This window comes from Anopheles gambiae, chromosome 3 (assembly GCF_943734735.2).
Source record: "Anopheles gambiae chromosome 3, idAnoGambNW_F1_1, whole genome shotgun sequence".
In the NCBI taxonomy this organism is placed as follows: Eukaryota; Metazoa; Arthropoda; class Insecta; order Diptera; family Culicidae; genus Anopheles; species Anopheles gambiae.
Genome location: NC_064602.1, coordinates 20,583,834 through 20,691,596, shown reverse-complemented (window position 1 = coordinate 20,691,596; position 107,763 = coordinate 20,583,834). Strand labels below are relative to the sequence as shown.

The 107,763-nt window shown below is 43.5% G+C and overlaps 7 protein-coding genes and 2 long non-coding RNA genes across 13 annotated transcripts; 7 read left to right on the top strand and 2 right to left on the bottom strand.

Moving 5' to 3' along the window:
- Positions 1-20,943: 20,943 nt before the first annotated feature.
- Positions 20,944-21,849, bottom strand: LOC5668301 (cation channel sperm-associated protein 1). The gene has a single exon (XM_001689148.2). The coding sequence runs from the start codon at positions 21,847-21,849 to the stop codon at positions 20,944-20,946; it is 906 nt and encodes a 301-aa protein (XP_001689200.2).
- A 2,329-nt stretch (positions 21,850-24,178) lies between these two features.
- LOC1279893 (uncharacterized) lies at positions 24,179-26,231 on the top strand. 2 transcript variants are annotated; one of them, XM_061657421.1, is made up of 3 exons: positions 24,179-24,586; positions 24,672-24,753; positions 25,995-26,231. In XM_061657421.1, exons 1-2 carry the CDS (start codon positions 24,308-24,310, stop codon positions 24,750-24,752), a joined length of 360 nt encoding a protein of 119 aa, XP_061513405.1. In that variant the 5' UTR covers positions 24,179-24,307; the 3' UTR covers position 24,753; positions 25,995-26,231. The 2 variants fall into 2 exon arrangements, 1 of the variants encoding a protein (XP_061513405.1); XR_009766063.1 differs by lacking the exons at positions 24,179-24,586; positions 24,672-24,753 and adding an exon at positions 24,776-25,846.
- Positions 26,232-26,935: 704 nt separating this feature from the next.
- Positions 26,936-30,238, top strand: LOC133393681 (uncharacterized). The gene is made up of 3 exons (XR_009766323.1): positions 26,936-28,485; positions 28,570-29,901; positions 29,984-30,238. It is a non-coding gene; the product is annotated as an uncharacterized LOC133393681 (long non-coding RNA).
- A 2,338-nt stretch (positions 30,239-32,576) lies between these two features.
- On the top strand, positions 32,577-33,916 carry LOC3291850 (uncharacterized). 3 transcript variants are annotated; one of them, XM_552809.2, is made up of 2 exons: positions 32,577-32,815; positions 32,879-33,916. In XM_552809.2, exons 1-2 carry the CDS (start codon positions 32,805-32,807, stop codon positions 33,411-33,413), a joined length of 546 nt encoding a protein of 181 aa, XP_552809.2. In that variant the 5' UTR covers positions 32,577-32,804; the 3' UTR covers positions 33,414-33,916. The 3 variants fall into 3 exon arrangements, with proteins under 3 accessions (XP_552809.2, XP_061518409.1, XP_061518408.1); XM_061662425.1 differs by having other exon boundaries at positions 32,586-32,815; positions 32,905-33,916; XM_061662424.1 differs by having other exon boundaries at positions 32,586-32,815; positions 32,902-33,916.
- A 1,892-nt stretch (positions 33,917-35,808) lies between these two features.
- LOC133394054 (uncharacterized) lies at positions 35,809-40,058 on the bottom strand. The gene is made up of 4 exons (XM_061662423.1): positions 39,920-40,058; positions 36,752-36,867; positions 36,466-36,672; positions 35,809-36,392 (listed from the first exon to the last, which is right to left on the bottom strand). The coding sequence occupies exons 1-4, from the start codon at positions 39,964-39,966 to the stop codon at positions 36,052-36,054; spliced, it is 711 nt and encodes a 236-aa protein (XP_061518407.1). The 5' UTR covers positions 39,967-40,058; the 3' UTR covers positions 35,809-36,051.
- On the top strand, positions 36,445-39,797 carry LOC133394053 (uncharacterized). The gene is made up of 4 exons (XM_061662421.1): positions 36,445-36,571; positions 36,729-36,917; positions 36,985-38,313; positions 39,421-39,797. Exons 3-4 carry the CDS (start codon positions 37,359-37,361, stop codon positions 39,780-39,782), a joined length of 1,317 nt encoding a protein of 438 aa, XP_061518405.1. The 5' UTR covers positions 36,445-36,571; positions 36,729-36,917; positions 36,985-37,358; the 3' UTR covers positions 39,783-39,797.
- A 1,192-nt stretch (positions 40,059-41,250) lies between the features above and the next one.
- LOC133394106 (uncharacterized) lies at positions 41,251-42,420 on the top strand. The gene has a single exon (XM_061663034.1). The coding sequence runs from the start codon at positions 41,251-41,253 to the stop codon at positions 42,418-42,420; it is 1,170 nt and encodes a 389-aa protein (XP_061519018.1).
- A 1,205-nt stretch (positions 42,421-43,625) lies between these two features.
- LOC3291848 (vitelline membrane protein 15a-1) lies at positions 43,626-45,657 on the top strand. Its single transcript, XM_061662420.1, has one exon. The coding sequence runs from the start codon at positions 44,982-44,984 to the stop codon at positions 45,423-45,425; it is 444 nt and encodes a 147-aa protein (XP_061518404.1). The 5' UTR covers positions 43,626-44,981; the 3' UTR covers positions 45,426-45,657.
- Positions 45,658-50,423: 4,766 nt separating this feature from the next.
- On the top strand, positions 50,424-92,567 carry LOC133394052 (uncharacterized). 2 transcript variants are annotated; one of them, XR_009766587.1, is made up of 3 exons: positions 50,424-50,614; positions 54,368-54,877; positions 91,960-92,567. It is a non-coding gene; the product is annotated as an uncharacterized LOC133394052 (long non-coding RNA). The 2 variants fall into 2 exon arrangements; XR_009766586.1 differs by having other exon boundaries at positions 50,425-50,614; positions 54,371-54,877.
- The last annotated feature ends 15,196 nt before the right edge of the window (positions 92,568-107,763 follow it).

The window sequence follows — 107,763 nt, the reverse complement described above, 5'->3', positions numbered from 1 at the left end:
CTTTTGCGACTTTTGCGATTGTCGCAAAAACTTTTGCGACTTTTGCGATTATCGCAAAAACTTCTGCGACTTTTGCGATTGTCGCAAAAACTTTTGCGACTTTTGTGATTGTCGCAAAAACTTTTGCGACTTTTGCGATTATCGCAAAAACTTCTGCGACTTTTGCGATTGTCGCAAAAACTTTTGCGACTTTTTCGATTGTCGCAAAAACTTTTGCGACTTTTGCGATTGTCGCAAAAACTTTTGCGACTTTTGCGATTGTCGCAAAAACTTTTGCGACTTTTGCGACTTTTGCGATTGTCGCAAAAACTTTTGCGACTTTTGCGATTGTCGCAAAAACTTTTGCGACTTTTGCGATTGTCGCAAAAACTTTTGCGACTTTTGCGATTGTCGCAAAAACTTTTGCGACTTTTGCAACTTTTGCGATTGTCGCAAAAACTTTTGCGACTTTTGCGATTGTCGCAAAAACTTTTGCGACTTTTGCGATTGTCGCAAAAACTTTTGCGACTTTTGCGATTGTCGCAGAAACTTTTGCGACTTTTGCGACTTTTGCGACTTTTGCGATTGTCGCAAAAACTTTTGCGACTTTTGCGATTGTCGCAAAAACTTCTGCGACTTTTGCGATTGTCGCAAAAACTTCTGCGACTTTTGCGATTGTCGCAAAAACTTCTGCGACTTTTGTGATTGTCGCAAAAATTTTTGCGACTTTTGCGATTGTCGCAAAAACTTTTGCGACTTTTGCGATTGTCGCAAAAACTTTTGCGACTTTTGCGATTGTCGCAAAAACTTTTGCGACTTTTGCGATTATCGCAAAAACTTCTGCGACTTTTGCGATTGTCGCAAAAACTTTTGCGACTTTTTCGATTGTCGCAAAAACTTTTGCGACTTTTGCGATTGTCGCAAAAACTTTTGCGACTTTTGCGATTGTCGCAAAAACTTTTGCGACTTTTGCGACTTTTGCGATTGTCGCAAAAACTTTTACGACTTTTGCGACTTTTGCGACTTTTGCGATTGTCGCAAAAACTTCTGCGACTTTTGCGATTGTCGCAAAAACTTTTGCGACTTTTGCGATTGTCGCAAAAACTTCTGCGACTTTTGTGATTGTCGCTAAATTTTTTGCGACTTTTGTGATTGTCGCAAAAACTTTTGCGACTTTTGCGATTGTCGCAAAAACTTTTGCGACTTTTGCGATTATCGCAAAAACTTCTGCGACTTTTGCGATTGTCGCAAAAACTTTTGCGACTTTTGCGATTGTCGCAAAAACTTATGCGACTTTTGCGATTGTCGCTAAAACTTTTGCGACTTTTGCGACTTTTTCGATTGTCGCAAAAACTTTTGCGACTTTTGCGATTGTCGCAAAAACTTCTGCGACTTTTGCGATTGTCGCAAAATTTTCTGCGACTTTTGCGATTGTCGCAAAAACTTTTGCGACTTTTGCGACTTTTGCGATTGTCGCTAAATTTTTTGCGACTTTTGTGATTGTCGCAAAAACTTTTGCGACTTTTGCGATTGTCGCAAAAACATTTGCGACTTTTGCGATTATCGCAAAAACTTCTGCGACTTTTGAGATTGTCGCAAAAACTTTTGCGACTTTTTTGATTGTCGCAAAAACTTTTGCGACTTTTGCGATTGTCGCTAAATCTTTTGCGACTTTTGCGACTTTTTCGATTGTTGCAAAAACTTTTGCGACTTTTGCGATTGTCGCAAAAACTTCTGCGACTTTTGCGATTGTCGCAAAAACTTTTGCGACTTTTGCGATTGTCGCAAAAACTTTTGCGACTTTTGCGACTTTTGAGATTGTCGCAAAAACTTCTGCGACTTTTGCGATTGTCGCAAAAACTTTTGCGACTTTTTCGATTGTCGCAAAAACTTTTGCGACTTTTTCGATTGTCGCAAAAACTTTTGCGACTTTTGCGACTTTTGCGACTTTTGAGATTGTCGCAAAAACTTCTGCGACTTTTGCGATTGTCGCAAAAACTTTTGCGACTTTTGCGATTGTCGCAAAAACTTCTGCGACTTTTGCGATTGTCGCAAAAACTTCTGCGACTTTTGAGATTGTCGCAAAAACTTCTGCGACTTTTGCGATTGTCGCAAAAACTTTTGCGACTTTTTCGATTGTCGCAAAAACTTTTGCGACTTTTGCGATTGTCGCAAAAACTTTTGTGACTTTTGTGATTGTCGCAAAAACTTTTGCGACTTTTTCGATTGTCGCAAAAACTTTTGCGACTTTTGCGATTGTCGCAAAAACTTCTGCGACTTTTGCGATTGTCGCAAAAACTTTTGCGACTTTTGCGACTTTTGCGATTGTCGCAAAAACTTCTGCGACTTTTGCGATTGTCGCAAAAACTTCTGCGACTTTTGAGATTGTCGCAAAAACTTCTGCGACTTGTGAGATTGTCGCAAAAACTTTTGCGACTTTTGCGACTTTTGAGATTGTCGCAAAAACTTCTGCGACTTTTGCGATTGTCGCAAAAACTTTTGTGACTTTTGTGATTGTCGCAAAAACTTTTGCGACTTTTGCGATTGTCGCAAAATCTTCTGCGACATTTGCGATTGTCGCAAAAACTTTTGCGACTTTTGCGATTGTCGCAAAAACTTTTGCGACTTTTGCGACTTTTGAGATTGTCGCAAAAACTTTTGCGACTTTTGCGATTGTCGCAAAAACTTCTGCGACTTTTTAGATTGTCGCAAAAACTTTTGCGACTTTTGCGATTGTCGCAAAAACTTTTGCGACTTTTGCGATTGTCGCAAAAACTTTTGCGACTTTTGCGATTGTCGCAAAAACTTTTGCGACTTTTTCGATTGTCGCAAAAACTTTTGCGACTTTTGCGATTGTCGCAAAAACTTTTGCGACTTTTGCGATTGTCGCAAAAACTTTTGCGACTTTTGCGATTGTCGCAAAAACTTTTGCGACTTTTGCGATTGTCGCAAAAACTTTTGCGACTTTTGCGATTGTCGCAGAAACTTTTGCGACTTTTGCGACTTTTGCAACTTTTGCGATTGTCGCAAAAACTTTTGCGACTTTTGCGACTTTTGCGATTGTCGCAAAATTTTTTGCGACTTTTGCGATTGTCGCAAAAACTTTTGTGACTTTTGTGATTGTCGCAAAAACTTTTGCGACTTTTTCGATTGTCGCAAAAACTTTTGCGACTTTTGCGATTGTCGCAAAAACTTCTGCGACTTTTGCGATTGTCGCAAAAACTTTTGCGACTTTTGCGACTTTTGCGATTGTCGCAAAAACTTCTGCGACTTTTGCGATTGTCGCAAAAACTTCTGCGACTTTTGAGATTGTCGCAAAAACTTCTGCGACTTTTGAGATTGTCGCAAAAACTTTTGCGACTTTTGCGACTTTTGAGATTGTCGCAAAAACTTCTGCGACTTTTGCGATTGTCGCAAAAACTTTTGTGACTTTTGTGATTGTCGCAAAAACTTTTGCGACTTTTGCGATTGTCGCAAAATCTTCTGCGACATTTGCGATTGTCGCAAAAACTTTTGCGACTTTTGCGATTGTCGCAAAAACTTTTGCGACTTTTGCGACTTTTGAGATTGTCGCAAAAACTTTTGCGACTTTTGCGATTGTCGCAAAAACTTCTGCGACTTTTTAGATTGTCGCAAAAACTTTTGCGACTTTTGCGATTGTCGCAAAAACTTTTGCGACTTTTGCGATTGTCGCAAAAACTTTTGCGACTTTTGAGATTGTCGCAAAAACTTCTGCGACTTTTGCGATTGTCGCAAAAACTTTTGCGACTTTTGCGACTTTTGCGATTGTCGCAAAAACTTTTGCGACTTTTGTGATTGTCGCAAAAAATTTTGCGACTTTTGCGATTGTCGCAAATTCTTCTGCGACTTTTTCGATTGTCGCAAAAACTTCTGCGACTTTTGAGATTGTCGCAAAAACTTCTGCGACTTTTGCGATTGTCGCAAAATTTTCTGCGACTTTTGCGACTTTTGAGATTGTCGCAAAAACTTCTGCGACTTTTGAGATTGTCGCAAAATTTTCTGCAAAAACTTTTGCGACTTTTGCGACTTTTGAGATTGTCGCAAAAACTTTTGCGGCTTTTGCGATTGTCGCAAAAACTTTTGCGACTTTTTCGATTGTCGCAAAAACTTTTGCGACTTTTGTGATTGTCGCAAAAACTTCTGCGACTTTTGAGATTGTCGCAAAAACTTCTGCAACTTTTGCGATTGTCGCAAAATTTTCTGCAAAAACTTTTGCGACTTTTGCGACTTTTGAGATTGTCGCAAAAACTTTTGCAGCTTTTGAGATTGTCGCAAAAACTTTTGCGACTTTTTCGATTGTCGCAAAAACTTTTGCGACTTTTGTGATTGTCGCAAAAACTTTTGCGACTTTTGCGATTGTCGCAAAAACTTTTGCGACTTTTGCGATTGTTGCAAAATTTTCTGCGACTTTTGCGATGGTCGCAAAATTTTCTGCGACTTTTGCGATTGTCGCAAAAACTTTTGCGACTTTTGAGATTGTCGCAAAAACTTCTGCGACTTTTGCGATTGTCGCAAAATTTTCTGCAAAAACTTTTGCAACTTTCGCGACTTTTGAGATTGTCGCAAAAACTTTTGCGACTTTTGAGATTGTCGCAAAAACTTCTGCGACTTTTGCGATTGTCGCAAAATTTTCTGCAAAAACTTTTGCGACTTTTGCGACTTTTGAGATTGTCGCAAAAACTTTTGCGGCTTTTGCGATTGTCGCAAAAACTTTTGCGACTTTTTCGATTGTCGCAAAAACTTTTGCGACTTTTGTGATTGTCGCAAAAACTTTTGCGACTTTTTCGATTGTCGCAAAAACTTCTGCGACTTTTGCGATTGTCGCAAAAACTTTTGCGACTTTTTCGATTGTCGCAAAAACTTTTGCGACTTTTGCGATTGTCGCAAAAACTTTTGTGACTTTTGTGATTGTCGCAAAAACTTTTGCGACTTTTTCGATTGTCGCAAAAACTTTTGCGACTTTTGCGATTGTCGCAAAAACTTCTGCGACTTTTGCGATTGTCGCAAAAACTTTTGCGACTTTTGCGACTTTTGCGATTGTCGCAAAAACTTCTGCGACTTTTGCGATTGTCGCAAAAACTTCTGCGACTTTTGAGATTGTCGCAAAAACTTCTGCGACTTTTGAGATTGTCGCAAAAACTTTTGCGACTTTTGCGACTTTTGAGATTGTCGCAAAAACTTCTGCGACTTTTGCGATTGTCGCAAAAACTTTTGTGACTTTTGTGATTGTCGCAAAAACTTTTGCGACTTTTGCGATTGTCGCAAAATCTTCTGCGACATTTGCGATTGTCGCAAAAACTTTTGCGACTTTTGCGATTGTCGCAAAAACTTTTGCGACTTTTGCGACTTTTGAGATTGTCGCAAAAACTTTTGCGACTTTTGCGATTGTCGCAAAAACTTCTGCGACTTTTTAGATTGTCGCAAAAACTTTTGCGACTTTTGCGATTGTCGCAAAAACTTTTGCGACTTTTGCGATTGTCGCAAAAACTTTTGCGACTTTTGAGATTGTCGCAAAAACTTCTGCGACTTTTGCGATTGTCGCAAAAACTTTTGCGACTTTTGCGACTTTTGCGATTGTCGCAAAAACTTTTGCGACTTTTGTGATTGTCGCAAAAAATTTTGCGACTTTTGCGATTGTCGCAAATTCTTCTGCGACTTTTTCGATTGTCGCAAAAACTTCTGCGACTTTTGAGATTGTCGCAAAAACTTCTGCGACTTTTGCGATTGTCGCAAAATTTTCTGCGACTTTTGCGACTTTTGAGATTGTCGCAAAAACTTCTGCGACTTTTGAGATTGTCGCAAAATTTTCTGCAAAAACTTTTGCGACTTTTGCGACTTTTGAGATTGTCGCAAAAACTTTTGCGGCTTTTGCGATTGTCGCAAAAACTTTTGCGACTTTTTCGATTGTCGCAAAAACTTTTGCGACTTTTGTGATTGTCGCAAAAACTTCTGCGACTTTTGAGATTGTCGCAAAAACTTCTGCGACTTTTGCGATTGTCGCAAAATTTTCTGCAAAAACTTTTGCGACTTTTGCGACTTTTGAGATTGTCGCAAAAACTTTTGCAGCTTTTGAGATTGTCGCAAAAACTTTTGCGACTTTTTCGATTGTCGCAAAAACTTTTGCGACTTTTGTGATTGTCGCAAAAACTTTTGCGACTTTTGCGATTGTCGCAAAAACTTTTGCGACTTTTGCGATTGTTGCAAAATTTTCTGCGACTTTTGCGATGGTCGCAAAATTTTCTGCGACTTTTGCGATTGTCGCAAAAACTTTTGCGACTTTTGAGATTGTCGCAAAAACTTCTGCGACTTTTGCGAGTGTCGCAAAATTTTCTGCAAAAACTTTTGCAACTTTCGCGACTTTTGAGATTGTCGCAAAAACTTTTGCGACTTTTGAGATTGTCGCAAAAACTTCTGCGACTTTTGCGATTGTCGCAAAATTTTCTGCAAAAACTTTTGCGACTTTTGCGACTTTTGAGATTGTCGCAAAAACTTTTGCGGCTTTTGCGATTGTCGCAAAAACTTTTGCGACTTTTTCGATTGTCGCAAAAACTTTTGCGACTTTTGTGATTGTCGCAAAAACTTTTGCGACTTTTGCGATTGTCGCAAAAACTTCTGCGACTTTTGCGATTGTCGCAAAATTTTCTGCAAAAACTTTTGCGACTTTTGCGACTTTTGAGATTGTCGCAAAAACTTTTGCGGCTTTTGAGATTGTCGCAAAAACTTTTGCGACTTTTTCGATTGTCGCAAAAACTTTTGCGACTTTTGTGATTGTCGCAAAAACTTTTGCGACTTTTGCGATTGTCGCAAAAACTTTTGCGACTTTTGCGATTGTTGCAAAATTTTCTGCGACTTTTGCGATGGTCGCAAAATTTTCTGCGACTTTTGCGATTGTCGCAAAAACTTTTGCGACTTTTGAGATTGTCGCAAAAACTTCTGCGACTTTTACGATTGTCGCAAAATTTTCTGCAAAAACTTTTGCGACTTTCGCGACTTTTGAGATTGTCGCAAAAACTTTTGCGGCTTTTGAGATTGTCGCAAAAACTTTTGCGACTTTTTCGATTGTCGCAAAAACTTTTGCGACTTTTGTGATTGTCGCAAAAACTTTTGCGACTTTTGCGATTGTCGCAAAATTTTCTGCGACTTTTGCGATTGTCGCAAAAACTTTTGCGACTTTTGCGACTTTTGAGATTGTCGCAAAAACTTCTGCGACTTTTGCGATTGTCGCAAAATTTTCTGCGACTTTTGCGATTGTCGCAAAAACTTCTGCGACTTTTGTGATTGTCGCAAAAACTTTTGCGACTTTTGCGATTGTCGCAAAATTTTCTGCAAAAACTTTTGCGACTTTTGCGACTTTTGAGATTGTCGCAAAAATTTTTGCGACTTTTGAGATTGTCGCAAAAACTTTTGCGACTTTTTCGATTGTCGCAAAAACTTTTGCGACTTTTTCGATTGTCGCAAAAACTTCTGCGACTTTTGCGATTGTCGCAAAATTTTCTGCGACTTTTGAGATTGTCGCAAAAACTTTTGCGACTTTTTTGATTGTCGCAAAAACTTTTGCGACTTTTGTGACTTTTGCGATTGTCGCAAAAACTTCTGCGACTTTTTTGACTTTTGAGATTGTCGCAAAAACTTCTGCGACTTTTGCGATTGTCGCAAAATTTTCTGCGACTTTTGCGATTGTCGCAAAAACTTTTGCGACTTTTGCGACTTTTGAGATTGTCGCAAAAAACTTCTGCGACTTTTGAGATTGTCGCAAAAACTTTTGCGACTTTTGCGACTTTTGAGATTGTCGCAAAAACTTCTGCGACTTTTGCGATTGTCGCAAAAACTTCTGCGACTTTTGCGATTGTCGCAAAAACTTTTGCGACTTTTGCGACTTTTGAGATTGTCGCAAAAACTTCTGCGACTTTTGAGATTGTCGCAAAAACTTTTAAGACTTTTTCGATTGTCGCAAAAACTTTTGCGACTTTTGCGACTTTTTCGATTGTCACAAAAACTTTTGCGACTTTTGCGATTGTCGCAAAAACTTTTGCGACTTTTGAGATTGTCGCAAAAACTTCTGCGACTTTTGAGATTGTCGCAAAAACTTTTGCGACTTTTGCGACTTTTGCGATTGTCGCAATAACTTCTGCGACATTTGCGACTTTTGAGATTGTCGCAAAAACTTCTGCGACTTTTGCGATTGTCGCAAAATTTTCTGCGACTTTTGCGATTGTCGCAAAAACTTTTGCGACTTTTGCGACTTTTGAGATTGTCGCAAAAATTTTTGCGGCTTTTGAGATTGTCGCAAAAACTTTTGCGACTTTTTCGATTGTCGCAAAAACTTTTGCGACTTTTTCGATTGTCGCAAAAACTTCTGCGACTTTTGCGATTGTCGCAAAATTTTCTGCGACTTTTGAGATTGTCGCAAAAACTTTTGCGACTTTTGCGATTGTCGCAAAAACTTTTGCGACTTTTGTGACTTTTGCGATTGTCGCAAAAACTTCTGCGACTTTTTTGACTTTTGAGATTGTCGCAAAAACTTCTGCGACTTTTGCGATTGTCGCAAAATTTTCTGCGACTTTTGCGATTGTCGCAAAAACTTTTGCGACTTTTGCGACTTTTGCGATTGTCGCAAAAACTTCTGCGACTTTTGAGATTGTCGCAAAAACTTTTGCGACTTTTGCGATTGTCGCAAAAACTTTTGCGACTTTTGCGACTTTTGAGATTGTCGCAAAAAACTTCTGCGACTTTTGAGATTGTCGCAAAAACTTTTGCGACTTTTGCGACTTTTGAGATTGTCGCAAAAACTTCTTCGACTTTTGCGATTGTCGCAAAAACTTCTGCGACTTTTGCGATTGTCGCAAAAACTTTTGCGACTTTTGCGACTTTTGAGATTGTCGCAAAAACTTCTGCGACTTTTGAGATTGTCGCAAAAACTTTTAAGACTTTTTCGATTGTCGCAAAAACTTTTGCGACTTTTGCGACTTTTTCGATTGTCGCAAAAACTTTTGCGACTTTTGCGATTGTCGCAAAAACTTTTGCGACTTTTGAGATTGTTGCAAAAACTTCTGCGACTTTTGAGATTGTCGCAAAAACTTTTGCGACTTTTGCGACTTTTGCGATTGTCGCAATAACTTCTGCGACATTTGCGACTTTTGAGATTGTCGCAAAACCTTCTGCGACTTTTGCGATTGTCGCAAAATTTTCTGCGACTTTTGCGATTGTCGCAAAAACTTTTGCGACTTTTGCGACTTTTGAGATTGTCGCAAAAACTTCTGCGACTTTTGAGATTGTCGCAAAAACTTTTGCGACTTTTGCGATTGTCGCAAAAACTTTTGCGACTTTTGCGACTTTTTCGATTGTCGCAAAAACTTTTGCGACTTTTGCGATTGTCGCAAAAACTTCTGCGACTTTTGCGATTGTCGCAAAAACTTCTGCGACTTTTGAGATTGTCGCAAAAACTTTTGCGACTTTTGAGATTGTCGCAAAAACTTTTGCGACTTTTGCGATTGTCGCAAAAACTTCTGCGACTTTTGCGACTTTTGCGATTGTCGCAAAAACTTCTGCGACATTTGCGACTTTTGCGATTGTCGCAAACACTTTTGCGACTTTTGCGATTGTCGCAAAAACTTTTGCGACTTTTGCGATTGTCGCAGAAACTTCTGCGACTTTTGCGATTGTCGCAAAAACTTTTGCGACTTTTGTGATTGTCGCAAAAACTTTTGCGACTTTTGCGATTAACGCAAAACTTTTTGCGACTTTTGCGATTGTCGCAAAAACTTCTGCGACATTTGCGACTTTTGCGATTGTCGCAAAAACTTCTGCGACTTTTGCGATTGTCGCAAAAACTTTTGCGACTTTTGCGACTTTTGAGATTGTCGCAAAAACTTCTGCGACTTTTGCGATTGTCGCAAAAACTTTTGCGACTTTTGCGACTTTTGCGATTGTCGCAAAAACTTCTGCGACTTTTGCGATTGTCGCAAAAACTTCTGCGACTTTTGCGACTTTTGCGATTGTCGCAAAAACTTCTGCGACATTTGCGACTTTTGCGATTGTCGCAAACACTTTTGCGACTTTTGCGATTGTCGCAAAAACTTTTGCGACTTTTGCGACTTTTGCGATTGTCGCAAACACTTTTGCGACTTTTGCGATTGTCGCAAAAACTTCTGCGTCTTTTGCGATTGTCGCAAAAACTTCTGCGACTTTTGCGATTGTCGCAAAAATTTTTGCGACTTTTGCGATTGTCGCAAAAACTTCTGCGACTTTTGCGATTGTCGCAAACACTTTTGCGACCTTTTGTGATTGTCGCAAAAACTTCTGCGACTTTTGCGATTGTCGCAAAAACTTTTGCGACTTTTGCGACTTTTGAGATTGTCGCAAAAACTTCTGCGACTTTTGCGATTGTCGCAAAAACTTTTGCGACTTTTGCGACTTTTGCGATTGTCGCAAAAACTTCTGCGACTTTTGCGATTGTCGCAAAAACTTCTGCGACTTTTGCGATTGTCGCAAAAACTTTTGCGACTTTTGCGACTTTTGCGATTGTCGCAAAAACTTCTGCGACTTTTGCGATTGTCGCAAAAACTTCTGCGTCTTTTGCGATTGTCGCAAAAACTTCTGCGACTTTTGCGATTGTCGCAAAAATTTTTGCGACTTTTGCGATTGTCGCAAAAACTTCTGCGACTTTTGCGATTGTCGCAAAAACTTTTGCGACTTTTGCGACTTTTGCGATTGTCGCAAAAACTTCTACGAATTTTGCGATTGTCGCAAAAACTTCTGCGACTTTTGCGATTGTCGCAAAAACTTTTGCGACTTTTGCGATTGTCGCAAAAACTTCTGCGACTTTTGTGATTGTCGCAAAAACTTTTGCGACTTTTGCGATTGTCGCAAAATTTTCTGCAAAAACTTTTGCGACTTTTGCGACTTTTGAGATTGTCGCAAAAATTTTTGCGACTTTTGAGATTGTCGCAAAAACTTTTGCGACTTTTTCGATTGTCGCAAAAACTTTTGCGACTTTTGTGATTGTCGCAAAAACTTTTGCGACTTTTGCGATTGTCGCAAAATTTTCTGCAAAAACTTTTGCGACTTTTGCGACTTTTGAGATTGTCGCAAAAACTTCTGCGACTTTTGCGATTGTCGCAAAAACTTCTGCGACTTTTGCGATTGTCGCAAAATTTTCTGCAAAAACTTTTGCGACTTTTGCGACTTTTGAGATTGTCGCAAAAACTTTTGCGGCTTTTGCGATTGTCGCAAAAACTTTTGCGACTTTTTCGATTGTCGCAAAAACTTTTGCGACTTTTGTGATTGTCGCAAAAACTTTTGCGACTTTTGCGATTGTCGCAAAAACTTCTGCGACTTTTGCGATTGTCGCAAAATTTTCTGCAAAAACTTTTGCGACTTTTGCGACTTTTGAGATTGTCGCAAAAACTTTTGCGGCTTTTGAGATTGTCGCAAAAACTTTTGCGACTTTTTCGATTGTCGCAAAAACTTTTGCGACTTTTGTGATTGTCGCAAAAACTTTTGCGACTTTTGCGATTGTCGCAAAAACTTTTGCGACTTTTGCGATTGTTGCAAAATTTTCTGCGACTTTTGCGATGGTCGCAAAATTTTCTGCGACTTTTGCGATTGTCGCAAAAACTTTTGCGACTTTTGAGATTGTCGCAAAAACTTCTGCGACTTTTACGATTGTCGCAAAATTTTCTGCAAAAACTTTTGCGACTTTCGCGACTTTTGAGATTGTCGCAAAAACTTTTGCGGCTTTTGAGATTGTCGCAAAAACTTTTGCGACTTTTTCGATTGTCGCAAAAACTTTTGCGACTTTTGTGATTGTCGCAAAAACTTTTGCGACTTTTGCGATTGTCGCAAAATTTTCTGCGACTTTTGCGATTGTCGCAAAAACTTTTGCGACTTTTGCGACTTTTGAGATTGTCGCAAAAACTTCTGCGACTTTTGCGATTGTCGCAAAATTTTCTGCGACTTTTGCGATTGTCGCAAAAACTTCTGCGACTTTTGTGATTGTCGCAAAAACTTTTGCGACTTTTGCGATTGTCGCAAAATTTTCTGCAAAAACTTTTGCGACTTTTGCGACTTTTGAGATTGTCGCAAAAATTTTTGCGACTTTTGAGATTGTCGCAAAAACTTTTGCGACTTTTTCGATTGTCGCAAAAACTTTTGCGACTTTTTCGATTGTCGCAAAAACTTCTGCGACTTTTGCGATTGTCGCAAAATTTTCTGCGACTTTTGAGATTGTCGCAAAAACTTTTGCGACTTTTTTGATTGTCGCAAAAACTTTTGCGACTTTTGTGACTTTTGCGATTGTCGCAAAAACTTCTGCGACTTTTTTGACTTTTGAGATTGTCGCAAAAACTTCTGCGACTTTTGCGATTGTCGCAAAATTTTCTGCGACTTTTGCGATTGTCGCAAAAACTTTTGCGACTTTTGCGACTTTTGAGATTGTCGCAAAAAACTTCTGCGACTTTTGAGATTGTCGCAAAAACTTTTGCGACTTTTGCGACTTTTGAGATTGTCGCAAAAACTTCTGCGACTTTTGCGATTGTCGCAAAAACTTCTGCGACTTTTGCGATTGTCGCAAAAACTTTTGCGACTTTTGCGACTTTTGAGATTGTCGCAAAAACTTCTGCGACTTTTGAGATTGTCGCAAAAACTTTTAAGACTTTTTCGATTGTCGCAAAAACTTTTGCGACTTTTGCGACTTTTTCGATTGTCACAAAAACTTTTGCGACTTTTGCGATTGTCGCAAAAACTTTTGCGACTTTTGAGATTGTCGCAAAAACTTCTGCGACTTTTGAGATTGTCGCAAAAACTTTTGCGACTTTTGCGACTTTTGCGATTGTCGCAATAACTTCTGCGACATTTGCGACTTTTGAGATTGTCGCAAAAACTTCTGCGACTTTTGCGATTGTCGCAAAATTTTCTGCGACTTTTGCGATTGTCGCAAAAACTTTTGCGACTTTTGCGACTTTTGAGATTGTCGCAAAAATTTTTGCGGCTTTTGAGATTGTCGCAAAAACTTTTGCGACTTTTTCGATTGTCGCAAAAACTTTTGCGACTTTTTCGATTGTCGCAAAAACTTCTGCGACTTTTGCGATTGTCGCAAAATTTTCTGCGACTTTTGAGATTGTCGCAAAAACTTTTGCGACTTTTGCGATTGTCGCAAAAACTTTTGCGACTTTTGTGACTTTTGCGATTGTCGCAAAAACTTCTGCGACTTTTTTGACTTTTGAGATTGTCGCAAAAACTTCTGCGACTTTTGCGATTGTCGCAAAATTTTCTGCGACTTTTGCGATTGTCGCAAAAACTTTTGCGACTTTTGCGACTTTTGCGATTGTCGCAAAAACTTCTGCGACTTTTGAGATTGTCGCAAAAACTTTTGCGACTTTTGCGATTGTCGCAAAAACTTTTGCGACTTTTGCGACTTTTGAGATTGTCGCAAAAAACTTCTGCGACTTTTGAGATTGTCGCAAAAACTTTTGCGACTTTTGCGACTTTTGAGATTGTCGCAAAAACTTCTTCGACTTTTGCGATTGTCGCAAAAACTTCTGCGACTTTTGCGATTGTCGCAAAAACTTTTGCGACTTTTGCGACTTTTGAGATTGTCGCAAAAACTTCTGCGACTTTTGAGATTGTCGCAAAAACTTTTAAGACTTTTTCGATTGTCGCAAAAACTTTTGCGACTTTTGCGACTTTTTCGATTGTCGCAAAAACTTTTGCGACTTTTGCGATTGTCGCAAAAACTTTTGCGACTTTTGAGATTGTTGCAAAAACTTCTGCGACTTTTGAGATTGTCGCAAAAACTTTTGCGACTTTTGCGACTTTTGCGATTGTCGCAATAACTTCTGCGACATTTGCGACTTTTGAGATTGTCGCAAAACCTTCTGCGACTTTTGCGATTGTCGCAAAATTTTCTGCGACTTTTGCGATTGTCGCAAAAACTTTTGCGACTTTTGCGACTTTTGAGATTGTCGCAAAAACTTCTGCGACTTTTGAGATTGTCGCAAAAACTTTTGCGACTTTTGCGATTGTCGCAAAAACTTTTGCGACTTTTGCGACTTTTTCGATTGTCGCAAAAACTTTTGCGACTTTTGCGATTGTCGCAAAAACTTCTGCGACTTTTGCGATTGTCGCAAAAACTTCTGCGACTTTTGAGATTGTCGCAAAAACTTTTGCGACTTTTGAGATTGTCGCAAAAACTTTTGCGACTTTTGCGATTGTCGCAAAAACTTCTGCGACTTTTGCGACTTTTGCGATTGTCGCAAAAACTTCTGCGACATTTGCGACTTTTGCGATTGTCGCAAACACTTTTGCGACTTTTGCGATTGTCGCAAAAACTTTTGCGACTTTTGCGATTGTCGCAGAAACTTCTGCGACTTTTGCGATTGTCGCAAAAACTTTTGCGACTTTTGTGATTGTCGCAAAAACTTTTGCGACTTTTGCGATTAACGCAAAACTTTTTGCGACTTTTGCGATTGTCGCAAAAACTTCTGCGACATTTGCGACTTTTGCGATTGTCGCAAAAACTTCTGCGACTTTTGCGATTGTCGCAAAAACTTTTGCGACTTTTGCGACTTTTGAGATTGTCGCAAAAACTTCTGCGACTTTTGCGATTGTCGCAAAAACTTTTGCGACTTTTGCGACTTTTGCGATTGTCGCAAAAACTTCTGCGACTTTTGCGATTGTCGCAAAAACTTCTGCGACTTTTGCGACTTTTGCGATTGTCGCAAAAACTTCTGCGACATTTGCGACTTTTGCGATTGTCGCAAACACTTTTGCGACTTTTGCGATTGTCGCAAAAACTTTTGCGACTTTTGCGACTTTTGCGATTGTCGCAAACACTTTTGCGACTTTTGCGATTGTCGCAAAAACTTCTGCGTCTTTTGCGATTGTCGCAAAAACTTCTGCGACTTTTGCGATTGTCGCAAAAATTTTTGCGACTTTTGCGATTGTCGCAAAAACTTCTGCGACTTTTGCGATTGTCGCAAACACTTTTGCGACCTTTTGTGATTGTCGCAAAAACTTCTGCGACTTTTGCGATTGTCGCAAAAACTTTTGCGACTTTTGCGACTTTTGAGATTGTCGCAAAAACTTCTGCGACTTTTGCGATTGTCGCAAAAACTTTTGCGACTTTTGCGACTTTTGCGATTGTCGCAAAAACTTCTGCGACTTTTGCGATTGTCGCAAAAACTTCTGCGACTTTTGCGATTGTCGCAAAAACTTTTGCGACTTTTGCGACTTTTGCGATTGTCGCAAAAACTTCTGCGACTTTTGCGATTGTCGCAAAAACTTCTGCGTCTTTTGCGATTGTCGCAAAAACTTCTGCGACTTTTGCGATTGTCGCAAAAATTTTTGCGACTTTTGCGATTGTCGCAAAAACTTCTGCGACTTTTGCGATTGTCGCAAAAACTTTTGCGACTTTTGCGACTTTTGCGATTGTCGCAAAAACTTCTACGAATTTTGCGATTGTCGCAAAAACTTCTGCGACTTTTGCGATTGTCGCAAAAACTTCTGCGACTTTTGCGATTGTCGCAAAAACTTCTGCGACTTTTGCGATTGTCGCAAAAACTTTTGCGACTTTTGCGATTGTCGCAAAAACTTCTGTGACTTTTGCGATTGTCGCAAAAACTTCTGCGACTTTTGCGATTGTCGCAAAAACTTCTGCGACTTTTGCGACTTTTGTGATTGTCGCAAAAACTTTTGCGACTTTTGCGATTGTCGCAAAAACTTCTGCGACTTTTGCGACTTTTGCGATTGTCGCAAAAACTTTTGCGACTTTTGCGATTGTCGCAAAAACTTCTGCGACTTTTGCGACTTTTGCGATTGTCGCAAAAACTTTAGCGACTTTTGCGATTGTCGCAAAAACTTCTGCGACTTTTGCGACTTTTGCGATTGTCGCAAAAACTTTTGCGACTTTTGCGATTGTCGCAAAAACTTCTGCGACTTTTGCGACTTTTGCGATTGTCGCAAAAACTTCTGCGTCTTTTGCGATTGTCGCAAAAACTTTTGCGACTTTTGCGATTGTCGCAAAAACTTCTGCGACTTTTATGATTGTCGCAAAAACTTTTGCGACTTTTGCGATTGTCGCAAAAACTTTTGCGACTTTTGCGACTTTTGCGACTTTTGCGATTGTCGCAAAAACTTTTGCGACTTTTGCGATTGTCGCAAAAACTTCTGCGACTTTTGCGATTGTCGCAAAAACTTTTGCGACTTTTGCGACTTTTGCGATTGTCGCAAAAACTTCTGCGACTTTTGCGATTGTCGCAAAAACTTTTGCGACTTTTGCGATTGTCGCAAAAACTTTTGCGACTTTTGCGACTTTTGCGATTGTCGCAAAAACTTCTGCGACTTTTGAGATTGTCGCAAAAACTTCTGCGACTTTTGCGATTGTCGCAAAAACTTCTGCAACTTTTGCGATTGTCGCAAAAACTTTTGCGACTTTTGCGATTGTCGCAAAAACTTTTGCGACTTTTGCGACTTTTGTGATTGTCGCAAAAACTTTTGCGACTTTTGCGATTGTCGCAAAAACTTTTGCGACTTTTGCGATTGTCGCAAAAACTTCTGCGACTTTTGCGATTGTCGCAAAAACTTTTACGACTTTTGCGATTGTCGCAAAAACTTCTGCGACTTTTGCGAGTGTCGCATAAACTTCTGCGACTTTTGCGATTGTCGCAAAAACTTCTGCGACTTTTGTGATTGTCGCAAAAACTTCTGCAACTTTTGCGATTGTCGCAAAAACTTTTGCGACTTTTGCGATTGTCGCAAAAACTTTTGCGACTTTTGCGACTTTTGTGATTGTCGCAAAAACTTTTGCGACTTTTGCGATTGTCGCAAAAACTTTTGCGACTTTTGCGATTGTCGCAAAAACTTCTGCGACTTTTGCGACTTTTGCGATTGTCGCAAAAACTTTTGCGACTTTTGCGATTGTCGCAAAAACTTTTGCGACTTTTGAGATTGTCGCAAAAACTTCTGCGACTTTTGTGATTGTCGCAAAAACTTTTGCGACTTTTGCGACTTTTTGATTGTCGCAAAATTTTTTGCGACTTTTGCGATTGTCGCAAAAACTTCTGCGACTTTTGCGATTGTCGCAAAAACTTTTGCGACTTTTGCGATTGTCGCAAAAACTTTTGCGACTTTTATGATTGTCGCAAAAACTTTTGCGACTTTTGCGATTGTCGCAAAAACTTTTGCGACTTTTGCGACTTTTGCGACTTTTGCGATTGTCGCAAAAACTTTTGCGACTTTTGCGATTGTCGCAAAACCTTTTGCGACTTTTGCGACTTTTGCGATTGTCGCAAAAACTTCTGCGACTTTTGCGATTGTCGCAAAAACTTTTGCGACTTTTGCGACTTTTGCGATTGTCGCAAAAACTTCTGCGACTTTTGCGATTGTCGCAAAAACTTCTGCGACTTTTGCGATTGTCGCAAAAACTTTTGCGACTTTTGCGATTGTCGCAAAAACTTCTGCGACTTTTGCGATTGTCGCAAAAACTTCTGCGACTTTTGTGATTGTCGCAAAACCTTTTGCGACTTTTGCGACTTTTGCGATTGTCGCAAAAACTTCTGCGACTTTTGCGATTGTCGCAAAAACTTTTGCGACTTTTGCGACTTTTGCGATTGTCGCAAAAACTTCTGCGACTTTTGCGATTGTCGCAAAAACTTCTGCGACTTTTGCGATTGTCGCAAAAACTTCTGCGACTTTTGCGATTGTCGCAAAAACTTCTGCGACTTTTGCGATTGTCGCAAAAACTTCTGCGACTTTTGTGATTGTCGCAAAAACTTCTGCAACTTTTGCGATTGTCGCAAAAACTTTTGCGACTTTTGCGATTGTCGCAAAAACTTTTGCGACTTTTGCGACTTTTGTGATTGTCGCAAAAACTTTTGCGACTTTTGCGATTGTCGCAAAAACTTCTGCGACTTTTGCGACTTTTGCGATTGTCGCAAAAACTTTTGCGACTTTTGCGATTGTCGCAAAAACTTCTGCGACTTTTGCGACTTTTGCGATTGTCGCAAAAACTTTTGCGACTTTTGCGATTGTCGCAAAAACTTTTGCGACTTTTGAGATTGTCGCAAAAACTTCTGCGACTTTTGTGATTGTCGCAAAAACTTTTGCGACTTTTGCGACTTTTTGATTGTCGCAAAATTTTTTGCGACTTTTGCGATTGTCGCAAAAACTTCTGCGACTTTTGCGATTGTCGCAAAAACTTTTGCGACTTTTGCGATTGTCGCAAAAACTTTTGCGACTTTTATGATTGTCGCAAAAACTTTTGCGACTTTTGCGATTGTCGCAAAAACTTTTGCGACTTTTGCGACTTTTGCGACTTTTGCGATTGTCGCAAAAACTTTTGCGACTTTTGCGATTGTCGCAAAAACTTCTGCGACTTTTGCGATTGTCGCAAAAACTTTTGCGACTTTTGCGACTTTTGCGATTGTCGCAAAAACTTCTGCGACTTTTGCGATTGTCGCAAAAACTTTTGCGACTTTTGCGATTGTCGCAAAAACTTTTGCGACTTTTTCGATTGTCGCAAAAACTTCTGCGACTTTTGCGATTGTCGCAAAAACTTTTGCGACTTTTGCGACTTTTGCGATTGTCGCAAAAACTTCTGCGACTTTTGAGATTGTCGCAAAAACTTCTGCGACTTTTGCGATTGTCGCAAAAACTTTTGCGACTTTTACGATTGTCGCAAAAACTTTTGCGATTGTCGCAAAAACTTTTGCGACTTTTTCGATTGTCGCAAAAATTTTTGCGACTTTTGCGATTGTCGCAAAAACTTCTGCGACTTTTGCGATTGTCGCAAAAACTTTTGCGACTTTTGCGATTGTCGCAAAAACTTTTACGACTTTTGCGATTGTCGCAAAAACTTCTGCGACTTTTGCGAGTGTCGCATAAACTTCTGCGACTTTTGCGATTGTCGCAAAAACTTCTGCGACTTTTGCGATTGTCGCAAAAACTTCTGCGACTTTTGCGATTGTCGCAAAAACTTTTGCGACTTTTGCGATTGTCGCAAAAACTTCTGCGATTGTCGCAAAAACTTTTGCGACTTTTGCGATTGTCGCAAAAACTTTTGCGACTTTTGCGATTGTCGCAAAAACTTCTGCGACTTTTGCGATTGTCGCAAAAACTTTTGCGACTTTTGCGAGTGTCGCAAAAACTTTTGCGACTTTTTCGATTGTCGCAAAAACTTTTGCGACTTTTGCGAGTGTCGCAAAAACTTTTGCGACTTTTTCGATTGTCGCAAAAACTTCTGCGACTTTTGCGACTATCGCAAAAACTTCTGCGGCTTTTGCGATTGTCGCAAAAACTTTTGCGACTTTTGCGATTATCGCAAAAACTTTTGCGACTTTTGCGATTGTCGCACTTTTGCGACTTTTGCGATTGTCGCAAAAACTTCTGCGATTGTCGCAAAAACTTTTGCGATTGTCGCAAAAACTTCTGCGATTGTCGCAAAAACTTATGCAACTGTCGCAAAAACTTTTGCAATTGTCGCAAAAACTTCTGCGATTGTCGCAAAAACTTATGCGATTGTCGCAAAAACTTTTGCAATTGTCGCAAAAACTTCTGCGATTGTCGCAAAAACTTTTGCGATTGTCGCAAAAAGTTCTGCGATTGTCGCAAAAAAACCAAGAACTTTTCGACTAAGAATTTTGCGACCAAGAATGTTGTGACCATGATTTTTGTTGTGACCCGGACCAAGATTTTTGCGATCAAGAATTTGCTACCAAGACTTTTGCGGAAAAGATTTTTATGAAGTTGTTTCTTATTATTTAGATTATTTTTTTATTGCTGTTTTGTATTGTGTTTAATTGTAATGTTTTCAAAGTAAAAAGAAATGTTAGCTGAATTCTTAGTAAATCTGATTTCGCGTTGTTTTTTACCTCTTTCAAAAACAATAAAAAAAACAACCAAAATTGCCTCTAACACACTAAAATCTTTATTATCAATATTTAGTTTGTATAAAAAAATACATGGTAATCGCTAAATCAGTACAATAAACGTTCCACTTCTCTTCTTCTCACTCGCTCTCTCCCATCCTTTCTCGCTTACAGACACCATGACGGATTACACGCTCAAAACGGTCCGCATCTGTCAGGAGCAGTGCAAATTCACCGGCACTGAGCAAGAGTTCCACTAGAGCACCCTGCGCAAACCACCAAACAGTACAAGCGCACGAACCGTCGCTTCGTTCGACGCTTAACGCAAGCACTTAACGAATTAAATAAAATACAAACGATAGTCACCCACCAATTGATGATCGTTGCTGTGTAGACGAGATTTCCGGTCCGGCGGACACATAACCGGCCTGGTCGGGTGCTGCTGTTCGGTCGCTGGCGGCCCGACGGCGACTCCCGCATTCGGCGAAATGTGAAAATGTCGGCTCTGACGTAAATTGCGCATCATTTTGGAGCGCAGGAACGATGCCGAAGGGGACGATGTTGAGGGTGATGCTGTTGATCTTACACTCATGATGCCTCCAAGACCGTAGTAATTCCTTGCGGGTGTATCATGGCCTGCTGCTACCTGTCATACCGCTAGCACTATAACTATCCACCAGAGTTGCATTTTGTTGCCACCACAAGAGGCCGTGTCCGTACTGAGCTAAGCTGCCATACTGTATGGGGTTGCCTCAGCGGGGATGTAGGTACGATCCCAGTAGTAGTAGGATCGTGTCGACGTTTGGGAGTTCATCGATTAAATTTACAATAATAAATAGACAGTCGTATATTACAGAAAACAGAATAACATATTCCAACCAAGTGAACCCAGTGGACAAGAAGCTGCACACACCATAAGCCTGGAGAGCTGCCAGTGATAAGCCCGAACCCTGCGCTCGGGCCTGAGACACACAGAAAGGAGCTTTGCACGGAGAGAGAGAGCGTAGGGAACTTAGGAAGAGAATGCCTGAGAATGTTGTCCGGGAGTGGTGCCTCATTTTCGGGCGGCAAGCTGCTCCATTCACGTTTCACTCGGCACACTGGTCGTACTGCTGCTGCTGCTGCTGCTGTCCCCCTGAGCGGGCTGTACCTCCTGCGGGTTGGGTGACGGGCCAAAGTCAAAGTTGGCGTTAACCTGGATGTGTGGATTCTCGACCTCCGGCGGCAACGTACTCGTTTCGCCCTCCCCGTGATGAGCTGGATGGTTGTGGTGGTAGAAATGCTGCTCCTCCGAGTTGATGCCATGCTCACCATGGTGATGGCCGTGATGGTGATGGTGCCCAATGCCGTGCGCCACATGCCAGAGGGCGGCCCCGGTCAGAATGCTGCCCATGCTGAACGGACTCGAGCCGCGATGATGGTACCCGTAGCTCGACCCATAGCTGGACCCGATCGCATTCGAATCCCCGTACAGTGCACTGTTGTGGTTGTAATCGTAGTGCCGCGGTCCGACGAGTGGTGCGGCCGCTGCGTACGCATGCTGATGTCCTACCGCTTCCGCGTAGCTCGGCGGATTGATCTTGGAGTGTGAGTAAGCGGGCGGTGCACCACCGCCGGGGACGACGTGATGCCCCAGTCCCGGATAGGCCGGCGGTGGCCCTATCGGATGACTGTTCGTGTGACCGTCCACGCTCCAACCGATCGGTCTGGGCGGCTGTATGTCCGGTACGGGTGGGTTTCGCACCATCCCACCGACACCTTCCTGGTGCATGTGGTGATAGTTCTTGCGCGAATTGCGCCCCAGCGCGCTGCCCGTGTTGTGGTTGCTCTTGCTGCGCATCCGGATCGCAAACGCACGCTTGCCATCGACTGCCGTTACGCCGAACAGCAGCAGGGTGAGGGCGAGAGCGCACAGGACTGCCAGTATGCGATTCCTGCTGTGTCCCGGAGGGGCATTTCTACTGCCAAACGCACACCGTGCGGCCATCGTCTTTTTGAACAACACAATTTAGCGCACAGTAGAGATGAAACTGTTTGTAATGCTTTTTTGTTAAATACACAAAACCTCACTACTCCTGCGCACAAAATATGGAAAAAGCGTTCGTCACTGTTGCAGACTTGTGGTACGAACCGTTCGCGATCTCGAAAGGAACTGAAGTCCACGGCACCCGCAGTCGCATGTTGGATACATCCGAGCGCGTTTGGCACTGATTGGTTTGGCTAATGAAATGATTGGTTTGCCTCGCGAAAGTGGGGGAGAAGAGAGCACCCTCAACCACCCTCCGGCGACTCAGCAGTGGAAAAACACTGCTCCAGACACTTCAGAGCGAGTGAGCATGGGCAGTGATCGTGATGGGTGCGATACGCACGCCTTCCATCAACGTCACACAGGATCAGTGACAAAGTAATCTAAATCGGATCACACAGCTCACTTTCAGGGCGCTCCACGCTGGCTTGCAAGACGGTTGGGGGACGCATTATCTAATTCGGACGCTGTCGAAGAGGGGGTGTGCGCGCTCGCGCGCGCGCCTTGTTTCGCTATCTGCGTAATGATCGTGTTGTGGTTGTTGTGGTGGTTTTGCTCTCATGATCGCGAAGAATTTGTCAACGGGTAATTGAATTAAAAGTGAGTGTAGAGGGTTTGGTGGTGGAGGCATCTGCTACGCCGTATCATCCTGATAGTGTTTCGGGTGATAGAGTCGACCGGGCAGAATGATTTGTTTCGCAACAAGATTCGTGATAACGCAATAAATTGTGAGCTTTGCCCACACACTCTACAGAACGATCTTCGTAAAATGCAAAGATGATCCACACATTCAAGGATATCTCTTATTTTGATAATGTCAAATCTTCAAACAGCATATTTACTGCACGATTTTTGTTAAATTATATTAACAACTTGTTTGATAAGGTCTAAAACGCGTGTCAGCACGCAAGGCAGGGTGCATCGCTTTGCCTTTTTAATCTAATGAGGTAATATTCTGGCTTCTAACTCACAAGAAGATAGAATCTCATTCAAATTCCTTGTAATGCATTCCATTATGAAGTTTTTTTTTGTGCAAACGGGCAAACGGGAATGTTTTCTCAATTATTTCTGCATTTCTTATTCTCAATTCTTGCTCAAGTTTACTGCAGTCTGCAGCTTGAAGATTCTTGAGCAACAGGCATCTAGATTTCTGGAACATTTTAGGTCAGGTACTGTCCTGTATAATCCCAATCAAGTTTTTAAACATCAGACTTTGTATGTTGACTTTGATTTTGCTCAGATTTTGATTTTTATTTTTGTAGAGATCAAGGGCTGAATGATAATGTTTTGAATACTGAGGGATGTGAGCCGAAGGAGGTGTCTAGTGACTCTGGCCGGAAACATCGATGCAATTTAGTTGGTATTGGAACCAGAGTAACAGCGACCCTGAGAGCCTGATAATATTATAATTCATTATAAGATCATCATAAACATTTGAAGTTAATTAGCTAGCTTGATGTAACGTCATCAATAACATTATTTGCGACGCAATGCGTACATCCAACTGAAATATTTGAAAATCCCTGAGCTAGAGCATTCCAAAAGCAGTTGATAGAAGCTCAATTTGAACAATCATGGTTTACATAGTGCCTTCAGTAAGACTTTCACATCAAAGCCTTAAAGAGGCTTTACATTGCTGTGAGTTGCGGAAAATTATAGATTTTCCAATAGTTTTACCTTTCTCTCAACATGTTATAAACATTGTACGAGCTTTGTATTAATATTATTATTGTTGAATTTTTTTCAATTCGTTGGATTGGATTAAACTTAATTCCTGGAGTATTGACAGTAAATGGCACATACAGAAATTAAATCAAAATGTAACAATACAACTTTAAATGAAAATCATAACAAAAAGCCACATTTGTCTCATTCAGTCACTATCAATGATGCTTGCATCGATTAACATCAGCTATATCTGTACAGGGATTTGGTGTAGTAAAAGGTGTAGATACTATAGTTTCGCTACTGTGTAATAGATGGCGCCACCAGAAAAAGCTTTCACGGAAACTCTTCATTAGTAACAAAACTGATAACATTTGATTTTAAATGCGTTTCAATTGTACCTTCAATACATATACATGAACCATCATGTCCAACCTGTTTGCCAAAAAAAAAGGCAATCTTGATAGCAAAATCGTACCGAAAAATCCCCGAAATACGACATCCGAACACAAGATGCTAGCCTTCGCCGCGTGACCTTCCAAAGCGACCAAATTTTATTCCCGCTACAGGCAACGCGATCCCCCCAAAACACATTCGACCCCATGATAATACCAAAGAGAGCACGAACAGATCGCTTACTCTCGCGCTCTTGCGCATCTCAAAAGCATCCCAAAATCAAAACGCTGATAAGCGTAGTACGTAAACAGTCTTTTTAATCGAACCACTACAAGCTACTTCCACTGTACCATCGATCATGAAGAACTCAACACGTACGGCAGTGTGGCTGTGCCTTGCACTGCTCGCGATCACCACTGCACCGTCGCCCGTTTTATCCGACGAAGGTGACGAGCAGGAGCAGGAAGCGCACACAACGCAGGAAGCGCAGGTGGCGCAGGAAGAGCAAGCTACCGCACCAACCCCGGAAGCCAATGGGGAAGAAGGTGTAGGTGAAGGTGAAGCAACCGATACGGATGGGGAAGAAGCCGCCGAAACGGACGGAGCGAACCCGGGCGGAATGTTCGTGATGCAGCCGGTGAGTGTAATGTTGAGCGTGTTAGAGTCTGCGGTTATGCGTTGCGATGCTTAAATTTCGCCCTGTCCATGTGTCCCATCCACAGATCAACATACTGCTCGCACCGACCGCCTGCAAGCCGGGCTATCGTGTCGATCATAAGGGCAAGTGCCGGCCCACACTGTGAGGTGAGTAAGCACCGGCCAGAACATCGGTCACCGGGTGGTAGTCCTTTGTGTGGAGATTTTCCACTCGGGATGCTTGGGATCTGTTGCCCGGGAAAAGATGATCGTCGTTAAAGGAATTAAGCGTCCACTGCCAGTTCGTCTAGCAAGATTGATGTGAAGTGCCACCACAATTGATGGTTCTTGTGCTTTCTTGATTGATCGTGACGTTTAGTACTTCACGGCTACGACTACGTGACTCCCTTGACCTTTTTTTGAGCCGGCTTTTGATCACGCATTGAGATGTGTGACTGCCGTTACTGGTTACTGGGCCACTGGTCTCAAGTGTACTCAACGACACACACCTGTTTGACGGCGAGGGTTAATATTTGCCCTACAGCGTGGATCGTTGTATCGGGTTCTGATATCAGCAGCTCCGGAAGTGGGTAAACTCACCGATGAACTTCCCCACACGCGTCACCCGGACTTACCGGTGCAAGCAACTTGCCGACTAGTTCAAGAGCGTAAAAATGTGTGTTTTCCCCCGGATCCTCCCATCACATCTCATCAGGTTGATACACATTCGTCTGACATGATATCGATCTTTGCCTATATCAATACTGCAAAGGTACACAGATAGGGTAATGGAATACAGCACGGCAAGACCGGACTGGTCAAGTGGCCGGCGACTGACACTGAGCGCCGCATCATGTTCATCCCCAGTCAAAAGGGGACTGCGCGAATGCAATGGTTTTTGTATTTCTGCAAGTAGTGAATCCGCGGCTGCTGGCGAATGATAAGATAAAACTGCGCCACTTGAGAGTGAGAGTTCGTGCGAGAAGGAAGTGTGCAGTTTTTGCATCTTTGCTGTGGGACTTCTCGGATCGGGAGTGCTAGTTGTACTAGAGCTTGGGGCTTTAGATACACGTTTATCAACGTGACACGGTTGGAATAGATGCTTGATCTAGTAGCAATGGGTACTACCCTGAGGTGGATTTGTGTGATTGGATTGGTGGTGTGCGTGAGTGCCGGTGTTGTGGTCGATTATTATGAGGATGAGGGAAGTGCAAACGGACCGCCGACAACTTCGATCGTACCACAACTGATAATTGGAATGGTACGAATGATCGTTCTCGGGAATGTTGTCATATATGATCGTGCTGCGTTGCGAAACAGTGATGCAATATCAATACAACAAAAGCAATAGCAACCGTACTGAAAAGGCTTGATTGTAACTTATACGACCTATGTTTACTTTTCTACAGCGAGCATTGTTTGACGCTCCGATCGTGTGCCCGGATGGAACCGTACTGGATCACAAGGGTGTATGCCGACGACCGATGGGGAGATGAAGTTCAAATTTACAGTTCCCTAAATCAACCCAACAATGTATCCCAAAGTCGATCTTCACAATCACTATGAATATATTCTAAATGTTTGTTTAACTACAACACCTTACGCCAAAGTGATGCAATAAAGCTTAACCTACTGTCATCAATTGATCATACCCGCGTTCGCATCTTGAGTTCAATGCCAACTTCGATGACTAATGTGTGTACAGTGGCAACTATGGATAGTTTTGCTGTTGTTGTTGGTTTCTTTCATTCAATCGCTGTAATCTCTGTTCCCCCACTGAAGTTCTCAATGGATTACGATTGATCGTGTAATCTCGTGCTCGTAAAACCGTAATCTTTATTCGATTGTTCACAGTCGTGCACACACACACACGCACACACACACACACACACACACACACACACACACACACACACACACACACACACACACACACACACACACACACACACACACACACACACACACACACACACACACACACACATACACACATACACACGAAGCATTCGCCACATTCCAGCGGTGCAATTTATCGCACTGCAAGTGTCGGGCGTAAATTCCAATTCCGATTTCCGGTATCATGGTCAATCGTGGGAATGACGTTGCTCTTGAGAATGCTTATATTGGAGTAGGTTTATCTATCTCAGCTTGGTGTGTAGGCTATTCATTAAACAGTGTTCTGTGCTGCAAATATATGTTACTGTTTTAAAAAGAATTTAAGAAATTTCTATCGATTACACATTTTAAGCCAAACCACTGGTAAGCAACTACGGTAAGAAATAAAAGTCTGAAAATCGTTGTTTTTTCCGTGGAATACATAGTTCTTCTAATTAGATTCTGAGCTTTAAATTGCCCATACGTTTGATTGGTAAAAATGCAGCTTTACACGTGTTTTTTTAATGTTTTCAACTATGAACAGGGACACATAATGCACTCAGAAGATCGGGGGCAAAAGACACCAGTGAGTGCACTGCAAACTAGAATGAATTGAATTAATCAATTTTCATTAACTGGTGCCTATTACCCAATGAGCCCTTTTAGCTGGCATTTGAAACAGTGACACTGCTTTGAGTTGGTATAAACCCATGAAGCTGCTTCCATCTCGTAGCTCTTTCAGTGCAATTTAAGCTCGTAACGGGATTTTACACTGCAATGAGTGCAATGGAATTATGTTATGTTACTTTTTTGCACGGTTTTGTTGGGCCGCGTGCGCCAAAAGTCAACCGATGGACAATAATCAACCATCTAATACTCAAGATCTAGTGTTATCGACTATTGTATCGTGGGGGGAATGTGATATTCCCTTATTGGTTATCTAGCTATATATATCTACAAACTTCACACATATTTAGAAACTGCTTACACCGAGGATAGTTTTGTAAGCCTATTACACGAAACGACACCATCGTTCCCGTTCGTTGGCCTGGCGAGCGATCATTGCCCTGTCCTGCCGAACCGCTCTAACTAACACATTGGCACGCTGACGCTGGGACTGTCAGCGGTGAGTGACTGCAGTAACGCGTGATCGACACGCACAACTTCGCTAAAGATTGGTCAATTGGTAGGAAAAATCTTCCTTATGGATCTTTAAAATCATATATGAACAATAATGAACCAATTCCTAATTACTATTTCCAGGATAATGGCGTAGTTCGATTAACAAAGACCCTATAGGACAAAAGATTGATCATAGAGCAAAATGCAGAGGAGTTTAGCGTTCAGTGAGAAGCATCCAGTTTTGAAGAATAAATAGCAACTTAGTTTCACTATAAGTCAAATATATCGTTCAACTATCCAACGAAGTAGCTTTATTCAACTAGGTCGTCTCTACAACTTCCGCTTTGCACCAACTGAAATCCTTTTAACTTCAGATTTCTCATTAACTTTTTCGCAGTATTTACTAAGCGGTGCGGTTTATTATGTGGGTTTTTATATATAAAAGAAAGGGAAAAAGTGCGTTCTTTCTTATGCTAGTTTAACTTATCCAATTCTCCGATTAGGATCAAATATCATATACATCGTTGATTTAAAAGTATCGTGCAATGGCGCAAGCAATCCTATAGCTTGAAATTATTTGAACATGATTTTTGATTGCTTCCTTCGCTAGTAACACAAATCGGCACGTAACAAGTCAATCGTCTCATGTACCGCATTTGTTACACCCCAGAATAACTACAGCGCATGAAACTCAAACATTTTTAAAAAATAAAAATCCAGTCACGCCAGTTGGAATAAATCATAAGGCTAAGCAGTAACTACCAACTCGTACGAACCTGAAGTACGATTCAGTACGATTTGAGCGCGTATAGAGGTATTTTCAGTGAAGTGATCACAATGAAATTGGTTCTGTTGCTTTTCAGCATGTTTTTCTTGGCTGGCGTATCCTACAGTCAAATGGTAAAACAATCGTTTCCAATCGGATCACTTAACACAAGAACAAAACAGACAATAACTATATGGGCAATGAACGACTTGTTTCAGCGAATTCGTGTACCAAAGGTATGCCCAGCAGGGCATATGCTCGATCATAGGGAAATATGCAGAAAGATTATGCGCCCAGGGAGATAAATTCATATTTGAAGAATAAATATTGACTCACTTTCACAAAACTACCTCCTGCGAGCGAAATACGAGGCTAATCGTTTCATATGCCGATCTGTTGTCACGTGTTAATTTTCTTCGTGCATCGCGTTTGAATGGTTAGCTTCTTTGTAAGTTTTGTGCGTAAGTGTGAGACTATGTAAATCAATTATTGTAATATGTAAATCTATGGAGCGTGTATACATCGAGTGGGCTTATGAGGTCCGTCGATTTATTAATAAATATACAAATATCTTCTCTTTGGGTTCTACTTTCTGACAGCTCGTTGTTTAATTGTTACCTCACGGTGGCCACTATGAGATATTGGGATTATATGATACTACTATTCTATAAAGTGGCCTCATTCAACTCGCTCACCTGTACAAAGTATACGTTACGGAAACTAAGCCAAAGTCATAGAATCTATTTGACTATATTAAGCGCTGCTTACGGTTACAGAGTTTATTTTTGCATTTCTGATACCTCATTCACTCCTCACAGTATTCACCAAGCGTTAATGATCATTGAAGTATGCCGCTTTATAATAATTGAAAGTATACCGCTCAAGATCATCGATAATCCTCCGGATCAATCAATCTGATATTTAGTGGTGAATTTGTGCATTTTTTCTCTCCTTGTTGTGAGCATAGCGTAAGCCTCGTAAATGAATGGAAGGTATGAGAGTAGTCAGCGAGAATAAAACATTTGTTTGCCTGATTGTTCTTATAATAATACATAGAATAAGTCTCACTCAGATATCACCTTTGAAGGTTTCCTTAGGCTTAGGAAGGCTTCAATAAATTGTACAATAAAACAAAGAAACCTTCATATAACGCCTCATATCATTTGATCTTGATTGTTTATTGCTTCTCTTCTGAGTAACATACAAATCTCATTCGTCTCAGGTACTGCATTCATTACACCCTAAGCGATTACAGCGAATAGAATTTCAACATCGTTTTTAAATGAAATGAGGTTAACATGTTTTGTAAATAAAATACATTACTTCGAGTTGGAATTATTGATTGCTGAAGAAGCTGCTGCTCCTCGAACAGTGTGATTTAAACGCGTAACGGGAATTCCAGTGAAGTGCGCGAAATGAAATTGGTTCTCTTGCTTTTTAGTGTGGTTTTGTGGGCTAACGGGTCCTACAGCCAACCGATCATGTCTGACAGTTCCTCAAAGCTACCCAATCCGGAAAATCCAGTATTTTTGATAAAGCTAGGTAAATTGGTAAATAAATCGTTCCATTTCGAGTATTTTACGCATATACAAACAGAGAATGAAGTATTTACGAAAAACAAAATCATTTCAGAGAAAGGACATATTTCCACCAAGGGTATGCCCTCCGGGACATATGCCCGATCTAAATGGACAATGCAGACTGATGATGCCCTGGGGAGATTCCATTCCATCAGTTCATGAATATGATCTTTTTCTTCCACCATCGCTATGTCCACCAGGACAAAAGCTCGATCGTCACGGAAAATGCAGACCGGTGATACCCGCGAGATCACCGATAAAGGATTGGCTCGATTGGCAAACATCAGCCAATTAGGAAAACGGCAGGTTTGTTTCTTCTATGGTCCAATTTGATCCTCAAACGGCTTAATTGTTAAAATTAAAACTACTAGAGCGCGTCACAAAGCGGTTGAAATGGTTCCGATTTGAGCTATTCATTTCCTAAAATAAAAGTAAAATAAAACAAGCGATACACACTGCTGGACTTGTGTCGTGATGATAAGATAAGCCGCCTGTCGGACAATTGAAAACACGGCGATCATTGTCGTGTCGCCCACTCTTATCTGGAGGGCCATTGGGGCGTAGGAAACGACGTACTTTAATTGCAAACTACCCACCGAAAGAAGCTGTTGTCTTGGCGGTTGTTTCTCGAAAAACAAAGAGGGATTTCTGCATAGTTTTAAAACGGGTGTTTATCGAAAAGCAAGTGATCGCCATGAAATTGATTGTGTTGTTGTTTGGTGTGGTTTTGGTGGCGAGCGTAACCTACGCATATCCCGTGGGATGTGAGGATGAACCAGAACAGCCACCCGCAGCAGTTCCTCTCGTTCGAGCCACGGCTATTGCGAAAGAGGTGAGCAATTTACTTGATGTACAGGTAAGAGATTATGACGTGTTTAAGAGTTTAAAAGTTCGATAAAAATTCAAACGATGTACTGGAAAATGTGCTCATTTCAGAAAGCGAACGTGATTGATCCACCGAAACTATGCCCCGACGGACAGATGCTGGACCATCAAGGAAAATGTAGACCTATTATGGGTTAGTGTGATAGAGACCATAGTTTGAGTATGGTTTTTTGAAGCTTAATATATCTTGAGCTGATATTTATCGTTTCGGACATTTCAAAGAGACGCCGCCCAGTTTCACTCTGTAATAGTGTAAAGTGATATTTCATGAAAATATATCAATACACGAATGCAACAAATCCATTGTACTATTTATTTGCCGGGTAGGGTAGATTAGAAAATATTAGCTATCTTTTTGCACTTTCCTCTACCGTCGGTAGCTTCCCCTGGCCGGCATGCAGCCGGAGCATCGATCACTGCAAACCGGTTCGGATCAACTGCGGGATGTTTGGTTTCGTTGTCCGATTCGGATTCTTCACGCTCCACCGACAAATCCTCGACTGCAATCATACCGCTTGGCAGTGGCGCCCTTGGATCGAGTTTGTATAAATACGAACTCAGCTGATACACTACGGGGTGATTGTAGTAATGTAGCTGCTGTGGAAGCTGTAGTTCCGTGGGCAGTTGTACCGGAAGATAAGCACTTTCCGCGAAATTAGATATCACCACCGAGCAGCACGTTGCGATCGTTAAGTATGGGATCATCATCTTTACTGCAACAACTTTATGAGCACAATGCCCTACGACAGCGACAATTCAATGGAGAGGAACTGAACGTGCGTCCGGTTGAGGTGGTCTGTTTTATAGGCAAGATGAGATGATCTGAAGAGATTTGTGTGATCATTCATTATTGGCAGACGTAGAGAGCATCATTACCCGCCCCACCACAATTCTTTGATCGCTTCGGTCGAAATCTTAGCAAATGTTTGCTCAGCAAACAGTCCACATATCGTTTCGTGGAAGCATTGAAATTTAGGAGAGCAGCACTGAAGGTCAGTAATGGATCATGATGACTTTATTCCATTCATGATACAGTTTTGCAAGTAGCTTTGCAAAATTGACATAATTTAAAAACAATCAATCGTTTTAATATTTACAATTCAGGATTTCACAAAAATGTTTAAAAAAACGAAAATTTAAACACTTTTTGCCACATAAAAAAACTAGGCTTTTTGAACATGTTTTGAAACATGATTATTTTTATTACATGTGAAGGAGGCTATAATAGAATTGAAAAATATATGAAAAGGTAAAATTGTACAATTTATTCTCTCATTTTATGTGATAAAATTTTCATCAACGCATAGGTTACTTCAGGCTTTAATTATTTCTGTAAAATTTAGCAGAGTATGTTAGGGATAAAGTAATTCACTACCAAAGAGGCGAATAAGGGCACAAATAGGTCTAAACCCTCTTTAAACAGTGAAATAGCAATAACCAATTCACTAGGATGAAATTCTTTGCAGATCAACATTATCAACATTATATGGCCGAACATATGTCAAAAATATTACGTTATAATATAATAAATACAAAACATTTTTTTTTAAATAGCCGTCAAATACATACAATCCGCTTTGAAAAATCAGTTTTCAACATTTTGTGCAACTCAAACAACAATTTTACATTTTATTTTTTTTATTTTTTATTTTAACTTTAACGGCTCATTTAAAATTACAACGGTGTATCTTGACTAAAACTTTCTTGGTAAAATTTTCTTGCACACCCTCTTCATCGAACATCGTTTGATCGATTATTTCTGCAATTTGACATTTGTTGGTCCCGCTAATAACCAAAACAGAAGACAAAAAAAAACAAATACGAAAATTTACATTTTGTCGGTCTTTTGCTCTTTCCGTCGGGGAAAAAGTTGGTGTGATTCATTTAGAAAGCTAGCAAATGATTCAAACGATTTATAATCAGTGCCAGTGTTTCTTGTGAAACAATTTCCTTCCCGCGATCTATCGAATGAGCAATGTGATAAAGCAATGGCGGAAAGGTATGATTTGCTGACGGAGATTGTCGTGCGTATATGAGCTGAATTGATTGGTTTTGGTTTTAGCGCTACCATTCTGAACACCCCAGTAGATGAACAAGCCCAGCGAGACCTTGCTTCGTCCGAACAAGATGCCCAAAGCGTAACATCGGAAGAATCTCCCTACGACACAGGCTACCGAAGCTACCGCTATGGATACCGCCCGTCGTACAATTCCGATGACGAGCCGGAAGATGACGATGAGGGCGAGGAAGACCCGTACCAGGAGCTGTTTATGAATGCGTACCGCTCTGCACCGCAATCGTCGGACGAAGAGGAGGAAACGACCGGCGAGGGATGCCTGAGCAAAGTGTGCAATCCGGACGCAAAGCCACTCTCCCTGATGGAGGATTGGGATCTGTGGGATTACATGGACGAAAGTGAACTGAAGGAACGGTTAAAGGACCATCCACGGCTGCTGGAAGAGATTACCCGCAAACGAAAGCGGCGCATGCTGGAGGAGGAGGACGGTGCGACGGCTCGCGAAGACGACGAGCTGTGCGATGTGATGAACCGGGCCATTAAGTGTGTCCGTACGGAAACGCCCAGTTTAACCAGTTAAAACAGTTGGCGTGATCGGTATTTTTTGTGTGAGAAATATGCCTTTCTTTTAACTGCTTCCAGCAAACAATTGACATTGCTTTTTCGCATCTTAAGCTGTGTTACTTTTATGTGGATTAATTTTTTATTGAGTTTAAACGTCGTGTACGACGATATAGAATTTAACGAATTTTCTCTCATGGGTGTAAAATTCGAAATAGGATTTTATAACTGGAAACAAATACCCAGATGCAAAGGAGCAAATCGTATCAAGTGATTAGAACGTCTAAGAACTGCTTAGTGCCTAGCGGCAATAGTGATGTGAAATACTTCTCAAACGAATTTATCAGTCATTATGTACTCGCGGAGAGGAAAAGAGTACTTTACGATAAGATTGTTGGTTAAAGTATAGTTTTAAAGGTATTTAGTACGAATAGAATCGTAAAGAATATATTCGTCAACTTAAAAAAGCTGAAGTAATGAAATGGAATATTGCGTTGAAATAAATCGACTTATTTAAACAAATAATTCGGAATAAAACGAGTCAAGGGAGCAGTTTCTCAATATTACTTTCATTTTGATAGATAAACGATGATTTAAAAATAGCTTTAAAGAAATTAAATTGTTCTAGTTTGTATTGCTGCAGGAAACGCAATTACTCGCACTGTTCAGGTTACATCTGTATATTCGATTTTATTACGTGTAAATACTTAACCCTACCACTATTAACTACTATTTACTGCCGATAGAGAAAAAAAAACAATAACAATGGAAAACCATACACACTCCGAATCAGCATTTCATCGAATTAAAACAATTGATAAGCGCCAACACGTGTTGACTGGGTTGAAACGTTCCACTGTGCAAACCGCATTCCCGCATTCGACCGTAACCCACTTCCTCAATGAGAAAACTGCATTCAGTTGCAGTGGGCCTTTGTGTAATTCAATTGATACTGATACAAGTTGATAGCTAACAAACAGATAGCACGGAAAGGAATTTTATCGACTACGGTGTCCGCTCCCAGCCTTATCGTGCGTCCGGCGGTACTGTGGAGCCTTCGGAAACGGCCCCATTGGTCGGTTGATTAACGATCACAATCGGTGGGCCCACTTCAGCCGTCTGAAATGGGGAAATGATAAGACGATACTACACGTTTAGTGGCTGTTGCAGTAGTGGCAATGAAGTGCAGTCACTGTTGTGTGCAATGTGAGTAACTTGCGTTAGCTATGAGTTAAACTGTTACACACAAGACGTAATGCACAACAAAGCCGTTTCATTCGATGTAAAACACTTTTTTAAAACACACTCCAAAACCTCACCTGACTCGTGCTGAAGCTTTCGTTGTACGATTTGCCAAAGTTGGCATCGTCGATATCGTAACCTTCGCGGTTTCCACAGCACAAACACATGGTGGGGTCGCTCGTTTCGTTTCGCGGCTTGATTTGATCCGGGACCGCCCGTTAAGGAAACTCCGCTCGGGGCCGAGGACGGTTCAGGTGCAACTGAGCGATCGGCGATAGTAGCGGGAACTTCAAATATACAGCCACAATACTGCCACCATACGATAGGTGGCACACGTATACACCCCTCAAGCATGTGCGCGAAAGCCTCCCCCCTCCCCCCTCCTTCCCCAAACCCTTTCGGCTGCTCCGTCTGTCGCGGACGAAAAAAGGATGACTAAAACTGCGACTTTCCAGCCGGGTGAAACGATAGGCAGGAACAACTACTCCCCTGTGAACAGACTGTGATTGTGACTGAAGCATTTGGGCTGGGGTTTTCGTTTTTGTTGTTTTGTTTTGCTGCTCCCCATGTGCTTTAGTCACACACCGTTTTGCTATCCATGCGTAGCAAATATTTCTAGCAACCAACATGCATGCACCCAATCCAACCACCACACGCTTCGCCAGGTTTCATAACCGATAAAGACACGAACAGGGAAGACACAAGGGTTGTGCGGTGCATTTGCGGCGGGCCGGATTCTTATCGGTCACCACCGGTAGAACTCTTCACCGGCGTTGGTGTTGGTGAGGCAAACGAGAACGCTGCTTCCGACGAGAAACAACACGTTTGTTCAAACAAGAGGGAAGTAACAAAAAAAGTCTCCAGCGCACAAACAAATAACGTCTGTTATGCTCAGATTGAGAATTTGCCGAGTGAGTGTGCAGTTTGCTGTACTGCAGAGACTGAGACAGGAGACCTTACTCATCACTGTTTTGTGATTAATTTAAATCTTCACGGTGATTCACATTCCAACCGGAGCTAGATAAACATCTTTCTGGTGGGACACTACAAGAATAGAAAGAAAAGGAAACCTTGCTTATCGCGATGACTAAAAGTGAACCCATTTTATAGCGCGCAATCAGTGGTGCTATCTAATCTAACGCTATCAGCAGGGACATTGTGGCCTCAAAAAAGTTTCTGCTATCGAAAGATTTGTACCGGTTGATAGCTAATTAAATCTGTCCAATAGATACGCACTTCAAACGAAATCTGATAACGGCAAGGCCACCCTTACCCGCTGCAAGACACTTCGCATCGGCTTCTTCTGTTTACATGTATGTGGTAATGATCGACGCAAGTAACGAACATACTAGCAAAAACGGCCACCATATGGCGGGTTGTTTTTATCATTCCAGTCCCCTCGAAACGTTGTACCTTCAGTTCGATTGCCAATACGCGGCACAAGCCTGCTGTAGCTGTTCCGACAGTGCCGACGGATCGTCCAGCAGCTGTGCTAGCAGAAGCAGCTCCAACAGCGTCATCGATTTCGCCTGCATGTTGGTGCGCAGATCGGGGCCGCGGAATATTTTCGGCACCACCAGGTACGGTGTGATGACGGCGTGCACTTCCGTCGGCCGCAGATAGCCGTACAGGGTGTAGCGGCGCATCAGCTGCAGATAGCGCTTGGCAAAGTGAAGGCGCGTATCGTCGTACTCTTCGTGCAGCAGGTTCAGCACGTCGAGTGCGATCAGCCGCTTCGGTACGCCGGCCACATCCCCTGGAAAGGTGGTTACAGCTGGGTAAATCGGGTGGGGCTTTGTGGCCGGTAAGATGGCTTCCACTCAACCTACCCAGCACGACATCGACACAACGCTGAGGAAGCACTTGCACCTGATACAGCGAAAGGAACTGATGGAAAGCCATCGCACATTCCCGCGGGGCATGGGCCGAGCGCAGGTAATCCAGCAACAGTGGACAGCCAGCTTTCAGCTTGTCGAATATTCTTTTCACGTGCGTTACGCTACCGCCGGTCACAAACAGCCCGTAAACGCCAATGTCTGGAAAAAGGGGGAAGAAGCGTCATGCAGTGGAATGTTTTTTTTTTTTTACACAGCCTGTCGGTACGAGCCGCCTCACGTTGCTCCAGATAATCGATGCAGGCCAGCAGGGCACGGTACTGCTGCTGGGTGATCTTCTGACTTCCGCTCACTTCCAGCACCGAGTTACGGCGCCTCCGGCCAAACACGATCGCGCTTGAACGACAAACACAGTGAAAAGCGGGTACATTAGATAAGCAAACGGGGTGTGTGTTTATGTGCCTAAAACAGATTGGATTATTTAACAACAACTGCAACTCTCTTTACTTTTAGGCCGCATTTTTAGACGCGCAAACTGGGGTCGCCCGCTATGTATCACGTTATGCGGTGGGCTTGCAGCGAGCTTAGAGGTCGCCCGTAAACAGAAATGCAAAACAAACCGTTCTGGTGACCGTGAGGAGGGAGGTCTTGCTTGGGGTTTCAAAGAATCTGGCTAGCTATCCCCACTGCCGGTGCGCTTTGTTTACAGAGCTGCTGGCAAAGTCACGGTCACGGCCATGAGCCCACGGTGGGTCCAGCTCACTCTGGAGGAGCGTACGGGAAAGCTATATAAAACCGGGTGGCGCCAACAGGTGCCTGGTTTAATTAGCGCACGATCGAGCGCCAGCTTGATCCAGTGAACTTTCGGACGGGCGAGCAAAAGGGTGATGAGCATAATGTGCACGATAGTGTCCGTCGTTTTGGCCAGCACGCTTCTGCTGGCATCGATCGCTTTCATAAGCGCAAGCAGTACGGCGGACGGTGGGCAGCACCAACCCGGGGATCAGCAGCTGGCAAACCATGAACCGAACGAACAGGGCGACATTTGGGAGCTCATATCAGCCGCATCCTTTCCACCGCAGAGCTCGTCCGATCGGATGAGACGTTACGATCGCTACCGGAGCAGGGCGCACTCGCACAGGGAAGAGGAGGATCCGCTGCAGGCCGAAAATAGCCACGTGGTGGTGCAGGTTTACTCGGTCGATTCGGACGAGCAGCAGCTGGCGAACGAATCGTCACCAGCGTCGATCGGCACACCGATCCGCTCACTGAAGGTGGAGAACTACGCGACGCCCAAGGAGCAGATGGACGGCAAACCGACCGATCGGATCGAGCGGAAGGTCTTTCCACCGGTGCGCAACGTGCAGGAAAAGCTGGACAAGGTGATCTCCTCCGTCGAGCAGCCGGAACAGCCGGAGGAACTGCTCTCCGAACGGTTCTTTATCGACGATGCGGCTACGAAGCAACAGAAGGGACCGAACGGTGGACGGTATGGCGGTGGCGGCAATCCATTTGATGCTCAAACGGATGTAGAGAGTTTCGAAAGGGAAATGGAGCAGATGCCACTGAAGCAGGCCAAATCGGCGTACGCCAACTCGGCACCCTTTTTCGACTACGGCGAGCACACGAGCCAGCGGATGTTGGACGAGTTCTTTGCGCTGCGCAACCAGGACACGCTGGCGGCCCGCCGCTCCAACTATGACTGGGGCGAGGGACAGCTGCGGTCGCGCACGCTCGAGGACATCGAAGCCCAGGGCCGTCGGGTGGCGGCCGGGAGAAGGAAACCGTCCGGAGACTACCAGCGCGAGGAGGACATGAGCTACGATCGCTACGCAGACTATGGTGAGTGGGAAATGTGCTCTGGTCTAGTGATGGGAAACATTAAGTTTTTGTCGAGACTGATTCCGGCATGATCCGAAGTTTTCTGGAATCGATTCCGGATAGTAGGACCAGAATCAGTTTCTGGAATCGATGCTGGAATCGGAATCGGCTCCGGAATTGGTTCCGAAATCGGAATTGAATCCGGAATCGGAATCGACTCCGGAGTTGGAATCGGTTCCTAAAATGGTTCCGTAATCGGAATCGGTTCTGGAATCAGAATCGGTTCCGGAATCGAAATCGGCTCCGGAATCGGAATTGGCTTCGAAATCAGAATCGGCTTCGAAACGGAGTCGATTTCGGTATCTCCATAAGAATAGGCGTTAGGGTCCAATGATGCTATGTATTATTAGCCGCAAATAATCAAAATTTACTTGTAAACGATCCATCCTCATGGAGATTTCAGGACTGATTTCGCTTCTGAAACTTCTGATTTCAATTCAAGAACTGATTCTCATTCCGGAGCTGATTCCATTTCTGGAGTCAATACTGATTCCACTACCGGGGCTCAGATTCGCAGATTCCCAGGTCAATTCCGATTACGGAACCGATTCTGATCGCTGATATCGCTGATAGGTAACTTCGGAATTTGCTCTGGAATTGACTCGGTAATCGACTCCGGAATCGACTTCGGAATCGACTCCAGAATCAGCTCCGGAATCGATTCCGGAGTCAGAATCGAATTCAGCATCGGAATCGGCTCCGGATTTGGCTCCAGAGTCAACTCCGGAATCGGCTCCGGAGTCAAATCAGGAATCGGCTCTGGAGCCAACTCCGGAATTGGCTCTGGAATCGACTCCGGAATCGGCTCCGGAATCGGCTCTAGAATTGTCTCCGGAATCGGCTCCGGAGTCGATTCCAGCATCGGAATCAGCTCCGGGAACGGCTCCGGAATCGACTTTTCAATCGACTCCGAAATCGGCTCTGGAATCGGATTCGATTCCAGCATCGGAATCGTCTCCAGAATTTATTCTGAACACGAAATCTGAATCAGATAGGTCCGATGTCTAGCTCCCACCACTCCTCTGATCCATTACTAATGCTTCTCAACACCCCCCTTTTACGTTACAGCTGCCTCCCAACAGCGTGCCGGTACGCAGAAGCTGGGCCGCAAGCAACGGGCCACACCGTCAACGCACGGCCAAACGCACGTCCTCAACAAGGTGCCGATCGTCGCGTACGATGGTGATGGGTCGCTCGCACCGATGTCAGGCCAGCGGTCGCAGCAGTTCGAACGGTCCCGGTTCCACTACTCGCTCCCGTCGATGGTGTACAACCCGTACGCCGCCTGGGATCCGTACCATCTGAACATGTTGCGGTGGCCGCAGTGTGGCGCCTGCCAGCAGAATGCGCGCGCCCTCTGCACCAAGTGCGGGCTGTGTGCGGATTGCTGTGCGCACAGCAAGTGCACCTGCGGCTGCCTGAATGGCTAGTTTAGGCGTTGGTTCCGCATTAGTTTTAGATTTCCGCCACACACACACACACATACACACAAACAAACAGCATCGACACATCAAGGCACGGAACACACTTTGAGACACGGGGAAAGCACAGCGTTTCGATACGTTACCACTTTCGCCGGTACTTGAAGTTGTCCTCCAGCCATTTCCAAAACATTGGAGCACAATTTGGAACAACGTGTGTTTTCTGCTTAACTTATTACACTTAATTTAAACACAATCATTTGGAAACGGAGCGTTGTTGTTGATTGCACCTCGACGACGGGTCACACACTATTTTGACAGACGATATGTTTTGGGGCAGGACGCGCACCAGCGACGGCTGCTTGGATGAAGAAAAGTGCGGGGGGTTCCCTTTTTTCCCTTTTGCAACACAACACAACACCCCAAAAAGGAACACCTCAGCAAGCCGTTCTGTCGCGGACGTGCTGTGGTAGTGCGCGGCATTGATGCTGTAACTTAATCCGCGGTGCATTGTGCGTCGATGCGCAAGACACAACACACAGCGCGCGCAAAACGCAAAGCACCACGCAGTACACGCAGCAGTTTTGTAATGTAGCGGGGGCGATATAACGTTACATACGGCAACTGCTGATGTTTAGGTTAGGCTTTCTTTTTACTCGTTTCCTTTTTTTAAATTCATTTCACGAGTGTTTTATTCCATCGAATGGCATGTAATGCGATATTCTTTTCCGTCTGTTGTTGCCGCCGGTCCGCCTTGTTGCTAGGAAAGGCCGCAAAATTGGGTCAGCGTGGCTGGACCACCAGTTGCAATCAAAATAAATTATACCGTACATGCTAGGCAACATCATTTTTCTCTTTTCCTTATTTGTATTAAAACATCATCAAACTCATTAATACACCGAAACTAATATACAATCACGTCCCGAGGTGGAGGAAAGCATGTTTCAACCCTCGATCACCGCCATTTGTTGTTTTTTCTTCTTTCTTTACCTTCTTCCTCAACTGTCGATTAATGCATAAAACGAGGAACTGAAATCGGCCCTGTTTGTTGCTAAATGGCGCTGACCGAAGCACTTATTTGTTGCACAAAACAAAAGAGCACTTCCAACGATCCATCCACCGATACGATTGCTCATCGTGTCCGTCCATTTCATTTTCCATCGAACCGGTGAACCGGTAGTTGTCGCTCGTCCGTCCTCGAGCGTGCTGTGTGTGTGGGTTTTGGCTTCCGCCTGACCTGGTGTGTCTGTAACAGCAAATAAAATAAAACAAAACAAAAGACACCCGGAAGAGATCAATCTGCCCGCGCTGTGGACCGTTACATCCCGTTATCGCGTTCTTGTTAGAGAGAGATTCCCCGAAGGAGTCTGCCCGGATGCCGGTTGGTGCCTTAAGTGTGTGTGTGTGTCTCCCGTCCACCTCTTCATATAAGAAAGACCTTCAGACATTGGCCAGTGAACAGTGAGTGCGGTACGTTATGGCTATCAAGATCGGTTTGCTGTGTCTACTGTCGGTGGTGGCGGCCCGGGGGGCGTTAGGGCAGTGCGGTGAAGAGTGGTACGGTCGAGACCCGGACTTGGAGTACCCGAGTGTGGAGGAGCAGCGATCTTCCCGCAGCTACGAGGAACCGAGCGAGGAGTACTACACGGTGAAGCAGCAGCGTTCCCTGCGAACCAGCCGTTACACCCCAGCAGTCTACCGGTACGCCAATGACTTCCGGCAGGACGGTGAGGACAGTGACTGGGAGCGGTACGGTGCCGGGCGAAAGTCGCACTACGATGTGCACAAGGCACGCAGCCGCAAGTCGTACGATTCGTACGGCAAATCTTCCCGCAGTGATTACACCATGAAGGGAGCGCCCGTTGGGAAGTTGTACGAGCGCAAGAAGACAAGCCGAGCGGCCAAGTACGGTGGGGAAGGTCCAGCTGGACCGTCGTACGGCAAGACAACCTCGCTGACGTATAAAGCCGTTGCACCGAAGGCAAGCTGTGCGCAGAATTTACTGATCGGTTGTACGCCCACCGTGACGCGGGTTCCGTGCTCCGCGAGTTCCCCTCACGATGGTCATGCTGCGGGCGGTGTTCCATACTACCCGCCGGCTCCAATGTACCAGCAGCCTGCCCCGTCAGCTCATCATTATGGAATGCCTCACCCAGCACCGTATGGTGGGTATGGACCGCCACCATCGTCCCACTACTATCCCTCACCGGCAGCATCCCACGGAGCACCAATGCACCAGCAGAAAGAGCACTTCGAATACCCAACTCACCATGCCAAACCGTCCGAAGATGCCCACGGGTATGGCCCATCGTACAAAGCCGCCACACCGGAAGACATTCCCGGGTTTGCCGCACCCGTCCAGGAACCGCTGAGCGAATCGCCCAAGGTGCCGATCATCTCCGCCTTTGCCAAACCGTCCGATCCACCGACCGCCGGGATGCCACCGGTCAGCTCAACCCAACCGAGTGTCAATGGGACAGCAGCACCAGCAACAGCAGGAGTGGAGGGCGAGACGACATCTCCCAAGACGCCGGTGGGGCCTGCGCTGACGCCCGCGCCAGCCGTCCCGCAGGAAGAAAACGATGAGTTCTGGGGCTCGAACGCGGAAAGTTCAACGGACGTTGCCGAGGGCTCCACGGCCCGGTGAAGCGTATGTCGAGGGGGTGTTTGGTACATTTGAGGTAGAAAATAAACCCGTCCACACCAGATCTCCGCCTTTGGGTAGGTGGCTCGGTGGAAACAAAACTTTAGCTCAATGGTGGTTTCATTCGTGTGCGTTTCTTTTCTTTTTTGTTATTGTTGCGCAAGTATGATCGACGCGTGTGGAGTTTGAATTTGTTCACGTCAGCAAAAGGTTTGGCTGAGGTTGTTTGGTGCGGTGCATGACCCAAATGCCTGGCGTTAGCGTTGGTTGTTGAGGGTATGGAATGTTGCCATACAGGTTTTGTTGTGCTGGGTTTTATTTAATTGCTTAATATTTATTTTAAAATCGTTAAATAAAGCCTTAGAATGAGGCTTGTATTTAATATTGATTTAATGTAGCTGATCGACGGATGTTCTTGGCACCAATGAACTTGGAACAGCATTGAAATAGATATTTTCTTGAAAAAATAATGCATGCGTTGCATTTGCTCAAAATACATTACTTTATTAAATCATGTGTTTTTTATTCACATAAAAAACGATTCACGATCGAAAGACATTTGTGAATGAAATTGGCGCTGATATCAAATGGCATCTCGTTAGTCTTTACGTACTGTTTCCAAAACACAAAACAAACAAAATTCTTCATTTTGACAAAAAGCAGATACTTGTAGTAGAAAATGTGTGCTAAACAGTTAAAAGTCATGGTTTGGAAGAATATTACAGACCTTTAAAAATTACTTTACGCTGCATCGTTTTGATTCACTTTAATCGAACGATACAAGCACTCAAATGCAGTTTTCAGTAGGGGTTTAATATTTAAAATATGTTTTGATAGCTACAGTTACTGTTATGGATATCTTGAAAAGAATTTTATTGCTAAATTCCCATCAGTCTACGCAACCCCATTCATGACCGTTGCCTAAATTTATATTTAAAAATCATGGGACTTAAAAAAACGCGTGTAATGAAGCTTTTACAGGGTTTCCTAAGGTTTTTTTTTTGTTTTTTCCGAAAATCTTTGGTTGCTTCCCATAATTTTTTGTTTGTCTTTCCAGAATTTATAAGGCGTTTCCCAGAATTTGTTGGTTCAATTATATTGATGTCCAAAGGGGACAATACCAATACAGGGTTTTCCATGAGTCGTGGGACACTTAATGAACTCTTTCTAATGTGAAATGAACTTAATGCAAAGGGGCACCCTTGTTGGACAAATCCAACAGAAATTTCCAAGGAGCCTGTCCAAAAAGGGTGCCATAGAGTCCAATTTCCACCATACCAAGTTCACTTCCAATAGGAAAAACCCTGTAAATCGTAAGACGAGTTCAAAAAATTATGGAAATCAATCGTGGAAACCTCTGTAACAAACATTAAACATCCTATATTCATCAACTCACTTTCTAATTGCCATTTTTTCCATGATGAATAGACAATTTATTTTTGTGGAGAAGCTATGTGTTTCTGTAGTAATTTAATTTAAAATTCTTGAATATGTCTACTGATATAGAAAATGATAAAAAATTTAAGGAACCACAAGGTAAAACGCTGATATAAAAGTTAAAATACAAGATTGAATAATTATATCTGCTAAATATTGACTTTTAATATATAATTATTTGTATATTGCGCTGATAAAGCTCTCCTCTACAGTTTAATTAAATCATTAAACTTCATCACCTCTAAATGTTAGAATTATGTCAATTGTGAAAAGAGACGAAAGAGACCAACCTGCTCAAAGTCTCTATCCTAAGGAATAGGAAAAAAAACAATGTGGATAAACTAATTTCACATTATTAAATTAAAATATTATAAGTCTGAACTTACTGCTCCTAGGGGTTTTTAAACAATTTTTGGAAAGCTGTTAATTGTGTCTTTTTTAGCAAAACATAAAAGGCCAATTTTCACCGGGTTCTGTAAAGTAACGAAACACTCATGGGAATTGTAACAAGAATTAGGAGAAAACTTTTGCTTTATGCTAAACCTTCAATAATGGTTGATAAGTAGCCCGATCCCTTGAAATCTTCCATTAATAAACCTTTTTGATCATGATGTGCTCATATCAGTTGCTAGCCGAATGTTCTGCCAGACCTTCGACTTGGAGAAGTGCGTCGCCAAAATGCGTAAGCGGAATGCTTTGCTTTTCGCTGCCGCCGCTTCTACCGTCTATTCAGCAAACACGAACGCCACGGTGCGTGTGTTTTATTTTCATTCTGCCACAAACCCGTGCACCACCATCCAAGGGGTTGTTTCCTCTTCACCGCAATGAAAGCATAAACATGAATTTCGGGCAACCAACCCGTCGGAAAGCCACTTGTTTGGGACAACTTTCGGAGTGAGGCGTTGCACAAAGAGCGAGAGAACAAAAAAACATCCTCCACGTTTTGTTTGTTACACTTTCCTTGGCCGCTATCTTGGCTTTTCGCTTCCCCTTAGCGTTTGCCCAATGTCAGAGTGATATAAAATGACCGCTGAGTCTGTGGTAAGAGCATCAGTCAGCTGGCAAGCCTTCCCTTCTTCAGTACAGTAGTGTCCCATCACGCACAGTATCAACCACCGACGAACAGGATGAACAGCTTCATTGCGATCACTCTGCTGGCCGTGATTGGGGTGGCCATTGCGGCTCCCGCCAAGTACGGCGGTGGACACGCCCACCATGGAGGAGTCGTGCCGGGACCGGCCGTCGTCCACACCTACCCGGCCGTCGCACCGGTGGTCAAGTGCGGCCACAATCTGCTGGTGAGCTGCGATCCCCACCATCACCCGGTGCCGTGCAAGGCTGCCCCGGCCCATCACGCCGGCTATGGACACCATGCACCGGCCCCTGCCCCGGCCTACCACCATGCGCCGGCTCCGCACTACGCCCCGGCCGCTCCCGCCTACCATGGTGCCGAGGAGCATGGTGAGTACCGCGCCAAGCACCACAAGAAGCACCACAAGAAGCACCACGGCAAGGGCAAGAGCGCCGACAACGTTGGAGAAGCGATCGACAGCAGCTCGGAGGCGATGTAAGCGGTCTGCGAGGGTCGTTGCAGCAGCAGCAGCAGTGCGCAAGGAGGAAAACGCTTTGCAAGCTGGCTGGTGAATCATTCAAGACTGAATACAATTCCTTTCCTATATTTTCCTATCCGCCCTGGTTTCCCTTCCTCTCTATCAGTCGAACAGTTTGTGGTCGATTGGAGAAATGAGGTGGAAACAGGGACTGCGTCACAATAAAATGTGAATTTTCCTAACAAAAAGACAATGCTTTTAAAGTTTTCCTATTGTGATTGAAGATGAGTGATTGAAAGAAAATTCAAAATTTGAATTAGTTTTGGAAATATTATTTGGGCTTTGAATGAGTGGTCATAGAAACATAATTTTAACACTCTCTCTCATAATTTTAACGCTGTGTGGTTCTTTTTGGAATCACAACTTGGTTCACTCTCCTTCTCTGTGATTGGTCTCTCAGCAACTCTCAGCAGAGCGTATTGCAGCGGGAAGAAAGAGGGAGCGCTTGATGTAGTAGCGGCATCATATGTGAGGATCGGAAAGAGAGTAAACGATCGTAAGCCAATGAAACGCGCTCATCGCTCTCTTATCTTGTACTGTGTTCTTCGCAGAAAGCTAATGCAAAATGCCAGCGCCCAAAGCGTGTTAACAAAGCAAATAGAACATGAAAAAATTGATAAAAAAAAATATTATTCCAAGAAAGCATTCCAATTTTGTCTATGAGACCATCAAAATACAACTGCAAACCTTTTGCAGGGCTACTCATATTAGTGGCATGCTTTGTAGACTTTATGCGCTAAGCGGTTATAACAAAAATAAAGCAAACATTTATCATTTCCAGTTAGAAAGATAAAATATATCAACTTTTCGGATTTTATATGTTTATTAAACATGTTTTTATACATAATTTTGTACACTTTTTGTACGTCATGTGTTAAAGCTTATTCAACATTATTATCTTATCAAATAAAGCATGTAGTTGAAGTTTACTACACCCGCACTCTGTTCAGTAAGAAAAATAATCGCTTAAGATTATGGTAAAGATAGAATAAATACATATACTGTCTGACATAGTCATAAGTACGTGAATCCTTCATTTATCCTCATATCCGGCGCAATAACTGCAGGTGAAGAGCAGGTTTTTTTTGTAGCGAGAGGAACCACGAGACTGCCCAAAGTTCGAAAGACATGGATTACTTGTACAAAAAATAATAATCATGTTACCGATCAATGTTGCCACGTTTCAAATCATTCTTTGTTATGAACCAATACTTTCTATATGTTAATAAAAATAATGCATTATTTAATACTATTCGCATAATTAACATGGATTTTAATCGAGGAGTTAATTGTTATTATTGCATGTTGTTAAATCACGTGTGCGATTATCAGTCCCATTCAAACGTCTGACAGTATTATCTGTCTGTCACTACGATATTAAAAACTTCCGGAAAGAACATTGGTCCAGAACATATAAATATGGTTCTTGCAAGCCATATGTCTCTGTCTGTGGATCTAACACATATAAGTTTTTATTGCTTCTTCATAATGGCACTCAGCGATGGTCGAATCGTTATTTTTAGAACATTCTCAGATTCCTACAGAAGTTGTTTTGCAGCAGTTTACAAACAAAAAAACACTAAGGAAGTGCAAAAACTTGCTAGACCTTCTAGTTGACGAATACGGATGAGGAACTCGTTCCCCAAAACAGCTGCAAACGTCCAATGTTTATCAAAAACAACACAGCCACAAAACAGAAGCTATATAAGCAATCCGTACGCATGATGTGGCCGTTTGTTCGATAGCTGACGTGCAGATTGGAAGACATTTTACAACAATCGCAAAAATGAAGTTCGTGCTCGCCTTACTATTCCTGCTTGTGGCAGTGCTGAGCATCTGTCAGGCTGCTCCAAAGCCGGCCGACGAAGAAAGTGCAACCGCTAATGAACCGATGGAGATGAGTGCATCTGCAAGTGAAAAGCCAAGTCCGTACGATCCAGTCAAAATTGCCGCACTGCAAGCTACCGAGACGGGGCGCTACTGGTTAGGATTGGCGGCGAATCTGATCACCGAGTTCATTAACAATAAACCATAAGCTTTTCGTTGAATATATTCGCTACAAATCGATTGTTCAATTTTCAAGTGTTGATACGTGCTGTAGATATTGTATTGTAAAAGTATTCAATAAAAGACATCTTGCATTACGTATCTTCGTAGTGTTCGTATTCTTGTGAATCGGTAGCTCTGTGTACATTTACTCTCTTCACACAACTTCACTACACGTTGCGAAGACTTCGCACAACTTGTGCAAACAGACGAGGCTTGTCAATCTGTATCAGATTCCTACTGGAAGAGTGAACGTCTCGCATGCTTTAGAAAGAAGTTGATAATTTTTAACAATAAAACTGATAACTACATTCATCAAAATCTTGGAGAAATGTCGGAAACTTTTAAATATTAAAAACACCACAAAATGAAGCAAAGATAGATGAAAAATATGTTTTAATCAAGAGAAAATCATCCCAAATTCTATTAAAATGCTGATGGTGCGCTTTTAATATTTTAATATCTTAAACTTTTCGAGCAATCTGTTGTGCAAAGGTCACCATTGCACAAGTGTTTAGGTGTATTATCATCTTTGGGGACTACCTGTATTACATTTTATAGTTTTACAGTATACACGCTAAATCGTTCTAATTGCTGTTACTGTTACCTTGAAACTCAATGTAAAGTAAAGAAGGAATGCAAAGAAAAGGAAATATTTCACGTACATTTGCCTAATTGTTAGGCGTAAATTAATGCAAGTTTCCAGTTTTAGTTGTTTAATCGTTGCCTAAACTTATATTTAATGAAATAATTGCGGTAGTGCTAAAACGAGCATGGATGTGATTTAAGCCTCACCTGGAGGTTTAGCTGATAAGAGGCTGTTAATTAAATGAATTTTTCATTTTTTTTCAAATCTTTTTTATTGTTAATCGTTTTTCAACGATGTCATAAACAAAGAAATAACAATTATTTTGCAATATTTAGTATATTAACACATGTTTCTAGCAGTATTTTACCTTAGGTTTTTGATACCTATTCTCAACCATTGCTGTTCGCAGATAATTATAGGTTACGTTTTTTATACATTAATTCAGAGTATGCTGAAGCACGAACCTTACAAAGAAAGCTGTGTACCATGAGTGAATAGGGTAAAGCTAAAGAATGAAAATTGGCACGCAACACTGCCTCCACCGATTGCCTCTTTGTATACATTTAGGCGCAGTATAGCTTCAGGTTCGTCAACCTGTTGATTTATACTTAAACCATTAAACAGCAATTTTAAACAGCAGTTTTTTACGTTAGTGAGATGTGTGTTAAGATTTATTTTTCATTTATCCTCATGGTAGGCGCAATTAGCTTAGTTTAAAGAATGCACAACAATAAAAAATAGCACAAAAAATGTCGAATTTAATACAGCAACATATTAAGATAAAACAAGGTCCATTAAAACTCAAATTTTTCCTTTGCAATAATATGAAAAAGTTAAATTATTTCAAATAACAAAATGTTTTGCATCATTTTTGGAAATTATGCTTTTTCTACTGCCCCAATCTATTCAAGCAGCCCGGGTGCATAAACAATCCTCCAACAAACGGCGTGCTCAAAGCCCTGAAAGCTCACCAATACTAACTCACCCACATGGACAACCTTTCAGATGCAGATTGAGAGAGACAAAACACAAACCTGACCCATTGCCCCGGACCTGTGTTGGGTAAGGGCCGGTAAGGGATGGTATCCCGTGTTTTTGACACGCATCGCAAGCGAGAGCAGAACCTGTACCTTGCGCAACGGTTCGCGCGCATTACGGTGAGCATGTCGTCGGTTCGGTTTCTTCAATGACAACCGAGTGCCCTATTGGGGGGGGGGGGGGGGGGAAGGCTTGCCCCAACTCAAGTTAGTGTGTCTATATTTCATTGGAAGCGTTGCATTGGAAGGTAACAATATAACAGTAGAACAGTTTTGTGTTGGGTTCTTAATTGCTACGGGTCAGAATTTCGGAGAGATTCTGAATAATGGAGAATATTTTAGAACATGTTTTCAACTAACAAGAAATCTTCTCACGTACAAAAAATCTTCTATTATTCTCAACTCGGAGTCACAAGTGTTAATTTCATTTTCAAATGGTTGAATTGTGTTAATAATGATTAATATAAACATGTTCTATCATTCTCATGATTAACTTTGAAGTTAATTGCGCAATATTGACTAATTTCATAATCAAATTAATCCTATTCATATAAAACAATTACTACTAGCCTTGACCAAAATGCAACAGACGACGCTGAATGCCACATGAGATGGAACCTATTTTGTAAAAAAAAGAAAAGTATTTGTCATTACTTAAATACATTAAAAAACTATTAATATATTCACATTTCGTAAAAACCAACCAATCAAAGACACATAAGAAATGGTGACCCAATTAAGACTCCTTCTTAGTGCATTAGTGAACAATATAACACCATTCAAACGGGAATGTACTAAAAGTCGGCCAATGTACTAAATTCCCATTCTCGGTTTCGAGCCCTAACCACCAAGACGCTACGCTAGACAACAACTTTCCTAGTGGATGGCCGTGCGCAAGAAACGGTTGTTTGCCGCTCTCCCGAAATACAACGAAAGATTCCGCGAAGCTCGCCCTAAGATTGGCTCCGGTATGGATCCTCACACAAACACACCCTCACACCGGTTACACGGCAGTAGCTTGCTTCCCGTTGTCACTCCACTCGTGCCCTAGCTGACTGTCTGCGAGAGCGCATCACAAGAGAGCACACACCGAAAGCGCCTGCCTGTGTTTCGCGGCACCGAAGGACACGCAATACTCCCACGACCGCGCGAGCATGAGAGCGCGAAGGGAGTAACACCACCCGCGCGCGTACGAAGAGAAAGAGAGAGAGAGCGAAGGGTGTAGTAGTATGGTGCCGTTGCAGGCGGCTGCTACAATCGTCGGCCAAGCGGTTGCTGCTGGTCGGAAAAGCTTCCACCTTCAGTCTTCAGTCAGTTTTCCCACCGGTCGTATGTGCCGCGTACCGCGTTTCGCAAGGCCACCCATTCGCCTATCGGTCAATCTCTGTCATCTCTGTTTTGTCCTCTGCAACCCAACCCCAACACTAGCAGCGTCATCAACCATTCTGGTCCCTTCCCACTTTGTGTCCCTCATCACGGTAGGAGTTGGTTTGGTCAAGTTCAATTTTTTTATGGGTTGATCCTACCATCATTGTGTCAGTGCGTGTGCCTGTCGGTATGTTTTCCCAAAGGCGGTTTTAGCCTAATGGCTTGCGTCCAAAACAGTAAATCCACGATGGGAGAATGTGTGTACCTTGTGTAGCAGTGAAGTGAACAAAAGCTAGAAGAAGGACAAAATGGATACACGCACGCCCAAAAGTTACAAAAAGTTTTCTGATGGAAAGAAATCAGCAAGACAACACCATTGAAACTCAGCTGAGCTGTAACAACTCGGAAGAACTCGTACGAAACCGGAACCCGAAACCAGAAATTTGACTATGAAGTGGTGCAAAAGAGGATAAGAGCACCCTGTAAGCATTCCCTCCCCAGTTCCACCACCACCACCCACCCATGTACTGAACTAAAATAGTGTCCAAAATGACTCCGGCTGCCTCGGTGGATGCTCCCGGTTGCGTGACCGTGTGCTTACGCTGCGAATAAATCAATTCTTTTTTCCCGTTGTTAATTAACTTAAAAGTTTTCCGTTCGTTGTTTCGCACTGTATTCGAGGTACTCTCTCTCTCCGTCTCTTTGTGCTCGCTCTCTCTAACTCCCTCTCTATGGCTCTCTGGTTAAGCCTTCGACAATCCTTTACTAGCAGCAGCACACACAAAAATGACGCCTGATAAGATTCGCCCACCTAGCAAAAGCTTCCCAATACAAGCTGTCCCGATAAGAAGACAGACGACGACAGGAAGGCCGAAGAAGTAGTCGCCTACTCTGCTCATTCGATTACGATCCAAGGGCGTGTGTGTGTGTGTGCCGAAAAGTGTGCGAAATAGACGTTACTACGGAACGGAAGTGTCGGAAAGGGACGACAAAACAGTGAGCAAGAGCGAGACACCCACCACCACAGGGTGTGATTGTTTCGTCGTAGGCAGACAAGGCCGAGGATCCTTGCTATCAACAACGGCACCCACTGTTTGGCTGTTGTGTGTGTGAGTGTCCTTTTATTGTTTTCGGAGTGGAGTCGAAAGCAACCTGTGCCAAGCCAATCAATTTGGCGTCGCAACGAATTACGAACCCAGTCGCCCTCACTGGCTGGGCCTGAGACTGGGGCGGAAATAAATAAAAAGAAAACCTCCCGTCCCGTCGGTCTCGGGAGGGGTTCGGTGTGTGTTCCTTGTGTTTCCCAGCGTCCTTGCGCTAAGCAGTCCGTGTGTCTGTGTGGGTTTGGAAAAGGTCGCGCACACACCTCCGGAAATGGACGGAACTACGTGTTGCAGCACCGTCGTCTGCCAAGCCTGTCTCTGCGTGGAGGTTTCGGACGCGCTGCCACATTATGTCATAGTTTCGGACGGAGACGACCTCGAAAGCTTCGTTTAGAGGTTGTGCTCCAAAACGACTCCTCCAACTAGCTCCAAAAGCGGGTTTAGTGAATCTATTTGTTCTGTCCAACGCGAAACTCAAGTTCCAAATAGCATTTCGTGCATAATGTTAAGAGAGTATGCGTGACTTTTTCGGCACGGAAGGTGGATTTGTGTTTTGGACCGACGCCCCACCTGTACGGCCGAGTGCGTGCATATTCAATGCTCTCGTACAAGCACGGACCACATTGTGCGAACGGATATATGGGAGACTGCTGATCGGTGTGGCTGCCCCTGCCTTATTGGCGTGAGCACACCATATGTTCCGGTTCGCTCCCGAAGCAGGTATCTCTACTTTTGGGCCGAGTACCGATTACTCCCGCTTTTCGAGCCTGAAGTGATAAGAATTTCAGGAGACGGGGAGATAAGCGATGCCGGATGTTGTCGGGATGACAGCAGCCCGAACGCAGACACGCACACGCTGGTAGAAGAAGCGTAAGCACACGAGAGAACCACCCGAGAGAAGCCACGGACACATACGGCACACAGGATGTGGAGAGAGCGAGAGCTTGTGAAGTTCGGGAAAACCGGAAACCCGATGCAGAATGATCCACAAACACACACACACACAAACGAAGAGAGAGCGAGCGTCAAACTGCCCATACACACAGTTCCGTTGCGAAACGCACAACAGAGTGATTGGAGTGGCTTTGGGAATGCAAATCTCAACTTGCAAGGCATCGCTTCAAAGCGGAAGAGAAGCGTGAACGATCACTGTCTCGGTGTGCGTAGGCCGTGCGTATATGTGTGGCAATCGGTAATCGCTGTCGGTTGCCATGGCGATAGTCGCAGCAGTCGGTGTCGGTTCGACCAGTACCAGTTGGCTGGTGTGGTGAGTCAGTTGTGTCAGTCTCTCCGTGCGGGACTTTGTCACTTCGTCAACTTGGAGGTTTTGCCGAAACTAGGGCCTTGAGACACTCTGTTGATCGGGTTTGAAGCAACGGTGCAAGCTTTTGGAGAGGTGCCCGTCACAGTGCCAGGAGCTGAGTGGTTCCAGTTTCCGTGTGTGGATGTATGTACAGGGTGTATGTGTGTGTGCGATAGTTTAAGGCGGAGAAATATCTTCTGAACTCTGCTGAAATGGTCTCCCACTGATGTTACATTCCCGGAAGTAATTGGTGTGGTCATAATCAGATTTTGGGATTTATGTGTGTGTATGTGTGTGTGAGTGTGTGAGTATGTATGTGTATTACTCTGAAACATATGCGAACAGAAGACACCCCAAAACGAAATATAGATCTTCCAGAAGTTAAGATTACACTGGTTCAACAATAACCTCAATTACAGTTGCGTCCTTCACTGCAGGATCTTCCAACCCGCTGCAGAAACAATTACCTCCTGTCAGTGACAGTGGCTGTCATTTCTGCCTTTACGATCTAAGTGAGTGGCTTAATTTCTGGCAACTGTTTTGTGGGTGTGTGTGTGTGTATGTGTGCCTGCCAAATCACCCAACGACAATAGTGAAGAAAGCGTTCAAAGCGACCAAAAAGAGAACGGTGCGGTAAATGCGAAACGAAAGCACCGGAAGCGCCAATGCAATGCAAGACAAAACAACGCCACGGATGTGTGTGTGTGTGGGGAGAGGCGGGGCATGGAGACAAAAGAGCCTGCTCCACTTGTGTGCCGCTTGTTGACGCGCTTGTTCCGGGCGTGGGTTGCATTGTTGTAGTTGGCAGCGTGTGCTCGTTTTGGGGCCCGGGATAAAGGGATGATGATGATAACCAAGCAGGGAGGAGGCAGATCGAGGGCGAGTTTCTGCTTGAGCGGGCTCGAAGAATTGCCGCAAGAAAGTGGATGGAAGTGAAAGCATTGTAGGTCGCAACGAGTGGCCACAGAACACAGTGCCATGTGGCACAAAGCCCCCAAAACCCGGCTGTGGTGGGTTACGGGTAGAGCTCCTTCTCTCCTAGCTACACAGATTGTGCTATGCACAATATACGGCACAGGATACAGTGACAATGCATTGAAAGCAACGTAGCAAGCGGTGCAATTTTCTTGCAAACAACAGAAGGGAAGGACAATACACACAACCTGTGCACAGTAATGCAAATTTTACGCCCTTCCACGGCAACCCTCAGGGTACGAATCTACGAGGGGAAAAGCCCGTTGGTTGGGAAGATAATAGAGCAGCAAGTTGACCGATTTACATGAACGCGACACGAGTTTTGCGGGTCTGTTGCTGCGTTGCTTAGTGTTACTTGTTATTAGTGTACTTGGTGTTACTTGTATTTTTAAGTGTATGCACCGTTACACTGAAAGGAATGTGAAGCAGTTAACAAAACCGCTTGAAAAGCTAATTTTTGTTCGTTATTTTTCCACCCCTAGCAGAATTGACCGCGTTGCCGGTATAGTAAGATAATCCAACGTAGAAGTGCATTGTGCGCGTTTAGTGTGTTATTCCCAGTGTGTGTGTGTGCGTATGTGTGTAGGTGCATTGCTTATACTGTCTATTCAACTAACTTAACCCTTTTCTGTGTGTCTGTGTCGTGAACGTCAACGCTCTAGTGTCTATTTCCATCCACGTGTGTGCGTGTATGAGCGTGCTTTTGTGTGTGTATGGTAGCTAATCTATGGATAATTGGTGTCTATGTGCGAAACCCGAAGTAAGCTGTTATCAACTAGGCTTGGAACCGGCTGGCTTACAGTGATACACTGTGTTTCTATGAGTGTGTGTGGCGTAAAGTGTAACAAGCGCATAGCGTTACTGAAGCTTCATGCGAGATACTACTAGGCAGCTTTAGTAGCAGTGTGAACATACGCAGCAGTACTAAGGATTAACCAAGTGAAGCACCGAAGGAAGGAAGGCCAAACAAAGCGGGCTCAACCTTCAGACAGGTATGTGTTTATGCAGTCCAAATGTTGTGTATGGCTTTCGATCGGTCAGCCAACACACAGTTTATGAACCGACCGCCGGAACCGGTTCAGCGGGAACAGCGCAATTTGTACGCTCATGAATATTTATTTTGCCACCTCGTGCCGACAAACTCCGTGGTAGTAGTAGTAGTAGCGGGTTCGCTGCGTCCCAGGTTCTGTCTCTCTGTGCGCTGGAGCGTAAATGCGTTTTTGACCACTTCGGCAAGTGAAATTTCACCCCCTCCATTGCCTATTTCATCGCACACCGTAACAACCTTCAACCGTTTGGGTGAGTGTGCCGTTTTCTCCTCTCGTGCCACTGCTGTTGCGGTGTCAATAAAGGGACACACGGGATATGGATGCGTTCGCTTCGTACCCCGAGCTCTCGAAATGACTGGTAATACAACAGCTAAGCGTGACAGCCCTCACGTACGGGCAATTTATCACCGAGCCCGAAGTGGAGGAAGGAGTATGACAACGAGGTGAATGTGTAGTGAGGTGCCTAAGAGATGGCCGAGCCTGCAGAGCCTGTGTGCCGTTCGGCAAGGGGCGTAGCACAGTAAAAGCAAATTCTTTGATAATTTGTGACGAATTAATGAGGTTTTGCTGCATGCTTCTTTTTTTGTCTCAGAAGAAAAGAGCAATTTTAAATGCTCACTAAAATAAATGGACACTTTATTCAGTGTCATTTGTGAAATAAAATAACAAGCGAATGATAACAACTGTTCAGAAATATATTGCTGTTTTAGAAGTGAAAATATTACTTTAAATCGTGTTCAAGCATGCAAACGCAACAATTCCTACATCGTGCGTTCCAGCCCAAAGCTTAAACCCGATCCCCACAACCGATTCTACACCGTGTAATGTGTTCGCCGAGCATCAAAGAGCAGCCCCGGCCAGAAGCGCTGGAAATTCCGCTCTCGTGCCACTTTGAACACATGTAGCGCGCGCGCGGTAGTGTTTGCATTCATAAAGGCAGATTTTTAATCCGCAACAGCGCCGTATGCTATGCTCTCTGATATGCTAATGCACACTGATGCTACCAGTCAAAAGAATAGAAGATAGTGGGGGGTTGGGAAAATATATGTGTGCAAAAAGCGTGCTATCCCACCCACCCGGTAGCAGCGTTACGCGATCGCAAACGAACGACAGTTTTCGTGCGCGAGTCGACCGCGAGCTGTTGGGCCCGACAGCGGCGTTCCGGGCCTCTAGCCCGAAACGAAATGTAAATTTTATTTCATTCCATACTTATTATTTTAAACGACCGTATCGCATGGGAGATGCCGATATTCATTTTCCAACTCTCGCTTTCAACACGGGGCAGCAGCGCGGCGTGTATTTTGGCCAGCGATGTCGTCGTACGTTTTTGTTTTTTTGGCCCGGGAAATGGGCAGCAAACGGTAGTACAAACACCCCCACACACACACACGCACACGTCCACAGACATCCGCTTGGTGGATCGGGCCTTCGCTCTGCTTTAAGGCAGCAAAGTGCCTTTTTGCTAAAGGCTTCAAGCGGATCCGGATACAGGGCACTAGGCGCCTCCATCAAGCACGGAAAAGCACGCGAAAGCTTCCTTTAACTAGCGGCAGCAGGAGCAGCAGCAGCAGAGACTAGTGGCATGAAAAACTGATTGAGAGAGAAAAAAGAAGAAAAACAAAAACCATCCACTCTTTGCCTTTAGCTGCTTCGATACGGTTGGATAAGGATCCCGTTGCCGCTGGCTTTTGTTTGTTTCCGCCTCCCCGTTAAGCCTTATCGCCTTTTGTCTTTGTTTTGAAACCATTTAGTTTCGTCATTTGGGGGGGTTTTTTGTGTGTTGCTTTTACTGGCCTGGGTTGCCTTCGTTTGCCAGCTGGCCACCGGAAAAGATTCCAACGGGGGAGGTGGCCACCACTTTTGGCGGGTGCGTTACATCAAAGCAAATTTGAATATTGTCATTAGAGGGTGGTGTGAAATTGGGTGAAAATTATGGGATTGCGGGCGAGCGCCCGCCCGCTCAGCAGTGCAGTGGACGAAAAGAGAGCGAGAGAAAGAGATAGCGAGAGAAAGAGATAGCGAGAGTGAAGCTTAGTGTCACCTTTTTCTTTCAAATCCACCCCTGGCACAGAGCGTAACGCGGATTAGGTGATGAAGTGCCCGGCGTCGATGGGACCGGATTTGGGACCTGATCGACGGCCGAAGTGGGCCCACGCATTATACGGGCCAGCAGCCTTTGTGTGCGTTGTTTTTTGTTCAAGCCAGTCCCGGGGTGCGTGTAGAAAGTAGTCAATTTGTTTTGCTTGATCATCAGGCCGAGCTGGTACCGGCTGTTTTTCGGGAAAATCGATTTGGTGTTCTCGTTGGCATTTTTCTTTCTTTCTTTCGCACCAATCAGGCCAAACGTTTGGGGCCAATTTTGCACCAGGCTCGAGCTTTTTTCCGCTACACTACAGCTACAGCGAAATTAATTATGAGTGGCGGCACCCCTCCCCCCGAAGGCCGGCGTATGCTTCATTATCTTTCCACTGTTCCGCTCCGTTTTTTGGGGCCGGTCCCTAGTTTTCGTTTCGCTTCGGAACTGTGGTTTTTAATTGATATTGATTAAGCGATCAATGGGCCCGGGGAAGTAATAAAGATAAAAGTATAATAAATTAATTACCCGCGGGCGGCGCGCGGTGCATGCTGCCGTGCCGGGAAAGTTATCGGGTAAATTGATGGAAAGTTTATGTTTTATTTTTCATTTTTAAAATGATAAGAGTGTTTTTAATGTATTTTCATTTCATAAAAAGCGTGTTTAGTGTTTCACTTTACATTGAATTTGCACCACACAAAGTGCATCTGCGATGAGGTCGGTTGGTAAACAGACAAGTTTTAATCATCTTGCATCGCTTTTGTGTACCCCCGTTGAATAGAAATTGAATCATATTTCAATACCAACCCGTGATTACACTCACCTATTCATGTGCCACTTTCGCGCCATGGCAAGAGTTCTATTGACGAAAAGTGTGCCATCTTTTGGTGCTGTCAGCTTGGTAAGGCCTCTTCCCTGTGGCGGTGGAAGATGATGTTCACCACTGCCACCACTTGGGCAGGTTGGTTTCTTCGGTGTGGCATATGATGTTGCGCATCTCATGTAATCTAGATTACACACATCATGCCCCGCGCGCCAAACGCAATCCTCGCCCACCGACGCAAACTGTACGCTTCCCCTTCGAAAGAGCAGCAACGATCCATTCAACGATGAAGTATCATCATCTTGGCGCATTGTGTATCATCCCCACTCCTCTCTCCCCCCGAGTAGGTAAATGCTAGCACGCCGCCGCACCTTTTGCACGATGCTCTCGACGAGCAGATGACGCTTTTCCCGGCTCACCAAAGACGCCGAAATCATGCCAGGCCTGTCGGCCTGCCGCACGCTTGCCGGAAGGGTACTATGTGTCAATCGCAGAGAAGCGACATGCGAAAACGACACATCTATTATGGAGATGGTGGTGGTAAGCAGTAGCGAGCGATGACGGTGAGCATTATGGCACCGGGCAGCTCCACACATCACACGAACGATGCTTAGCGTGTTGTGGGCCCAAGTGTGACCTAAGATTAGCCTGCCTTTCAATGGGCAAAAGAGGAACTGTGTTCATCTTTTGAGCGGTGTTGGTTCTGTTTTCCATCTCCTCCCCTCCCCCTTTCCGTTTGCTTACTAACAGCTCACCAGCATGGGCAAGTGGATGGCAAAATAAATCTTGTGTCAAGTGCGAGTGGCACAGGCGGCAATATGATGGACCATAATGCAAAAAGCACCTCTTTAAAAGCTTGGTGGGAAAAAGTGCAGGATTTAACATTCCTCCGGTGAGGTGTTTGGCAGTAAGCGGATCTTTTTATATACCTATTGAAAGGTAGTTGTACTTTTTTATACTCGGATAAGACGGTTTTTCTGTACAGCTTAAGAAAGGTAGTAGCATCTTACTACTAGATTTTGAATATTTAAAATATGAGCCATGCGTGCTCAAACATGACTAAATTTATAAATTCAGTGTAAGTATGCACAATCAGCAGTCTTTTGAATTGTTTTGTTATTTTTCATTTCCTAGGGTAATTAACCAATTATTACTCATGTTAGAGAACAGCCATATATCTGAATTGGATAAAACCACAATATTCATGTTATGTGTGGCTAATAGAGGCATCTTTATTGTTTAAAAAATAGTATGTATATTTTATTTTAATCCGAAAAAGATACATAATTAAAAAAAACTGATTTTTAAACCTAACCTAATTTAAGTCTTTTATGTTCAGGTTTGCATCAGTCCTTCGTTCAAGCAGGAATTTCACAAAATAAGTATTAAACTTATCCCTGCTGCCGCACATCAATGATAAACAAAACACTATCAAACTAATGCCACGGAGAAAATTTGATGCTTTGGTCTGTGCAATACAGGGTTTGTACAAGCCACAATCAAATGCAACAAAACAATTTCAGTAGCTCAAGATTCAGTTTAGCTGTCAAAAGTTGTTGTTTCATCTCAATGATGCTATTTTCACATGCGTAATATGATTTTTCAAACGCTCAGGGTGTTTTTTCAGAGGCTGTTTGCATCGTTTGGCAAATTCAAACACGGATTCTGAATATTTTATTGAAAGCAATGCTTTTATGCGTTCAAGCGTTATATTCATCAAATATTTCGCACTTATTGTAAAAATGGATTTCCTGTGCAAAAAGCTACGAGGACTAGAGTATGCACAAGAACATCTGTTGATAGCTAATTTGAATCTTAAACTGCTGAAATTGTGTTGTTGATATTTGATTATGACTTGTAAAACATTGTAAAATATTATCGAAGCACTTTATTTGTTCCAATTATTCAACTGTGGACTAAACAAATGTCTATTTACTAAAAAATAAAATGAGTAGCGGTTAAAAATTTATCTTGTTTTTGTCAAAAAGTTAAAGAATGGAATATGCAGCAGAAATGCTCAATATTTGAGGACAATTATCAGAAATCAGTAATGTTTTATAAATACTTCGAAATAAAGCAATTTACAAGCAGCGTGCAGTAATTGCGTGGTGTGCAACAGTTGATTAACTACCTTTATTGATTTTATTTATTTTATATTAATAACAACTGAAAATCCACCATTGCGTAAACAGTCAATTGCATATTTCCGTATTGAGCATGATTTCATAATCATAATCCTTAACTTAGGTCAGATTGTTTTGTTTAATGGTGCTTTTCTTAAACCATTCAAGTTAACAGTCATGTTACAGTCACATGAAATTATTTTAGCATTTTATACAAAGGTCAAAAACCGCCAGCTGAGTAAATTTGGATGTTTTAAATTCAAATTAAACTTATTTTACGATACTCTTTTAACGTACAATAGTTCCGTCAATCAGTCAGTTATGACTAATAAATGCAAACAATCATTAATAAGTGAGAAATATTCACTTTGCTCGTCAAACGAGCTTACTCAATTACACGTAAACTCAGATGCATGCCGATCGTATTCAGTTTTCATCAGTATTGCTCAACTATTACCGCTTGAGGAACATAAAACCATCATTACGAGTGCAACATAGTAATCTACTGTTTCCAAAAGGATAAACTGAATATATTTTACATGCATTTTTTACATATTTTACATAATAATTTACCTTCTTGGTACATTAAACTCATTTTAAAAAAATCTGTACCATTAAAAGTTCCGCCATTATTTACTCTACATGATTCGTTTTTATGTGCACTGTGGTTGTGTATAAAGCGTACCCCAATGTTTGATTGCATTCAGCAATAAAACTAACTAATAAACTACTTCAACCAGTACCAATTGACGGCTTGTCGACGTGCATAACTTTGCACAAATGTTCCCTTTTCTCCTCCTCTTGCACCGTTGATAATTGATTTTCAATGAGGTGAACCCGACTCAATCGCACCGTGCAGGCGGCAAGCATGGCTGCACCATGAGACCATGAAAATGCATCGATTTTGAATCCAATTTCACATCACCATCCAGTACAGCGTCCTCGCGGATCCCCCCCTCGCCATTTGCCACACCACACGCAAGCGATGAGCAATGGCATCGCGCTGGAAGCGTTGAGCCGGTACGTAAATGCATCTGCGAGAATAAATTACTTCGCCAACAATGGGCCGCCACGGTGGCGTCCATTGTGCCGACTTATCTCGAAGCGTACAAGCGCTTTCGCACTGTTTTGCTGGATTACTCCAACCCGCAGCCAGCCGAGAAGGCGAGGCGTTCCGGGGGAGGGGAGTTCCGGCTGGTTGGTGAATGTCGGGTGCATGTAAAATGCAACTTTGTTGTTGGTTGTTTTTTCTCACTCTATACACAAACACACAGACTGCTGAGTGCTGCTTGCCGTTGAGCCTCGCTGTTGTTTTTCTGTTTCCACATCAGGCAAATGAGAAAATGAAAATTTTCCACTCATCTCATCGCGTGCTTTTTCATATTCGAAGGGGTGCCGGGCAGACGGCACATCATCGACGGGTCGGTCGCTCCGGGAACCGGGTGGACGGGTGTAACGCCGGTGATGGCGGACGGATCTTTTCGCGGGTTCTCAGTAATCGGCTCAAGCGGAAAAGCTCTTCATGCAGCCCAGTTGGCGATTAAGCTTTCCGGCTTGGTGGGGTGGAATAAATTAATTTTAGTTGCCGATTTTTTCCCTGTCTTTCGTTTATGATTCCCGTTTTTTTCTCTCTGGAATCTAGTGATGGTAAGGTAGTGTCTTTTGTTGGGTCTAGCAGTAGTAGCAGTAGCAAGCCAACAGCGGGATGAATATTTTTCATCAATTTTAATTAATATAGGTGGCAGCTGGTAGCCAGCAGGTTGACTAACATTTATCTTGTCTTCAAGCTATCTGGAGCGGTTTCGCCTGACATAATATTATTTTATGAAATTGGCCAGAGTAGCTTAAGCTCTGTTTCTGCCAGGAAGCGTCGAAGATGATGGATGAGATATTATATTTTTTTTAATTCTATATTTACGTTTAATCACCGTATGCGCATTTTATTATAACATTGCTTGAATTCACGAAATCCTCAATATATCAAGTAAGAATACCCTTTTTGTCATGGACTTTAAAAATTACGATAGTTTCAAGATGGATGCTACTTTTACCACGCCTTATCGTATACATCTGGGTCTGGTCCTTAGGTAGAGCTGTCTAAAACAAGGCTCATCAATACGTCTATTTTCAGTTGAAACGTTGGATGAACTTCATACGCATGACTGACGCTATGACACGTTACAAACACATCAATTAGCCTATTAGAAGGACGCAGGCAGTGTCGCAAAATGTCATGAGCATGACTGATGAGTGCTGACAATTGCCACTGTTTCAGCCACCAACTCTTATGACTGAAACAAAGCTCAAATCAGCTCACGTACACAACTGAGATGAGAGATGATCAGTGACGAGACTCAAGCAGTTGGAGGATCAATCACACGCTTGGTGACATTTTGATTAGCACCGAACTCTTGGTCACTCACTTGGTCACGACATTTTTGTCGGCGATAATCATGATTCTTGGAATATAAGCAAAATTAGTATGGTTTCTCCCTCTGTCTGTGTTGATTATCTGTCGGGACAAACAGAGCGAGAAAACATGCTCATTATGTTTCTTGGAACCACTCGCACGCACCGCATATCTCCCATGACCATTGCAATGATCACCGACTGAAAATGTCACGACCAAGTGACTGACAAAGAGATGGTTACACACAATGTCACCAAGCATGTGATGGTCGCAACAACTGTCACCTTCGATCATCACAGCAGAGCTCGTGACGCTGACATCATTTTATGTCAGCCGGAATTTTTCATGAACAGTCAAAAAAAGTAATGACATAGTGACTGACAGTCGCCAAAATGACATGAAGCATGCATTGGTCACAAAAATCGTGTTGAGTATCACCTCTGATTATCACAATTGTGTACGTGACGCTGATATGGATTTTGTTTCAGTCAGATTTTTGTACGACATTGACAGTGACATTTTGCAGCACTGGGCGCAGGTTGTTGCTGTTAAACGTTATTACAGCGAACCGAGAAAAACCGCGTAATTCGAATTTCTGAGTAAGTCCAAATTTAAGGTTTCGAGTTAACTAAGTTAAGTTAATATCACTAATTTTTGTGTTATTTTGCGTGAAGTGATGGGTTTAAGTCACGAAATAAATTATTTTACGAGATAAATTAAATCGACATAATTTTGACTCAAGATAACAATTTTGTAGGTTCGTAAAAGATTCAAGAAATTCGACCAAAAGGCATTTTTTGCAATTTGATAATTGATATGTCAAATCACTAGAATTTGTTTAAGGATTCAAAGGTCAAATTTATAAATCTTGGAGATTCCCTGATACCATATTAATTAAAGCTAAAAAAAGGTATAAAAAGCTCAATTATTTTCCCGCTCAGTAAACATATTGGGAGCTTTTCAAAATAATTCAATATTCTTACAATTCTACAATTAAATTTGTGGAACCTTTTTAATAACCTTAGTTGATTAGGCTTTTACAGGTAATAACATTTTTAAACGCACAGCCTAACATTAAAACGCCAAAGCGACGAAAAACAATAATACCTTAAAAGATGAATTGTGCACAGTGTAGAAGCGTTTAAGAGGTTTCGTAATGTTTTAATGAATTGCAAATACCTTCCCGTACTCCCGTGCCAACCACGCTCCGCAAGCAACAGTATCTGCGTGTGGGTACAATCGCATTTTTTTGTTTCTTTGCTCCCTTTGAAGTTATCCCCGGCACTCGTCGTCCGGTCGTCGTCGTCGTCGTCGTCCGTATGCGCAACAACGTCCAAAGGCCACGTGACACACACCGTCTCGCGGGAGTACGAGCCAAGCCAAGGACAAAGAAAAGCAAAACGACACGCACACGGCCCTGCCCGAAAGCCAACGTCAAAATTGCTTACGAATGTGACAAAGCGACTTCCCGTTTTCGATACACCCCTCCCTCGCTCGCCTGGAGGCGTGTTTGGAAAACTTTACTTTACCGTCGAGGACACCGCAATAGACCGCCGGTGGGAAGGGAGAGGGAAGCCGTCAGCGAGTCGCCCTCGTTTTGTACCTACTTCCCCGATGTTGGGAAAAGGTTGGATGACCGTTTTTATTTTATGTTTTTCGTTGGTTCTTCTCTTCGTGTATGTATGTGTGTGTGTGTGTGTGTGTGTGTGGGAGAGAGGGTGTGCGTATGTGTGTGTGCTTGATGTGGAGCTTTCGAATCGGAAAACACGTTTTATACTTTCCTCCCGATCCGCTGCTCATCCCTTCTGCTGCAACCACTGCTTTTGACGATCGGAAAGCACACTGAAGCACACCCTCCGTTTTCTATCTACTTGCCCGTCCCTCCCCACGCAGCAAGCGGAAGAGCGCAAAGAAAGCAGCAAAAATGTGACACATCCTTCTGGGCGGAATTTCCCGCTCGACAAACACGGCGACGTCCTCGCGCAAGATTTCCTTCCCTTTCCCGGAGCAGCGGGAAAAACTTTCTCCACGCTTCCGGGAGGGGCGCGCGCACATTTTGCAAGCCACGCCATGGCGTCATTTAATCTCCCTCAATGCCATATATTTCAAATGTGTCCATGTCACAAACACACGCACACACACAGCGCAATCACACATAAACATTTGGCTCGCATGATTGCTAGAGAGACGAAGAAATATATCTATATATTAAAAATATGAAAAATTGAGCGCCATAAAAATTGGAATATTTCACTTCAACCCCGTGGCCTCGCGGCTGGCGGCTACCCTATTTCCCCCCCCGCATCGCTAATGCTGCGCTCCTTCCCGGTCACTGGCCGCATTCCTGCGTGTTGCGCGTTTCTGGAGCGCAATCCGAGCGCGTTTTGGACGGTGGCAATATAATAAAACCCATCGTCCCATATTTATTTTATGTGATTTTGTGTCTTCGGATCGTCCCGGGAGTGTGTGTGTGTATTGCCGTACGGACCGTGACAGGCGACAATGCCGTGCGTCTCATGCGCGCATTGTCCTTGGCACTCCGCGGGCGCGCCCGTGTGTGTGTCTCTGTGTGTACACAAAGGATTATGTTTTTATGAGCATGACTCGACGAACGCCACCCAAAGCAGTCGGCGACGGAGACAGTGTGTGCCTTTTTGTTGGACCTGTCCCACCATCGGCCGGCAAAGGGGGGAGGAACACAACTTTGAAGCTACCTTTTTTCCATGCGACGACGACGCCCGAACGAGTAGGCAATGAATTTTTAATGAAAATTTACCAATAAAAGAATCAAATGTTTCGGGCTTCGGTTGGCCGTCGACAGGGAAGAGTTGGCGCGTGGTGAGCGAAATAAATCTGAACTCTCTACCTCTTCCACGACTCGTTCCCGATACACACACACACAAACAGTCACAAAGGATAGAAAGGCTCAAAGACCGCACGCTTCTCAAGGTTGCAAAGGGCCATAACATTTTGACACTCCGGGGGAGCAAACCGATACCGCCGCTACAGGTTGGTGATAATCTAACTTTTATTTTAATGGCCCTTTATTTTGCCGGGAACCTGGCCAAAATGGCCCAACAAGTAGATCCGAGGCACCAGGCAGAAGTGGACATGAAAATTGAAACGGAAAGTGCTGCTAGGACTGCGCCTGTGGACCACTGCGAAGCCGGAAAACAATGTACGGCCGCATATGGTACGTGACAGTGAATTTGTTTGATGACAGCGCACCCCTCCCGAGCGACCTTAAGCACCCATCCGGTCGTCGGGCGACTCATCAATCTTGGTAGACAAACAATCGCACCGTGTGAGGGCGGCGGGTGTGGCGGAACAGTTGCGTGTTTGTGTGTCACCATTTTGCTGTTTTTTTTTGTTCGTCTCGTTGCCCGCACAGATCCGTCAATGAGTCGTAGCGGATCCGATTTGTGTGGCGACGATGCTCCGAACCGATGATTGGAAATCCTTGAACTGTTGCTTGTGTGTGTGTGTGGGTGCGTGAGTGTGTTTGCGCCTCTTTGCGAGTGTATCCACCGATTGAGCAGCGCTTATATAAAGTGATGCTGAAGGAAAAGTTATGCAGCGGAGAGTTGTTTGTTTGCGTGTGTCAGTTGCTGCCATATTCTCATGTCCGGATAATCCTCCCCGTATAGCCGGCAGGGGTTTAAGCGGGTGTGTGAGCATGCCGATGGGATACGTTCGTGCAGCAGTGATCCACTTGCCAACCACCCCTCCCCTGGAGCAAAATGAGTAAAAGTAGTCGCACTAAACTTGTTGTTCGGGGGTCGCCTTCGGCGATTTTCTTTTGCCCTTTCCTCTCTATTCGGCGAAACACACCATACGCGCGTTGTGAAAATACACTTCATCTCGTTGCTTCCCTACCACGCACACACTCCAGTGGGTGGTTTCGAATGGCAGCGCGATAAGAATGTTTGGGAGAGCGTGTTCGGGCCAAAAACCGCTGGCGCCAGCATAGTTCAATATTGAATTAAGATTTGCAGCAGCGCCAGCACACCCGTGTAAGTTGTTGCGCAGTGTTGGCCGTCCCGTATCCCGGGCAGCGAGCTTTTCGGTCGCACACTCGATTTGGTTTCTTATCTCGTGTGGAACGTCTCTTCTGCCAGTTTTGTGGCGTGGGACAAGATTAACTACCTTCTCGGTTTAGCGGGCACATTGTCTGCTTCTCTTCTTTCATTGCTGTAGCTGTTGTAGTGGGGTTTCTTATTTCAACTAATTCCATTTTACTTCGTCAAAGTTATTTTCATCTTCTCGTGCGCGGTTAAGTGTACGTGTCCTGCAGTGAGATGCTGTCAGTAAGTAACGATGTGGAGAAAAAGAAAAAAAACTCTGTCAAGCACACTTGACAAGAGTGTTTTAGCTGCATAGCCGTTACCTGAGGGTGGAATTTGTGCCGAGCAAGTTTAAATGAAGCAGTATTGTGATAGTTAAGTCGAAAAGCAGTGGAAAAAACACGAAGCGATGCAGATTGTGCTGCTTCTGCTTCAGCTAAGAACAACTGTTTGATTAAAAACGAACTAACTAACTGTAAAACACTACAATTGTACTATTTTTTACTTTCATTTTTCATTTTGTTCCTATTGTGTATGAGTTAACAGTAAAGTACTTCTTGTAAAGAACCATCATGTATAGTAGTATTAGATTTCCTTTATTGTACCGGGAATTGTCTTCAGATGGGAATCGATCCAATAGAAATAGGATCATCTACTCTTCAGTTGCACTAGCTTATACTTCGTAATTGTTGGACACATGAATTAAATACACGGAAAGTGCTACAGGAATAATTCTTTTGAGAAATGATGGTAGCTCGCAGCTCACAGAAAGGCTAAACATGGTTGGTTATTGTAGACTAGAAGAAAATTATTTTCTGAATAACAATCCAAACTTCGGTGTTTGTATGTTTTATGCGATGAAGTATCTACGCATCAGTGATAGTAGCCTGTAGACAGCATTATTGAAACTTAAAACTATGATTGCCATCAATTCTTTAGCTCAATTCTTCAAATGTTTAAAAATCCTAAGAATATTATACTTGCATAGTAAACAAGCACTACAGCCGGCGATAACAAATATAATTCAGCTAGCTCTCTAGAGGTTGAACTACAGCGGTTTTTATGTCCAAATGAACGACTTAAAAACGTTGAAAAAATATCTAGTCATCAAAGTCCAAATGATCGTCATTGGACGTCTTTGTGATCTATAAAGGACAAAACGAGTGGTTGAAAAGGAAAAAGAGTGATTGATATTGATATTGATTGATTTTTATTGATATTGATATTGATTTTTTATTGATTTTTTATGGATAATATCCAAATTAAAATAACACTAGATTAGCTCCAAAGCTATAAGCAGATATAGAACTGAGACTGATGAAAGATCCAAATTTTACATCTTATAGAACCATACCAGCAAAATTAGCGCATACTAAAACAGGGACAGAGAAAGCCATCAGTATTACAGTTAGGATTGCAACCATTAATAACAAACAGACCGAAGCAAAAAGGTTAGTTGAACGAGATACACTAACTTGCGCAATCTTACATTCTTCCGTATTTTCTAGGCTTAAAGTAAATAATCCGGTAACGTTTCCATTATAAAATTGGACAAAATTATCAATTTTTCATTGGTTCATGTTATCTCGCTCTAACAAAACATTAATTGCATTTTCAAAACTAGCATTTTATAAGGCAGCAGTCATAAATTTACACCTTGATCAGTCGAACTCTAACCGTGATGGCCAAAAAAGTAAAGGAACTTCATTTAGAAGTATGCAAGATAAAAAAGAACGGCACACCGTAGCGTCTGAAACGGACTCCGTGCTGCAGTTTGTGGACGTCTAAGTATAGGTCTGTTCCGACTATAACATTTTGGCACTATTAGGCAACAATTAGAACCTCGAAAGAAAGTCCAGTTCCGACGACCCTGAGCGACCGAAGTACTGAAATGATGCTGGAATTGAAGACCTAGGGGAATGTCACTACTCCGCTGCGTTAGCTTGGCCGGAAGGTCGATGCAACCGGCCAAACAGTGCCATAATTGCTGAGAAACATGAACAAAACTGTCGTTAAGCAGAAATCGCGTCCACTGGATTTGCAACTCTAAGCAATGGCGCCAAAACTCAATGCGATCATTTTAGACGAAAGTCGGAGGAATTTTGTCTGCGGCCAATCGATTTTTATTTACGATTAGCCGAATATTCCACTGTTTTATGAAAACGATGCAACGGCTCTTGGTAAATATAATTTTTGAGAAAATATAGATCTACCTCGAGCTAGTTATAGTGTTGTAGGAGCTTTTATGTATATTTTTAGATCGGTATGCCGCCCATCACTTAACTAAGTTAAATGTTCCCTCCATCGATTACTGAACTCCAGATTTGAAATATTTCGGCTCGGAATTTTGTAACCATCACACCCCGATCCATTGTTCAACATTTTCAATTAGCTCAGTGCGGAATAAAAACTAAACCCCAAAGAAAAATAATACTAACTTTAATCAGATTAGTGCACGTCTAGTTAGCTTTTCACAAAGCAGCTTATTTGCAGCAAAATAGATCCATTCATCTCTCGTTCGTCTCTTCTATTCAGCTGCGATGCAAATGCAATATCCTATTAGCGGAAGCAACCGGCAGCGGAAGTGTGGGGATAGGTCCGGGCGTATCAGGAGCAGCAGCAGTGGCATAATGCCCGGGGGCTCAGTTGTCGTAATTTATGCGTCCATTCTCTGCGGGCTCTACGAAACCAGCACTCCGCCAGCTCATGATGAAGGAGTACCGACCCGACTTCCGGTGGATTGCTGCAAACCGGTGGATGGCAAAGGATTTTGCATAATTCTTTGCTGTGGTTTGTGCGAACTCATTTCGATTTGAATTTCTATTTTCCTCGCCAGAAGCATTGCTGATCGTGTTCCCACAGTACGATTTCTGTTTTCTCGCCCGGTCAGGCTGCAGCATCGTTCACGGACGCACTGCGAGCGAGCAATTGTGCAACGTTGCAGCTGGACCAACGGGTTTTGGAATGGGTAGGGGGGTTAGAAGACATTCTTGGCTAACGAAAGGTAGCAATAAGTTTCCCACAGCAGCACCAGTTTGCAGTTGGCAGCGTGTCAACGATGCTCCGTGTAAGTAATTTTGACCCTCCCTGAGGGTTACTGAGTGGCGCGGCATCGTTACTGCTGGTGCAAAGTTTGCGTTCGAAGCGTACCGGGCCACAGATGATTGTTTCAATTTTCTCCTCTTAATGGACGCTGCAATTGTCGCAGGAAATAACTTCTCTGCATTACTTGATTTGTGCTTGAACGGGTGGTGCATTGCTTTTGGAAATGTTCCCCCGCCTGGTTCGTGGTATTTCGGAAAAGGTGAGACGGTTATAATGAAGAAGCTTTGCCGAGGCACTTGGGAGGATGACCAGCTGCGAGCGAAAAGTTTTCTCCAGTGCACTTTATTACAACACGGTTTGTTCATTAGGACGAAAACGCTTCATGAAGAAGCTTCTTGAAAGTGTTGAGAGGAACATAAAGTTTGTTGGGTGAAAAATGTTTGTTAATTGAATATGACCACCATTGTGTGTTGAGAAACAACAAGCGGATTGTGGAACTAATCAACAACATAGTTTACTGTGGTACGCATGATGAAAGCACATCTATTGTTTTTACTTGTTTTGTTGAGAAAAGATCTCAAAACAAATTTGTGGGAAATGTGCACTCCTCTTTGCTTGATTTATCAAACAACTGATTACTTTTCTTTCCCATTTATTTCTCACATTTGACTGACCCTTCACCTCCAGTCGGTGCAAGGCCTTCGGAGCTTCGAGCTAACCAAACGAAGCGTAAAACTTCATGGCCATCAGTCTGCTTTATCCAAGGTTTTCTGTCTGTCGGTGGAACAAATCCTCCGCTCTCTAGGCGCCCTGGAACGGAAACGTTAGCAGTTGAGCAAAATCTAGCTGAAAGCATTTTACACTACGCTTGATGCCATACTTTCCGCCCTTAGCATGGTGGCACTTACATCGTTTTACACGAGAAAACATCGTTATGCAACTGTGAAGATCGATTTTGAAGCGAGAGTTGGCAAGGAAGGTTTCAATCCAGCGGCTTTTGCTACAACACCACAGAACACAGCGGGACATCGGAGTTGGGTTGCCGTTGGAGCTGTATGCGACCTGCGACACTAACTTGGAGTTTGCTTTTTTTTTTTGCTGGTGGTAACGAGTGACTGGCTGGCAAGATATTCAGTGACATCTATAACTTCAAGACCATTGCTTTGTCGAATTAAGTACAATCTTGTAAAAGAGGAGCTAGAGCATGTCTAGCTTGAAAAGCAAACGCATTGAAACTTTTACAAAGGATTTGATAACTTCGCAGTCTTTTTCGCAGGGATGAGTGAGTCAGTTTTACTTCATAAGTGTGAATTTGTTGCTAGGAATTTGAGAGTATTTTAAATTACTATTAATTTTCCTTGTAATTCTCATCATATTATAGGCACAAATCAGATGTTCTGAAGATATTTCGACTACATTGCAAACATGAGATATTAAACGTAACCAGAATTTAAAACTGATAAATGATTGAATTTAGTTTAACTTTCCATGATTCGAAGAAGCATGAAAAGCTTTAATACATTAGCTTTTTTTTAATTTTAGTTGGAGTTCTTCCAATAAAATATGAACAAAATTCTTCCCATTCAACTCATCCGGACAATTATTGTACGTTTCATGTAGCATTTTTCAGCACTGGCACAATAGCTAATTAATTCCCAGATGTCATTAACTATGCACCACTGGTTTATGGTTTATGGTTTATTTTAATTCTTTCACTTTTTATGAAAATAAATTCAAAGTAATATTATGTAAGGCACACGCTTGCCGTTTGACAAACAACGTCTCCTGTAACTGCAGCGAAACTTCTTTGCTTACATCGTTTGACCTTACGATAATCTGAAATGATGGACTGTCGTTGTTGATCTTTTTCGTTTTTATTATCTCAAGAAACATAAGACATCGTCGACCCGATAGCGTAAACAATCCTTAAAAAAGAAGGAGACACTTTAAATGCTAGAAAGCAACAAAAAAGCGATAAAACAATGCAAAACAATCATCGGGTGACCGTTCGTGCGGGGGATGGTTGAATGAAAGAACGGAAAAACGGAAAAAAGCATAATACCGAAAGTTGTAACAAAATATAGGTCGAAACAAAAACTTCCCTCGAGGGATTCCGGGCCAAAGCCGAGCTCGGGACATTGGCCCAAAGCAGTTATGGCTAACTGTTTGGGTATGATTATGAAACGGGGTGCGCGAGATGCAAAACTGTTGCCAAAAAAGATTGTTTTCCCATTGCCTGGCCGTCGCTTCATGCGCTATTTATTTTTCCGAATTTTTACCCTCCCACTGCGTTCCAGCCTCATCTTGCCCGGTGCGTGGTTGCTTTTTTCTTCTTGCGGAATGTAAAAAGGAAATGCTTTCCTAGCAGCACTGTGCAGTATCATCATCATCATCATCATTCTCCTCCTCATCGAGTGGGAGGTGGCTCCAACGAACCCGGAAAATTTGCTTTCCCTCCCACCGGGCAGCGCAACACATCGAACGTAATCCATCTGGAACCGGGTCGAATGCACACCAACACCAACAGCATTTACGACGAAGTACAGTACAGTGCAGTACGGCACAGTGTATTGGGAGTTTGGCGAGATCGGGAAGGAAGTTCGATTTTCCCACTTTCCGGACCCGCTTCCTATTTTTCATTTCTTCTCTAATTCGATCGCCTTTAACTTTCTTTCCATGGCGAATGGCGAGGATGGCGAGGACGCTGGAAGAGGAACGAATGTCTTGGGGATTTTGTTGCTGTTTGTAGTTGACTTGCCTTCCAGTTCCATTTATCTTTCTCCGCTGCTAAGCAGGAGGAATAGGAATGTAAAAATTGATGTACTGTTCCCAATTCCCAGTTGGGCGGGTTGGGGGCATTGAATGAAATTTCCGCCCCTTCCACCGAACACGGTTTGGCAGCTGTCAGAGCGCGCTGGGTGGCATTTGCGGGTGGCTGAGCGCTTTGCAAGAGTGTGTGTTTTTCTCTATTGAATTGTCAAGCTCCTCGTCAGGCAGGGATTTGAGTGTGTTTGTGTGACACTGTTAGGCTGGCGGGATGAGCAGCGGGCCACACTGGACGGCGATTGGCCAAATGGTCTCCGCGCTGTCCGAAGCCGAATGGTACACACCGGATGAAGCTTCTGCCGGGGGAAAGGAAATAATCCAAAGGGCAATAGAATGTCGCCGGAGGTCGGGGAAAGAGAGTGAGGAAGAAAAATGAAACCACTCGCAGAGCGTATAAATGCGACAGATCAACTCAACTGTGATGGGTTGCGGAAAACGTTTCAGGCAGGCTTCCAGGCGGCCATGTGCCATGGCCCCTGTTTATACACCAAACAGAGGGCGGGGCAGCAGAGGTGGACATAAAAACCGAACATAGTGGTCGATTGGAAAGCTTTTCTGATGATGAAAAGGAGCAACCAACCTCGTCAGCGTCGACAGAGTTTCGGGGCTGGTTGCCGAAAGCTGCACTTCGGTTCATTTTTTTTTTTTTTCGCTGGCCAAGTATTTCTTGGACGGTTTTGTTTCAGTTTATTTATAGTGGAGTGAATTCGATGCAGAAAACACGACAACCCACTATGGTGTGTATTTTTGGCCCCACACGCTTACGCTGGGTGTATGTTTGTCGGGGGGTTTTTAGTACGTTGTGTGTTAGATTATGCCCAGCCTTGTAGTGCAAGTGCATTGGCTTGGCACGGGATTGCTTCTTACTCCCATTTTTGTTTCAGCTAGCTGCTCTATCTTTCAATGTGCAACCGGTCGTTTCGGTACGGATGAAAATAAAACATTCCTGAGAAGGAAGAGATGCTGGTTTGTTGGTCAATGGGGTGAACATTTTTGCCAGAAAGCTCGGCGTTGCTTGTCTGATACGTTGCCAAAACGCAACACCATATGGAGTCAGTTTGCGATGACATAAATGATAGGGTTTATAATTATAGAGAACCTTAAACATCGTATTTTTTGCTACATTTTTATTATTTCTCCGTTTTAAATTTAGTGGACTATTTTCTGTACAAGTTGAATGAAGTAGTTTTGTAAATTTTGTAGTTTAAGTGAATTTTGCAGTCGTTTTGTAGGATGTTCAGTAAACAACATTGTTTCGATGGGTTACAACCGCCACATTCCCAAACTCGATCGTAGAGGGAACGATCGAAGCGGTTGTCTAAAATTACATAAAATCGTTAGTAAACCCCCATCGTTTTTAGATGGATGATTTAGAACATTTTGCCATTTTGTATGCATTACTTAGTACGACACTCAGGAAATAAATTAAAGCAAACGTTGTTACTAAGCAAGATCTATTACAGAGAACAAGTCGATGCAAAGCCCGTTGCTAGGTTGCCATTTTCAGCTCGCTTTTGACAGTTTCATGAAAAAGTGTTTACAAACAAACGGCTAATAGTTAACGCGGAAAAGTGGACGAATTTACTATTAGGAAGATTATATTGGTTAAATTTCTTGCGGTCAACCACTTCTGGAGAATAAAGGAGAAGTAATTGCAGTTTACTCTGTATTCAGAAACATTGATAACCGTTTTGATTGTTTGCCATTCCGTGACCACGAATCACTACCGTTTGCAACGGTCCTGCTGGAAGAACGAAAAGTTTAACAGGCATAAAATAGCACAGTACATGTTCTAACTGGGTAAAAGAAGTTCGATGTACTTTCAATTAAACACTGAGAGTTAAACGAAACATCCAATCGACACACACTGGTACAATATGCATACCGTCCTTTGCTTATTAACCGGGAACGAATGATAAATGAGATCTTTGGATTGTATCAGTCATGTTATATTCTAGTTGGATTCTAATTCTTATAATATTCTAAAAAGTGCGTCTAATTATAAAAAAGTCTAATTCTTATAATAAATGAGTGCAAAATACTGAACAAAACTCTCATTCACTCCATAGCACCATCCATCGCTAAACATAAACAATGTTCACTTTAATTGTCAAAATTTTCCCATGGCTTTCTGTCAATTTACCCTAAACGCTTCGACCTGTTCTCTTTAAAAGACTTTGTTACTAAGTATCTGCAAATACCGATCCTTTTCGATCAGGTTTGAGAAAGTGAAAATGTATTGTCAGTATCAAATGTAAGAAAAATTAACTTTAAAAATTTTCCCCGTTTCCGTTGTTTACATTGTTAGATTTACGCTCTTTTTTTAGTTTCCAAACTCGTTTCTTGAACTAAGCTAGGTTTGTTTTATTTTTCACTTATTTCTCAAGTTAAATTAAATTTCAATTAATATTTCAAAGCAACACAGGACTTGACATTTCATTTGATATTTATTATTTGTTATAAATTGCCTGTTGAACAAACAAAAAATCAATTGTTTACTAGCTATCTATAGACAAACTTTTACAAAAAAATGAACAACATTTTAAGGACACTTTTTGCCATTTTACTTTAGTTTGTGTACGCAATTTCATGTTGTAAGTTTCTTTTGAATTATTTGCAAGCACATACCAAATCTTGGTTCGTTTGCAACCTTACATTTCATTTCCATTCATTCCATTTTAATATCAACAAAGGTTACATAGCATAGCAAAGGAAACACATAGCATACCGTCCTATAAAAAGCAACCGATTCGAAAACATCGTAAAACGACGCACGCGTAGACACATAAAAACGTTTCTTGCGACCCAGTCGAACCATAAAACATGTTTACAAAACGATCCACCTTCGAAAGATGCCGCGGAAAAACGCCGGAATTGGGGACACGAAATCCTGGGATCAAATCACTCCGTCTGCAATCAATTGTGAGCCGGAACGTGGGAGGCTGCTAATCTTTTGCCACAGGTCCAAACAGTGACCTAATCCCGGGTGGCGTAAGCACATACGCAAACATCACACGCAGCGCAGTGCGAAATAGATGGAGCCGCCAAGGAAAACGCCATTTTCGGGGCTTCGGGTGGAACGGGGCGAGAAAACTTTCATCCCACTCCCCTCTAGAGAATTGGTGTGCGTGTGTGTGTGTATTGAACTTTGTGCCACTTACACACAATGTCAACATCGGGGCAAAAGCGAAAAAGGCACACCACAGCAACTGGCCGCGTGTGTAGCAGCAAACAATTTTATTACACCTCCGCACGGTTAATTAGATTGGATGCTGAAGTTTTTCCCGGAGCAACACAACCCCCCCTCGAATAGACAGGGAAAGCGCGGGGTGTTCTAGTTCGATGAGAGTGTTTTTCGTTCACTCAACATCCGGCACCCCGTTCGGTTGGTTTTCCCCTTACTACTCCCGAGATTTAGTGTGATCGTGGAACGTCAATTGGATTACTGGGGTTCGGGGAAAAACATATTAGCATGGTTTTTGGTTTGGCTGGAAACTGTTCAGCCACAAAGCCTGGACCTCATCAGTCCACCGACCAACCAGGACGGGGAAAGGATCGTGATGAAAACCGAAGAATTTATTATACTAGGCATAGGTCTACCACACGCAGACCAACCGAAACGGGTCTGCTTTAAAAGCCGATGCCTCATTAATTATGCCAAAAAATCGTTTCATTTGGCTTCATGCGCGGCGATGTCCTCAGGGCGTCGGTTAAGCTCGGCTGTGCACACCGTGACTCTTCCGGTTCTCTAGCGTGGTCCACCAAACCTCGGGGCTGCTGGGGGAGCGTGTTTGGCCAACGAGAAGTGCCAACAGCACAATGCGCGCGGTTCGCGTCGTGGTTGACAGTAATTACGTTATCTATGCTTTTGATTATGTTCTGTCTAATTAAGACCTTCATTAAAACTCGGATAAACTCGGTCGCGGTCTGATCTCATCGGCGGGCTGGCTGTGTGGGTGGTTCTGTGTGTATGTGTTCTGTTGATGCTGTTGGGTGTTTGTGTCGAGTTTAGCGAGGTGCGATTGCTATCGACACGGTTATCGATGGGTGGTTGAAGCGCCATTCGGCTGTTGTTGATTTTAGCACCGACAGTATGGCTGTCATTATGAGAACAATATTGTTGACGGTTTGAAAGAATGCAGAGGATAATTAAAACTCCTATTTCATTTCTCCGCCTGAGCACCGGGAATGGAACAGTTTACCGTGAACGAATAGAGAGCCTTTTTCATCGCCGGAAGGAAAGGTTGGACGAAAACGAGCAATTCCTGCTACCATTTAGTAACACGCTTTTCCTCACTTTCACGGTAAATTGTGCGGTGTCCATCTTTTGCCGTCTCATCACGCCGAGAAAACCCTTTTCTTTTTTTGCTCCGCCGACGGTTGGAGTCTTAAAATGTCTAAGCAATTATTCAAAACATCCCCAAGTCAAGGAGGTAACCTTGTTCGTCCCCCACTTTCTACCGTGCCCATTAGCTGTGGTTTGTTATGGTGGAAGGAAAATATGTCCAGCAAAATGCAGAACCAAGCTCGAGCGAACCGGTGGCCCCACCCAGGAAGATGGATGACGCTTTCGTGACTGACGAGCTGGCCAAAAACAAAAAAAAGACAACGAGCTGGATGATGTCTACCGGCTGGCCGGCTCTTTGCGTTTCGTCCATGCTGCTGGATGCTGGTTGGTGCCGCCCGGGCCCGCCCGCTCGTCAAACCGCGGAACAAGTTATGCAGTGAGCGCATTAAGCTAAAGTTTGCATAATTTTACGATCCATCTTAGATAATTGGATTAACGGTGAATTATTCATTAAAGCCCAGTTACAAACGGTAGCGAACCGAATGCGGGTCGAGTGCCAGCTGTCTCTCCACTCGAACCACCCCTCGGCGCCCACTTGCTGTCGCATTTTGAGACGTGATTCTGATTCAAGAGCCCGCCGTACTGTCAAATACGCGGGGTGGTTCTTTTTACAGCGAGCGTCATTAAAAATGCTCCCCTCGTCCGGTGGCAGCGTGGAGGTTATTCTTTCGTGTTTGGAGAGAGATTTTTTTTGTAAATAATTTGAACTTGACTGTCGCTATGAATTTGACGCGAATGGGAGATCTTTGGCTAAAGTGGTTCGTGTTTGAAATGTGCATCATTTTAGTAATTGAAACAGTTGATCTAAAAATGACATAAAATGTAGATTTTTTTTGTGATGAGTTTCTTGTTTTTGAGAATGATCTAAAATATCTACTAGAAAGAGAAGAAAAGATTTCAAATATTGAAGAGTATCGAAGTAAAATTTTCACTGAGCCGTTCATTGAGGGCTCTTCTGGCGTTCCACAGGGTAGCAATCTTGGACCGCTACTCTTCTCACTTTTCTTTACCGACGTCACTTCGGCTGTTGATGATTCGGAATATTTACGGTATGCCGACGATCTTAAGCTTTTTCGTCCAATCCGTGTAACGACTGATGCTCTCTCTCTACAAAGATCGGTGAAGTGTTTTTCTGACTGGTGCGATAAAAACGACCTTCTAATATCCGTCGATAAGTGTGTGTGTGTGTGTATCTCGTTCCATCATGCTGTCTGTCCACTAACACATAATTACGAAATATCAGGAACTCTATTGCAGCGTAGCAACACTTTTAGGGACTTGGGAGTATAAATTGCACCTCATATCAATAACCTTTAATTAGGACAAACACACATTCCAAAACCAAATGTACGAAACCCATTGAGTATAAATAAAACCAATTCCGACCGTGGCAAGTCAGATTCGTTCGGACTGTCAGGATAGGATAGGATATGCCCATCCAACATCTATCGACTTCTCATTTAAAGAGTTTAGTTATATCCCTCTACCCAAGGTAAGGCTTCTAATCTCCAACGTTTCCGGTAAGGGAAACCTCCTAAAGGTTTCTATGATCGCCTGGACGATCAAGTGTCGAAAAGTCCGCTTCGAACAAAGTATTATTCGTCCTCGATACATGCCAGCGAAATACTGACCTACCGCGACGATACTCGAGGTACAGTTCGCATTACAATACTATACAATACAATTAAGGTACACAACTTCACACAAAACCGATGTCTGTTGGCCCTACTGGTGTTGTTCTTTAAGACCTTTTTTCTAACTGCATGCTTCATATTTGATCGTTCTAAAATGAACCGCTTGTACAATTTACTGAAATTTAATTTGATTCAATCTCCATGCTAAAATGCTGCAATTGTACAGCGCAAAAAAAGCGAACGATAGAGCGCAGCAAAAACTGAGGACATAAAAAATGCAAGCACAATTTCAATACCAACCCGCTCCTAAACGAACTCGCCAATTAAACCCTGTTGGCCTTTTGGAAAAGAACGACTGACAGTGAGCGATAATTCAATTTAATGGTACGTTTGGCAATGAGGGTGCAGCAGCCCCACACCATCCCCGCCCTACCGCGCCAATCGAATCGTATAAATTAGAAATGTCCAATAAATTACTCACACACGCTGACGGAAAGGTTTGCTACACCACGCGTTGCATTTACGCCCGTGCCACGCCAGGTGCGAGAAAGAACGGACTGGGTGGAGAAAGTTGAATGCCGTGGCGCCGTTTTTATTTCATGCAACGTGCCACAAATTTAATAGATTAATGATGGAAAACGTATCAAACGTACACTCCCCCCCCCCCCCCCCTCCCGCTTGTAGTCGATCAATCAATCATTGAGATAAAAATAAAACTGATTGCCAAAGCGGGAAAGGGAGGAGGTTTGCAAGCATTGACATGCTCGCTTCCCTGTGCCATCTTATACGCAATGGTGAGAAGGTGTTTCCCTCCTTTCGTTTTTCTTTTTTTTCATTGCACTGTTTGTGCGATTTTTTTTCCCCGTTTTCAAAAATTCTAACACTATGGAGCGCTGACATTTCCATAGATAGTGGAGAAAACTTTCACCTACCCCAAACGAGACCGGTGGTGGACCGAGCTGACGCCGATTGTATTGTGGCGATAGCGTCAAAATACCGCCTTCACTTTAGCCACCGCAGGCGCTGCAGTTGCGAAAGCGTTCCCGTTTGGTCGTGGGTTAAGCAAAACACCATTTACCGATTTTATTTTTCGCTTAGCAAGCGAACTGTAAAAAGCAGGACGAGGGAAACTCGCTCTAGACTAGAAACGTCGCCCATCGCATACATGGAGGGGTTGCACATGTGTGCATCGTAAAACGAACCCAAAAGTTGGTGCTGAAATCATGCCATTGTTTTCGTAGGCAAAGTCGGGTGCAGCGAGCATAAGAACGTTAGAAAATAAACGCCAATTGCACACCTGGTGTAGCTGGGCATTTCTTGGGCCACCCAATAGTAGTAGAAGTCCGCGAGCTGGTTCGGTATTTGTGAACGGTTCTGTGCCGTATGCGGTAATTGCGTTGTGCACCGTTCTTCATGCACCGAAACTGTAAAGTCAACAGCGTGTGCGATAAACGGTTCGTATTTTGACTCTATCGAGAAGTTGGAAGGGTAAATTGCGATAAAAGAAAGAAAAAAATCGGTTTATCATCCAATTTCTATCACGTGGGTTAATAGTCGGATGTCTAGATGGTATTGATTAGAGTCGAAGCGTGACAAATTGGCGGCAAATGAGAAAGAAAGGTGGAAAGCCAATTTCCCGACTATGAGCTAGAAGTTTGTGTGAAAGTAACAAGACATTAAAGAGACCTTTATTCTTCATTCATTCATGTTAGACCAATGTTTTATCAAAACCGTATACAAGCGGTCCCCGAGATACACGGTTAATGGGGACCGAAAACGGCCACAAAATACCGCGTATCTCGAATTTCCGCGTAAGTCGAGTCTCGTGGTTTCCAGCTAAAATATCAGTAATGTTCGTGTAATTTTGCAAGTAGGGGAAGGTTATAGTTACTTTATGAATTAGTTGATATGATTCTTACTGAATATAACAGTTTTAAACCATTTGAAATAGTTTTTAACATTCGATCAAAACGGAAATTATTTGGCAATTTAAAATTGATGTGTCAAATCAGTACAATTTGCTCAAAGATTTGTCAAATTTAGAAAACCGCGTATCTCCGAATCCGCGTATAAGAGGTACCGTGTATCTCGGGGACCGCCTGTATATTCATACGAACTTGTGGCGTGTGTTTGTCAAAGTTATTGTTGATATTGTAAAGGATTTGGTCCTTACGCTTCATGATGATTACGAGTTGTCTAACAATTAGTTGGTGGAGCACTTGATTTATTTTCAATACTTTTCAAACTTATCGTATAAAACATCCAATTGATTGCGTAGCATAGCATGAGTTTGTAAGATTAAACACATAGCAATCAATTGCGGTCGATTACTTTGCAGTTACAAATTGCCGTTTTAGTACATCCAATTATACATGATTCCCTAGAATGTGCCGTATCGTTTGCATTTGTAATGCAGCCTTGCGGATATGACCCGATTTTGTCGCTGCGATCGTTGTTATTGATTCTTACTGCCGTTCGATGGGATGGTTACGCAAAGCAGCGAGTGGCGAACGAAATCGTCCGGCGCTTGCTTTGTGTGGTACATGGCGACAGGAGGACAAGAACGTACAACTTGAGAATGCAACTGATCGATGGTTGTTGAACCGAATGCATAGCCGATCGATAATCCAGTTCGATAAGCAATTGCGTAATGGTGTAGAAATCAAATAGTAAATAACATTACTTTTCACTTATATGCTTTATTTTTGTAAGCATTTCTGCTGACATTCGTTAAAAGTATCAAATCATTTTAAACTTTGCGCGGATGAAAAATTCAAGATTGCAAAACTACCGATCAATCTTGCCCGAACGCAATCTTCCCCACACGGATTCCGATATCCTCGCACATCAAGTACCACAGCTCACGGAGCGGTACTTTCCGCAATTCTTCCGCAATTTCAGTAATGGTCAGTAAGAATGCAAATGTCTGGCGCAGAATTGCAAGCAAAAGCAAAAAGTACAAAAAATGACCCAAAAGAGATGCTCCTTCATTTGCATAATGGAAGTCCCATGAATTAAGTTTCACCAGGCAGCGGTAAGAAACTCCATCTGCTTGCTTTCCATCCAACCGGCGGACCGCAGCTGCTCGAAGCAATTCGCAAAAACGCGGCAAGGGAATGCAGCAAATCCTTTACCGCTTATGATTGATGATTGCAGCGTTATTTATTGGGGTAATTTTAATATTCCCTCCGAAAAGGGATGGCCGACGGTAAACAGGGATGCAGTGGAGGATGGCCGCATCGCTCATCATCATTGCAATTAATTCTGAAATGTGCATTTCATCTGTACCCTTGTGGAGCTTATCTTTGAGTTTATGCCGAATCCAATAAGGATAAGTACGGGTTTTGCTGCACAAGGCAGCAACAATAATCGAGTGCTTTGAGATGGAATAAGCCCTGTATTTACATTGATCATCTGTTGTGTAAAGGCAAAACGGCAATGTAGCAGTTTCGCTAACTTGCAGCTCAGCATATACAGGCAAACCGTCCATAAGCGCCTTAGCGCCACACAGTGATGCATCGTGCTGGAGTTGGAAAACTGTGCTGCACAGACGAGCAACTCTTTCAACTTCGGACAATCGTGCTGAGCGATCAACGATAATCAGCTAAAAACCATAACCTCAAACCCCCGCCTGAAATTACATTTCAATCGAAGCGAATGATGAAAAAGCCGGACGGACAATTACGATGCGATGGCACGAGACGCTGCTACCACGGGGTTTGTGCGCATGATGTGGAAAATATTGAGAAAACAAAGGAGTAACGCTGCCTTGGCGATGTATTTAGAAAGAATATGATCTGTTGCATCCTCTAGCTGTGTAACGCAATCCAAACAAATGTTTAATGATGGAGGCAAGGGTAAAGAGGTTCGAAAACGATGGATTAAGCTGATGCTTTTTACAATTTAATTAATGGAAGATACAGGATTTCCACGATTTATTAGTTAGTTCCCATATTTTTTTGGCTCGTCCTACGATTCATTCATCCTATAGATTTTTGTTAAGTTCCCAAAATTCATTTGTAACGTCCTATTGTACATCTCTACAATTGAACCAAAACATTCTGTGAAAGGCCCAAAAAATCATGGGAACAAACCAAAGAAATATGGGAAGCAACCAAACATTTTTGAGAAGCAACCAAGAAACCTTGAGAAACACTGTAACATATTTATTTAAAATAGAATTATCAGCTTATAGTTGATTACAAGAGGACGATAAACAAGCACAAAACAACACATTAAAATGCACGTCGTTCAAACAACACCTACCTTATTTTGATGACCAAGAAACAAGTCGACGATGTTCCTTGAAACATAAAATGAAAGAAATCAAATTTAAAATAATAATTAAATGTTCCATCAAGCAACTCGAAACGATCCCTCATGTTGTCCGCATATTAAACAGTCTATCCTTCGAGAATCGATCAGACGAAAGGTTCTCGAAGCAAGGTTGATGAATGTTGCTTTTTTCTATGTTGTTGCTCCGTTTCATACCATTTCAACAAACGCCCACGGGTCGAGTGACAGTTTCACCGTTTGTTCACTCTTTATCTTCGCGAGCGGTGTGATGAGGGTTGACAAGCCCCGGACAGCAACGTCAGTGCAGGTGGTGGTGGTAGTGGTGCTGATGGTGCTGTTGGCTCTAAGTGATCCTTCTCCAAAATCCGACCAGTCATCCTAAACACACATACCTACACAAACACACACATACAAGGAGGTCGGGCCAAGACATACTCTGCACACACACCTGCAATCATTTCCATTCACGTGTGCACGCACAAAACCCTCCTACCCTACCCGGTCAGTGGCTGGGCGCGTGGGACGTCCTTCGGCTTGGATGGATGCTTGAAACACAACGAGGAACAAATTGTTCCTTTTGTTCACAAACCCATACCAAAGTCAAAGTTGCTCCTAGAATTCAACGCCAGCCAGAAAATTGGTACGCAGGGGGTGCTTATCTAGTAAAGCTTCTCCCGTTTTTTTAATGCCAAAAGTTTTGAAACATCTTGCTCGCTCTTCCCGTTGCATGTTCTTGCACATTTTACTGCCACACTGCTTTTAACCTCCTTCACTCATTTTTTTTGTATCCTGTCTGCCAGCGATGGAACAAGTTTTCGGTTCTAGCCACCCCTTTACCAACGTCGGAATAGGGTGGATGGCCATTTGGGATGTGTACCTTGATGGGAGCTCGGCGCTTGCTAGCTAGAATATTGTCGAGCTTTCGCCCATGCTCACTGTCAGATTTGAGAAGAAGTTTCTGTCGCTTTGTCGTTGGAGGATTGTTATCGGTAAGGGATTCTGTACGTTTTTATGTTTTGTTTTCTTTCTTTCTTTTTTGCCGGTCAGTTCTCGATGTTTTCCTAGGCAGCCGTGGGAATATGGTTGTTGGGGAATACGAAGTCCCGTGCAGGCAATAAAGGGACCGAGGGTCGGTTAGCATTTCCGAAAGAAAATGCCATGATTTCTACACTCATTCTCGTGGCTAGTTGTGGTACGACCGCCACTGCACTGGGACACTCGAGCGCCAAACGGTTGGCTATGGAAATTGTGCCAGCTCTCTAGCGTTGTGTAATTGAATTTAAATGTTATCGTACATTGCGCCACACTCTGGGCTGCTTCTGGGAATGTGGGACGGTTCGTGGAAAAGATTGTAATTATTTATGGTATACAAGCTAGATGAACTATGTTCGTGTGACACGTCCGCTAACCCTTAGAAGAAGCAAACACAAAAAAAAACAATTATAATTACAAAGACATCGTCATAACCGGTGTAAAGGATGGTATCGTTAAAGCATAAGCACCGTTAGCAAAACAAACAACCTAAGCAAATAGTAATTTAACATCAATCAATGCTTTCCCAGTCCTATTTCGCATGTTCCGGTGCAAATGGGGCACAATCTCCGCGCGCTAACAACGACCAATGTCAGTACGAGCCAGCACCACCAATCTGGCACCATTCGTGTGAGTTGGCTTGAGTGCTAGTGCAGTGGTGCATGTGTGGGTGTTGGAAGAATTTGTAATTAAATTTTTGCGCTGTTTAAACCGACTACCACAGCGAGCGAGCGCGCGCGGCCGGGACCGCTGCCGGCAAGGGGCTTTACTGGAGTATGCCGGAATGTTTCATAATTTGTTTTGGTGGCCAAAGATCCTTAACGAGGGGTGGCATTTGCTGGGAAAAACCTCCGGTGCTTATCGGGTGCTAGCTGCACGAGTTTCGTCTAGCTGTGGGAACCGGGAGCAGTCGTTCCGTTGGCTGGCCGCAGGAGCTGCTGGTGAGGGCGAATAATATGAGGAAAGAAATTAAACGAAGCTTGGCAGCTTTCCGTGTGTTTTGTGGATGGTGCTGCTGCTGCTGCTACTAAGCGTAGGCATCACAATTATTTATGTAATTTATTTTGCGCTTTCATCTGAGGATTATTTTTAGTGTAATATTCCTGGCAATGTGCAATTCATTTTATTGAAACATCAGTCTCTTCGAAATAATAACAGATTGGGCATTACACACATCGCAGCAAATTGCCCGGGATTTTGGTTTTTATTTTGGTTAACCACACCTCAAAAACCAAGTTAAACCTCCCCAATTCCGTCCGAAAAAACCACGCAACCACCTTGGGCACTTTTTTCACTTCAAAGCTAAAACCACCTCCCGACACCCGACGTTGATGGTCGGCAATAAAAGCAAATGCCCGCTGGCTGTGGGTTGACTGTGTGTATGTGAGTGTAACTAAAGAACAAATTTAACCGCAGTCGGTTATGGGGGTTGTACACGTTTTAGCTGTGCTTTGTGCACACTTTACCTCGATGGCCAACATTACGCAGACGAGCTTTTGTATGAAAAAAAGGAAAAAACGCAATCCATTGTTGATAAAAATTTACCGTTTGAGGTATGAATTCATGGAAGGTGTGTTATTTTTAAAACTCTCTGTTAACAGTAAAAGGGTTTCTTTCTTTATTCTGGTAGCACGGTATTGCGTCAAACCTACATGCGTCACATAATGTTTGTTTGCCAACAATAATGTACGAATAGGTGCATAACTTTCGCTGCATTTAAGCGAATGTATGCGCTTTTATTATTGCACGGAAGTTTCCATTACGACCGGCAATAGAGCGCAAATGGAAGTGATTTAAAAGCCAACCAGTATACCAATTATATTTCCAATCTAGATTACAAAGAAACATGCTTTAAGGTACCGTTTGCGTTTGGGAACAGCGCAGAAAACTGGAGTAGCGATGGCACACACAGCACTGAAATGGTGATAGAATGCAATTCCCGACCTGGCAGGAATGCTCACTTACATGGTGGATTGAAATAATAATGCGCTTTGCGTTGTTTCGTGCACCTGGCCGTTCGTTTGCAAGGTGCAGATGTGAGTAATTATTGTTGCAGTTCACTCTTGGGTGCAATACTTGGGTTTTTCATAATATGTTTCGTGTTTTGAATTAACTTATTCAATGCACATCTGACAGTTATAACGCTCTCCCAGTACTACATGAAAGGATAACACAGATTTATGAGCTAAATTGTCTAGATGTCTGTCTGTATCAGGTAGGAGTAAAATTAACTACGGAATGAGAAGTGTTTTTTCAACCTTCTTTTCTTTCCTTGCCTTACTTTCTATGATTACTTTTGAGCTTGATTATCTCTGAAGATTGATTACAGTGGACTACTATTAACGAGTTTTTTTATGTCGCGAACACTCTGTTCTGCTGTGCAAATACTCCTTCTTACCAGTGTGAATGCACCTACATCCCTCATACCATTTATGTAGTCTTGGCCTTTTTGTTTTGCACTCGGTAGCGTGGTTACATTTATAATTCATTGATTGGTTGTTATACAGACTTTTGGCAATAAAATTAAAGAAGTAAAAGATAAATTATACGACTTTTGAATGATATTTCCATTACAAATTTGATTTAAAAAAAGCTCCCATAAATCACAGCTAAGGGTTGAACTAGTTACAAAAGCGTTCACTATATTCTGCTTCGGAGTATTTGACAATAAATAAAAAATAGAAATTATAGGGTTTTCTAGGAGTTCTCATAGCCGTGGGACACTTAATTGACTCCTTCTTCCGTGAAATGAACTTAATGTATTGGGAATTGTACTCTATAGCACTCTTGTTGGACAAATCCAATTGGAATTTCCAAAAAGCCTGACCATAAAGGATGCCATAGAATCAAATTTCGATTATATGAAGTTCACGTTCAATAAGATAGAGTCAAGGAAGTGCCCATAAACGCTAAAGTTTTTTTTCGCTACTATTGTTTCATGTTGCCTAGCTACTTTGCATGTTAGAACCAAAAGCAGGAACTTCATTTCAATTTTACGAAATAATAGAGTACGAGTGCTTCTATGGCGTGTTTGGCCGTGAGCATTGCTCAACATTGTAATTTACGATTTTATTCGGTGCGCTTTTTGAGCCTTTATGAGTGCACGAGCATCACTGTAGCAGTGAAGTACACGCTTTAAAGACTTTACCAGACATGCTGCAAGACTAAACGGCTTTTTAAATTTGCTAGACATTTGCATACATTCTCTGACCGTATCCTGTGTTATGATTCGTTATTTTTGTCTTTTAAAGAGTAAAAATCTATTTTATTGAAAAAAAAAAACAAATTTACGTATAATAAAGCGACGCATGAAAATTGCTCTCGCACGATCCGTATACCCACTGCTGATGTGTTGAATTATAGATGAAAAAAAGCTTCCAAAAATCACTCTCCCCCACCCTCCAGTTAACCCCTTTTCATGGGCTTGAAGCATGCCGCATCATCAGAAACCAGCACCAGCAATGTACGTACCACAGGATGTATCGCTGTTAATGCTGCGACGGAATTCATTCACTCCCCCTAGTAGCGAGTGAAGTAACCCGTGTAACACACCGCCAGCACACACGCGACACGTACCGTGATTTACAATCATTCACCTCATTGGCCTGCGGCGGCGGTCGATGGAGAGGAGGATGTAGCCGCAGAAAGCATGCATAAGTTATGGCCCCGTTACCGGTACGCCACCTCATTCAACATAATCACGGCCGATTCTTGTTGCCGGTTAGTGAGAGTGAGACAGAACACTTGTGGGCGAAGTAAAAAAAAAAAAGGAAGGAAAGTGCTCACACACACACACACACAGAATGAAAGGACCCCTGCTGTACTCATTTACGAAAAAATGGGCATTACATCCATTTGCGGTTGTAGTTGGTGGTTGGTGGCGGCAGAGCTTAATGCCAACGTTGTATGCTCCTGGTCCTGGCTTGGGTGAGCCATAAGCTGAACAGCCGAAGGAGCACATAGAAACATCGTTACACATTGGCATGGCATGCCGATACACTTTCCGATTGGCCAATTCGGACCGGCTTAGATTCCCATCACGTACGTTCTAATCAACGGCTAAAGCCACTGTCAGATGTTAGAGGTCGCGTTTGTTTGTGTTATTTTTTCTTCTTCAGTTTGTGGTGTAAACTTTCAACGCTACCGTTGCAAAAACCGCAACACGAGCCGGCGGTGCGCTTTTGTGCGTGTGTTTCTGTGAGTATGTGTGTGTGTCTCGTTCCGTCTTCTTGGACTACAAGGCCTGGCTGCGTTCACGAAGGCCTTGCGTGGTCGAAATCATGATTCAAGCTCAACGAACCAATAAAAATTCATGTATTCCTTTGCGTTTCTTGACGTTTCCTATGCCCTCTTTCAAGCTTGTAGAAACCATGCTTAGCGCGGGACCACAGAAGGGACAGTGCCCCTCCCCCCGAACGGTAGAGAATTACTGGGAGGGTTTTACAAAGTTTTGCTGGCCTTGAACCGTATCGATAGAAATTGAAGGCCTTTAAGGCGCTTTCATGCTGTCCCGACACACCTTTTGCACGCTCGCCATTCGACTCCCCACACCTCCAACCCTGTTCCAATCCATCATATTTGAGCCACGTAAACGTCATTGAAATGACTGAAAGTTTCAATTTTCTCAGAAAACTTTACCGTTCCGTGTGCAGTCATGGACGCACACGCGAGCAGTGCGAAATCAACTCGCAAAAGCTTGAAAACGAACGAGTCGAGACGAGACTACGATCCCAGTCGAGCACCCCTTTTCCGCAACTTACTGAGTGCGCGATACATTGAAGAAAGGATAAAAAAGAACGACGATTCATATCCAAAAGCACACCATACCGAAAGGGCTAGAGAACCGCGGCAAGGGTGAAAATAAATAGAACCAAAAGTTGAAAAGATTCGCATGGACGCCGATGTGTCGAGGCGTGGAAAGTTAACAATTTCACAGCACCGAGCGCAAATGGAGTGAACATTCATAACCTCGTGCCGTTCTGATTATTTGTGGTGTGTGTGTGCGGCTGTGTGTTTGAATTTATGCTGTCGATTTTGCCCGTTTTTTGAACGAGAATCAATCTACTTGTCCAGCGCTGGTGTAAATGTGCATGTGTGTGTGCCTTCACGTGTTGTTGTTTTATGCGTGGGCATTGTTTACAATTTTCCACTCCACTCGTATCTAAATCAAAACTGTCACGGCCTCACAGGGCTGCACACAACCAGCACACACCACAGCTCTTATCGCATTCGCACAATGATTTTCCACAGCGCCAAAAAACACAGCTCGTAATTAATTGTGCGCTATTTCTGTTTTTGTTTATGTTTGTGTATGCTTGCAAGGAAAAATAAACTACCCATTGGGATGGCACCACCAGCAGAGTGCCGGGTTAAAAGTTTGTTCAGAAGATTATGGCAAACAGCAGCAACAAAACGCTGCTGTTGATTTCACTACAGGTAACCGATTTGTTCGACCGGAAAAGCCGGAGTGCATCGGATAGCTTTTGCCATTACTGTAAGCTTATCGAGCGATCGTCAACCTTCGCAACCCAGACCTTCGGTGCACCACTCTGTGCACGATAAACCCCTCTCCCTCTATCCGTATCCTTATGGTGGTGGTTGGCTCATCCAGATAAGGCTCGCATGAAAACATGAGATTGCTGTTTACGGGTGGGTGGTGGCCCTCACAATGTTTGTGTATGCAAAATTAGTATTCCATTTCCTTCGCCCCCACACTACGCTTTCATTCGACCCGAGCACACACAAACACTATCGGGGCAGTAAATCGGAATGTTTAGTGCCTGGAAAGTGCGTGAAACACCCGACGACCGGAAGTCCATTTTCACTCCATTAGATAACGGCAGTTCGGGCGGGCGGGCGGGCCCATTGCTTTTGGGGCTCTCGATATTGAAGGATCCGGGCGATCCGGTACAGTTGGGATTGCATTTAATCCGAGCCTTTGCAGAGCCTTTCCTTCCTTCTCCCATTTCGCAGTAGAGAGTGCGTTAATGCTTTACAGTGTGCGTGATGCCGTTTGAAGCAGGGAGATGAAAAGTGAAGATAAATGGCAAATGGAACAATGAAGGTACGGGCCAGCAGCTGCTGGCGTTTGCATTGCAAGGGAAAGGTTATAAGAACATGAAAGCGATGTGTTTGGAAAGCATCCCGGTATACAGTGTGCTGGGTTGCTGAAGGCACATCGTTGCTGGTTGTGATTAATGGAATGTAATTAATTTAAAACTCTCTAAAGTTACATGTTTATGTTCTTTTTAACTTTTTATTTGTGTTTCTAGGTGGTGTAAAAAAATGTTTTAGAATACCACATTGCACCATAAGTCCCATTTTATCTCATTTTTCCGATCAAAGCCCATACTCGCACTAAGTTTATGTTGCCTCTAAGCTTGCTCTATTTCAACAATTAACTGGATAGTTTCAACCGAGAATGCATGAAGGGAGAAGAGAGAATAAGGTATAAGGCTATATAAGAGAGCATAAGGTATAAGGTATAAGTCTAAATATACAGGAAGCAAAGCAAATGTGCTGAGGTCAAAATCAATCATCACATGGTGTATTTAAAATACGGCCAAGGCCGTCATAATGTTGATGTACAATAAACATAAATAACTGGAAAGCTTATCCGACGTTTGAGTTGGTGTATTTGTATGATAAGTCCACCATGACAATGTCGATAGCTTATTCATTGCACACAATTAAAATCCAGCATTGAAACCCGATGAAAAATCATTTGGCTACCCTAGTATGTTATTTTTTTAAAATTAAAATAGATAAAAACAAATAGGTATGGCATACTAAAATCCCTTATTTGTGAATATTTGAAACACATCGAGTATCACTCACTATAGTTTACATTATTGACCATCAATTAGCTGTTACATTTTGTATCAATGTACTTTCATTCCAAAAATTTTCATTGTGTATGTTGGATTTTGGATTAACATTAATATTTCGAAGATGAATTCAAATAGGAAAACACGTAGGAATTAGAAGGAACTAAACCATAGGATATAGATAAAACTGCCTGACTAATTTGGACTTCATGAAATGAACTGCTCGAACTAAACGAATGAACTTTGTAATGAATTATGTAATGAACTATGGGACAAACGAATACACAGCTGCAAACAGACCGGCGATTAAGGTGCACTCTTCTCATTTTCATCAAATTTATACTAAGCTAATATCACAGTCCAGCACTTTAGTGAATATATTTCACAGTGTATTTAAAATTATACGTTTAATATGCTACAATCAAAAATTTATCAAAATTATTTTTGTTTTTATGCTATTTTTATTTCGCACCTGTTTTTAGCAATATTCGAGCATAATTGAAAAATATTATTAAAGTACTGTTGCATCTGAAAAATAAATATTAATGCAATTTGATTAATAAAAAATTAAATGTCATGTTCTTGAAAGGTGCAAAACAGGCTGATTTAATACTCGGAATAAAATAAATCTTCATGGGGATGGTAATTCCAAAATTATTGAAAACAAAACCTGGTGGAGTTATTTTAATTTCGCGCAGTGTAGGAATCAATGGTTATAATGGTTTGCTTATTTGTCTTATATGTATTATCTTACATATAATTTGTTATGTAGTTTAAATTATACTTTCAACCATCATAAATATGTGTTACAAGCAACAAAATTCTGCTGATGAAACGAAAGAATCAAAAATTGTAAGGTGTAACGTTCATTAAAGCAGCGAAATTGTAAGCTTAAACTTTTATTAAAAACATCAACACAAATTCTTCTTGTTATCCTCAGAGTTGTAAGATATAATTATCGTCAGATTTTAAAGATTTCTTTAACTAAAGGAAGTTTTGATTCCGCTTAAACCCCATTTTGAAGTTACCTAGTCTAAATTACTAAGCAAAAATGATGACATTGAGTTACAACAAAACCCTTCTCGGGAGCAAAAAAACGGAAGTATTCCTCCCCCAAAACCCATTACACACCCCATTCCCGAGTGTGATGTCACGTGTAGAGCGCTCGAGCGAATTTTCTAGCCCACGGTTCAAAACTTTCCCCTCCGCCAGAAAACCAGCATCGGCCCCTCCTGCCCCCACTCAGCCATGCGAAAACTTTGCTTTTTGCGAGTTTGGCCACCACACAAAGTGCCACTAAATTTAATGGATTGATGCTAAAACTTTCCAACAAAAAAAAACGGCACATTAGTTACGGGCGCCGCCGTAATGTTGATCGATATTTGCTACGTGTTTGTCGGGGGGGTGCGATGGTCTGATGGTGGTGGTTCATTGTTTAGCCATCTATCGTACCCTGTTACTAATGCTTGTTCTCCGTTTCTTTTCTTCTCCCACACTCTCACACACTCCAACACAAACTATAGTTTTCTACAGTCGGTGCAAAAACGTGCCGTACATCACGTGGAGGGAAAGTTTCGCAAAGCAGTTGCTTCTTTCCGCACGACATTCCGCAGCCCCATCAGCACAAGTGCTAGGACGTGAAACAATCGACACATACGTACGCAGCCTGAAGTGTTGAAGCAAACTAAAGCGCGCAAGTGTGACGTGGCGTTGCCAAAAAGCTGCTAATAAATCAATGTAAGAAATCACAAAAAAAGAAACGAAAATACGTGGCGAAACGTAGTGTGAAAAGGTGAGCAGCTTTTCGACCGATTCTCGTAAAGTGAGTGTCATAATTGATAAATATTAAACGAAATATCGCCATAAAGTGTCACAGCTTTGCAAAGAGTAAAAGAGGGGGTTAGTGCAAACAGTGTCCAGAATAATAAAAAATGGTTTAAAATCTAGCTAATTGTTCAAAAATCCTAAGCAATTAAGCAACCAAATATTGTCACCATGTGTCACAGTGTAGTGCGCCAGTCAGCTGGCTGTTCGATTCCAGCGCAACCTCAATCGGGCGCTTATCAATGAGGCGTTAAGCGAAATCTTTCCCTTTTACACGGCACACAACGCCGCCTGACGCGTCCAAGCACGTTGTTTGCTTGGGAAAATTAGTGTCCAGTCAGTGTGAAATAAGCTGACAGTGAGAATCAGCCCAACAGCAAAGGCGAATAATGTGAAACAAAGAAACCGAGGGAATACAGCGTGTACGTGTGTATGTGTGTGTGGTGGTCAAGGAGAGGAAAGCAAAGGTATCGGGAGAAAATTAATGATGTTCGGCGGTGAAAAACAAAAGCAGTGATTTTGTGGATTCAAGTGATGTAAGTGGCCGGAAAGTGATCGGCAGAAGAAAAAAAAGCGCAAGCAAGCAAGCAAACAACAGTGTGTGCGTGGTCGGTGCGTTCTGCCGCTTGTACGGAGCAATGTAAAGCGTGTGTCGTGTGTGAGGTTGATCGTGTTTTTTCCCCCTCGAGGGTCGCAGTTGTGATTGCTTCTCATCCAATTGTGTATGAGTGTGTGTGTGTGTGAAAGTGTAAGCGTTGGCAGTGTGCATACAAAAAAATCTGAAATCTGATTGAGTATTGATCACATGACAATGGAATAAATCGTATCTGCCAAACGAAGTGAAGTGGATTTGAAGTCTGTGAAAGAGAGAAAGAGCGTAACAAAAAACCAACAAGCCACTCAGGCACAGTTCAGATAGTTGATCCTACCCACACCATCTCGTTTCCGTGGTGAGCAGCTCACTGTGCTTTTTATTGTGTGCTCTGGAGTGTGTGTATGTCTGTGTGCGCGCGTTTACGTGTCTCCATATACGACAGATCAATTGCGTTAACAGTGCAAAAAGTTTGTTTCGTGCCAACTACCAACTGAGGATAGCAACAGAGCAACAACAGTAAAAGAAAACGAAACAATTTCTAGACCCAAACAGGCTTCTAGACCGCTCCTGCAGCCGTTACCATCCTACCCTGAAGCAGTGTCGGAAATCTAACCAGCTTGCCCGTCAGCCGGCGCCAGTGCCTGCACAATCCGGGCCCCCCTAACAGGTGAGATCATTTATGTACTTTTACTCCATCCCATTCCAATCTCATTTCCCTCACTCGAGAACGCGTGTGTTGTTTTTTTTTATGCCTCTGAAGCCGGGGTAATGATAAAAAAGACCTTGCGAAACAAAAACAATATTGAAGCCACTGGAGTCGACAAAATGGTTCTCTAAACAAGCGTGCACTAAAAAGCCAAAAAAAGAAAACCGTAAAATTGCCGAAAAAGACACCGACCACTAGAGAAAGGTTTTTTTTTTCTAACCAACGCTTTGGCAAACAAAAACATACCAAGAAACCGAGCACACACTCAGCCGTGTCGGAGGTGTCGGTGTGCTTGTGTGTTTGTGAAAATGACCCCCGTAGGGTGCTTTTGCACGTCAAGTTTGCGTTGCCACTCGAGCGGAAAAAAGGATACACAGCAACGTGGCGCGTGGATCCTTTCATTTGGTCGTCCCGCGCGGGTCCGATTCTGAACTCGGCACGACGGGGAAACTCTCCCGACAGTTGGGAATAATAATCTGACCCCCTCCTGACCCTGAGGCCCTGCACAGTCTTTCGGCTTATCTCACCTGAAGGCCTAACGTATCTTCACACCTCACCAATAGGGGTTTTTTGGAGTAAGTGGGCGGTGTTTTGTATTGTTTTGTTTTTCTCTCTTGCGCCCTCCAAGAGCACTTCTAAAGAGATCCAAACTGGCTTCAGATTGGCAAACGGTTTCCAAACACAGGGCCACACTTGGCCAACCTTTGCGCCGACTGAAAGTGTGCGTGTGTCGAGATTGCATCAATTGGCGGAGGAGGGAGAAGGAAAGAAACACCACACATAGCCTGGCTTTAGAGAACACACGCGTCTCGAGTCGTGGGACGATAAGAGGATAATGATATGGCGCCATAAAAATTAAGCTCTATTGACTCTTCGGCAACAACACCAGACCATGTCGTAGTCTTTTGTCTGAGTATGTACCCCTAGGCTTGGTATGGATTTGAACGTCCGAAAATTGAGCACCGTTATTGTTTCCGTCTGCCTGCGGGGTGTGTTGGGATATAGGTAAAAAAGCAACCAAGACACCAAGATGCTTTACACCTGATAGCTTCATTCGGATGATGTTGTCACCTGTCGGATAAAGACAACCACAGGGCTCAGCGCACAAGTACGTCCCGTGTTTGCTCTCGGAAACGTAAGAACAAACACCGTCCTAGCGATGGATGATCGTGTTTGTGTTGAATGGCATTTCTCTTATCCGATAAAGTAACTTCAGAGGTAATAAGACATTCTGTACATTGGCACATTCGAATCGAAATCGTTTGACAAAGATTTCATCATAACTATGGCGAGATTTTGTGGGACTTTTAAGACAAACAAATGGCGCTCTGTGGAGCAATAATTGTCCATTCGAAATAGACAACAAATGGTTATGGTCAGTTGGTGAACCTTCATGAGCAGTAGCTGCTCGTCGGATACTCAATGAAGATGCAGCAGAATTGTTTGAGCAAGCAATAATGAAATAAAATGGCTTTAAATTGCCACCATGACTTGTGAAATGTGTTATCATTCGGTATCACAAAGTAGATTACGCATTGATTATCGTTAAATAAGCTAAAAATGTAACACTAATTGCATACATTTGGGCGTACATTCATTATCGTTCAATTCCCTTAATGAAATAACAACACTTATTGATGTTCAATCTGCTAAAACGTAGCAGAAATTTAGTAAAAACTGTATCATAAGCGTTATTCAACCGTTTCCGTTCATTACTGCTTACTGGAACGAATCCATAAATAATGAAAACCATTTACGATTGGTAGGGATTAAGCATGTTCCGGTTGCTGATGCTGCCGCCCTACGGCTCGCTATAAATATACATGCATCATTATCTAATTCACTAACAAACTAATAATAATGTTTATTCCACTCAGCCTCAGGCGGATGCACCTGCTACTAATGATTGTATCACCGGATGGTGGCAGCGATGGTCTCCATGAATGGGATGAATTCTCAAGTGGTTGCTTGGTTAGCATTATTGGCTGCCCCGAAACCACAGACCGTGCGCGCGCGCTCAGGGGGACCCTACGATCGATACCGATTCCGCTCGATCCCGATTTATGATCCAACCGTGGCGACTGAATATCGTATAAATCATTTATTTATTAGCTTCTACACGCTCCCGCTGTGCGTGGCCCTGTCTGTACCCGATCCGATCAGCCTTATCGTCTTACTAATCACACCGACCGACCGTGTGCTGAACGTTCACGAGCTATTTTCCTGATACGAGAGGACATTCGTTCGGGAACGGCCGGGGACGACCGGGTCCGTGTAACACATCCGTAAAGCGTTGTATCTTCCCTGCGCCTGTTGGCTGCCACGATTCCGGGCCCCCGGACAACCCGTCCCTTTCGAGAATGTTTGTCGATTAAAGGCACTGTTGCGATTAGAGTAATGGTACAGAAAGTCTCGTAATTTGATCCGTTCCCGAGCTTTCCTTCCCCGGCGGGCTCCCTTTCAGAGGTCGAGATGTCGGGTCGGGAGCACACCACAGCGACTACAGCAACTACACACAGCTCATCCACAAATCAATCCGTTTGCTTGTAGTCGGGCCGTGTTTTACGCCCGACCGGTTGGCGAAATGGCAAAATGGGGAATGCTGTGCCTCATGCCGTCTGTGTGGGACTTCAGGATATTTGTTTGGATTCCGGAAAAAGGCGATTGCTTGCTCTTGGTGTGGTGGTACACAACAGTGAACGGCTTCATCACAATATCCCGGTACGATAAATCAACCCCCGGCGGGTTCCTCAACCCCCACAAAAACCACCTTTCGAAGAAGTACAACGGCTCGGATATGCCACATCTGCAATAAACCCGTTGATGCATCGCAGGCCCCGCTGCAAGTCTTGCAGCGCACACGAAGCGCCCTGCGGACTGCTTTCTTGTTGTCGGGCCGCCGCTTTACTCAATGATGCAAACTGCCCGCACAGCAGTCAGCGTTGGTTTGTGTTCATCTTGGGCTCCGTGTGCTGTGCCATTGCTACATTGCACCATCAACACGCCGGGGCAAAGGAATGCTGTACCAACTGTGGCGTGCTAGAATTTTCCTACCAAAAGCCACAGAAAGCCGTTGCCGAGCAGCCTCTGGCAGGATAGACGGTGGTGAACTACACACAGATCGATTGGTTGGTTGAATCCGACAACAACTGCAGATTGTTGATGGGGTTTGAGAGGATTTCGTACCCATCGGGCTGGCGCTCCAACTGCCGTACGTATTGCTGGTAACATGGTCCTCAAGGCTTTTGCCCGCACTCCGCACCCTGCTGGACCTAACAGCCGTGCCGGGGTAGTCGTACACCGAAGGCCAAACACCGGTGCCGAGTGGTAGCGTTTTCTGCCTCACTTGATTAGTATTGATTTTTGATGTCTTCTGATGGTGATAAAAGATGACCATGGGTTTTCCAGCTGTCAACCGAACGCATCCACATCGCCAGCTGTCTAGGCACATAATCACACACAGGGCCACATTCTGTTGACGATAGGGTAGAAGAGGGCGTAGAGTCGACAATCAAACGGGTTTAATTAAATTGCTGCCCCTACGTACGTACCAGTCCAACACATGGGGAAGATAGACACACACACGGGGGAATATGAGTGGGTGACAACACCGTATGTCCGGCACGCTGGCAGACTTCCGCGCCCGTGCGCCCCAGGGGACAGTAATCGATTTAATTTATTTATGTCACAAAAGGTGACGATTATTTGACGACAATGCGTTGCCAGAGCCAGGTGGCCGGACAGGTTGCCTGGGTTGAAGGCTTTCATCGACTGGGAGTTGAGAATGTGCAAAGCCAGACATTGCAGGATGATGCTTGCGCTTGAATGATGGGCAGAGAAATGGTACATCTTGTATGCCATCGCCTCCGGTGGAAAGTCCAAGGATCAATTTGCATCAGTTGTAACATTCGCTTTGTGTAACGTATAAGCAATAATTTAGATAGCGGTAATTAGTGACACTACCAGGTCCTGGATATGGATATTAAAATTGATTGCTTTTCTAATGTGCGCCCTGCAGGAACTGTGTGTTACATCCAGCCAGCCAGCCCTGCCAGTTTGCTGCTAAACACTCTCTGCCCTGTTTGTTGCTGACGTTTAGCTTTAGCCCGTATCACGCACACGGCCACCACAGCATACCACCTGTTGGACAACTTGTCGGCAAACCCGGGAAGCGTTTTATTGTTGTCAGTGTCAAAGCGGCTGTCGGTGCAAAATTGCCCCCAAAACGCAAGCCCTCTCACGGGCACTGGAAACACCAGTGTTGTGTATATAGGTGTGTGTGTGTGTCTGAAGCGTCTACCTTCTCATGATCAAGGAATGTTGCGCAGACATGACTTCAAAGCAAAACAAACCACCCCGAGGGCAGAAAGTCGACAAACAATTCGCTGTTCCACTGTTCAGAACTGGAACTGATTTTGTGGAGAAGGAGTGGAAGGTCTGGCTGGGATTTGGTTGGGTCCAAAAAGTGGAAACCACCGCTCCTTGCGTACAAACAGTCCGCCCCCCGTTCCTTGAACACATCCACGCCACCCGTCGAGACTTCAAAGTGCGAAACGAGACGAGAAAAACACACACATTTTACACCGGCGTCCGGTCAGGTCCGGCTTGCAACATAAAATTAAGCCATAAAGAAGGCAATATTTGGACGGCCATAAAACCCGGGGACGATTCGTAAAGGGAGGGGGGGTTTTGCACCCTTCGTGTAGGGTGGTTTGGAATGGATTTGAAAGCATGATTGGGCTCTCGTGCCTACGTGTGCCGTCGTCCCGTCTGCTGGCTGGCTGCTCCTAGTAGCCTTCCAACGCCGATGAAGAGCTTTCGTTGCTAGTTGGTCTATTATTTTTTGTGGGATCTCTGGCCCTTTTTTCCACCCAAAATAGGTCACTCGATATAATATAGGTGCCATGTGAGTGTGTTAGACAACAACGACCACAACGCGGTACGACAACAACAACAAAAACACACACAACACGGGACACACTACTATCGTGGTGATATGGTCGCTGAAACTAGCCGTCTAATTTCTCACCGTTTTTTTCCACAACACACGACGTCGTCCAGGCACAACCGAGCGGTGCCTAATAACACACCATTGGATAGGACGCTCCGTTCCGAAATGACCTTTGCCGGACCACTAACGGGCGAATAAAACCCGCAAAACCCGATCGATTGATAAGTCCAGGCAGCAGCGCTCCATGCTGACAGGACGGGGATGGGGAAAACAAATTATAACGACCACGGAGCGAGACATTTTCACACCGATCCAACCTCGGCAGTACGGGGGCGTTTTTCGCCCGGAGGAAAGCATGAGACGAGACGAAAAAGTTCCAAAATAAATTGGTGATAAACAGCTTCTGGACAGCTGGTTACTACGCCCGTTTGCGACTAGCTTGGCCCCAGCCAAACCGAAAATGCCAAGAAATGGCTTCTTTTGGCTAGTTTTGGGGGCAAAAAGTTTTCTTCCCCCCACCCCGTTTTGCTTCAGTTTCAGTTCGGTTCTTGCCGACTCCGTGACTCGAGCAACATCATCTTGGCCACCTTGAGCAGACCCGCAGTGGTCACATTTATAGCCATCGCCGTAAAAGTTGTGTAACGAGCCCTTGTGTAGGTGTGTCTGTCACCTGTTTCACACATATACACATCCAGCACACACACTCAAACCTTACGGCAGGCTGCAGCGAGACTCCCGGAGAGCACTCAGCGACGGTGTTGCACTGCAGATGCATTTTATTGTTCGCTGTGTGGCAACAAAATTTACTGTAGCCCGTTGCTGGACGTGACTGACGAGCCAAGAGTGCCGTACGGTGGCGGTGTTTGCCTTTTGTGCAATAAATTGCATTGCAATTTGTAGTCATGGTGAGTTTTGTGTGTCACGGTTCTGGCTCCCATGCAGTAATGGGTTTTATACACATATAAAACAGCATCATGCCTTGACCCTTAGTGTGTCTAAAATAAACTCGAAATTCGGTACAATTCAGCCATTTAAGTGGCGTCTTTTTTGGGTGGAATTTGTCTAATTTGTTCTCTTCCTAATCATCTGAATTTGTCATGAAATGACGATAGACTCTCAAAAATGAAGCAATCTCTGTTATACAGCAAATAAAGCTGTGAGAGAAATTTTATTATTTTTACATGACAGTAAAACGCATATTAGTCGAATGAAACCACTCAACTACGCCCAGAATAATAGCCTTAATTTCCGACCAACCTAATGAAAGCATTCCTGTTGCAGGGGGACATTTTTCAGCGAAGCGAAGCAGTACTTGCCGCCCGGCCGTTCCATTATAAGGCTCATTCCCTAGAAATTCCAATGAAAATTACATTTTTGCCGCTCGTGCCAGCCCGCAGACCAAAAAAAAACCCCTCACCAGCAAACAACCCGTGCCCATGTTATCTAATGAAATTCCAAACCGCACACACACACACAAACAAAGGCCGTGTCTCCCCAACGCTACGGATGCTGGCATGAGTTGATTGTTGATGGGTGCGCGCCCGTGGGCACCAACACACTGACATTGAGAGCACATTTATTTATTGACTTTTCCATCAATGTCATCACCGGCAGCCTCTTCGGCGGCTTCGAGCCACGCGAGTATTTATGTGAGAGCAATTTGTTGCTACGCAACAACACAGCACACAGACACACGCGCGCGTCTCTTTTGTGCGATATCTTAATTAGTTTTTGCGCCTGCCCGAACGCTGAAGTGTGGCGAACAGTAGCAGCAGCTGCAGCAGAAACAACAACGGGTTTTGCTAGATTGGCGGAGGGAAAATTTAATTTTCCTCTCGTGCAGCATGATAAATCGCATACGCATCATACACGCGCGAATTCAATATCCGTGCCGCACGAGCACGGGCAAGACGAGTCCATACATTCAATTAGCAGCAGTTTGCTGGTGGCAATATGCGTTACGGTCGGTCGGTTCCGTGCGTGCTGCATGCTGCAGTTTGGCGAGCACGATTTACTAACCGAGGCAGCACACGCATGATCTACACACGCGCTCATGGTGACGCGCTCGGTGAATAATTGAACGCACCCAGCAGCGCACAAACACTGTTCAACGAGCCTGTCAACGCATCCGCAGACACTTGACGCTCCGGTTTCGGATGATGGACAACCTGCGTGCGAGTGATGAAGTGAGCTTCAAACGCACTTCAAACGACAGGACAGGATGGTTCGATTTGGTCCGGTTGCAATCCGGTTCCGATTGGAAATTGAATGGCTCGTTCCTGAGCGCGAGATTTGAGGATAGTTCACGCTTGCCAGGGGAAAAAAATGCTACCGCATCGCCCTCGGGTATGCGTCCTGACTGCTGTTTGTTCACTGAGCAAAGGCCCCTAACTCCCTCCAGGAGTGGAATTCAGATGCGAAATGTGCAGTAAACGCAAACAGTGAAACCTGCAAAGGAAGTGCCGAAAGCAAGCCCAATCGACACTGATATCCGTTCGATTAACCTTAAGGTCCGGCGAGTGCTTCCCCTGAAGAAGGGATATTGAGTGCCACACCAAAACGGAAGTCAAGATGATCCGCCTAATCTGATACGGCTTTCGAGTGAACAATCGTTTACTGTGAAAGCTAACCGGAAAGCGTCCAGTGGGGCGTGAAAGAGGAGAGCTGCTCGACGAGCTCAGAAATACATCACGGCTGTGTGCGGTGGCTAGATTTCACTATCACTGCATTTGCAATGACCAGATTTTGGACGCCCTCCGGCCACGTTCGAGCTATTCGTTTCAACCCGTGTGTGTATCTGCGCACTTTCAAAAAGTTCAAATTGAACGATTTTCGCAACATTCGCTTGCGATCGAACGAAGCACGGACTGCATCAAAAGCGCACCCGTGTTCGCGGAATTTCTCGAACGACTGGCTCAAAATTAGATTATTCGCGGGTGAGTGCGGGTCCCCGCGGGAAGGAAGCTTTGCAGCCTTCTCCGCAGATGCTCCGTTTGCTAAATCGACAGTAGAATATACACCCAAAACTTTTCGGATATTGATATCGCGAAACGTGAGACGAGTTTTAAGCAAGCGTTCGATCGATGCTTGATGTCTGTCTGTGTCTGTGCGGTGAAGCGTATGATGAAGTAGCAGTATCTTTGAATAAGTTGCGCAGCTTGAAGGAGCTATCGTGCGGTCTGGTATGACGGAACACTTTCAACTGTGTGTGGCACGCTGCCGCACGTTCTGCGCTCTAAACTAATGAACAAACAATTAACTAATGATGCTGCAATGTTTGTTCTATGAGCTGCTCCGGCAAGTGAGAGTTACATTTCCACTTACCGGTACCGCTCGGATAGGAGAAAGTTGAGAGCAATTGTGTCAACAGTTTCAACAGCATTGTTTGCTAAGAAAGAATCGTTACATAGCGTTAGACAGTCTTTTTGAGTTTTTTTCCTACATAATCTTCAGACAAATATTTTAATTGTACAATAAACTAAATCAATCAATCAATTAAATAAATCCTATTCCAGAGAAGGAGACAATTACCCCATTCGGAAAAAACAGATAAATAAAACTATACTATAGGATAAAAATGAATATTTTGGCACTCATGACGTATTATGCTGCAATATCTTTAAGTAAGGTTTTTCATGGAAATTCAGAATAAATTAGAGATTTTGTCTACCACTACACTGTGACCAAACTTACAGGAACGACTTTCTTTGCAATGTCTCAACATGGATGTTATTTCACCTCATCCTGTTTTGCCGCTTGTTCCTTTCTGTAAATTAATGTCACACTTACTAAGCAATCTCGTCAGCTCGTATGAACAGTTTTTAGTTCAAATGTCAATTTCGACAGCACCAATCACCGATTTCTCATTTCACGCTTCAAAACTGCTGCTGTTCCACACTTGTTCGGGAGCGTTCCAGGAATCCATTAGCTTTCGATACACCCGGTACAGAGCCCCACAACCCTCCTCCACAGCCAGTGCGATAACAAGTTGGAATGTGAGCAGTGAAAAGTAAAAGACTTTACGCATCAGGACATTTTCAATCTTGCCTTTTCCCACGCTCGGCTGCCAAAGTGCTTCCGTGCGGGAGGAGGCTGGAAGACGGGTAAGCCTACGACGCTCGCGCAAAGCAGGCAGGGGATGGGTTTGGATTATGCAGTCAGCAGACGAACTGCTGGTGACGATCCAACCGGAAGACGAGCAGACGTTTCCCGTCCCCAACCAGCAACATACACACACACACACACCCAACACCAGGCTTGGGTTAATATTTGGACCAAGCAACATCGTCATCCGGACGTGGATACACGGCCGCATCAGTCAGGCATTAAGCACACGAACACATGGGGTCGATGTTTATGAGAACAGGAACATCGTTGTAGCGCTCGCCCGAGCTGAGGGGTAGTGTGTGTGTGTGTGTGCAGAGTGCTGTGCGAGGCTTCCCCAATCTGTACGATTGGCAACATTTACAGCTTGTACAGCTTTGGCACGATGTGTACAGCTCTTGCTCTCTTACCAAACCGCAATCGATAAACCGAACCGGCGTACCAGCCAGTGTTGTCCTTTGCTGGTGAGCCCCCACCGGAAAAGGTAAAACGATTACAGCGGGATCCCCAAAAGCATAAACAGCAGCGGGCAGACGATCGTTGATCGGAGCATCTGTGACCCTTTTACCTGCCAACACAACTCGTGCTTCGATGGTGTGCCACACCAGGCGCATGCAGTACACGAGCTAAGCCGAGCTTGTGATGCTGGAAAAGCTCGGGCGAAGGTCCACAAAGAGTGGTGTTGCACTGGGAATCATTAGATTAGTGTCTGAGGCCGGTTGGTGCTGGGAACTGTAGCAACATTACGAAAATATTGTCAAGCGTAATGCGTTGCCCCGCGTTTGCGTTTCGGTGCTCCTAATATCGTTCCATCATCATAATCATCCTACACGATGAGCATCATCATCGAAATGGGGTTTTGCGCGTGCGAGACTGCTGGTGTAGTGGTGGGAAATCTCCAATTAGGCCAGTAGCAGGGATATGGAACGATGCACAGCTGTATTGGTGACACATACAGCGAAGGACGCAGCACGCTTACGTTCGATTGCTTGTTTTAGTTGATGGGTTACCCCCATTCAGGAGATGACGGGGAGATATACTTTTTTCCCCGATAGGAAAGATTAAAGCACAAATTCATTATCGATACAATGACTCATGCGTTTCCAAAGCTGCCGTGCCCGTCCGTGACATGCACAGGCACGCTGTCGTGGGCATGAAGCAGTCAATCGATGCTTGATTTATTTGCACGTGTCACTGGGCGGGCTTTGATTTAGACATTGTGAGCGATGAAAGCTTCCCGCGCACAACCCACCCATGGATGTGGGGTGCAATTGTTCCACCTCCGTGGGCAAATTAATTACATTGTCAACAGTCGCGAATGCGTATAAATTCGATCAAAGGATAGTGGGATGGTACTGATAATGAGGCATGGAATTTTTATGCATACAGGATCAACCATATTTTGTTTATGAGGTGGGGATTGTTTAGAAACGGGGTTGAATGTTGTTTAATACCTGTGATGCATTACAAATTATAGCCTTTGCTGTCATTCACCGCAACATTGATAAAATGAGGGTAAATTACATACTTTTGCATAAACTTAACAACATTATAGAGAAGCATTTGAAACAGTTACATTAAATGGCAGACGTGAATTTCAAACTTCTAAAATTCTGACAAAGAAAAAAGCTTTCTCAAAACGGCATATAATGGAGACGCCTGGTCTTTCTTAAAAACAATTCCATTTTTTTATTTACGTGATGCTTGTTGATTAGCTCTTTGCACAAAACCAACAATTTATATTCTTAACACTCTAACAACACATTTCATATTATTTTCATGAATATTTTAAGAACCATTTCATGTGCACAATCTGTTTTTGTTTAATTTGCGCTATGAAGCATTTGAATGGTTTTTTATGTGCCTTTTGTATGGAAATGAGGCTTCCAAATGAAGATTCAATTTCCTGCCCGTTTGTGCTGATGATTCACAAACGATAAAAATTGTATCCAGTGTGCCCAAACCTGATCTATGTTCATCACTTCAATGCCTCGTGGTCCCGCCCGCTTCTCACCTGCCCCACCCCCAATTCGGGAGCAATTTTGTGCGACGTTTCAGGCACGTGAACGGTGTCGACATTTGCATAAATCATGCCACGCCGCACAAAGCCTGTTTCTTATGAAGCAAGCTTCTATTGAACAAAAAAAAACACCTTTTGCAAAGTAAAGCACAAAAAAATGATACCATCCGCACAGCTACTCTCTTGATCTAAGCCAGGCGGCGGCCGAGAGACAGGGTCTGGTTTGTGCGATGGATGGGCAGAACCTACCTCGCTAAAAAAAAAGAAAGAAAAAAGAATGCGAGAAAGTAAGGCAAACATTCACAAAAGAGCAATTGAATTGCAATGTGAGCGAAAAGTAGAGCGGAAATGGTACGGTTTTGTTTGTTGGCTGGGAAGTTGGTATGGTAGAGTACCGCTACGCTCTGTTGGTTTTGCACAAGCACAATACACACACACAGATAGCGAATACACAGACCAAGAAGCGTTAGAAAAGCGATCTGTGATACTGCCACAAACATTCTCGCGCACTCGAAGCCACCCGCGGCCGTACAACCGATTTGGTTTTCCTTTGATGTTTTTTGGATCTGGCCTGGAAAAGGTATATTTTGTGAAAGCGGCACTGCAGAATGAAACAAAAAAAAGCCAATAAAGGTGAAAGCGAAGTAGTATTCCCGTTTTTTCGGATGGGAGGAACATGGATCACCGCACTACTGACAGTCTCCAGAGCATGGTGGCGTTTGACGGGGAAATAGCTTCACGGCATACGTTGGAAAGCACTGGAATGCATCGACCAAAACCAAACTCAAGGGGTGGAGGGAGCGTAACGGTACACACCAACGATTGACAGCATACTTAGGCCTTAATGTTACGGCCCAACTTTCTTCCTTCCTCGTCTTATTTTTTCTATCACAAAGCATTACAAGCCAGCTTAAAATCATAAAGCAATACTTCAAATGCAAATTATACTCACTCTCGATATCGTTAGGAATATGTTTTTAATGATTCGGGGAATGAGATTAATGGTATTTTCATGATTTACTAGAGCAAAATATATTACAGTAACAATTTTAAAGTATTTTGTAAGTCTTCATTTTGCTAACGGTTGTTGAAAAATCATTAAAATTATTTGAGTGACAGTATCAACATGTTTTGGGGTAGAAATTTGATCCATATTGATAGTATTTGTTGAGAGAATTTGTTGAAATAAAATAAGTGTTAACCTAATTGGTGCTACCCAACGCGACAACGACTCTCCCACCACCTATCCTGCTTTGGATAAAAATAAGGTACTACAATGAAAACGTTGCGCTCAAATGCACCAATGCACACATACACAAAATTGCTTCGAATCGTCCGCACTGCATTCTCACTCTACATTGCGTACGATAAAGTGATTGCGTTGCAATGAAAGCAAACTCTGCATCTTCATCTAGAGCCGTTTCCCAAACAATCCAAAGAAAGCACAGAAAAAAAACAACACAGCCTGACATAACAGCTCGAAAAAGTAAAACATTGAAGCAGTAAAAGCGAACTAAAGTTTGTCCGAAAAGAAGAGCCCCAACTAAAGTGGGGAGTGAGTGGGGTCGTTTGTTCCATCCATTTCTCCGCATCAGTTCATTGCTAGCCCAGGCGCTGTACACTGTGCCGGCTTTCCTTTTAACCCCTTTTCAAACAGAACAGCCGAAATGAGTACCTTCTGTGAATAGACTTACTTTTCTTGTTAGGGTACCCCGTTTGGATTTGTTTTGTTTCGTTTTTTTTTATTTTTCATCCCGTTTCCGTTTCCCTCTCAAGTGTAAATTTGTCTATTTTCAGCCAAAAATTTGTCGACATTTGCAATGGCAAGCAAGGGATAATTGTACCGAAAGCGCACAAGCTAGAAACACCCATCGGCCCCTGTTGATTCGCTTCGGCTTTCGGTTGTTCGTCAACCGGCTGTTGGCCAAACGTTGAGAAACAGAGTATGTTGGTCCGGATGGTGTGTGCCACTTTTGCCTTTATTTTTTTTTTGCTTTTTAAGTTTTTTTGTATTCCTTGCTAGCTACACTTCTTCTTTAAGGCAAACCGTTTTGCTCGCGCTGCCGAACTTCTTTAAGACTTTGTATGCTTGGGTGAAGCGAGCGAGCGCAGAAAAAAACTCTTACGCAACACACACCCTTTTCCGAGTTCAAACCATCTGCCCTACTCTCTACACAGCATCGCCCGCGCACAGATGGCGTGCGTTCAAGTGTGGGGTTGTGGGCATAACCATGGTGACACGTTTTCAGCAAACGAGTGCTAGTGCGCTGTGTCGTCGCCGGAGCATTGCGCTGTGTCTGCACAATCTGGCCCGATGGTAGGGTTAGTGCGGAACCCAAGCCCAAGGCCACCTGGGCCCACGACGTTTAACCGTGGAAAGTTTTCTTGCGGTAATTTAGATTCTAATGCACCGTTCTGATCGCAGCAAAGTTGCACCAGATGCAGCTTTTTTTTTTGGTTTGCGGAAAAACGACCCTTACACTACGAGGTTAGCGTAGTACAGAGCGTGGCTAGCTGTTCGTATGAGCACGTTCCGACGATTAAGTACTGCTTTGATTAAGAAAGCCGTAAGGTTAGGGTAATGAAAGCAGCAAAAGTTAAAGTTTAGCGCTGGGGCGACTGTGTTTTTTTTTTTTCTCTCTACTGTTTGCACCATTTAGTGCTGAGTTTCTTATTTGCAAGCCATAACACATGTGGTTTAAATCTTGTTTAACGGGTTTTTCGCATTATATGATACAGTTGGCATACTTTTTCAAATGATGGTGCTCATGACGCCCTGTTTTTTAAGAAGATATTTGATAAGTTTGTGCTAAGCGACGAACCCTTTCAATGTTCCCTCAAAGTGCACTACTACTTGACAGCACAATATTTCATTTTCCATTTGACGGATCAATTTTGAGCCATTCTAAAACAGCATCCACCTACCTCATTGCATGCTGCACAACGCCATGGATTGATGGTCCGTATATCACAATGACAAACGAAACGGTCGATACAAATCCACCCCGATGGGAGGGGAGAGTATCTTTCACGATATATCTTTATGGTGAAACTTTTACCCTGGTGAAATACTTTTACCGCTGCCACGGCTGCTGCTGCAAACTGATGGATCACGTAGAAAAGATTT

Coding starts and splice junctions, on each gene's coding strand:
- LOC5668301 (XM_001689148.2), bottom strand. CDS start 21,849: ATGGCCGCACGGTGTGCGTTTGGCAGTAGAAATGCCCCTCCGGGACAC.
- LOC1279893 (XM_061657421.1), top strand. CDS start 24,308: ATGAAGAACTCAACACGTACGGCAGTGTGGCTGTGCCTTGCACTGCTC. Junction 24,587..24,671: donor GAATGTTCGTGATGCAGCCG/GTGAGTGTAATG, acceptor TCCCATCCACAG/ATCAACATACTGCTCGCACC.
- LOC133394053 (XM_061662421.1), top strand. CDS start 37,359: ATGAGCATAATGTGCACGATAGTGTCCGTCGTTTTGGCCAGCACGCTT. Junction 38,314..39,420: donor CGATCGCTACGCAGACTATG/GTGAGTGGGAAA, acceptor TTTACGTTACAG/CTGCCTCCCAACAGCGTGCC.
- LOC133394054 (XM_061662423.1), bottom strand. CDS start 39,966: ATGTTTTGGAAATGGCTGGAGGACAACTTCAAGTACCGGCGAAAGTG. Junction 36,868..39,919: donor TTCAAGTACCGGCGAAAGTG/GTAACGTATCGA, acceptor TTGTCGTTCAAG/CGCGATCGTGTTTGGCCGGA. Junction 36,393..36,465: donor TTGTGTCGATGTCGTGCTGG/GTAGGTTGAGTG, acceptor CCACCTTTCCAG/GGGATGTGGCCGGCGTACCG.
- LOC133394106 (XM_061663034.1), top strand. CDS start 41,251: ATGGCTATCAAGATCGGTTTGCTGTGTCTACTGTCGGTGGTGGCGGCC.
- LOC3291848 (XM_061662420.1), top strand. CDS start 44,982: ATGAACAGCTTCATTGCGATCACTCTGCTGGCCGTGATTGGGGTGGCC.